The sequence below is a fragment of the Mytilus trossulus genome, chromosome 12, assembly GCF_036588685.1.
Source record: "Mytilus trossulus isolate FHL-02 chromosome 12, PNRI_Mtr1.1.1.hap1, whole genome shotgun sequence".
Lineage (NCBI taxonomy): Eukaryota > Metazoa > Mollusca > Bivalvia > Mytilida > Mytilidae > Mytilus > Mytilus trossulus.
In genome coordinates, this window is record NC_086384.1 from 23406340 (window position 1) to 23550518 (window position 144179).

At 32.2% G+C, this 144179-nt stretch overlaps 2 protein-coding genes and 1 pseudogene across 2 annotated transcripts; 1 reads left to right on the forward strand and 2 right to left on the reverse strand.

The window, feature by feature from the left end:
- Positions 1–2115: 2115 nt before the first annotated feature.
- LOC134693377 (solute carrier family 23 member 1-like) lies at positions 2116–39771 on the forward strand. Its single transcript, XM_063554164.1, has 11 exons — positions 2116–2773; positions 26543–26700; positions 27139–27266; positions 27862–27938; positions 28396–28577; positions 29357–29477; positions 31444–31600; positions 34805–35058; positions 36254–36527; positions 37041–37136; positions 39542–39771. The coding sequence occupies exons 1-11, from the start codon at positions 2435–2437 to the stop codon at positions 39769–39771; spliced, it is 2016 nt and encodes a 671-aa protein (XP_063410234.1). The 5' UTR covers positions 2116–2434.
- Positions 39772–46440: 6669 nt separating this feature from the next.
- On the reverse strand, positions 46441–54595 carry LOC134692875 (heat shock 70 kDa protein 12B-like; annotated as a pseudogene).
- A 50583-nt stretch (positions 54596–105178) lies between these two features.
- Positions 105179–112093, reverse strand: LOC134693367 (visual pigment-like receptor peropsin). Its single transcript, XM_063554146.1, has 4 exons — positions 111387–112093; positions 107460–107559; positions 106385–106734; positions 105179–105317 (listed from the first exon to the last, which is right to left on the reverse strand). Exons 1-3 carry the CDS (start codon positions 112023–112025, stop codon positions 106418–106420), a joined length of 1056 nt encoding a protein of 351 aa, XP_063410216.1. The 5' UTR covers positions 112026–112093; the 3' UTR covers positions 105179–105317; positions 106385–106417.
- Positions 112094–144179: the final 32086 nt, after the last annotated feature.

Here is a 144179-nt window from a genome sequence, read left to right on the forward strand (position 1 = left end):
ATACTGTGCTGTTACATTGCATAAGAATTCGTTGTATTTTATTTTATCCTGACCACTGAGGACTCGAGGACTAAATATTTCTTCAGTTCACAAACGTTGGATTTTTGAGAGACATAGATTTATCCAAATCAAGCATAAAACAGAGATTTCTAAATTAAACAAATATAGAAATATGATGTAAAGCAGTTGTCGTTTGTTTATGTAATTTATACGTGTTTCTCGTTTCTCGTTTTTTATATAGACTAGACCGTTGTTTTTCCCGTTTGAAGGGTTTTACACTAGCAATTTTGGAGCCCTTTATAGCTTCTTGTTCGGTGTGAGCCAAAGCTTTGTCTCATTGGCACCGTCATACCACATCTTTCTATATCCAAATCCTTGTATAATATATTCGTTATCTTTACCGGCGTACAAAAAGGACAATGAAGGGTATAACTTAGTGAATGAGCAAATAATAATTCAAGTACATCTAACTGGATCTATTTTGTCATATGCTGGAAAGGTATTCATTGAACGTGTTTAAGTCAGGAAAATACACATTTGTTTCATGTTAAATGAAATCGACATGACGCAAACGTCATTGACAAAGAGGACTATAATTATGCAATTATGACTGAAATAAATAACGTGTTTTTTTTTTTATCTCCTTTGATATAAACCTTGAGGGATTTCAAACGACATTCATTTTTACACGTTAGACACTTAATAAATAAATTGTAATTTATGCACTTTGATGCATAAGATAATCACATGTTTGTGCTTACTGTACGTTTCTAGGACTTATTCTCGAAATTATAAGTTTGTCTAAAAAACATTACATTCTAAGCAAATGATGTGATTAACAACACAAATAACGCACCATATCGTACCTTATATATGAAAGTTTCAAAATTAATGGGGAAAATGAAGCTTTAAATCACAAAAGTCAATTTCAAATTGGCCATTAGACATTAAAACTGAAAATCGAAAAAAATACATGCAATAGACTCCAAAGGATTGAAATAACTTGACGGAGGTGATGCATTTAAGACCAGTTGTTGGCATGACACGGGTTGTGTTCTTCTCATATACGATATGATGGTAGGATACTAAACCTCTAACGGGAGGGATTGTGCCTGATATTCATATGATGAAGACATAATCTTTCTATCAGTTTAATTGAAGTCTGGAGCTGGCATGTCAGTTAACTGCTAGTATTCTGCTGTTATGTATTATCATTTTGTTTATTTTCTTTGCTGACATCAGACTCGTACTTCTCTTGAACCGAATTTTAATGTGCGTATTGTAATGCCCTTATTTTTCTACATTGGCTAGAGGTATAGGGGAGGGTTGAGATTTCATAAACATGTTAACCCCGCCACCATTTACGCCTGTCCCAAGTCAGGAGCCTCTGGCCTTTGTTAGTCTTGTTTTATTTTTATTTTTAGTTTATTTTTGTACAATTTGGAGTTTAGTATGTCTGTACTATGGTCGGGTAGTTGTCTCATTGACACATTCCCCATTTCCTTTCTCAAGTTTATATCTTAAAAGTTGTTGAGTATATCTGCATTTGTTTTAATAAATTTGTTTCAATTGATTAATGTAGTAGCTTTTTAACGTTAAGTCTGATCACGTGATATAAAAGATACAACATGTCCCAAGACAGATCTGCACAATTTACATATTCATCAATTCGTTTTACTTATTAAATGCACTTGGTAGCTATTTCAGGATAACTAGGTCCGATCAAATGATCTAAAAGGCATAAAATGTTTAGCTGGCAGACAACACGTTTTGTTATTTATTAACGTTCAAGGTATTAGATAAATGGGGGTCAGGATGGGGTTTACAGAATAAAAAATTATCGGCATAAATTAAGAAAAAAATGCGTTATATATGAAGAATAGAGCACCAAAATGACTGAAAGACCAAATAAAGGGCGCAAAATATAAAGAAAAGAGAATAATGGAAATAAAAATGGAGAAGATTAGTTTCAAAATTAAAGAATAGATTAAAATAAAGACTTCTCCTTCCGGACCCCCATAATATATTTCACTGTCATACAAAGATGTAAATATGTATGTATTAAATGGTTTTTGCATACATTATAACTTTTTCCCTTTGTTTGCAAGAAAATATTAATAAGGATCACATACAAACGAGGACGATCACTTCCGGTGCAGTTGTCTGCAAATCATCGTATTAAGTATTACATTGACATGCACTTTATCTTTAATTGTGTCATCAAATCTAAGAAGGCATAACATGAACATCGCGAAATAATAGTCAATTGTTTTACGTCTTTTTAAACTACTTTAACTAGCTTGAAATCGGAATCACGTTTTGTAAGACATATATTAATATTTAACAGAACGGATTTACATCTTTACGTAACAAAATCTGAATTATTTTTTGTAAGACACGTTGAAACATATTTAAAACTGGATACTTATCATTAATGAAAATGCAAAAGCACGGTGGCTATACAAATAAAGGTGCCGAATTTGAGAATTCTGATTATAATGTGTTTACAATTACAAACGACCATAATAACAAACATTCAGTGGATATTAACCACCGTTGTGAGATGCCGGCAAGTGACGTCACAAAGCAAACTGACGGTATAGTTTATAAAAGCGTCAATGATGGAACCAGCCATGTTGTTATGTCAGAAAGCAAATTCGTGAAAAAAGCTGAAGAAAAGAAAGTGGAGATTGATGATGGGAATTTACGTCGTCTTAATTACAAAATCTCTGAAAGTCCACCGATTCATCTGGCTTTATTCTTTGCTATGCAGGTAAGGTACTAATTGGTTTAATATTCAAAGAAGGAATGAAGCGCGTTGAAGGCATCGACGCTTATTTTGTCAATGCAGATTTGAAGTCATATCGGAATTGGACTGTTTACGAGAATGATATAGACACTAGACATAAGACGTATATACAGTAAAACAAATATTACTGTCAAAATCTACACACGACGGGTGTCACATGTTTAGCAGGATCTATTTACCCTTCCGGAGAACCTGCTATCCTTTCGCCGGTGTTTTATTGGTTCGATCGGAATCACGTTTTGTAAGACATATATTAATATTTAACAGAACGGATTTACATCTTTACGTAACAAAATCTGAATTATTTTTTGTAAGACACGTTGAAACATATTTAAAACTGGATACTTATCATTAATGAAAATGCAAAAGCACGGTGGCTATACAAATAAAGCGCAGTCTTCAGTTGAGTATGTTGTTGTTTTTTGTATGCTGTTGATTGTCTTTTGGTCGGTTTTACATTTTATTTCAATGGCAATGTGTTCGTTTTTTACCTATGAATTGTTTATCCCTTTGGTATCTTTCTCCTCTCCTTTTCTTAAGCATTTTCCCATAACTAGCAAAAAAAAAAAAAAAAAAAACCCAACCCAAAAACCCAGAACATTTGGAATATCCCTAAACCGTGTAAAAGGCCTAATACGACCTCCATGCTATTATTGTGACAGATATTTGACATACATTTTGGACATAGCTGACACTACTTTTTTTATTTAAATAAAATTTAATTAAAAATTGTAACTTCAGATATGTCCAAAATGTATGTCAAATATCTGTCACAATACACATTACCTTTTTTATTTGAATAAAATTTAATTAATAATTGTAACATTAACTATGTCCAAATGTATGTCAAATATCTGCCACAATACTATTGTGGAATTATCGACGGACATCATATAAGCGAAATTGGAGTTAAATATTACATTGCGGTTGTGTCATACATCTACTAGGTATGTTTCTCTATCAAATTGTGTTGTATAATATTTTTTTTAATTTTCTGTGAATTTGACATAGGAATATCTTAAAAATAAAAATAGCCACTCATAGATATATACAAAATGAGATCAATATCAGAAAAATATACATTTGTACGTTTTAGTATGAGGCTCAGAAACTGGGGCGGAGCGAGGTTCCAGGAACTGTTTCTTGACTTGTACAAAAAAAGTTGAAATTTTTCTGACAGTGACCTAAAATTGCATTTATACTGCAGCTAGAATGAATACTTATGTAAATAAAACGATTTTCTACTCCCTAAACGAACCCCAAGTTGTAAAGAAAACATCAGACACGATATCGACATTGCACGACGCGACATTGAACTTTATTACTATATTTTGACGATAAGGACAACTTACAGGAAATGATTTAGATGCATTATAAACCACTTTATATTACTTGTCAGTGCAAAGGTAAAGCGTTCGATAAAATAGTGGTAACAGCAATAAACCGATATTTTGATAAAAGATCAATAGAAAGTGATCTTTTGTCGTGAATAAAAGTTAAAACATTATTCTTTTTACAACAGAAGCTATGACCATTAAAACATATTTGGACACATATTTTCGAAATGAATTAAACAAAGACCCAATCTGTCAAATAAATTGAAAATGAAATATCAAAATTAATGTGAAACAATTCAAGCGATTAATGTACATGTATTAAACAACAAACACATATAATATACTACAACTACATGTAACTACAAGCACTGTATTAAATGCTCCTCAATTGTAACAGGCAAATGCATAAAGTGTCTCCTATCACAGTTATTTAAAAACCGACTAGTATCCAAAACTAAGAAGCAAATATGAATACTGTAATAAATATATTATCGTTAACAGAATGTGTTGCTGACACTACCATGGTGTTTATCGATGGTCATTTTATATTGTCTTTAACAGAATGTGTTGCTGGCACTACCATGGTGTTTATCGATGGCCATTTTTTATTGTCTTTAACAGAATGTGTTGCTGGCACTACCATGGTGTTTATCGATGGCCATTTTATATTGTCTTTAACAGAATGTGTTGCTGGCACTACCATGGTGTTTAGTGTTTATAGATGGCCATTTTATATCCCTTTTACAGAATGTATTGCTGGCACTACCATGGTGTTTATCGATGGCCATTTTATATTGTCTTTAACAGAATGTGTTGCTGATACTACCATTGTGTTTGTCGATGGTCATTTTATATTGTCTTTAACAGAATGTGTTGCTGGCACTACCATGGTGTTTATCGATGGTCATTTTATATTGTCTTTAACAGAATGTGTTGCTGGCACTACCATGGTGTTTAGTGTTTATAGATGGCCATTTTATATCCCTTTTACAGAATGTATTGCTGGCACTACCATGGTGTTTATCGATGGCCATTTTATATTGTCTTTAACAGAATGTGTTGCTGATACTACCATTGTGTTTGTCGATGGTCATTTTATATTGTCTTTAACAGAATGTGTTGCTGGCACTATCATGGTGTTTATCGATGGCCATTTTATATTGTCTTTAACAGAATGTATTGCTGGCACTACCATGGTGTTTATCGATGGCCATTTTATATTGTCTTTAACAGAATGTGTTGCTGGCACTATCATTGTGTTTATCGATGGCCATTTTATATTGTCTTTAACAGAATGTGTTGCTGGCACTACCATTGTGTTTATAGATGGTCATTTTATATTGTCTTTAACAGAATGTGTTGCTGGCACTACCATGGTGGTTATCGATGGCCATTTTTTATTGTCTTTAACAGAATGTATTGCTGGCACTATCATGGTGTTTATCGATGGCCATTTTATATTGTCTTTAACAGAATGTGTTACTGGCACTACCATGGTGTTTATTGATGACCATTTTATATTGTCTTTAACAGAATGTGTTGCTGACACTACCATGGTGTTTATCGATGGTCATTTTATATTGTCTTTAACAGAATGTATTGCTGGCACTACCATTGTGTTTATCGATGGTCATTTTATATTGTCTTTAACAGAATGTGTTGCTGGCACTATCATTGTGTTTATCGATGGTCATTTTATATTGTCCTTAACAGAATGTGTTGCTGGCACTACCATGGTGTTTATCGATGGTCATTTTATATTGTCTTTAACAGAATGTTTTGCTGGCACTATCATTGTGTTTATCGATGGCCATTTTATATTGTCTTTAACAGAATGTATTGCTGGCACTATCATGGTGTTTATCGATGGCCATTTTATATTGTCTTTAACAGAATGTATTGCTGGCACTACCATGGTGTTTATCGATGGTCATTTTATATTGTCTTTAACAGAATGTATTGCTGGCACTACCATGGTGGTTATCGATGGCCATTTTATATTGTCTTTAACAGAATGTATTGCTGGCACTACCATGGTGTTTATCGATGGCCATTTTATATTGTCGTTAACAGAATGTGTTGCTGACACTACCATGGTGTTTATCGATGGCCATTTTATATTGTCTTTAACAGAATGTGTTGCTGGCACTACCATGGTGTTTATCGATGGTCATTTTATATTGTCTTTAACAGAATGTATTGCTGGCACTATCATGGTGTTTATCGATGGCCATTTTTTATTGTCTTTAACAGAATGTATTGCTGGCACTATCATGGTGTTTATCGATGGCCATTTTTTATTGTCTTGAACAGAATGTATTGCTGGCACTATTATGGTGTTTATCGATGGCCATTTTATATTGTCTTTAACAGAATGTATTGCTGGCACTACCATGGTGTTTATCGATGGTCATTTTATATTGTCTTTAACAGAATGTGTTGCTGGCACTACCATGGTGTTTATCGATGGTCATTTTATATTGTCTTTAACAGAATGTATTGCTGGCACTATCATGGTGTTTATCGATGGCCATTTTTTATTGTCTTTAACAGAATGTATTGCTGGCACTATCATGGTGTTTATCGATGGCCATTTTATATTGTCTTTAACAGAATGTATTGCTGGCACTATCATGGTGTTTATCGATGGCCATTTTATATTGTCTTTAACAGAATGTGTTGCTGGCACTACCATGGTGTTTATCGATGGCCATTTTTTATTGTCTTTAACAGAATGTATTGCTGGCACTACCATGGTGTTTATCGATGGCCATTTTATATTGTCTTTAACAGAATGTGTTGCTGGCACTACCATGGTGTTTATCGATGGCCATTTTATATCCCTTTAACAGAATGTGTTACTGGCACTACCATGGTGTCTATCGATGGCCATTTTATATTGTCTTTAACAGAATGTATTGCTGGCACTACCATTGTGTTTATAGATGGCCATTTTATATTGTCTTTAACAGAATGTGTTGCTGGCACTACCATGGTGTCTATCGATGGCCATTTTATATTGTCTTTAACAGAATGTATTGCTGACACTACCATTGTGTTTATAGATGGCCATTTTATATTGTCTTTAACAGAATGTGTTGCTGGCACTACCATTGTGTTTATCGATGGCCATTTTATATTGTCCTTAACAGAATGTGTTGCTGGCACTACCATTGTGTTTATAGATGGCCATTTTATATTGTCCTTAACAGAATGTGTTGCTGGCACTACCATTGTGTTTATCGATGGCCATTTTATATTGTCTTTAACAGAATGTATTGCTGGCACTACCATGGTGTTTATCGATGTCCATTTTATATTGTCTTTAACAGAATGTGTTACTGGCACTACCATGGTGTCTATCGATGGCCATTTTATATTGTCTTTAACAGAATGTATTGCTGACACTACCATGGTGTTTATCGATGGTCATTTTATATTGTCTTTAACAGAATGTGTTGCTGGCACTACCATGGTGTTTATCGATGGCCATTTTATATTGTCTTTAACAGAATGTGTTGCTGGCACTACCATGGTGTTTATCGATGGTCATTTTATATTGTCTTTAACAGAATGTGTTGCTGGCACTACCATGGTGTTTAGTGTTTATAGATGGCCATTTTATATCCCTTTTACATAATGTATTGCTGGCACTACCATGGTGTTTATCGATGGCCATTTTATATTGTCTTTAACAGAATGTGTTGCTGATACTACCATTGTGTTTGTCGATGGTCATTTTATATTGTCTTTAACAGAATGTGTTGCTGGCACTATCATGGTGTTTATCGATGGCCATTTTATATTGTCTTTAACAGAATGTATTGCTGGCACTACCATGGTGTTTATCGATGGCCATTTTATATTGTCTTTAACAGAATGTGTTGCTGGCACTATCATTGTGTTTATCGATGGCCATTTTATATTGTCTTTAACAGAATGTGTTGCTGGCACTACCATTGTGTTTATAGATGGTCATTTTATATTGTCTTTAACAGAATGTGTTGCTGGCACTACCATGGTGGTTATCGATGGCCATTTTTTATTGTCTTTAACAGAATGTATTGCTGGCACTATCATGGTGTTTATCGATGGCCATTTTATATTGTCTTTAACAGAATGTGTTACTGGCACTACCATGGTGTTTATTGATGACCATTTTATATTGTCTTTAACAGAATGTGTTGCTGACACTACCATGGTGTTTATCGATGGTCATTTTATATTGTCTTTAACAGAATGTATTGCTGGCACTACCATTGTGTTTATCGATGGTCATTTTATATTGTCTTTAACAGAATGTATTGCTGGCACTACCATGGTGTTTATCGATGTCCATTTTATATTGTCTTTAACAGAATGTATTGCTGGCACTATCATTGTGTTTATCGATGGCCATTTTATATTGTCTTTAACAGAATGTATTGCTGGCACTATCATGGTGTTTATCGATGGCCATTTTATATTGTCTTTAACAGAATGTGTTGCTGGCACTACCATGGTGTTTATCGATGGCCATTTTATATTGTCTTTAACAGAATGTATTACTGGCACTACCATGGTGTTTATCGATGGTCATTTTATATTGTCTTTAACAGAATGTATTACTGGCACTACCATGGTGTTTATCGATGGTCATTTTATATTGTCTTTAACAGAATGTGTTGCTGGCACTACCATGGTGTTTATCGATGGTCATTTTATATTGTCTTTAACAGAATGTGTTGCTGGCACTACCATGGTGTTTATCGATGGTCATTTTATATTGTCTTTAACAGAATGTGTTGCTGGCACTACCATGGTGTTTATCGATGGTCATTTTATATTGTCTTTAACAGAATGTTTTGCTGGCACTATCATTGTGTTTATCGATGGCCATTTTATATTGTCTTTAACAGAATGTATTGCTGGCACTATCATGGTGTTTATCGATGGCCATTTTATATTGTCTTTAACAGAATGTGTTGCTGGCACTACCATGGTGTTTATCGATGGTCATTTTATATTGTCTTTAACAGAATGTATTGCTGGCACTACCATGGTGGTTATCGATGGCCATTTTATATTGTCTTTAACAGAATGTGTTGCTGACACTACCATGGTGTTTATCGATGGCCATTTTATATTGTCTTTAACATAATGTGTTGCTGGCACTACCATGGTGTTTATCGATGGTCATTTTATATTGTCTTTAACAGAATGTATTGCTGGCACTATCATGGTGTTTATCGATGGCCATTTTTTATTGTCTTTAACAGAATGTATTGCTGGCACTATCATGGTGTTTATCGATGGCCATTTTTTATTGTCTTTAACAGAATGTATTGCTGGCACTATCATGGTGTTTATCGATGGCCATTTTATATTGTCTTTAACAGAATGTATTGCTGGCACTACCATGGTGTTTATCGATGGTCATTTTATATTGTCTTTAACAGAATGTGTTGCTGGCACTACCATGGTGTTTATCGATGGCCATTTTATATTGTCTTTAACAGAATGTATTGCTGGCACTATCATGGTGTTTATCGATGGCCATTTTTTATTGTCTTTAACAGAATGTATTGCTGGCACTATCATGGTGTTTATCGATGGCCATTTTATATTGTCTTTAACAGAATGTATTGCTGGCACTATCATGGTGTTTATCGATGGTCATTTTATATTGTCTTTAACAGAATGTGTTGCTGGCACTATCATGGTGTTTATCGATGGCCATTTTATATCCCTTTAACAGAATGTGTTACTGGCACTACCATGGTGTCTATCGATGGTCATTTTATATTGTCTTTAACAGAATGTGTTGCTGGCACTACCATGGTGTTTATCGATGGCCATTTTATATTGTCTTTAACAGAATGTATTGCTGGCACTATCATGGTGTTTATCGATGGCCATTTTTTATTGTCTTTAACAGAATGTATTGCTGGCACTATCATGGTGTTTATCGATGGCCATTTTATATTGTCTTTAACAGAATGTATTGCTGGCACTATCATGGTGTTTATCGATGGCCATTTTATATTGTCTTTAACAGAATGTGTTGCTGGCACTACCATGGTGTTTATCGATGGCCATTTTATATCCCTTTAACAGAATGTGTTACTGGCACTACCATGGTGTCTATCGATGGCCATTTTATATTGTCTTTAACAGAATGTATTGCTGGCACTACCATTGTGTTTATAGATGGCCATTTTATATTGTCTTTAACAGAATGTGTTGCTGGCACTACCATGGTGTCTATCGATGGCCATTTTATATTGTCTTTAACAGAATGTATTGCTGGCACTACCATTGTGTTTATAGATGGCCATTTTATATTGTCTTTAACAGAATGTGTTGCTGGCACTACCATTGTGTTTATCGATGGCCATTTTATATTGTCCTTAACAGAATGTGTTGCTGGCACTACCATTGTGTTTATAGATGGCCATTTTATATTGTCCTTAACAGAATGTGTTGCTGGCACTACCATGGTGGTTATAGATGGCCATTTTATATTGTCCTTAACAGAATGTGTTGCTGGCACTACCATGGTGGTTATCGATGGCCATTTTATATTGTCTTTAACAGAATGTGTTGCTGGCACTACCATTGTGTTTATCGATGGTCTTTTTATATTGTCTTTAACAGAATGTGTTGCTGGCACTACCTTGGTGTTTATCTATGGCCATTTTATATTGTCTTTAACAGAATGTGTTGCTGGCACTACCATGGTGTTTATCGATGGCCATTTTATATTGTCTTTAACAGAATGTATTGCTGGCACTACCATTGTGTTTATCGATGGCCATTTTATATTGTCTTTAACAGATTGTATTGCTGGCACTATCATGGTGTTTATCGATGGCCATTTTATATTGTCTTTAACAGAATGTGTTGCTGGCACTACCATGGTGTTTATCGATGGCCATTTTATATTGTCTTTAACAGAATGTGTTTCTGGCACTACCATGGTGTTTATCGATGGTCATTTTATATTGTCTTTAACAGAATGTGTTGCTGACACTACCATGGTGGTTATCGATGGCCATTTTATATTGTCTTTAACAAAATGTGTTACTGGCACTACCATGGTGTTTATCGATGGCCATTTTATATTGTCTTTAACAGAATGTATTGCTGGCACTATCATGGTGTTTATCGATGGCCATTTTATATTGTCTTTAACAGAATGTATTGCTGGCACTATCATGGTGTTTATCGATGGCCATTTTATATTGTCTTTAACAGAATGTATTGCTGGCACTATCATGGTGTTTATCGATGGCCATTTTATATTGTCTTTAACAGAATGTGTTGCTGGCACTACCATGGTGTTTATCGATGGCCATTTTTTATTGTCTTTAACAGAATGTATTGCTGGCACTACCATGGTGTTTATCGATGGCCATTTTATATTGTCTTTAACAGAATATGTTGCTGGCACTACCATGGTGTTTATCGATGGCCATTTTATATTGTCTTTAACAGAATGTATTACTGGCACTACCATGGTGTTTATCGATGGTCATTTTATATTGTCTTTAACAGAATGTATTACTGGCACTACCATGGTGTTTATTGATGGTCATTTTATATTGTCTTTAACAGAATGTGTTGCTGGCACTACCATGGTGTTTATCGATGGTCATTTTATATTGTCTTTAACAGAATGTGTTGCTGGCACTACCATGGTGTTTATCGATGGTCATTTTATATTGTCTTTAACAGAATGTGTTGCTGGCACTACCATGGTGTTTATCGATGGTCATTTTATATTGTCTTTAACAGAATGTATTACTGGCACTACCATGGTGTTTATCGATGGTCATTTTATATTGTCTTTAACAGAATGTTTTGCTGGCACTATCATTGTGTTTATCGATGGCCATTTTATATTGTCTTTAACAGAATGTATTGCTGGCACTATCATGGTGTTTATCGATGGCCATTTTATATTGTCTTTAACAGAATGTGTTGCTGGCACTACCATGGTGTTTATCGATGGTCATTTTATATTGTCTTTAACAGAATGTATTGCTGGCACTACCATGGTGGTTATCGATGGCCATTTTATATTGTCTTTAACAGAATGTATTGCTGGCACTACCATGGTGTTTATCGATGGCCATTTTATATTGTCTTTAACAGAATGTGTTGCTGACACTACCATGGTGTTTATCGATGGCCATTTTATATTGTCTTTAACAGAATGTGTTGCTGGCACTACCATGGTGTTTATCGATGGTCATTTTATATTGTCTTTAACAGAATGTATTGCTGGCACTATCATGGTGTTTATCGATGGCCATTTTTTATTGTCTTTAACAGAATGTATTGCTGGCACTATCATGGTGTTTATCGATGGCCATTTTTTATTGTCTTTAACAGAATGTATTGCTGGCACTATCATGGTGTTTATCGATGGCCATTTTATATTGTCTTTAACAGAATGTATTGCTGGCACTACCATGGTGTTTATCGATGGTCATTTTATATTGTCTTTAACAGAATGTGTTGCTGGCACTACCATGGTGTTTATCGATGGCCATTTTATATTGTCTTTAACAGAATGTATTGCTGGCACTATCATGGTGTTTATCGATGGCCATTTTTTATTGTCTTTAACAGAATGTATTGCTGGCACTATCATGGTGTTTATCGATGGCCATTTTATATTGTCTTTAACAGAATGTATTGCTGGCACTATCATGGTGTTTATCGATGGCCATTTTATATTGTCTTTAACAGAATGTGTTGCTGGCACTATCATGGTGTTTATCGATGGCCATTTTATATCCCTTTAACAGAATGTGTTACTGGCACTACCATGGTGTCTATCGATGGTCATTTTATATTGTCTTTAACAGAATGTGTTGCTGGCACTACCATGGTGTTTATCGATGGCCATTTTATATTGTCTTTAACAGAATGTATTGCTGGCACTATCATGGTGTTTATCGATGGCCATTTTTTATTGTCTTTAACAGAATGTATTGCTGGCACTATCATGGTGTTTATCGATGGCCATTTTATATTGTCTTTAACAGAATGTATTGCTGGCACTATCATGGTGTTTATCGATGGCCATTTTATATTGTCTTTAACAGAATGTGTTGCTGGCACTACCATGGTGTTTATCGATGGCCATTTTATATCCCTTTAACAGAATGTGTTACTGGCACTACCATGGTGTCTATCGATGGCCATTTTATATTGTCTTTAACAGAATGTATTGCTGGCACTACCATTGTGTTTATAGATGGCCATTTTATATTGTCTTTAACAGAATGTGTTGCTGGCACTACCATGGTGTCTATCGATGGCCATTTTATATTGTCTTTAACAGAATGTATTGCTGGCACTACCATTGTGTTTATAGATGGCCATTTTATATTGTCTTTAACAGAATGTGTTGCTGGCACTACCATGGTGTCTATCGATGGCCATTTTATATTGTCTTTAACAGAATGTATTGCTGGCACTACCATTGTGTTTATAGATGGCCATTTTATATTGTCTTTAACAGAATGTGTTGCTGGCACTACCATTGTGTTTATCGATGGCCATTTTATATTGTCCTTAACAGAATGTGTTGCTGGCACTACCATTGTGTTTATAGATGGCCATTTTATATTGTCCTTAACAGAATGTGTTGCTGGCACTACCATGGTGGTTATAGATGGCCATTTTATATTGTCCTTAACAGAATGTGTTGCTGGCACTACCATGGTGGTTATCGATGGCCATTTTATATTGTCTTTAACAGAATGTGTTGCTGGCACTACCATTGTGTTTATCGATGGTCTTTTTATATTGTCTTTAACAGAATGTGTTGCTGGCACTACCTTGGTGTTTATCTATGGCCATTTTATATTGTCTTTAACAGAATGTGTTGCTGGCACTACCATGGTGTTTATCGATGGCCATTTTATATTGTCTTTAACAGAATGTATTGCTGGCACTACCATTGTGTTTATCGATGGCCATTTTATATTGTCTTTAACAGATTGTATTGCTGGCACTATCATGGTGTTTATCGATGGCCATTTTATATTGTCTTTAACAGAATGTGTTGCTGGCACTACCATGGTGTTTATCGATGGCCATTTTATATTGTCTTTAACAGAATGTGTTTCTGGCACTACCATGGTGTTTATCGATGGTCATTTTATATTGTCTTTAACAGAATGTAATGCTGACACTACCATGGTGGTTATCGATGGCCATTTTATATTGTCTTTAACAAAATGTGTTACTGGCACTACCATGGTGTTTATCGATGGCCATTTTATATTGTCTTTAACAGAATGTATTGCTGGCACTATCATGGTGTTTATCGATGGCCATTTTATATTGTCTTTAACAGAATGTATTGCTGGCACTATCATGGTGTTTATCGATGGCCATTTTATATTGTCTTTAACAGAATGTATTGCTGGCACTATCATGGTGTTTATCGATGGCCATTTTATATTGTCTTTAACAGAATGTGTTGCTGGCACTACCATGGTGTTTATCGATGGCCATTTTTTATTGTCTTTAACAGAATGTATTGCTGGCACTACCATGGTGTTTATCGATGGCCATTTTATATTGTCTTTAACAGAATATGTTGCTGGCACTACCATGGTGTTTATCGATGGCCATTTTATATTGTCTTTAACAGAATGTATTACTGGCACTACCATGGTGTTTATCGATGGTCATTTTATATTGTCTTTAACAGAATGTATTACTGGCACTACCATGGTGTTTATTGATGGTCATTTTATATTGTCTTTAACAGAATGTGTTGCTGGCACTACCATGGTGTTTATCGATGGTCATTTTATATTGTCTTTAACAGAATGTGTTGCTGGCACTACCATGGTGTTTATCGATGGTCATTTTATATTGTCTTTAACAGAATGTGTTGCTGGCACTACCATGGTGTTTATCGATGGTCATTTTATATTGTCTTTAACAGAATGTATTACTGGCACTACCATGGTGTTTATCGATGGTCATTTTATATTGTCTTTAACAGAATGTTTTGCTGGCACTATCATTGTGTTTATCGATGGCCATTTTATATTGTCTTTAACAGAATGTATTGCTGGCACTATCATGGTGTTTATCGATGGCCATTTTATATTGTCTTTAACAGAATGTGTTGCTGGCACTACCATGGTGTTTATCGATGGTCATTTTATATTGTCTTTAACAGAATGTATTGCTGGCACTACCATGGTGTTTATCGATGGCCATTTTATATTGTCGTTAACAGAATGTGTTGCTGACACTACCATGGTGTTTATCGATGGCCATTTTATATTGTCTTTAACAGAATGTGTTGCTGGCACTACCATGGTGTTTATCGATGGTCATTTTATATTGTCTTTAACAGAATGTATTGCTGGCACTATCATGGTGTTTATCGATGGCCATTTTTTATTGTCTTTAACAGAATGTATTGCTGGCACTATCATGGTGTTTATCGATGGCCATTTTTTATTGTCTTTAACAGAATGTATTGCTGGCACTATCATGGTGTTTATCGATGGCCATTTTATATTGTCTTTAACAGAATGTATTGCTGGCACTACCATGGTGTTTATCGATGGTCATTTTATATTGTCTTTAACAGAATGTGTTGCTGGCACTACCATGGTGTTTATCGATGGCCATTTTATATTGTCTTTAACAGAATGTATTGCTGGCACTATCATGGTGTTTATCGATGGCCATTTTTTATTGTCTTTAACAGAATGTATTGCTGGCACTATCATGGTGTTTATCGATGGCCATTTTATATTGTCTTTAACAGAATGTATTGCTGGCACTATCATGGTGTTTATCGATGGCCATTTTATATTGTCTTTAACAGAATGTGTTGCTGGCACTATCATGGTGTTTATCGATAGCCATTTTATATCCCTTTAACAGAATGTGTTACTGGCACTACCATGGTGTCTATCGATGGTCATTTTATATTGTCTTTAACAGAATGTGTTGCTGGCACTACCATGGTGTTTATCGATGGCCATTTTATATTGTCTTTAACAGAATGTATTGCTGGCACTATCATGGTGTTTATCGATGGCCATTTTTTATTGTCTTTAACAGAATGTATTGCTGGCACTATCATGGTGTTTATCGATGGCCATTTTATATTGTCTTTAACAGAATGTATTGCTGGCACTATCATGGTGTTTATCGATGGCCATTTTATATTGTCTTTAACAGAATGTGTTGCTGGCACTACCATGGTGTTTATCGATGGCCATTTTATATCCCTTTAACAGAATGTGTTACTGGCACTACCATGGTGTCTATCGATGGCCATTTTATATTGTCTTTAACAGAATGTATTGCTGGCACTACCATTGTGTTTATAGATGGCCATTTTATATTGTCTTTAACAGAATGTGTTGCTGGCACTACCATGGTGTCTATCGATGGCCATTTTATATTGTCTTTAACAGAATGTATTGCTGGCACTACCATTGTGTTTATAGATGGCCATTTTATATTGTCTTTAACAGAATGTGTTGCTGGCACTACCATTGTGTTTATCGATGGCCATTTTATATTGTCCTTAACAGAATGTGTTGCTGGCACTACCATTGTGTTTATAGATGGCCATTTTATATTGTCCTTAACAGAATGTGTTGCTGGCACTACCATGGTGGTTATAGATGGCCATTTTATATTGTCCTTAACAGAATGTGTTGCTGGCACTACCATGGTGTTTATCGATGGCCATTTTATATTGTCTTTAACAGAATGTGTTGCTGGCACTACCATTGTGTTTATCGATGGTCTTTTTATATTGTCTTTAACAGAATGTGTTGCTGGCACTACCTTGGTGTTTATCTATGGCCATTTTATATTGTCTTTAACAGAATGTGTTGCTGGCACTACCATGGTGTTTATCGATGGCCATTTTATATTGTCTTTAACAGAATGTATTGCTGGCACTACCATTGTGTTTATCGATGGCCATTTTATATTGTCTTTAACAGATTGTATTGCTGGCACTATCATGGTGTTTATCGATGGCCATTTTATATTGTCTTTAACAGAATGTGTTGCTGGCACTACCATGGTGTTTATCGATGGCCATTTTATATTGTCTTTAACAGAATGTGTTTCTGGCACTACCATGGTGTTTATCGATGGTCATTTTATATTGTCTTTAACAGAATGTGTTGCTGACACTACCATGGTGGTTATCGATGGCCATTTTATATTGTCTTTAACAAAATGTGTTACTGGCACTACCATGGTGTTTATCGATGGCCATTTTATATTGTCTCTAACAGAATGTATTGCTGGCACTATCATGGTGTTTATCGATGGCCATTTTATATTGTCTTTAACAGAATGTATTGCTGGCACTATCATGGTGTTTATCGATGGCCATTTTATATTGTCTTTAACAGAATGTATTGCTGGCACTATCATGGTGTTTATCGATGGCCATTTTATATTGTCTTTAACAGAATGTGTTGCTGGCACTACCATGGTGTTTATCGATGGCCATTTTTTATTGTCTTTAACAGAATGTATTGCTGGCACTACCATGGTGTTTATCGATGGCCATTTTATATTGTCTTTAACAGAATGTGTTGCTGGCACTACCATGGTGTTTATCGATGGCCATTTTATATCCCTTTAACAGAATGTGTTACTGGCACTACCATGGTGTCTATCGATGGCCATTTTATATTGTCTTTAACAGAATGTATTGCTGGCACTACCATTGTGTTTATAGATGGCCATTTTATATTGTCTTTAACAGAATGTGTTGCTGGCACTACCATGGTGTCTATCGATGGCCATTTTATATTGTCTTTAACAGAATGTATTGCTGAAACTACCATTGTGTTTATAGATGGCCATTTTATATTGTCTTTAACAGAATGTGTTGCTGGCACTACCATTGTGTTTATCGATGGCCATTTTATATTGTCCTTAACAGAATGTGTTGCTGGCACTACCATTGTGTTTATAGATGGCCATTTTATATTGTCCTTAACAGAATGTGTTGCTGGCACTACCATTGTGTTTATCGATGGCCATTTTATATTGTCTTTAACAGAATGTATTGCTGGCACTACCATGGTGTTTATCGATGTCCATTTTATATTGTCTTTAACAGAATGTGTTACTGGCACTACCATGGTGTCTATCGATGGCCATTTTATATTGTCTTTAACAGAATGTATTGCTGACACTACCATGGTGTTTATCGATGGTCATTTTATATTGTCTTTAACAGAATGTGTTGCTGGCACTACCATGGTGTTTATCGATGGCCATTTTATATTGTCTTTAACAGAATGTGTTGCTGGCACTACCATGGTGTTTATCGATGGTCATTTTATATTGTCTTTAACAGAATGTGTTGCTGGCACTACCATGGTGTTTAGTGTTTATAGATGGCCATTTTATATCCCTTTTACAGAATGTATTGCTGGCACTACCATGGTGTTTATCGATGGCCATTTTATATTGTCTTTAACAGAATGTGTTGCTGATACTACCATTGTGTTTGTCGATGGTCATTTTATATTGTCTTTAACAGAATGTGTTGCTGGCACTATCATGGTGTTTATCGATGGCCATTTTATATTGTCTTTAACAGAATGTATTGCTGGCACTACCATGGTGTTTATCGATGGCCATTTTATATTGTCTTTAACAGAATGTGTTGCTGGCACTATCATTGTGTTTATCGATGGCCATTTTATATTGTCTTTAACAGAATGTGTTGCTGGCACTACCATTGTGTTTATAGATGGTCATTTTATATTGTCTTTAACAGAATGTGTTGCTGGCACTACCATGGTGGTTATCGATGGCCATTTTTTATTGTCTTTAACAGAATGTATTGCTGGCACTATCATGGTGTTTATCGATGGCCATTTTATATTGTCTTTAACAGAATGTGTTACTGGCACTACCATGGTGTTTATTGATGACCATTTTATATTGTCTTTAACAGAATGTGTTGCTGACACTACCATGGTGTTTATCGATGGTCATTTTATATTGTCTTTAACAGAATGTATTGCTGGCACTACCATTGTGTTTATCGATGGTCATTTTATATTGTCTTTAACAGAATGTATTGCTGGCACTACCATGGTGTTTATCGATGTCCATTTTATATTGTCTTTAACAGAATGTATTGCTGGCACTATCATTGTGTTTATCGATGGCCATTTTATATTGTCTTTAACAGAATGTATTGCTGGCACTATCATGGTGTTTATCGATGGCCATTTTATATTGTCTTTAACAGAATGTGTTGCTGGCACTACCATGGTGTTTATCGATGGCCATTTTATATTGTCTTTAACAGAATGTATTACTGGCACTACCATGGTGTTTATCGATGGTCATTTTATATTGTCTTTAACAGAATGTATTACTGGCACTACCATGGTGTTTATCGATGGTCATTTTATATTGTCTTTAACAGAATGTGTTGCTGGCACTACCATGGTGTTTATCGATGGTCATTTTATATTGTCTTTAACAGAATGTGTTGCTGGCACTACCATGGTGTTTATCGATGGTCATTTTATATTGTCTTTAACAGAATGTGTTGCTGGCACTACCATGGTGTTTATCGATGGTCATTTTATATTGTCTTTAACAGAATGTATTACTGGCACTACCATGGTGTTTATCGATGGTCATTTTATATTGTCTTTAACAGAATGTTTTGCTGGCACTATCATTGTGTTTATCGATGGCCATTTTATATTGTCTTTAACAGAATGTATTGCTGGCACTATCATGGTGTTTATCGATGGCCATTTTATATTGTCTTTAACAGAATGTGTTGCTGGCACTACCATGGTGTTTATCGATGGTCATTTTATATTGTCTTTAACAGAATGTATTGCTGGCACTACCATGGTGGTTATCGATGGCCATTTTATATTGTCTTTAACAGAATGTATTGCTGGCAGTACCATGGTGTTTATCGATGGCCATTTTATATTGTCGTTAACAGAATGTGTTGCTGACACTACCATGGTGTTTATCGATGGCCATTTTATATTGTCTTTAACAGAATGTGTTGCTGGCACTACCATGGTGTTTATCGATGGTCATTTTATATTGTCTTTAACAGAATGTATTGCTGGCACTATCATGGTGTTTATCGATGGCCATTTTTTATTGTCTTTAACAGAATGTATTGCTGGCACTATCATGGTGTTTATCGATGGCCATTTTTTATTGTCTTTAACAGAATGTATTGCTGGCACTATCATGGTGTTTATCGATGGCCATTTTATATTGTCTTTAACATAATGTATTGCTGGCACTACCATGGTGTTTATCGATGGTCATTTTATATTGTCTTTAACAGAATGTGTTGCTGGCACTACCATGGTGTTTATCGATGGCCATTTTATATTGTCTTTATCAGAATGTATTGCTGGCACTATCATGGTGTTTATCGATGGCCATTTTTTATTGTCTTTAACAGAATGTATTGCTGGCACTATCATGGTGTTTATCGATGGCCATTTTATATTGTCTTTAACAGATTGTATTGCTGGCACTATCATGGTGTTTATCGATGGCCATTTTATATTGTCTTTAACAGAATGTGTTGCTGGCACTATCATGGTGTTTATCGATGGCCATTTTATATCCCTTTAACAGAATGTGTTACTGGCACTACCATGGTGTCTATCGATGGTCATTTTATATTGTCTTTAACAGAATGTGTTGCTGGCACTACCATGGTGTTTATCGATGGCCATTTTATATTGTCTTTAACAGAATGTATTGCTGGCACTATCATGGTGTTTATCGATGGCCATTTTTTATTGTCTTTAACAGAATGTATTGCTGGCACTATCATGGTGTTTATCGATGGCCATTTTATATTGTCTTTAACAGAATGTATTGCTGGCACTATCATGGTGTTTATCGATGGCCATTTTATATTGTCTTTAACAGAATGTGTTGCTGGCACTACCATGGTGTTTATCGATGGCCATTTTATATCCCTTTAACAGAATGTGTTACTGGCACTACCATGGTGTCTATCGATGGCCATTTTATATTGTCTTTAACAGAATGTATTGCTGGCACTACCATTGTGTTTATAGATGGCCATTTTATATTGTCTTTAACAGAATGTGTTGCTGGCACTACCATGGTGTCTATCGATGGCCATTTTATATTGTCTTTAACAGAATGTATTGCTGGCACTACCATTGTGTTTATAGATGGCCATTTTATATTGTCTTTAACAGAATGTGTTGCTGGCACTACCATTGTGTTTATCGATGGCCATTTTATATTGTCCTTAACAGAATGTGTTGCTGGCACTACCATTGTGTTTATAGATGGCCATTTTATATTGTCCTTAACAGAATGTGTTGCTGGCACTACCATGGTGGTTATAGATGGCCATTTTATATTGTCCTTAACAGAATGTGTTGCTGGCACTACCATGGTGGTTATCGATGGCCATTTTATATTGTCTTTAACAGAATGTGTTGCTGGCACTACCATTGTGTTTATCGATGGTCTTTTTTTATATTGTCTTTAACAGAATGTGTTGCTGGCACTACCTTGGTGTTTATCTATGGCCATTTTATATTGTCTTTAACAGAATGTGTTGCTGGCACTACCATGGTGTTTATCGATGGCCATTTTATATTGTCTTTAACAGAATGTATTGCTGGCACTACCATTGTGTTTATCGATGGCCATTTTATATTGTCTTTAACAGATTGTATTGCTGGCACTATCATGGTGTTTATCGATGGCCATTTTATATTGTCTTTAACAGAATGTGTTGCTGGCACTGCATGGTGTTTATCGATGGCCATTTTATATTGTCTTTAACAGAATGTGTTTCTGGCACTACCATGGTGTTTATCGATGGTCATTTTATATTGTCTTTAACAGAATGTGTTGCTGACACTACCATGGTGGTTATCGATGGCCATTTTATATTGTCTTTAACAAAATGTGTTACTGGCACTACCATGGTGTTTATCGATGGCCATTTTATATTGTCTTTAACAGAATGTATTGCTGGCACTACCATGGTGTTTATAGATGGCCATTTTATATTGTCCTTAACAGAATGTATTGCTGGCACTACCATTGTGTTTATAGATGGCCATTTTATATTGTCCTTAACAAAATGTGTTGCTGGCACTTCCATGGTGGTTATAGATGGCCATTTTATATTGTCCTTAACAGAATGTGTTGCTGGCACTACCATGGTGGTTATCGATGGCCATTTTATATTGTCTTTAACAGAATGTGTTGCTGGCACTACCATTGTGTTTATCGATGGTCATTTTATATTGTCTTTAACAGAATGTGTTGCTGGCCCTACCATGGTGTTTATCGATGGCCATTTTATATTGTCTTTAACAGAATGTGTTGCTGACACTACCATGGTGTTTATCGATGGCCATTTTATATTGTCTTTAACAGAATGTGTTGTAGCTGCGAAAACGTAGCTCTATTGTCCTTTTGATTTTCCGCAAATATCAAAAATCATCAAAAGGACCTTAAGAGCTACGTTTTCGCAGCTAAATGTGTTGCTGATACTACCATTGTGTTTGTCGATGGCCATTTTATATTGTCTTTAACAGAATGTGTTGCTGGCACTATCAGTGTGTTTATCTATGGCCATTTTATATTGTCTTTAACAGAATGTGTTGCTGGCACTACCATGGTGTTTATCGATGGCCATTTTATATTGTCTTTAACAGAATGTGTTGCTGGCACTACCATGGTGTTTATCTATGGCCATTTTATATTGTCCTTAACAGAATGTGTTGCTGACACTACCATTGTGTTTATCGATGGTCATTTTATATTGTCTTTAACAGAATGTATTGCTGGCACTATCATGGTGTTTATCGATGGTCATTTTATATTGTCCTTAACAGAATGTATTGCTGGCACTACCATTGTGTTTATCGATGGCCATTTTATATTGTCTTTAACAGAATGTATTGCTGACACTACCATGGTGTTTATCGATGGCCATTTTATATTGTCTTTAACAGAATGTGTTGCTGGCCCTACCATGGTGTTTATCGATGGCCATTTTTTATTGTCTTTAACAGAATGTATTGCTGGCACTATCATTGTGTTTATCGATGGTCATTTTATATTGTCCTTAACAGAATGTGTTGCTGGCACTATCATTGTGTTTATCGATGGTCATTTTATATTGTCTTTAACAGAATGTGTTGCTGGCACTACCGTGGTGTTCATCGATGGTCATTTTATATTGTCTTTAACAGAATGTGTTGCTGACACTACCATGGTGGTTATCGATGGCCATTTTATATTGTCTTTAAGAGAATGTGTTGCTGACACTACCATGGTGTTTATCGATGGCCATTTTATATTGTCTTTAACAGAATGTGTTGCTGATACTACCATTGTGTTTTTCGATGGCCATTTTATATTGTCTTTAACAGAATGTGTTGCTGGCACTACCATGGTGTTTATAGATGGCCATTGTATATCCCTTCAACAGAATGTGTTGCTGGCACTACCATGGTGTTTATCGATGGCCATTTTATATTGTCTTTAACAGAATGTGTTGCTGGCACTACCATGGTGTTTATCGATGGCCATTTTATATTGTCTTTAACAGAATGTGTTACTGGCACTACCATGGTGTCTATCGATGGCCATTTTATATTGTCTTCAACAGAATGTGTTGCTGGCACTACCATGGTGTTTATCTATGGCCATTTTATATTGTCTTTAACAGAATGTGTTGCTGGCACTACCATGGTGTTTATCTATGGCAATTTTATATTGTCTTTAACAGAATGTGTTGCTGGCACTATCATTGTGTTTATCTATGGCCATTTTATATTGTCTTTAACAGAATGTGTTGCTGGCACTACCATGGTGTTTATCGATGGCCATTTTATATTGTCTTTAACAGAATGTGTTACTGGCACTACCATGGTGTCTATCGATGGCCATTTTATATTGTCTTCAACAGAATGTGTTGCTGGCACTACCATGGTGTTTATCTATGGCCATTTTATATTGTCTTTAACAGAATGTGTTGCTGGCACTACCATGGTGTTTATCTATGGCCATTTTATATTGTCTTTAACAGAATGTGTTGCTGGCACTATCATTGTGTTTATCTATGGCCATTTTATATTGTCTTTAACAGAATGTGTTGCTGGCACTACCATGGTGTTTATCTATGGCCATTTTATATTGTCCTTAACAGAATGTGTTGCTGACAACACCATGGTGTTTATCTATGGCCATTTTATATTGTCTTTAACAGAATGTGTTGCTGACACTATCATTGTGTTTATCTATTGCCATTTTATATTGTCTTTAACAGAATGTGTTGCTGGCACTACCATGGTGTTTATCTATGGCCATTTTATATTGTCTTTAACAGAATGTATTGCTGGCACTATCATTGTGTTTATCGATGGCCATTTTATATTGTCTTTAACAGAATGTATTGCTGGCACTACCATTGTGTTTATCGATGACCATTTTATATTGTCTTTAACAGAATGTATTGCTGGCACTACCATGGTGGTTATCGATGGCCATTTTATATTGTCTTTAACAGAATGTATTGCTGGCACTACCATGGTGTTTATCTATGGCCATTTTATATTGTCTTTAACAGAATGTGTTGCTGGCACTACCATTGTGTTTATCTATGGCCATTTTATATTGTCTTTAACAGAATGTGTTGCTGGCACTACCATGGTGATTATCTATGGCCATTTTATATTGCCCTTGACAGAATGTGTTTCTGACACTACCATGGTGTTTATCTAAGGCCATTTTATATTGTCCTTAACAGAATGTGTTGCTGACACTATCATTGTGTTTATCTATGGCCATTTTATATTGTCTTTAACAGAATGTGTTGCTGGCACTACCATGGTGTTTATCTATGGCCATTTTATATTGTCTTTAACAGAATGTATTGCTGGCACTATCATTGTGTTTATCGATGGCCATTTTATATTGTCTTTAACAGAATGTATTGCTGGCACTACCATTGTGTTTATCGATGACCATTTTATATTGTCTTTAACAGAATGTATTGCTGGCACTACCATGGTGTTTATCGATGGCCATTTTATATTGTCTTTAACAGAATGTATTGCTGGCACTACCATGGTGTTTATCGATGGTCAGTTTATATTGTCTTTAACAGAATGTATTGCTGGCACTACCATGGTGTTTATCGATGGCCATTTTATATTGTCTTTAACAGAATGTATTGCTGGCACTACCATGGTGTTTATCGATGGCCATTTTATATTGTCTTTAACAGAATGTATTGCTGGCACTACCATGGTGTTTATCGATGGCCATTTTATATTGTCTTTAACAGAATGTATTGCTGGCACTACCATGGTGTTTATCGATGGCCATTTTATATTGTCTTTAACAGAATGTGTTGCTGGCACTACCATGGTGGTTATCGAATGCCATTTTATATTGTCTTTAACAGAATGTATTGCTGGCACTACCATGGTGTTTATCGATGGTCATTTTATATTGTATTTAACAGAATGTATTGCTGGCACTACCATGGTGTTTATAGATGGACATTTTATATTGTCTTTAACAGAATGTATTGCTGGCACTACCATGGTGTTTATCGATGTTCATTTTTTATTGTCTTTAACAGAATGTGTTGCTGGCCCTACCATGGTGTTTATCGATGGCCATTTTTTATTGTCTTTAACAGAATGTGTTGCTGGCCCTACCATGGTGTTTATCGATGGCCATTTTTTATTGTCTTTAACAGAATGTGTTGCTGGCCCTACCATGGTGTTTATAGATGGCTATTTTATATTGTCCTTAACAGAATGTATTGCTGGCACTATCATTGTGTTTATCGATGGTCATTTTATATTGTCCTTAACAGAATGTGTTGCTGGCACTATCATTGTGTTTATCGATGGTCATTTTATATTGTCTTTAACAGAATGTGTTGCTGGCACTACCGTGGTGTTCATCGATGGCCATTTTATATTGTCTTTAACAGAATGTGTTGCTGACACTACCGTGGTGTTTATCGATGACCATTTTATATTATCTTTAACAGAATGTGTTGCTGGCACTACCATGGTGTTTATCGATGGTCATTTTGTATTGTCTTTAAAAGAATGTGTTGCTGGCCCTACCATGGTGTTTATCGATGTCCATTTTATATTGTCTTTAACAGAATGTGTTTCTGGCACTTCCACGGTGTTTATCGATGGCCATTTTATATTGTCTTTAACAGAATATGTTGCTGGCCCTAACATGGTGTTTATCGATGGCCATTTTATATTGTCTTTAACAGAATGTGTTGCTGGCACTATCATGGTGTTTATCGATGGCCATTTTATATTTTTTTTTACAGAATGTGTTGCTGGCCCTACCATGGTGTTTATCGATGGCCATTTTAGTAGCAGACTTTGTTTGTGCCGAAGATGACTATAATTTTAAAGCCATGCTGCTGTCCACAACTCTACTTATGTCAGGATTGACCACCCTTGTTCAAGTTACTGTGGGCATAAGGTAATTATTTATTTAAAGTTTCCTTTTTCCTATGTTAATGACATATTTATATCATTTTAATGTATTAGCATGTGAATTGATAAAATAGATTATATATTACATGATTTAAAACCTTCAAATTTGAAGCGAAAAACAATAATCAAGTTGAACGCTTTGTTACAGTGATACCGAGCATTACAGAGGTAAACAAAATTGTTGTTGTAAACATACCACTGTAGTCATGACACATCTTCACATAGATTCTTTTTGACGCGAGAAATTACAAAACATACATATCTTATTCAAAGTATTTGTTTAAATAACTTGTGTACGCTTGTTGCCAAAAATGTACAACTGACCACTTACTATGAATAAAAAAAAGATATTGAAATATAAAATGACCATACGAATTAAAAGATTGCATAAAAACATAACAAACACTATGCCTACTTTTTTCAGGTTACCCGTTTATCAAGGTCCAACAACTGCCTACATTATTCCTTTACTAGCCTTAAAAGAATTACCAGAATGGTCATGTCCGGAGATGCACACAAAAATAAGCTCAGGGTTAAATATGACGTTTCCAGGTATTTAGAATATAAAAACTAAGCCAAAAGTTTAGCCAAACATTTTCATGGAAGTGGTCTCATTTGCAATCATGCCATATATCTTAATTATAAGTATAAATCAACGCAGAATGGATATATATGAAAACCAATTACTATTAATGGGAAAGCATCTCAACACGTAAATGCCGTATGTGAACTTTATAAAAAAAAATTCAATGAGAATCTTTACTAGGACGCCCTTTTTCGATAAAAGGCGACGTCTTATATTAGCAAAGATTGAAAAATTATCATTTCGGTACGATGTCGTTCAAATTTAAAGTAGTGCTAACGTTACGCATAAACGACGGCTAAACATGTGGAATTTTTTATTTGCAAGCTGCATAATTTTGTATTAATTTGACTCTCCAGCTGTTGATGAAGCGTCACTGGTGAGTCTTATGTGACGAAATACACGTCTGGTGTACTAAACTATAAATATCTTCGGTCTTTTTGTCAGGTTTAATAGTCGAAATCAGTGGGGAAAATGAAAAAAAACAAAAAAAACCAAACAAATTGATTTTTTTATAATAGATAAATTTGTAAATGCACAAAGTCCACTTTGTTTCTTATTTAGGTAATCTGACCAATTTGAACGGAACAGAATCAACGATGAATTACAGAGAGACCGTTATTCTTCCAAGAATACGGGTGGTAAGTAATTATCAAACCTTATAAAATACGAGTTATCTGATTGTCAAGTTGTAGATTTTTGTATTTTGTTGACCCTTCAGAAATATTTATATTATTTTTCGCATAAAATTATCAAAGTTGATTCACCTTGTGTATTATAATATTGTGAATATATTTATTAACACATTTGTTGTGATACTGATGGCTTATTACGTATTCCTCCTAATAGATATTATCTAAAATGTTCGCCATTTTCCCACGAATATTATTCACATTTTCAATACTTTAAATGCATGCTTAGTATTAACCTTATATTACCGCCACAAATCTCATTCAATATGGCTTATTTCTCTATTTATATTTTTTCGGGTCATGTTTAGAAAAAAAAACTATCTATCTACAAAACCTGTTCACACGTAATAATTTTATTCGCGCAATTTTTGTGAACCATTAACTTTTTTTTTATTTCTATTTATAGACAATGGGATGTTTAGCATTGGCTGGGTTTATACATATGCTAACAGGGATGCTTGGTTTGGTTGGCATGGTAATGAAATTTGTAGGACCAATAACAGTTATTCCAACAGTATTACTTATTGGTCTTAATGCATTTAAAGTCACAACGAAGTTTTGTCAGGTGCACTGGGGAATAGCTGCTGTGTAAGTCTACATCTGAATAAATCTAATGTAAATTGTTTCTGAACGCGTCTGATGTAAAACGAGAGGTTGCCATGGCTTTAAATATCGCACAAAAGAGGGACGAAAAATACCAAACTCATAGATCTAAAATAAACTGACAACGCCATGGCTAAAAATGAAAACGACAAATAATAGTACACATGAAACACCATAGAAAACAAATACAAAGTTGAAGAGCATTGAGGATCAAAAATTCCAAAAAGTTGTGCCAAATACGGCTAAGGTAATCTATGCCTGGGATAAGAAAATCCTTAGTTTTTCAAAAAGTTCAAAGTTTTGTATACAGGAAATTTATAAAAATGACCACATTATTGATATTCATGTCAACACCGAAGACTAAGCAATACAAACCCTATCAAACACTGGGAGTGATTTCAGGTGCTCCACTTGAAAGTCGATAAAAGTCATAGAGACCCCTGTATTGATCACCACTAATAAAAGACGTCATACCGTTTGAAAACGTTCGTTATACATAGATAATAAAAAATGAAAACGGCATGTTATCAATTGCATACTTCCGACGAGTTTTCTGGATTTAGATATAGGAAGATGTGGTGTGAGTGCCAATGAGACAACTCTCCATCAAAGTAACAATTTAAAAAGTAAACCATTATAGGTTAAAGTACGGCCTTCATCTGGAATGCTTCATTCCGAATGTTTTAAAGCCAGAGTTAACATGCTATATAACACGTTTCTAAAACATCATTCAATAACTTTTTTTTTTTTTTTACTAAATTCAGAACTGGATGTACATCTCTGATTCTGTCCTTATACCTAGACGGTAAAAGAATGCCAGTACCAGTCTGGACACCAACAAGGAAATGGCACATTGTACGATACCCCTTGCAACAAGTATTGTCTGTAAGTTTATTACGATTATTACCTAGTCGTATTTCTCTACTGGAACAGCTTATTCTTTAAGTCATATATGAAGCTTCAAATTAAAAAAAATGATGCATATTACTTAGTCTTATTATTCTACGGGAACAGTTTATTCTTAAAGTCATAATAAAACTTATGTACATATACTTTTTCACAAGAAAATTCTATAATTATTCCAAATTTAGAAGAAATGAACTTTTTTAATTGTTTGCTTCCAGTTAACAATTCGCCGATATGTTTTACGTATGCAGTGAATTCAGCATGACCTGTCTTGTAAAAATTTGGACATCGCAATATGTCATCTGTCATTGAAATAAACTACTATCTTATTGCACATGTTATACACGTACTCAATATCCATGTTTCTTTGTTGATAGTTTAGTATAAGGTGACAATTGGTAAACAACAATTTCAAAACACGACAACTAATAAGCTGCCATATTTTCATATCATACCGGACCGAGAGAATATTTATTTTAACGATTATACGATATAAATGCGTAAAAAATTATAAAGTCGTGCACAGAAGACTAAGTTTATGACATGATTCAAGAACTGGATAACATACCAGTCACTCTTTTCATATGACTTTAACTGTTGGTGGGTTTCGTGTTTGTCAGTCTTTAGTTGTCATCTTTTTTATGGTGTCTCTTATTCAACACACACGTCATAACGACAAGACGAAAAGGAAGAAAGGGATGCAAAAAGAGGTAACAAACAAAAGATAAAAAAAACCCGACAATTTCTTGGTTAATAAAAACCCCAACGTTTTATAAAGCACAAAGGAAATTCACAAGTGAACCGGGGGAGTAAGAAGTTCATGGTGCACATGGAAGTACAAAAATGTACCTGTCATGTTTTGTAACTTGCAACCAAAATAAAATTGGAAGGATACTGGTTTTGTTTCTGTTGCTAGTATATTTGTTATTTGTGTGCTCTTGAAAAATTTGTTTACTCTATAGCTATTAGTGTAAATAAATCAGGCCATTATAGTTTTCTAGTTAAAAGTGATTAACAATTTCTTTTCGAAACCTTTTATAGCTTACTGTGCAAAATTTGTTTTGTTCATTGTTGAAGACCTGTAACTGTTTACTTCTGCGTCGTTTTATCTCTCATTGACTGTTATACCACAACTTCTTAAATTTACATATTTGATAAAATATAGGACATGTTTCTCAAATGATGTGGTGTATGAACAACGCTCTTATGTAATATAGGAAAGAAAAACTAGTATACATATTTGTTTAGGGGCCAGCGGGAGCACGCCTTCGGTGCGGGATTTTAATTAATGGCCTTCTGCTGTTGTCAGCTCTTTGGTGGGGTTGTTATCTCTTTGACACATTTTTCATTTCTATTCTCAATTTTATTCGTATATAGACATCTATAGGAAAATATCTTCTTATCTCTATTGCTCATTTCAATACATAGATTAAAGCCGGGGGAACAAATTTGAAATGAGGCAGTGTTTGACATTTGCAAACAAATTAAAGCACTTTTACCTGATGTAATGACAATAATATTATGTCTGATTTCTGAAAGATCCATTTTAATAAAAGTATTTCTGATACATCTTGTCGTTGCGGTCTCGTGAAGATATGCATTATTTGATTTTCAAATGTATATTAATGGGGTTCGTGTTGTTTATTCTTTAGTGTTCTATGTTGTGTCATGTGTACTATTGTTTTTTCTGTTTGTCTTTTTCATTTTTATCCATGGCGTTTTCAGTTTGTTTTAGAGTTATGAGTTTGAATGTCCCTTTGGTATCTTTCGTCCCTCTTTTAATATATTCAGAAAAATGAATTAAAGTTTTCAAGAAATATGTAAAATAACGTTACTTAAGGTGGGAAAATTTATCATGTTATAGAGCCAAATTTTAAACTCTAAACGAATATTGTAATCTTATGATAAAAACTATAAACATGTAATATCCCATTATATTTTTTAGATTTTGATCTCCATCGTGATTGGATGGACCCTTTCTGCAATTTTCACTGTGACGAATGTACTTCCTGATGACAAAGAGAATGCGCAGTATTTGGCAAGAACAGATTCAAGATCACACGTTATTACATCTACACCTTGGTTTTACTTGCCATATCCAGGTATTTGGTATGCAGCACGCAAGAAGATTTTCTCTTTTTGGATAAATTTGGGAATTTTCGTATAAGAGAACCGATTTATATTAATATGTTAATGAGCAATTTAGAACTGGACATTGCACAGGTCGTAAGTCACGTAATATAATAAATACATGGCGTCGCACGTTGCGTCGTGGATTCGTACGTGGCGTCGTACAACTAATTGCAAGTTTTTATTTATAAATAATAAAAAGAAACCTCAATATTGAAATAACACAGTCCAATTAAAATTAGTTTAAAGCATGTACTTTGTACAGGTAAACAATGTCTGCCGAATATAAATTTGAAGATTGAGAAAGACACTTTTGGTTCAATCATTTAGATATTTAAAAAAAAAAGATTTGACCGAGGTTTGTTGTATTTCCCTGGAGGATTTACAATTATCTTGTATTATACTAAAGGGTTTTTTTTTACTTTTAACAAGCATGTCATCATATATTCCTTCACCAGAATCACACATCCAGTCGTAATTATGCAATTCACAATATATTTTCTTTTAAATACAAAATTCCAAAAAGTTGTGCCAAATTCGGCTAGGGTAATCCATGTCTGGGATAAGAAAATCCTTAGTTTTTCGAAAAATCCAAAGTCCTGTAAACAGGAAATTTATAAAAATGACCACATAATTGATATTCATGTCAACACCGAAGTGCTCACTACTGGTCACTAAATTGTATTTGATCAGCGACCTTAGATTTGCATTCGTCCCTGCATATTATTTAACTGCAATGACTTTCTAATTTCCTCTTTTACTACAATACCAAACGTTCTCAGTATGATTCACATATATAGCCATTATAAGAACACTAGCTACGGGGCGCCGAATGGGACTCTTGTGGTTTTGTACAAAATTCAATTCTGGCATAACAAAATCATATTTGTCTTACAAAACTATGTGCTACAGACTTGTTTTGTGAGAACTTCAATTTTGTGATGACAAAATTCATTTTTGTAGACAAAATTCATATTTGTCATGACAAAAGTCAATTTTGTCTTAAAGGTATGCAAATATAAACATATTTGCATACAAAATTGACTTTTGTTACCTGATATGGAAATTAAATAACAAAAGTCAATTGTGTACTGTAAGATTCAATTTTATGAGACAAAATTGACTTTTGTGAAACAAAATTAACTTTTGTGAGACTAAATTGACTTTTGTGAGACTAAATTGACTTTTGTGAGACAAAATTGACTTTTGTGAGACAAAATTCAATTTTGTCAGTTTTGTTGAGACAAAATTCAATTTTGTCATTTTTGTTGAGACAAAATTCAATTTTGTCATTTTTGTTGAGACAAAAGTCAATTTTGTTAATTTTGTTGAGACAAAAGTCAATTTTGTAAATTTTGTTGAGACAAAAGTCAATGTTGTTAATTTTGTTGAGACAAAAGTCAATTTTGTCAATTTTGTTGAGACAAAAGTCAATTTTGTGACGACAAAATTCAATTTTGTTACAACAAAATTGACTTTTATGAGACAAAATTGACTTTCGTGAGACAAAATTGACTTTCGTGAGACAAAAATCAATTTTGTTGAGTCAAAATTCAATTTTGTCATTTTTGTTGAGACAAAAGTCAATTTTGTTAATTTTGTTGAGACAAAAGTCAATTTTGTAAATTTTGTTGAGACAAAAGTCAATTTTGTTAATTTTGTTGAGACAAAAGTCAATTTTGTCAATTTTGTTGAGACAAAAGTCAATTTTGTGATGACAAAATTCAATTTTGTAACAACAAAATTGACTTTTATGAGACAAAATTGACTTTCGTGAGACAAAATTGACTTTCGTGAGACAAAAATCAATTTTGTTGAGACAAAATTCAATTTTGTTAATTTTGTTGAGACAAAATTCAATTTTGTTAATTTTGTTGAGACAAAATGCAATTTTGTCAATTTTGTTGAGACAAAATTCAATTTTGTCAATTTTGTTGAGACAAAATTCAATTTGTTGAGACAAAATTCAATTTTGTTGAGACAAAATTCAATTTTGTTAATTTGTTGAGACGAAAGTCAATTTTGTCAATTTTGTCTCACAAAAGTCAATTTTGTGTAACAAAAGTCAATTTCAATTTTATGTAACAAAAGTCAATTTTGTGTAACAAAAGTCCATTTTGTGTAACAAAAGTAATTTTTGTGTAACAAAAGTAATTTTTGTGTAACAAAAGTCAATTTTGTGTAACAAAAGTCGATTTTGTATGCAAATTAGTTCACAGAAACCAAACTAAACTAATTTAAATACAAAATTGACTTTTGTCGCTCAATTTTTAAATTAGGTAACAAAAGTCAAGTCTGTGTAACAAAAATGAATTTTGTCATGACAAAAGTGACTTTTGTCCGCTGATAGATAATTTTGTATGACAAAATTTCAAATTTGTAGTATGATACAAATTTTGTTAAACTGAACTCATTTTTGTTGAACAAAAGTCACTTTTGTCCGTACAAAATTGAATTTTGAGTACAAAACCACAAGAGTCCCATTCGGTGCCCCGTACTAGCTGTCAAAATCATATTCACCGATTTGACTCAAATTCTCATATTTAATTCATAACATACTTAAATACATTTCCAACTTATAATAAGTCTTAAAATAAACAGGAAACAGTGCCTATACTAGATAATACATTTCAGAACTTCTTGTGTACTTTAGTCTAGACGCCATCTTATTAACTATCGAGGTGACCCAAAACACTACCGACGGTCACATAACACGATATAAACATTATCTTGAATTAATAGATATGGTCCTCGTCCAAATGGGTTTATCGAGTCTTTTTGATTTCATGTTTTAGGTTAAAATAAGTTGATTTTCGATTTTACCTGTTTAAGACAGATTTTTGTTGTGGATCGAATCAAACGATTTTCCTTTGTTTCATTTTTAATGTTGACATTAAATTCTTTTAACAATCGAAATCGCATCAATCATGTGTTATCCATTTCTAGCTAAGGGGTTTCATTGAAGTTTACATGAATACGGATTAAATGAGGTAGACTTATTCACTTGAAAGTGAATAAATCATCATCGATAATTCTTAGTTTATTTTGACAAAATTAGATCATACTGGCTGCTTAAATCGAGTTATTATTTAATGATTTTACTTTCATTAAGGATTGTTGTTATAACAATATGTGTGCATGTTTCCATTCATTAAACGCCATCTTTTTTTCCCCAGGCCAGTTTGGACCAATGGATTTCTCAGGTGGTATATTCATGGCATTTTTTACTGCAACTTTATACTCGATAACGGATTCAATTGCTGATTACCATGCATGCGCCAAAATGGCTCGAGTCCCGCCTCCACCGATCCATGCAATAAACAGAGGTTTAATGTTTGAGGGTTGCCTGAGTATGATTTCCGGTTTCTTTGGTGCCGGACATGCCACATCTACATATGGTGGTCATATAGGATCTATTGGAATCACAAAGGTAATCCGGTTAATACCAACATTCAAAATTACCTTTTTGAATCATCATAAATAGTGTTTTAATTATGCAAAGTGTGTTCTTAGATATGTGGAATAGTTGACTATGATATAGCCAATAAGCTGCATTTCTATTATTTATGAGGACTATCTTTATTTTTTCAATGAAAATTATGAATTATCAGAAGGATTAAGTTTTTAAATTTCTTCTTTTCTGTATATGCTCAAATAACGAAAGGAGAGTGTTAACTTAAGGCTAAATGTGGTCTTGAATAACATCTTTATCATACAATTTTGAAGTTCTTATAAGTTGGTTCTTAAATGGATCTATTACAAAAACCTTACATCTCTTTTTGAAATAAATCTTTACATAAGGGTACTTTCTTTTGTCTAGAGTCAGCATATTTTGATAATATTGTCAAAATACGATAATTTTGTGCATTTTTCGGACCTAAAAGCTTGAGGAAATCCTTTACCGCAACTTTGCATCCAAAATCTTCTGTAATCAAACGTTGCAGATGATAATATTGAATCCCTAGACATAAACACGTTCTATAACGTGGATGGCGGTCATAGTTAATTACGAAATAAACTGTTTAAAATTATTGATAATTTTACCAAAACTGATGTTAATTCATGATTAGTGCATACTTAAGGAGTCAATACTTCGTCATTTTTAATGGAATTTACCAAAATGAAGTTAATTTGTGTTAGCAGTGATATTTGCAAATGTTTCTATGTAAAATTTGTAAATTTTTGGCCCGATTTAAAAACAAAACATCAAGTTAGTGCCAATTTTAACTCTTCGTAAACCTCCTTTCGCCTGAGAACACTTTAAGGTAGATATCAACGATAGTTATTAGACTTTAATGTCCTTTATTTTGCATTCTTTTAACACCCTCATTATCATTACATTTTGTTGAAAATGCATTGGAAACATTGTTATCATTTATCCAAAAATCATGGACAAAATGAATAAGACGCAATCGCAGATATCAAGTTACGTGCCTCCTTAGTTTCTAGTGATATTTTTCTATCTCAAGCGAGTCGCATGATATGAAAAACTACACAAAAAAGATCAAAGGAAAAATGCACAAAATAGCGTTAATCATTTATATTTCAGAAAAAAATTGTAACTATATAGTCTGTTCTAGATAAACATTACTGACCTTATTTTTATATTTTTTTTACTTTATCAGGTTGCAAGTAGACTTGTGTTTGGATTGTTTCCTTGTATACTTATCCTTTTTGCAATCATCGGAAAACTGGCAGCTGTCTTCATAACCATTCCGTATCCGGTCCTAGGAGGTGTTCAAATTATAGGTTTTGGAATGTTTATTGGGCTTGTGATGTCTAATCTCCAATACATTGACATACACTCAACAAGAAATCTGGCAATCATAGGAATTTCTACACTTTTGGGATTAATGTTACCGTTTTGGGCAAAAGGCAATGCGGATGCCATTGATACAGGTAAAAGAATACACTCATCAAAACAATCAACTTCTTTGATAAATAATTAGTAAACAGTAATTCAATCAAGAAGAACTTTGTAAGTTGCCTAACCCGATAAACAGGGGGATCATAAACAATGTCTGATTAAGTAGGATGTTGGAATACTCGGGTGTCGGATTGGGCAGGTTACACTTTAACAATGTTAAATTATTGTTTAAAATTTTGTTCATAACTGACTTTTATTGAATTTGTATCGATAGGACGCCAATAAGGATAACTAAATCTATAAATAAACTCATCATAGTTACCAGGACTATATTTAGTATATACGCCAGCCGTGCGTTGCGTCTACAAAAGACTCATCAGTGACGCTCGAATCCAAAAAAAGTTAAAAAGGCCAAATAAAGTACGAAGTTGAAGAGCATTGAGGACCAAAGTTCTTAAAAGTTTTGCAATAAAGAACCAAAAACTAAGCTCAATATATATCATACACAAACAGTAATTTTATATGAAGACTTATTTTTCTTTTAGGTTCACCTGGTTTTGACAGCTTTATACGTGTCGTTTTATCGAACCCATCACTTGTTGGAGGGGTTTCAGCATGTTTTCTGGATAATACTGTACCAGGTAAATGTATTTACTAGATCGACAAACAGGCCATGTATTCATTAAAAAAAGACATCCGTCAATTTTTCAGTATCATTACTTCTTTTTTTATAATTTTTACACAGTTATTAATTCCAGTTTATTTTGGTTATTTTGATGTGAAAGAATATCATTAATTCCAGTAGCAGCAACTTTTATTATCAACTTGATATTTTTTTTATTGGTCAAATCTAGTCTGCTTTTTATAAGGGGTTAAGAAGGTGTGACCAGAAAAGAGGAGATAAGTGTGCAATATTAGAGAAAAGAGAATAATTAGCATGGCCAAAAAAATATAGAATAGTGAAAAATGCTACCAAAAAACTAATAATCTAAACACAAAGGAAGTAGACCATTAATTGATGGCCTGTTGCTTTCTATGGTAAATTCCAAAATTTCAAGCATGCACATAATTATTGTCCAAGTACAACTAAAGTGAAAAAAATCGATTACAAAGAAAACCGTACATTCTATTCTAGAGGTGGCGTGAATCAGATGTGGATACTTAAAAATTCCAAAGATCTTTTAGAGTACATACAATCTAACTCTCTTTCATCTTGTAACAGTATTAAAACATTTGACTTTTCTACTCTTTACACAAGTATTCCACATTCCAAACTAAAAGACAAATTAAAAGAGTTGGTATTACTTTGCTTCATAAAAAAGAATGGCCAACGTAGATACAAGTATCTTGTCTTAGGGAGGGATAAATCATACTTTGTAAAGAACCATTCTGATTCAAACAAAAAATTCTCTGAAACCGATATTATCAAGATGCTTGATTTCTTGATTGACAACATATTTGTTACGTTCGGAGGACGTGTTTTTCAACAGACTGTCGGCATCCCAATGGGAACAAACTGTGCCCCTCTACTTGCTGACTTGTTTCTTTATTATTATGAGGCTGACTTCATGCAGGAACTTCTTAGGAAGAAAGATAAGAAGTTAGCAATATCCTTTAACTCTACTTTCCGCTATATAGATGACGTTCTTTCACTAAACAATTCAAAATTTGGTGACTATGTGGATCGCATCTATCCCATCGAATTGGAGATAAAGGATACTACAGATACAGTTAAGTCGGCTTCATATCTTGACTTACATCTAGAAATTGACAATGAGGGTCGGTTGAAGACAAAACTTTACGACAAAAGAGATGATTTCAGCTTTCCAATTGTGAACTTTCCATTTCTAAGTAGCAACATTCCAGCAGCACCTGCATACGGGGTATATATCTCCCAATTGATACGATATTCCCGTGCTTGCATTTCCTATCATGATTTTCTTGATAGAGGGTTACTGCTCACAAGGAAGCTATTAAACCAAGAGTTCCAAATGGTGAAGTTGAAATCATCCCTTCGTAAATTTTACGGACGCCATCACGAGTTGGTTGACCGTTATGGAATAACCGTTTCACAAATGATATCGGATATGTCCCTTACGTCGTAACTACAATCCCCTTCCCTTTCATGAATTTGACCTACCGAATTAGACTATTTACCGGATTTGTAATCACATAAGCAACACGACGGGTGCCGCATGTGGAGCAGGATCTGCTTACCCTTCCGGAGCACCTGAGATCACCCTTAGTTTTTGGTGGGGTTCGTGTTGTTTATTCTTAAGTTTTCTATGTTGTGTCATGTGTACTATTGTTTTTCTGTTTGTCTTTTTCATTTTTAGCCATGGCGTTGTCAGTTTGTTTTAGATTTACGTGTTTGACTGTCCCTTTGGTGTCTTTCGTCCCTCTTTTCTTTTACAGTGTCGTGTATGTAAAAAATGAACATACTTTGAATAACATATTAGGAAGAACTGTTTCCCTGAAATTTTTATATAAAATGATTGGTAAAAATGTGTACTACAATTATCATCAGTCGTTCAGCCTTCATTTGATACCAAACTTGTTACAATCATGCGTAGGAAAATATTTTGTGTTAAGGTGGTACCTAAAACTTGAACTAAAATTAATTTGGCTCGTTTAATTTTCTTAAAATTTTGACAAAGTATTTACTATGACCCTTTGACAATAATATAAAAAATTTAAAAAGTTTGAACCAACCGTTTATTCAGAAAAAATACACTGGTTACATAGCAGTTTGACAAACACTTATTTTGATCATTGAGAAGTTTAATACTTCCTTATGAACACAACGTCATTAAAACGTTCTGCTGATTTTACAGAGTTGTTATCTCCCTGTAGTGTTAGGTACCACCTTAAATATATATATTATACCTTCTGGTATATGCTATCTGACCTGGTCCAAGAAAGAAGTATTACCTTTATCCCTGCCACTACACCAACATCTTGTTTTTTGTGCATTGATGATCACCTCTCTACATCAAAAGTATCAAACATTTATCTTATTCCATATTTAAATATATAATTCATACAGGGACGAGAAAGGAAAGAGGATTATTAGCATGGGGACAAGCAGCGACCGGTGCTGCCGATAAATCAGTCTCACTAGATTATGAAGAAGGTTATGAAATATACGAAATCCAGAGCTGGTCTGCAAGAGTAAACAACATGTCTTTCACAAAATATATTCCATTTTTTCCAAACTATGATATAAAAAATTTGAGATGCACTTGTTGTAAAAAGAATAATAAATATGAACCATAATATATCGTGTTTTTCATTGGTTATACACAGCATATGTACTTTTGCATGTGTTATGTACTATAGTATACTTGATAATTTTGTCTGTGTCATGTCTCTTCTCTGAAGGACCAAACTGTCACTGAAGATCCGTTATGAAACCGTAGAACTAGTTGTGTTACAGATGCCAACTAGGCTTGAAGGTACATGTAAAGAATAGGAGAAATGGCTTATTATAGCTTCTATGGTAAACATTTAAAAAATTTTATTAAAAAAAAAAATCTGTCATTTCCTAATCGTCTAAGTTATAGCATATTCTAACTGAATCATGATTTACACAAAATCATGTACGTGTATGACAACGATCTATGTTTTGTGCATATATAATTTAGAAATCAAATCATGCGAATAATATTCTTATTCCCAATCCGAAAAGAGAACATAATGACATAAAAACTAGTTTTGCACCTATTCAGATCCAGGAAACTACGGCCTTTTGTAAGATTTGTATGATTTCAAACCACCCAGGCAAAGCTGATACTAAACCTTCCTATATCTTTAGTAATGGTACAAATGTAGTATATTTAATACTAGCAGATAATGAAAATAAGAATCAGATTCAAAATAGGGATTACAACAAAGTGGTCTCGTCTGAGTTGTGATACATTTCGATTTTGTGGATAATAAATACTCTTTCAGCTTGCTAAGCGGTTTGGGTATTGCTAATTGTTCAAACCGTTTGGTGAAAAATCAATTATAAAAAAAACCAACTTGCATTATGAATTTAAAAATGAAAGGTCCATTAAACCTGACAAAGCAATTCGACTAACTGCACCAACGAGTGGAAATCATCATCTGTTACTTATAATTCGTAATATCTTCGTCATTTGATCTGTGTTCTCTCATTGCCAATAGTTGCAGATATCCCCATTCTATATTTATTTTACATAACTTTCATACCTGCTATAATAAAACGTGACATTTTACTCTTAATCTAGACAAACTTACTGCAAATCAAATGATTTGTTCTTCCAATTACAGCTTTTGATTCCTTATATCAATATCTTTATTTTAAATAGTTAAATCACAGAAATACTGAATTCCACAAAATCAAATACACAAACACATCAAACAAATGGACAACAACTGTCATATTCCTGACTTCGGACAGGTTTTTTCTTATGTAGATAATGGTGGATTGATAGCTAGTTTTACCTCCCACTTGTATGACAGTCGCATCAAATTTCATTATATTGACCAAGACGTGTAAACAAATTAAACAGATATAATAGATTAAATATCAATAATACAGCAGTCAACATTGTGCTATAATCATAATCACTAAAACATACAAATATGTAACACAGAAGCACAAAATGGATTACAGACCAAGCATTTAGGTAAATATTAAAGACAAGAATACACAAATATTCACTATTCATTATGAAATAGTCGAACAAATCGACAAATGAATAGTTTCTGTAAAGATGTTGATAAACATTACTCCTTGACAGCACATTTAACTGTGGAATTTAAAGATATACATTATCTATAATATTGCAACCTAACGGCCTTATTTATGCATAAAATAATAACCGAGAAAAAGTGTGATAAACGTCAACCACTAAATGATGTCATAATAATGAAATTATTAATAACTGTCAACCAATAATAACCGAGAAAAAGTGTGATAAACGTCAACCACTAAATGATGTCATAATAATGAAATTATTAATAACTGTCAACCATATGGGAGGTTAACTATGGAACTAGGTTTAATCCACCATTTTTTGCTGAAAATGTTCGTGGCATGTCAGAAATAGGTCATTTTTGTTTTTAATTCGTTCTGTTGGGGGTAATATAGTCGATTATGTTTTATCGTTAGTTTTAATGGACTTAAAAATATGCTTTATAATTTTTAATTTTGTTTATAGTTTTTTTTGTGACATTTTCCAATAAATGTATACACAGATCTCTGTCTATCTTATGAATTACAATTAACTCACACATTTTCCCTGTTTTTCGTGAAAAGAGTTATAACATGACCAGCTGAAGCTTGCCTCCGGACTCGGAATTTTCTCGCTGTGTTGAGATCCGTTTGTTGTCTTGGATTGTTTTTCTGCTTTTTGACATGGTTTATGTCTCAATGATACATTCCATGTTTTCATTCTAAACTTTTATTTGAAAAAAATCCTTAAAGATACATGGCCTTTTTTTTAACAAGTGCAATTGTTGTTCTTAAAAAAAGTAGTTGGAAATACATATTTTTAATGTGAATTAATGAAAGAAATGCAAGTATGCAACAGTAAATAATGGTCAGTTGATACGTATACAGAATACATTTTTTTTTGAGTGTGCAATGTCTTAAATATTTTTTGGTTAATAATGCTTAAGCATATACAAGTAGTTATAAATTAAAAAAAATAATAAATAAAGTTATATTTTACAACCAAAAATTATTATTAACAAGCGAATGAGTATGTGAGGTTTTTGTTTTTAATCATTTTTTTATATATATATTTGAATGATTGACTAGTTACTAATGAATGTTTAAATTTGTAACCTTAACACGATATACTTATATATAATATATTTACTATAATATACATGCAAGCGTGCTTCTGTATGATTTCTAGTATTAAACTTTGTATGTCATAGCTGCAAAGTTGAATGTTTAACTTATAAATTATCTGATTTAATTTGAGGTATTTGTACATGACAAAGTGTGTTAACATTCATTCTCAACAAAAAAATGTGTACAAGAAAACTTTGTTATCTAGCCCTGTCCGAGGAAAAAACTCGCAGATATGTACATTTTTATAGAATGAACTGCAAACACTTAAATAGATGTAAAGGATATAGTACTGCAACTGACATCGAAAAAGACGCTTAGTTAACGAGTTTAATGGTCCGGAATAACACACGGCTGCAATTTGTTTCAAATGATAGAATCATATCTATATTTTAATTTCCGTCGGGTCGTAAAAAGTTTCTATGGTCACATTTTTGTATTTCATCCCTTTAATGGGGGTACCCCTCAATTTACGGTTTTGGGTAGTTACATTCAAATTCAAAAATATATTTTTTGGATAAATTTCCCGCTATTTTCGTAAATATTTTCCATGCACATATCATCAAGGATCATCGGTATGAAAAAGACATTAATATAATACCATCTCCAAGTAAAACTTTCAAACTTAAAGTTGGCTGTTTTTTTAGAAAGAAATTTAACGCTTTTTTCTTTGAAAACGAGAAAACAAATGATTCAAAAACAGTATTTGACATTTGAGAGGACAAACATATTACTGCGATACCGCATGCAAATTTTGTTGGGCAAATTCCGAACAATTTTGTCAAAAACTCAAAAATAAAAACATCATTTGTACCATTTTTAAATACGGAAATTTCCTATCCGTCATTCAGCTCCAGCAATTATTTTTTCCTTCACAATCAATTTGATAGTTTCGGTGTGATTATGTAGATTTTATAGGAGAAGTTAATTTATTTTTGAGAGATTTGAATATATATAGTAGTTCGTTAGCGAATTTTCTGTAAATAAGTTATATTTTTGTCAATAAAATTTTGACTTTTTATAAAAGTTAACCGAATCCTGCGGATAAGAGTATTTTCCGGAAATGACTATCGTTGATATTGTGTGAAAATACATTGTATGTCAATGTTTAACCTCAGAGCAATTAATATACATGCAAGTGGTCGGGGGTAAAGTACTATTGAATTTTCGCAGAGATTTGGTATGTGATAAGGTGATGCTAAAACCAACTTCTCTTGATATTCTGCTTTCCTTTGGCGAATCATCAGCGATGTTATGAGACTTGCAAAAGATGGCAAAATTGGTGCGTCTTTAAATTAGATTGATTGATTAATTGTTGGTTGCTTAACGTCCAGTGGCAAATATTTCATGCATCTTAAGGATGAGAACAACTTAACCATAAAAACAATAGGTAGGTTTTGTCATAATAGCGGTCATTCGGGATGATGGTCGGGAAAATTTAGACTGCTACTGGAAAATGAAAAATAAAAATGGTTTGGGACAGAACTTGCCATTGCAACAGGCCACCTACGGACCCCTCAAAGAGTTCTTGCAAGGGTTTTTAACGTGCAAAGCACGTTGCACTCCCTTTACACAAGGCATCGGATTTAAAGTCCCCATTCTGACTGGACGTGACTGCGAACTTGATACATCCCGCACAGCCAAACGGACGTTCAACTTCGTTTTACTGTCGTTCGGGAGAAGACCAAGTGACCATATTTCGTTTTCCCAGTCACCCTTTGGGAACTTTTAATTAAAAAAACAACATAAATCCATATATGTGATCAAACTAATCGACATGCATCTTCACAACCTGACACTTTTATACGATCTCGCGCTCAGTTTCTTCCTTGTCGTTTGGATATGAAAACAGGGTTTTTGTGTAAAAGAAAAACTTTTTAAAAACACAAGAAAACCACACAAAACTGAGTTCTCTAAACGCGTTGACAGTCTTTTAAGTTGTGCTCATTAATGTGAGTAATCACTTATCCATGCATAACCAATTACTTATTGAAGTCAACACCCGTGCAGTTAAGTAAAACAGTTACTAAAAAATTAGAATTAGAAATTGCTGTCCATTCATTAATAAAAATGGTTAGTAAATAAATGTGATTTGTTTTTCCATAAGAAAAAGCCTTTCTCATGTAGCAGGACATAATACATATACCGATCACTTTTACCCAAGATTGCACCGGATGCCTGCCAAACTGCCAAAAACTCCAGAAATAACTAGATAGTGTGACACCTTACAATTCAGACTCGGTAGGGCTAAGGGATATGAAATATAGAGTTGAGCTCTGAACTCAATATAGGGGATGCCATATCTGCTGCAGGAAAATAAAAGTCTATGTAAAGACTTTCAGAATTACACCAAGGTGTGTCTGAAAATATAAAGGATACATAAAAGGAAGAACAATTACTTCATCCTGCCACCAGTGCTCTCATGAGCTATGTCCTCGTTGGTATTTCTATAGAAATGATGCCCGCATAGCTTCTTAATATATATAGGAAGATGTGGTATGAGTGCCAATGATACAACACATCATTCAAGTCACAATTTATAAAAGTACATCATTATAGGTCACGGTCCGGTTTTTAACACGGAGTCTATGCTCAAGAGTTCATTTGTTACTTAATTGATGAAAAATAACACAAAGGCGCTTCTGAACCAGAGGCGGATTTAGGGGGGGGGGTTGCAGGTGGCCCGCCCCCCCCCCCAATTTTGGGGGAAAAATTTGGTTGCTTATATAGGGAATCACTGAAGCGCGACTGGAGCGGGCCCCCTCTTAGGTCAGTCAGTGGGCCCCCACTTATGAAAATTTCTTGATCCGCCACTGTGAACTGTATATGTCCCTAAAGATAACAAAAAATCGAAAATGTATTGCTATTACAAAATCAATCGTTTCTGTAGCAGCATTTGCCCAATTATATTTGGGATTGGCGGTGCAGATATATCGTGCATATGCATACATGTATGGGAAAATGGATCACGAATGTTTATCGAAACTTTGTACTCACATTGCTTTTGTGTTTCTTTTGCAAAAGTTAAACTATGTCTGATGAGTTTGACAGAATCATGACGGTATTTACGTCTAGATAGCATTTGTACTCAAAAACTGAGTTTGCTTTGACCAAAATCTGCATTTCCTGTGCCGAACTTGTTCTTATAAGAAAAGTGAAGTGTCTTGTAATGCTTATACGCGTACTGAATCCGCATATGATGACGAAGAGATTTATTCATGTCCCTATTTAATGAATACTTGAGCTATTATGTATCGCTTTTAAAAGTTATATAAAGGTCATGACTGATTTTGAATAACAACATTAGAAAATTGGCATTGCATTGTATGATTTTTCATCCTTCCCTTAACAAATTAATAAGTTGACTTTTTTTACCAGGATAATCCCACTAAAAAATGTGCATGCACCAAACTGTTTTTTTTTTTATAAACCTCGCATTCGCCTCGGGTGACTTTAGTATATTTTGTGTTATAACTGCTCTGTTTTGACTTGGCAAATACACAATATGTATTTATCTATAAGTAGATACTATTTTTTACAAAATGCACAACCTTTAAAATGCAAAATTAAAACACTGTTTCAGCGCTTTAATTTTGGTGTTTTCAAAGATAGAAAAAATATTGATATAACTTGATAAACTGGTGTTTTATAGTTTAGAAAATAATTTTGTAATATACTTTAGTGAAACACTATACACGATATGAAAGTTTATGGATGTGAAAAGGACAAGGCCACTTCTTCTTTTGCTATGTCTTAAATGGAAAAAAATCAGAAGGTTCCAAATCGACGCCATTTTGTAATGGTAGCTCTTCATATAGGTAGTCAAATTTGTCGTTTTAACATCGTTTATAGCATATGCTTATGATCAAATTGTTTTAGTAGCATTCTATTGAATAAATATCAGAATATTTCTCCTTTTTGTCCTTGTAGTTGAAATATTGATATTTTTAGCTCTGACCTTTGACCTCAATTTCAAAAAATTGTGACCACTCTGGATTTTTACGACCCAACTTTTCTTATTGTACACGTTTTCCTCTTTCCATCGATATATAATTTAGGTGTGTGTTCTACCGGACCATTAAAGTTTTAAAAAATGACCTCTGGTTGCAGTACTAATATTACAAATTGATATTATCACTCGATGGATTGATGTTTTCTGTGTCCTTAACCTTCGGTGTTTTTTTTCAAATGCTTTCGAGGTGAATGTTTTTTAGCTACATTTAAACAGAGAAAGATTATAAAGTATTTAAAATATACAGTTGAGTAGAGGTATGTAAATACAAATGCACAAAGATTTTCAAGTTTAACATTATTTACTGATATACAGTTAAAACTGTTCCGAAAAATGTGTTAGATCGAATTAAACTTCTCACTGACAATGTTACTGGTGCCTTGTTCTACTGCTGTAACAACGATTTCGGTGCCTTTGAAAGCAATCCGTACAGTTATTAGTCTATTTTTCCCTTTCTTAGTGTCTGGGATTTTCAAAACGAGGGAACCTAAACGTTTGACGCCATCACCAAAAGTATAAAGAGGATTATGATCTCGGGAAACATATATATCAACTGATGCCTCTTCGTCAGATCCATAAGTTGGTAGAAATGTACGTTCAAAAGAATTATGTTCCAATGATATAATTTCCCCCTTTTTCACTATTGTTTGAAAACTATCTGTGCACTTAGCTATGCCTTCATAATATCCTAGACATCGCTGTGGATGTTTTTGTGAATCAAATGGAATGTTGCCTGCAATTCCGTATGATCTCGCACAAACCCTTTCAGTGATTATTTCAGGAGTATGACCGAATATGACTGCCCCTTTCATAGGACAGCTTCATGTGGTCTGAAAACATTCAATGTTGGAAATATTGATCTTATTCCTTCATATAGTAATGTGGATTCTGAGAAACCACCAACCATGAGTATTGTCTTCAATCCTTCTAATTCAGGTTTCTTCAGCAATTTTCTTACACTGTCAATGATTGCATTCAAAGGTTTTTGAAAAAGATCTTTCATTATCTGTGTTGGAAAAACAAGCTTATCTCTTAATTTTTTAACACCTAACTCCGATTGGAAGTCTAAACCTGTTTTAGATTTGTACTGCTCAAACAGCTCACCGGGACACTGTATTCTTACTTTATCTTCATCATTTTCGCCAAAGACTTTCTTTCGTCCTTCAAATCTTCTCATAAATTCAAGGCTGTCGTCCATACAAGACTTTTCAAACGTATGCCACACGTCCTTGCCAAATATTTCGACTATTAAATCATGAAACTGCCTATCAACCTCGGTTCCACCCCATGGTCCTCCTGTAGGAGGAAATAACTCGATAAGCTTGTTACCTTTTTCAATCGTGTAGCCTGTAATATCAACCGTGCCACCTGCAAAAACAAAAATATCACATTACAATGCATACATTGTTTTATTATCAACTCCTATTTAGATATACCTAAATGCGCAACACACATTTAATTTTTAATTTTTGTTTTTTTAAACAAATCTTTTTTATCGCTATTTGAAGGGAATAACACAGCACCTTATGAACGACGATTTAAAAATATAACTTTATTTAATTTTTGTTTGAAATATGTTTATTAATGAAGTGGCTAATCACGTTAATATATATAGACAACGTTTACCTCCACAATCTAATACAAGGAATTTTTCACCAGGATCAAGAGATGCCATGCTATGATCTTCCCCATCAGTTTTCTTCTGTATAATTATGTTCCTACAGTATATTGCTGCTGCCTCAGGCTCATAAGCCAACGATAATAGTGTATCGTCAATTCCTGCCTGCAAAGGGAAACAGTATGCCATATGTATTAGCAATAGCAAAGCTATAACAACATAAGGATATCAAATTTTAAGTCCGACAGAGACCACACGCGTTTTCTCTATCATTAACTTTCTGGCCAATAATTATGTTGTTAAGCGGCACTAATTGTAAAACTCGTGCTCACCAATTTTACCCAAATTTTTATATTTGATTTATAACTAACTAAAACGTGTATCTAAATTGCATTGGCATCATCTCATTGGAAATCATACAACGTCTTCTTTGTATATAAATAGTATTATAAAAAGATGGTGACCACGAGCCATTGGACTTTCCTATGTCTGTTTTATTTCATGGTACAACGTATAGGTTAAAAAAAATAATCATCATTTATATCTGTTTAAGAATTTTGTTGATCGAACCCCTCAACACAATGGTTCACACTTGTTTTTCATTCAATAGTGATATTATCTCCAATAAATAACGGATCATAAATCAAGTTTAAATTGTGTACGCCAGATGCGCATTAGAAAATCTCTGTCTCATGACTTTTGAAAGTAAAAATGGTCAAATTTAGTTCGATATAGATATCACAGTGACCATATAATTAATTTAAGTTTACCTGATTAGCTGCCAGTCTCATGAATTCTTTAGCCTCGTCCGACCAGATAGCTGGCACAGTAATCACCCAATGAATATCTTTCATCTCAACAAAATTCACCTTTTCTTTTAAAGCTTTTAGAAAGTCGTCTTTCAGAAACTTCAGACATTCTGAAACAACGGTTATAGATGGTAATTTTTCCCCATTCACATCTTTAAGCTTTTGATGCCTAGATATTTTTCCAGTTACCTGTAATGACAATCGTAAATATCATCAATGCAACATATATTTTATTGGTAAATGTAAAAAAAAACATACCTCGTCAGCCTTATCTAAGTGTACGCTAGTCTAAAATTTTACAGAACAAATATGTATTTGACAAAGGTTGAAAATCAAAAAATAGTAAAAAGAACAACTTGTTGGTTGAACCACGGTATCATGGTGAAAAGTCTATATATATTTGTTGAATACACGCTTTCTATATTTTTCGGCTGTTTTCTCGCCTTATGTTATATTGCAAAAAAAACCCTCATCTGTACATTTATATAATTACCTATCGTCAACAATCACCTTTATTACAAGGTTAACAGAACCAATGGAAGACGCACATTTAATCTCATGTCCAAGATTTTTAGCTTTATTATCCCATGCATTAAGTGTCATTGAAGAATTATCAAGTCATCGTATTTATCAAATCATACCTAGACTATAACTTCTTACAACATGCATTACATGGCCACTCAACTAAAACCCTACATATAAAGGGTACATTTGATACTGTGAATATTTAAAAAAAAAACGATAATACTATGGTTATCTTCATCTACAAATCATCTTAACAAAATCATGTCTTTTCGTTCCATTTTTTGATAACATTTGATATTTACAATCTTAATGAGTTTTCTTATTTTGAATTTATCTTGCATTGGAGGTCGTTATATTTGTGCTTCTCCTTAACTTTCATAGTAAGACTAAGCTGTTAATCAGACTTGGGAAAATATTGTATTATAGATTTTTTATTGTTTTTTGTATATTTTATAATTCAAATATGTACCAGCTGTCTTTGTTGATGCACAAACTGTTTCGTTTCGTCACTGAGAAGTGCCATTTTGAATCTCTTAAAATATTTCCAACCAGTTGATTGTTCTTCGTCAACCAGTTCCGCATATTTGTTTTCTGCTTCATAACCAAAGCTATGAAATTTATCTTCAGGAGTGAATAAAGCTACCGTAGGTGTCTTCTCTGTTGCTTGGCCATCAAAATTTTTCCAGCCACCTTTTGTTTTAATGTTTGTGTGATTTTCCTTGTATTCCTTGCGAAATGAATAGGCCCAACCAGAATACGTCGTCCCAAAATCAATGGCGACTACTACCAAAACATTTTCTTTCGAACTTTTTCCTCTCTCCATGTCAAATGTTCTGCAAAACTAAAACGAGTAAAAACTTAAACGATCAGAAACTACAAAACTTTTAAATAGGAAAAAATGTCAACGCCTATGTATCTTGTTAATAACTATAAATTATTTGTGCTAAAAAGTGTTTTGACGCTATAAAAAGAAGATGTGGTATGATTGCCAATGAGACAACTATCCAAAAAATACCAAAATGACACAAACATCAACAACTATAGGTCACCGTACGGCCTTCAACAATAAGCAAAGTCCACACCGCATAGTCAGCTATAAAAGACCCCGATAAGACAATGTAAAAACAATTCAAACGAGAAAACTAACGGCCTTATTTATGTAAAAAAATGAACGAAACACAAATATGTAACACATAAACAAACGACAACCACTGAATTACAGGCTCCTGACTTGGGACAGGCACATACATAAATAATGTGGCGGTGTTAAACATGTTAGCGGGATCCCAACCCCCTCCCCTAACCTGGACAGTGGTATAACAGTACAACATAAGAACGAACTATAAAAATCAGTTGAAAAAGGTTTAACTCATCAGATAGACAAAATTTACAAGTGAACGTGGCCGGGTACTTATATATCCCGACACAAAAACACACAATGAACAGATCTGAGAGTACTCGCAGTTATCTGACAGCTAGTTCAAAGCCACTAACAACTAATAAAAAAATCATGCCTCTTAGACTAGACGCATTTGTTTATACAGTAGATTCTTGAACTAAGGCTCTTTTAGGGAGATAATTGATAATCGAAGATTATTCGTATTGCTTACCCACTGCCTTAAATATATGATCTCTATGTTTCATCTGATAGAAACACATCTAGGGTAAAATATCAGTTACATGATGCGTTAGTGACCTAATCCGATATATAAATGTGTAATGATACGAAATATACGATAAATATATATATCGTATAAGGTAAATAGCACACCGTGTAACGGATTCATCTTATCGGCTATCTTCACATGTGGTATTTTGACTAGCGGTCTATCAGAGTGATCAAGTCTTCAATACTATTTATATCCTACTTCCATTTGTCTAGACATACAAAAAAGTGCCAACAAAAACAACTTTTTAGCTTTAAATTTGTTTAGTGAATTTATTTCAATTGTTCATTACATGTATCAATTTCTTCGTCTGTTGTATCCTTTCAGATTTTAGTTTTTTTTTTGTGATTGAAAGGGGAGTAATTCCGTTATGCCAACGACCACAACTTGTCAAGTTTTATGATTTATGAATTTATTTTAACTTTTATAATCAATTTCTTCGTCTATGAAATCATTTTAAATTGTTCTTCAGCACCGTGTTGTTGTTATAAAGGGTTGTGGCATCTTTTAGTTTTGAATGGGAAGTAACTCCTTACTAATAATAATATGGTTACTAACCATGTATGCTAACTAATTCTATTTTTTTAGAACACCCTATACCAAATAAACAAAGTCACCACGTGTAAACTTTGAACCAATCATATCTCTATAAGTTTATATGAGGTCAGATAAATACTGTTAGATAACAGACGCATTGAATTCTCAGGAAGTCTCTTAGATATCCAATGCATATATTTATCTTAAAAACATGTCACATTAAGCCTTTGCAACATAAAGTACTGCATATGGCGAACCTTCCATTTCCATTAATGATATGAATTTTAGGGAACTTCATACTAAAAATTGCACAGTTTTAAATTCTTTATATAAAAAAGAAGATGTGGTATGATTGCCAATGAGACAACTATCCACCAAAGACCAAAATGACACAAATATTAACAATTATAGGTCACCGTACGGCCTTCAACAATGAGCACAGCTCATACCGCATATAGTCAGCTATTAAAGGCCCCGAGAAGACAATGTAAAACAATTCAAGCGAGAAAACTAACGGCCGTATTTATGTAAAAAAATGAACGAAAAACAAATATGTAACACATAAACAAACGACAACCACTGAATTACAGGCTCCTGACTTGGGACAGGCACATACATAAAAAATGTGGCGGGGTGTAACATGTTAGCGGAATCCCAACCCCCTCCCCTAACCTGGGACAGTGGTATAACAGTACAACATAAGAACGAACTATAAAAAAAATAGTTGAAAAAGGTTTAACTCATCAGATAGACAAAAAATATAAGTGGACGTGGCCGGGTACTTATACATCCCGACACAAAAAGACACAATGAACAGATCTGAGCGTACTCGCAGTTATCTGACAGCTAGTTCAAAGCCACTAACAACTAATAAAAAAATCATGCCTCTTAGACTAGATTCATTTGTTTATACAGTAGATTCTTGAACTAAGGCTCTTTTAGGGAGAAAATTGATAATCGAAGATTATTCGTATTGCTTACCCACTGCCTTAAATATATGATCTCTATGTTTCATCTGATAGAAACACATCTAGGGTAAAATATCAGTTACATGATGCGTTAGTGACCTAATCCGATATATAAATGTGTAATGATACGAAATATACGATATATATAATCGTATCAGGTAAATAGCACACCGTGTAACGGATTCATCTTATCGGATATCTTCACATGTGGTATTTTGACTAGCGGTCTATCAGAGTGATCAAGTCTTCAATACTATTTATATCCTACTTCCATTTGTCTATACATACAAAAAAGTGCCAACAAAAACAACTTTTTAGCTTTAAATTTGTTTAGTGAATTTATTTCAATTGTTCATTACATGTATCAATTTCTTCGTCTGTTGTATCCTTTCAGATTTTAGTTTTTTTTTTTGTGATTGAAAGGGGAGTAATTCCGTTATGCCAACGACCACAACTTGTCAAGTTTTATGATTTATGAATTTATTTTAACTTTTATAATCAATTTCTTCGTCTATGAAATCATTTTAAATTGTTCTTCAGCACCGTGTTGTTGTTATAAAGGGTTGTGGCATCTTTTAGTTTTGAATGGGAAGTAACTCCTTACTAATAATAATATGGTTACTAACCATGTATGCTAACTAATTCTATTTTTTTTAGAACACCCTATACCAAATAAACAAAGTCACCACGTGTAAACTTTGAACCAATCATATCTCTATAAGTTTATATGAGGTCAGATAAATACTGTTAGATAACAGACGCATTGAATTCTCAGGAAGTCTCTTAGATATCCAATGCATATATTTATCTTAAAAACATGTCACATTAAGCCTTTGCAACATAAAGTACTGCATATGGCGAACCTTCCATTTCCATTAATGATATGAATTTTAGGGAACTTCATACTAAAAATTGCACAGTTTTAAATTCTTTATATAAAAAAGAAGATGTGGTATGATTGCCAATGAGACAACTATCCACCAAAGACCAAAATGACACAAATGTTAACAATTATAGGTCACCGTACGGCCTTCAACAATGAGCACAGCTCATACCGCATATAGTCAGCTATTAAAGGCCCCGAGAAGACAATGTAAAACAATTCAAGCGAGAAAACTAACGGCCGTATTTATGTAAAAAAATGAACGAAAAACAAATATGTAACACATAAACAAACGACAACCACTGAATTACAGGCTCCTGACTTGCAATTGGGACAGGCACATACATAAATGATGTGGCGAGGTTAAACATGTTAGCGGGATCCCAACCCTCCCCATAACCTTGGACAGTGATATAACAGAACAACAAAAGAACGAACTATAACCAAATCTTTATATCGATGGAAAAATTTAGTAAAGGTTTTAAGTCACTGATGAGCCTTATGTAGCCGAAACGCGCGTCTGGCGTATAAAATTATAATCCTGGTACTTTTGATAACCAATTAAGTACTTTATGGTAACGATATCCCTGGTTTAAGCCATACGAGGACTTTATGTTAGAAATTGTATTATTTATATTCATAGAAGTGTAATCTTTAAGGTTGAAAAGTTGTCAAATTAAGTGAGAGGTTTTGCTAGGTTTAAGACCAGGTATAATCCATCATTGTATACATGAGAACATGCCTGTACCAAGTCAGGAATATGGCAGCTGATAATCATTCGTTTGATGTGTTTCAAATTTTAATTACGTGTTAAATTTTCGTTCTATTGTCTGAATTGGGAATGTTTACTGATATAACAATACAAAATTATAAATATTTTAAACATCCGTGAGATCATGACTAAATTGTAATTTTCTATATATACTTTTACGGCTACCATGATATTTAGGTTCAATGATATTTAGGTTTATTAGAATGATACCGTGTAAGGAATACACCCTAATTTTCAGTTAAGACATATAATAAATGCAGGGTATTTATAATATTAAATTTCACAATGATGAAAATTATACACACGAAAATAGAAATATTGAAAGTCCTGATATATAAACTAACACAACCCATACACTATAGAAATGAAAAATAAAAAATACGAAATTTTGAACATTGTTTATACATGTATATGTATAAATTATCTATATCCTTACCTGCCATTTAGGTCATCATGTTGCTATACTAACAAAGGGTGTATTCCAGGAAGTATTTCATAAATGTATTTATAGATTTCATTTGAATGAAGAAAAAAATACCAAAAACTAAAAATAGGCCTTTTATATCAATGAAGGCGCGCTAGAATGGAAAAAAAAAGGATAATTTTATCGTTTTATTGGAATAAAATCAAAACATGCAAAATGAAAAGATGATTTGCAATTTCATTCTACAAATATTATATTTTTTTTATTACTATATGTTTTATACATGTATTCATGATACCGTTATTATGTAAGCATACACCTGTTTATTTCTTTTTTGTGTTAGTTTGATTTTCAAAGCAACCAACTTGATAGGTTAATAGAGGCGAAAATAATCAAAATAGAAAAATAAATTTAAAAAAAACAAACGTTACAAAAGTCCATGTGAAAACATATGACGTAATTTGACACAGTTAGTTAAAGGCATTTCTTACACATTGTATGTCATCTTCTATAGTGGCTTTCAATACTTTTAACACTATTATAGTTAATAAATTTAAAATGAGCAACATAACAGCTGCCACATGTGAAACGGAATTTGTAGACTCTTCTGGGGCACTTATAAGATCAAGCCAGTCATGTATGTGCCAGTCCGGATCCAAGGGAGAAGCCTGTAATTCGGTGGTTGTCGTATGTTTATGTGTTTCCTATTTGTTTTTCGTTCTTTTTTGTACATAAATAAGGCGGTCAGTTTTCCCGTTTGCATTGTTTTACATTGTCTTATCGGGGACTTTTATAGCTGACTATGTGGTATGGGCTTTGCGCATTGTTGAAAGCCGTATGGTGACCTATAGTTGTTAATTTTTGTGTCATTGACAATCACACCACTTCTTCTTTTTATATAATTATAGGGGTTGTATTGCTCTTTTCATAAATACATTGAATGCTCCTTCAGAGAAACAATTGACAAAACGTAAGTGCTAATGGATTCACCGGTGTTGCATGTCCTTACAAACATTTGATTCAGAACAACACAACGTCATAAGTGCTCAGTCCTTGTCGATGTAACAAAAATAACAGGTCGAATTAACGTGTTAAATGTCTAAATTATAGAATGTAATATCAAATCACAGTATAAGTATCTAAATAACTTATATGCATTTAACAATACGTGTGTTGTAGCAATTTTACAAGGAAGAAATTGAATCCATAAAATGTCAATGTATTCATGATAAAAGCTATTAATTATGCCTTTAAATCACCAACAACTTAACAACTGCGATATTAAACTAGTACAGGACAAAAAAACAAACAGCTATGACCGGTAAGTCCCCAACCAAGCACGTAATATATATCAGATGACAAATGATCAACCATCGGTGCCCTCTTTATCATGTTATAAATCTAGACCAAATTCCAATTATAAATGATGTGGTGATCAACTATAAAATTATAAATTCAAATGTTGGTCCTCAACGCTCTTCAACTTCTTACTTTATTTGGCCTTTTACACTTTTTTTGGATTCGAGCGTCATTGATGAGTCTTTTTAAGACGAAACGCGTGTCTTGCGTATATACAAAATTCAGTCCTGGTATCTATGATGAGTTTATTCACAGGAGATATTATTTGATTGTTATTAGCTTGAACATATGGATGCTTTATACCTTGATAGAGAGTTGCTGCTTACAAGGAAGCATCGAACAAAATGTCCAAAGTAGTGAAGTTAAGTCGTCCCTTTGAAAGTGTTGTAGATGCAATCAATATGGTATTGACCATAGGTTATAAAATATCTGTGTCACAGTTGTTTAAGGATATGCTCGTAAGCACTATCCGGTCCTGTTTTGATTTCTTTTCACCACCGTGAAAGTTAACCAACCCTGAGTATTAACTTAGCATAAGCACTCAAGGTGCCACTAGTATATCAAGATTTTTTAACCTTCCCAACAGCAAAGTGTTGGATTATTTTAGAGATTTTGTAAAATGTTCTGTAAACTATTTCAAGGCATTTTATTTCCGTGGACGTATGAGTTTTGAGTATACCTTCAGTATCTGTCGCTTCTTGTGTAACATGCGAACTTGAATCTTTAGGTTTTTTTGGGTAAAAAAATACGTAATCAAAAACACATGGAATATAAAAAGGATTTGAAATGATAAGTTACTATATATACATATATTAAAAATTGATGTGCTCTACTTTCATGTTAGGTTCACTAACAATTGTACCTCTAAAAGTAGTTTTGATGTTTAGGGAAAATTACTTCTTTTAGAAATGACAAATCGTTTTGTGTATTTACCATAATAGTTAAAACTACCTGACATTGAGGATCATTGAGGACAATCGCGTTTTAAATATAGGAAATGAAATGTTGACTAGTAATATAATGTTTCTATTTAACCTCCCGTTAACCATGTATCTAAGAACTTGATTGCTGTTTCTTCTTGTTGAGGTTTTATTCATTGTAATATTAAATATGAATTGCAACATCTAAATGTATGTAAATTGAAAAACAAAATCAATATCTTTGAACCAGTTCAAATTGAGACCAACATAAAACTGCTAATACTTTGCGGATGATGTTTTTCTTTCCCCAAAGAAATGGCAGATGGATTACGGAATTGCCTGAATAGAATAATTAAAAACTTGGAGAAATTGGAATTAAAAATAACATTTAGAAATATTTTGTTTCAAGTTTACAGGATAATCTATTGAACCGTTTGAAAAATTTAATTTGATAATTTTCATATCGATAAAGTAAAATAGTTTACATATTTAGCGATGAATTGTTGTTTTAAGAAGCGATTATACAAAATAATGGTCTATCCTTGTGACTAATGTTTTTTTTGCAGACGCAACGCTCGTTAACGATGAGTTTTATTAAAGCTAGTTTAACCTCTCACTTGTACGGCAGTAGTGTACATTTCCTTTATATTGACAATTATATGTGAACAAAACAAATACAACAGTTTGAATAGATAATGTATTTTATGTTCTTCAAGTAGAGAGAAGATGAAATACCAGACTCCATATAACAGTTTGATTACACAGATACGAATGTAAAAGCGAAATCCACTGTCTTCTACATTCATTTCCTTGTAAAACACATACACATCAAAGATACGTATAATACATATACACGTTGGAGTTCCGATTTTTCCATTATATGTAAAGCTTATCAAATTCTTCTTAATCTAGATAATCAATTACAATTTCTTTGCCTTTAAATACAATTATAACTTGATCAGTTATCAGATCTAATGATGTGAAAACAAACCTTATTTAGGAAACTTTTACATATACATACACTTTGTATGAACGCCTATAATATATAATTTTTTCCAATGTTGATTATAAGAATACGTATATTAAAAAAAAAGATGTGGTATGATTGCCAATGAGACAACTGTCCACAAGAGAACAACATGACACAGGCATTAAGAACTATAGGCCACCATACGTAAACAATGAGAAAAGCCCACACGCCAACCTTGAACACAATTGACCAATTATTCAGAGTTCAGTTTGTTTCAGTGTAACTGTCTTGTAGATGTTAAAACACACATAAAATATATGTATGTAATTCATGTAATGCTAATTAAAGCATTGTAATTACTGGTACAGATCCAACTTTAACTTGTTTATTCTGTCTGTGATGGGCGATTGACAATGGAGTGTTGAACTTAAACTATTATCTAAATACCTCTTTTGGCAATTTGTCCTCGCATTTTCTTAGATAGTTAATATTTGTTGGTTTAGCATATGGAAATATATCAAAGCAATTTTGAGAGCGTTGATTTAACAAATTGAAAGACAAAAGGAGACTGCTATGTTGTAAACTTGATATTTATGTATGTTATTCATGTAATTGTAATTAAAACAATTCAATTATTCGTATCAGATCCACATATAACTTGATGATTCTGTCTGTGATTGGCGATTCACAATAGAGTATGGAATCTGAACTTGAACTATATATTATCAAAACACATATTTTGCCAACGTTTCCTCGCATTTGCTTTGATAGTTTATCTACAGATTTTCAGAAAATAAGTTAAACGATTGATATCAACATTTCAACGGAGATTATATCCCATTTTAAAATTGTTTAAAAGAACTTTCATGTTGCTTAGTCTTTTAGTTTTCTATGTTGTGTCTTCTGTACTTTTATTTGTCTGTTTGTCTTTTTATTTTCTAGCCTTGATGTTGTGAGTTTATTTTCATTCTATGCATTTGACAGTCCCTCTGTTATCGTTCGTCCCTCTTTTAAACGAACAAATAAGTTTTGGTCAGATATGCTGAATGTATATTTACTCTTGTTGATCAAAAATAGTAATAGATGTACACACTTTCATAAGAATGAGAATTAAATGCCAAATAAACCTGTGTTTCTCCATTTGGTCACCTACTTGTTAGAAAATAACAACAAGAGTTGTGTAAAAGAATCATCTTCAATAAAATAAAAATGAAGGTTTATTTCATTATATTCTAATGAGTGACGGATGATATCAGAGGGTTATTAAAACTCAAATGTAAGAACTCCCTTGTAAAAAACCCTACAAAATACAGTCATGACCGGTTATTCCCCCACCAAACTTATACGACATGACGGGTGCCACAGGTGGAGCATGTCCTTCCCTAGCACCTGAGATTAACCCCAGTTTTTGGTTAGGTTCGTGTTGCTTAGTCTAAATTCTTCTATGTTGTGTCTTCTGTACTATTATTTGTCTGTTTGTCTTTTTATTTTGAGCCATGGCGTTGTCAGTTTGTTTTTATAAATTTGACTGTCCCTCTGGTATCTTTCGTCCCTCTTTTAAACGGTCAAATAAGTTTATTTTGGTCAGATATGCCGTCGTTATATTTACTATAATTGAACAAAAATAGTAATAGACAAACACACTATTATAAGAATAAGAATTAAAAAAAACTTGAGGTTTTCTCCATTTTGTTACGTAACTCCTTGAATCTAACAACAAGAATTTCGGAAGGAAAATCTCCACACGTCTTGCATAACAGATTGAAAGCTTGTTATCTGCGATGAGTTTGCATATTGACTTTTAAAACATATCATCTTAACCCCTCAAATTAAACGGGGACAGGATTCCGATTATTTAGTGACAAAAGTAAAATTACAAAAATACCTTAATGCGAGGGAAATACATAACTTAAAGCCAGTCATCAAATGGCAAAATAAAACGCTCAAATACATCAAACTTTTTAATAACAGCGGTCAAGTTCCTACCTTGGTACAGGACTTTGGTTGCTGTTTAGTCTCGTAGAGATTGTGTTCATTCTTATATTAAGAAGCAAGTATACAAAATGGTGGTCTTAACCTGGTTATTAAAAAGAACCTTGTAGACGAAACGCGTGCCTTGCGCAAAATCAAGATTTTAATTCGGATATCTATAATGAGTTTATTTATAGCCAAGCCTCTCACTTGCAAATTGATAATACGATATGCACAAAACAAACTAAGTGGTTTGAGTAGAAAAGGGTATCTTATAATCTTAAAGAAGAGAGATTCAGAAGACTCTATATAATAGATTGAACACAAATATATGCGAAATCAACTTTCTTTCATATTCAACTTCGTGTACAACACACACATATATAGGAAACGTCAACTAGATAAACAGATAAGAGTTGCCATTTTAACCACTATATGCAGAGCTTATCCAATATTCCTTAATTTAGATATTCAATTACAATTTATTTGGCTTTACTATAATTGTTATATTATAGGGTTATTGCATAAATATTGGGGAATATTAACCCGAGTAGAATCTTATATTTCACGAGCTTGCGAGTGCAATATATGTTCCACGAGGGACAATTCCCCAATATTCATGCAATAACCCTTTTATTGTATAGCAATATAATATTAAAAAATAAAAATTGGTTTAAACTAGATTTTGACGTTAATGACGTCATTAATTTTTGAAGACTTATTGCACTAGTGCAATATTGGAATTTATTGCACGCTAACTTTTAATAACTTTCTGTGGGAAATATTATATTGCTAAACAATAATATTATTTATTAGAATATACTGCGAGTACAAAACTTCTTTCATATCGTTTAGGTTTGAAGTTACATCTGACACATGAACACTTATGATATAAGTTGATTTTTTAAATTTACAATAATGATTATAAGCATATGTATAAGCCAACATAGAACAAAATAACCAATCTATTCAGTATTCCGTTTATTTTAGGGTCACTGTCCTTTTAAATGTGAAAACAAACACGATAATTTTATGTATGTTATTCATTTATGTTAATTAAAGCATTGCAATAATTTGTACAGATGCAAATTTTACAGAATTATTCTGTCTGTGATAGGCTATTGACAATTGAGTGTTGAACTTGAACTATTATATAAACACCTCTTTTGGCAATTTGTCCTCGCATTTTCTCAGATAGTTAATATTTGTTATTTTAGCATATGGTAAAATAAAAATGCAAATTTGAGAGCGTTGATTAAAAAGATTGAAAGACAAAAGGAGACTGCTATGTTGTAAACTTGATATAGATTTATGTTATTCGTGTAATTTTAATTAAAACAATGCAATTATTTGTACAGATCCACATATAACTTGATGATTCTGTCTGTGATTGGCGATTCACAATAGAGTATTGAACTTGAAATATTATCCGAACACATTTTTTGCCAACTTTTCCTCGCATTTGCTTTGATAGTTTATCTTCAATATTTGTTATGACAGTGATCTACAGATTTTCAGAAAATAAGTTAAACGATTGATATCATCATTTCAACGGAGATTATATCCCATTTTAAAATTGTTTAAAAGAACATAAAACTATCGTGTTGTTTAGTCTTTTAGTTTTCTATGTTGTGTCTTCTGTACTACTATTGGTCTGTTTGTCTTTTTATTTTCTAGCCATGGTATTGTGAGTTTATTTTCATTGTATGCATTTGACTGTCCCTCTGGTATCTTTCGTCCCTCTTTTAAACGGACAAATAAGTTTTCGGTCAGATATGATGAAGGTAAGATACTATTGTTGATCAAATATAGTAATAGATATGTACCCTCTCATAAGAATGAGAATTAAATGTCAAATCAACCTGTGTTTCTCTATTTTGTCACCTACTTGTTAGAAAATAACAACAAGAGTTGTGTAAAAGAATCATCTTTAGAAAAATAAAAATGAAGATTTACTTCATTATATTCAAATGAGTGACGGATGATACCAGAGGGTTATTAAAACTCATAAGTTGAAACGCCCTTGTAAAAAAAACCTACAAAATACAGTCATGACCGGTTATTTCCCGACCAAACTTATACGACACAACGGGTGCCATATGTGGGGCAGGATCTACATAAAAGAGGGACGAAAGATACCAAAGGGACAGTCTAACTCATAAATCTAAAACAAACTGACAACGCCATGGCTTAAACTGAAAAAGACAAACAGAAAAGCAATAGTACACATGACACAACATAGAAAAATAACAAATAAACAACACGAACCCCACCAAAACCTAGGGGTGATCTAAGGAAGAATCATATCCGATATCATTTGTGAAACGGTTAGAACAAAATGAACCAATCTATTCAGTATTCAGTTTAGTTTAGGGTCACTGTCTTTTTAAATGTTTAAACAAACACGATAATTTGTTATTCATTTATGTTAATTTAAGCACTGCAGTTATTTGTACAGATCCAAATTGAACTTGATTATTTTGTCGATGATTGGCGAGTAACAATAGAGTATTGAACCTGAACATGAACTTTTATCAAAACACATATTTTGCCAAGTTTTTCTCTCATTAGTTTATAAAGTTGATCTTTAATGTTTGTTATGACAGTGATCGACAGATTTCCAGAAAATATGATAAATGATTGATTGCATATTTTCAATGGAGCTCTTTTAACATTTAAAAATTGTTTAAAAAGTATAACACTTTATACGAACAAAATTAAATTTGGTCAGATATTCTATAGGTATATTTACTCTAGTTGAACAAAAATAGTAATAGATGTACACATTATCATAGAATAAAAATTAATTTCCAAATAAACCTGTGTTTCTCCATTTGTTACCTACTTGTTTGACTCTTACAACAAGAGTTGTGAAAGAATAATCCTCGGTTAAATAAAAATGAAGGCTTACTTAATTATATTCCAATAAGTGACGGATGATACAAAAGGTCGATTACAGACAATGAAAACGCCCTTGTAAATGCCAAATAAACCTCTGGTTCTCCATTTGGTTATCTACTTGTTTGAATCTTACATCAAGAGTTGTGTAAAATAAACATGAAGGCTTAATTCATTATATTCAAATAAGTGACGGATGACACAAAAGGTTTATCTAAACTCATAGGTCGATGATAAACTGAAAACGCCTTTGTGAAAAGAACCAATCACAAACTCCACCTTGTATTGTCATTTTTACAAATTTTATGTTTACAAAACTTTGAATTTTTCGAAAAACTAAGGATGTTCTTATCCCAGGCATACATTACCTTAGCCGTATTCGACACAACGTTTTGGAAGTTTTTGACCCTCAATGCTCTTCAACTTTGAACTTGTTTGGCTTTATAAATATTTTGATATGAGCGTCACTGATGAGTCTTATGTAGACGGAACGCGCGTCTGGCGTTTTAAATTTTAATCCTGGTACCTTTGATAACAATTCTACTGAAATTCATCACTTTGTAGAAAAAAACACTCATCAAAGATATTATATATACACGTTAGAGTCCCAATTTTTCACAACATGCAAAGCTTATAAAAATGTTTACAATTTAGACAATCATTTACAATTTATTTGGCCTTTGTTACATCCTTGATAAAATTATGATTAAATAAGTTATGTACAAATTCTTACTCAAGGTTGCACATTGTAAATACACCTGCTTCTCAAAACATGCCCCTTTTTGGGAGATCTTGAATATTCATAAAAAAAATATTTTGTTTACATACTGGTTCCCAGTTAGGCTCTCTGTGTTTCATCTCACAGTGATATAAAATTATAATCCTGGTACTTTTGATAACTTTTGGGAATGTTACCAGTAAATAAACATGTGCATATTGTTTACATTGACATATGTTGTAACATTTCATTCGAGGTAGGGGAAGTTAAGAAAATAGTGTTAGTTTAAACTCTGAGAAGTTCAGGGCATATAAACGTTGAAAATATGCCGCACAGCCCTATATTTTGACCTTTGAAAAAATTGTGGTGCATATGAAATTTCAATTCTATGATAACATTTTTTTCCAAACTTCATAGTGAAAGTGCAGTTTTAGCCGTGAAAGGGGTTCCTATGGGAAAGTGCATTGTCAATATTTACAGAAATGCAATCTTTAAAGGATGAAAAAGGGGAACATTCAGAATTTAACCAAATGTGCTTTATTTCACAGATTTTAGAGAAATTAACTCAAATATGAAGTTTTATAAATATTTAATGAAGATTAATATAATCCTGGGCCTTAAATATGATGACTCAGCATTGATTCACAGTTTATAGTATGCATAGTTTACGTAAAGTCTTGGATACAAAATTAATTCATAATATTTGCATATTTGTAAGTTAAGTGGTTCATGTTGTTAAGAAGTGCTTATATTTACTTTTCGCAGTCATTGAAACTCATAGATCCTTCCTGAATATTATTTATTGGGTATTTGTGTCCGTTCGTTAACCCAAACGTTAGCCGCAACACCTAAATCTGCTTTTTTGTCACCACGGCATAATAAATACAAGCTAGAAAAACAAAAATATCTTTATAAAACTAACAATAGTATGTTCTATCTATACTAAATATTCCAAGTTGCTAGAAACAGCAGAATGATTTAGGAAATTTGAGGCACCAGGGGCAAAAAAATTAGAAAATTGTCTACTCCCTTGGTCATAAAACAAATAATTTAACTTGTAAATGCAATGATTTTATGTTTATAAAGTTCTTGATATAGAAAACAATAACTATGCTTTGAAGTTATGCAAACTCAGATGTTAGCAGTCATCTCTACAACATTTAAGTGAATTTATATCTCAGACTGGTATCTGCATACTTACAACTATTGCAAATATGGCTTTGTTTCTAAATTGTGTCAGATATATATTTACAGATGATACTGTTGTGACAAGAATTCTAAATTAACCATTTGAGGCAGAAAATGTGTTTTTTAATTGACAAATAGGCATACAGTGAGATGTAGACTGGAGACAGAGGCTGGATTGGATACTTTATATAATCTTGAATGTTGTATTGATTGACTGCTAAACATTACATTTATTATATTCTGAAATGCTTTCAATATGTTATCAAAACAGGTTTAAACAGGTTCTAGGCAATTTTTTTTATCAGAAAATATGCAAAAAGGGTAAGCTGGTAATAATTAAAGTCTTATTTTTAAATTCTTTAAAACATTGACACAGGGGAGGGGTATAAAATGTATAGTTACGAAAATCTTATAGAGTATACGCAGATATACTGAGTGCCAATGAAAACGCAACACTTTTGTTTTTCAAAAAAATCTTATAATTTTTATTTTATTTATATTAAAACTTTGTATAGTTGGTTTAAAATGACTTTTAAGACCATTGACGACAACTAAACGGTTGAGTGATTTTTGGAACAAATGAGAAGTAAGGGTTATTTTGAACGGACATAATCCGAGTTCACCGCTTTTCAACATACGCACCATTTTCACGATTTTATCATTTAAAGCTTGGCTAATGTCATGAATTTTCCCTCCCTTATTGTAAGGAAACTGCAATAAACATCTGAGTAAATGCCAGGACTTTCTGACAACCAGCGACATGCAGTTTTGAGCATGATCCAATGAAGCCTTTCACTGCATACAATTACGAGAAGACTGAATTTGTAGCATCTACAATAACCCAAATCATCCACAAATTCAACCAAAATGGATCGTTTAATGTTAAGCGACATTCCGGGGTACAAAAAGCAAGAAGCATTCAGCCAGACCGATACGTTTAGTCTTAAACATATTCGATATTGACTCTGATGGGTGTACAAAGGTCACGAGAGTTCAATGGTGGTCACGGTAGATCCTTTGGAGCAATTTTATTAAAGCACCATTTGCGCAGAAATTTTTAAAGAGCACCAAAGTCTTTTCTCAGTGAAATCTAAATGGCCGTAAGGCGTAAATATTGAATTCTGTAGACCAAAAATCATTCAATGTTACCCAAACCCGTCAGTAATGGTAACATTGACATTTGGCAACAATTTTGGCCAAAAGTCATGTGTTTCGCCCGATTTTGGTCCGATCGAGCAAATTTTGCATCAGATTGGACATGGTTTAGACGATAAAAACCACCACCAATATCATAAAGTCAGCTTGAGTTTGATATGCGGAACAAGTGGAACAACATTCCTCGAGATCACATTAAACGTCCGGGATGATCAATTCCACGGCGCTGTCGTGATTGCGCTGCACAACGGGGTTGTAACATGTTTTGTTAGGACTGTGAGTTGATGATTCGAAATTGGATGTTTCGTTTATCTATAGCGTCTGAAAGGTGACAATGAAACATTTTTGTTTGATATCGATCTTTTGTTAGAATTGTTAATTTTCAAGATCAATTTATTTTGAAAGATTATCATTTCTAATATAAATTTTATTTTGGAAAAACCAAGTGTTGCGTTTTCATTGGCACTCAGTATATTTCTTAAAGACTATAATTCTGATAAATGAGTATTAATGTGAAAAAAGCTCAATTTAGAGAGTTTTCTATTTGAAAAAAAACTGTCTGTATAGTTGCACTTGTAAATACAGGTGTTTCTCAAAACACGCCTCTTTTTTGGAAATCTTGAATATTCATAGAAAATTAATTTTGTTTACATACTGTTTCCCAGTTATACTCTCTGTGTTCCATTATCACAGAGACATAACTTGGGAATGTTACCAGTAAATAAGCATGTGCATATTGTTTACATTTAAAACTGTGGTAATCTTTCATTCGAGGTAAGGGTAGTTAAGAAAATAGTGTTAGTTTAAACTCTGAGAGGTTCAGGGCATATACACGATGAAAACATGCCGCACAGCCCTATATTTTTTACTTTTGAAAAAATTGTGGTGCATATGAACTTCTTGGATAAGATTTTTTTCAAAACTTTATGGTAAAAGTGGTACAGTTTGAGCCTTAAAGGAGTTCCTATGGGAAATTGCATTGTCGATATTAACAGAAATTCAACCTGTAAAACCTTTTTTTTTATTTTCCTAATTAATGTTTTTGTGACACACCTGTGAATGTATATCCATGATGTACAATGTAGATTGATTTCTTTGTTTACGATTGTGAAGAAAATTATACGAGACTGGTAGTAATTATTTATGTGCTGTAATCATTCTCTTTGGCAATGTTAAAACATTAATAATATATATATATAATATATATATATATGTGTGTGTGTATTGTTCCTTCTTTAATTCTTCATGACATATTATCCAAAAAGTAAAATAGCAAAACTATCGAACTCTAAGGAAAATTAAAAGCGGAAAGTCATTTGTCAAATGGAAAAATCAAAAGATTAAACTCATTAAACGACGGGAAAACCAAAGAATTAAAATCTTAAAACACATATAATATCTAATTGATTATTCTTCCTATAATATTCGATTGACATTCAATACTGATAAGCACCTCTTTATCCTTTTTTTTCTTGCATATGTTTTTGAAAAATTAAATTCTTTTAAAAGTTCATATACTCATTCGTTCCTAAACGCTGGCAAATCTATTATATAATCTATCTTTAATGTGTGATAAATTTCTTGAAAGTGATCCACAGATTTCGATAAAATTATCTTAATAATTGTATGATTAATGTCATGATGCTTATTTAACACTGATAATTGAATGATGAACGGATAAAATGAGTAGTTATCAGATATTCTAAATCTATAATCCAGTTAAACAGAAAAACAAGTTGCTTTCTTTAAAAAAAAGAAAAGCAATACACGAACCTAAGACCGCTGACTGCCGGGTCATCAATGATCGTTGCTGAATTTGTGTTTGCTTTTGAATTGAAATAATTGAATGTGAATAGAAGAAGCCAGTTGAAAGTATATATTTACAGCTTCTATTGATTCTCTATTTGAATAGTTATTTTAAAGCTCGACTATTTTATTTATTACTTGGGAATGTTCATAATTTTCCCGATTATAACCCTTTGACAAATTCTAATTTCTACTAACCGGATACTTATGCAAATTTCACAAACCTATCGCAATATAAATTTATGCGCTCAGTTTGCTTTATAATCTGGAATTGTGGATGCATTTATTTTATCTATCATATCTTTATATTTTGTTTCCTACATGAATGCCTTTACATTCTCAACTCGTATTTGAAGCTGTCTTTACTCATGGCAGAAATTGTATTGCGGTGAAACATGTGGTATGCAATTGACTGCATGTGACCTCTTATGAAGAGACTTATTTTGGTCTCATAAAACAACTCAAATTTTAAGGATTTCCTGATTTTACTTAAATCAATTCAAACATTCTACAGGGAAACTCAGTTTTGCCGAAGAATTTCTTTATTCAGAAGTTTATGAATACCTGTACACACTTTCAAAATAACCAATTTATATAAAAAGTTATGTAGATATACAAAAGTACCAGAATTAAAATGATGTATACCTGACACGAGTTAAGTCTACAAAAACATCAGTGACGATCGAATGAAAAAAGTTAAAAAGAGAAACAACTCGAGGTCAGAATACCATTAGTAATAATGACCGTGCTTGAAAGTCACATGTAAAGCTCTTTCTGCCGTGTCCTGAATTTAAATAACGAAAACGAAAATAAGCTTTCACGAGTAAATTTAATAGTTTTGCATGCACATATTCTTTTAGCGCACGAAATAGTAAATAGAAAGCATCTCAGTGATACTCAGGAAAAGAATACGCATTTGTGTCATCACATATTTTAATCTAATAGTCGATTTCGAATGTCAAACGGCCTACATTAAATGTTTTGACTCCAGATTCATTGACATTTTATCCGGAATGTTTTAGAACGCAAACCGATAGTGTGCTTATGAAATGTTATCTATAATGTGAATGAATCTAGACGTATAGGATAGTTGGTCAACACAATGAATACAATTTTTAGAACCGTACCATAGTAAACAATATATGTAGATGCTAAAAGGTTAAACTATTAAAACATACGAACAAAAATTGAATTAAAATTTTATAAAAAACTAACATTCCTGTTAGTATTTTTTTCAAATTCTTTTGAATATATATAATATCTATGAACACGAACGTCAAGTATTAACGGAAGGACATTTTATTTATCGATTTTTTAAATTCTAACATAATCCACTATGTGAATATATTACTATACAAAATATAAGCAAAGACTTCTAAATCCATACTTTATTTTTTTAACTTAAATAAGGCCGTTAGTTTTCTCGTTTGAATTGTTTTACATTGTCTTATCGGGGCCTTTTATAGCTGACTATGCGGTATGGGCTTTGCTCATTGTTGAAGTCCGTACGGTGACCTATAGTTGCTAATGTTTGTGTCATTTTGGTCTTTTGTGGATAGTTGTCTCATTAGCAATCATACCACATTTTCTTCTTTTTTTTTTTTATTAAACAGTATAAAATAATCAACATTATGATTGTAATTTGATTTTGTTGTGATTATTGTAAATTCTTTTTACGGTGGTGTTGTGACCTGCAATGATTTAAAAATCATGCTTTATGAATTGAAAACACACAAGTATTTTATTCACGACCGTTTAAAATTAAAAAATTAATAAATTTATCTTACTTTCCGTTTTATGGATATATTACAATACAATTTATAAATAATAAATACTAACAAAACCTAAATACTAAAATGGTATGAAATAATTAACGTATAAATATAATGATTATTGTTTTTAATCATTTTTTTGTAGGATGTAAGAATTTATTTAGATTCAATTTTTTTGTTTCCTTTACAAATGAATATTCAAAAATGCCAAAGCAGCGTATCTCGTCATATATAAAATACTTCATTTCTTAATTGCAGCTGTGAAAATACTCTGATTTCAATCATTGTTAGTTTCTAAAAGAAAACATAAATACAGTATATAATTTGTATATATTTCTTTGATACTGATTGAATTAAATACTATTGATAAGAATGTTATCTTTCTGTTTTCCGATCTAATATTAATATTTTAACCAGAATGTTTTCTCCCGTAAGGTTATGATGAAATACATAGTGATTCCCGTGGGTGAATCTTCAAACATAATTAGTTTACATGTTATCAAGACAACAGACAATACCACGTTATAATTGACCCAGATACAAACAGTGAACAGGGGTCGTTTTAAAACAAATATAATTGCGTCGTCAAGGGCAATCAAATGACCATATCAAAGACGTAGATAAAACCTGTATAAATTACCGATAACTTTCGAGACGTTCCGACAATTTTATTCTGACTTCCGGTCGAGAGATATCGAGTGGCCCATAGGCACATCCAAAACTCGACAATATATAAGCATGAACCCCTCAGGGGGTTCATGCAAAAATTCTGGATATTAAATCTCTCATACGAATAACATAAACAGCAAAATAAAAGTTGGTTTTGTCTCATTTCATCACAGTTTTCTATAGATACGTAAACATTAAATATCATGATTGAACAACAAGAGTTAGGAAATAATTTTTCTATAATATAAAACATTAACGCTTAATGTATTCTTGTAAAATGCTATGCTAAAGATAACTAGGGGCATTCATACTCATGAGTCTACTCGATGCTGACAAACTTTCAAATACATAGCAAACCAAAAAAACGACAACATCAAACTACAAACGGCTGTTCACAAAATACAATTTTATAAAATGGAAACTTGGCGACAAAAACAACGCTGAAATAGGATATTTAATGCGTTAGCTTTCTGAAACGAATTAACGTTTACAATTCGGATTGTATATTTAATATCTCCAAATATGCCTCAGTATTTACGTTTAATAATCGAGCAAGAATGCTAATCCACTGTTGAGGGGCAAACGATACCTGAAAAACTGTCAAACTCATAAATCGAAAATAAACTGACAACGTCATGTCTGAAAATGAAAAAGACAAACAGACAAATAATAAGTCATACGAAACGACATAAGTTGCATGTTGTTTGAATGTTTTAGTCAGTCTTGTTGAAGGTAAGTGATATTAGTGTACAAAGTTTTGATTGCTTATTTCAAACTATTGTCAAATCATTTTTCTATTCAGGTTGCTTAATTTAAAAATGTTGTCATAGTAACGGAACTATGAACAACTGAAGTGGGAGGTTCAGCTAGCTACAAAACCACCCTTTTTCTCCTGAAGATGTCTGTTTCATTTTAAGAATAGAAAAGATGTTTTTCACTAGCTTCTTTTGCCTCTCTCTATGGACTTCCTTTTTTTATTTGCCTAACAAGAAAACGAATAACAAAATGATAAGATAAGGGTAGAACTCATCTTCTATATTTTATAATGGTATGATACTATTTAATAACGGGAGTTTAGCGTTTTATTATCACCTGATGCAGACATAATCTTTCTGATCAGTTTAATTGATGTCTTGAGCTCGCATGTTAGTAACTGATGTTAGTCCTTTGTTATGTATCATTTTCCTTTTGCTTGGTTTCAATTTTGTTACCTATCCTGACATCAGACTCGGACTTATTTTAAATTGTGTTTTACTGTGCATATTGTCGTGTGCTTGTTTTATAATCTACATTGTATAGGAAGAGGGTTGCAGTCTCACTTAACATTTCAAAACCGCCACATTTTGCACCCCTCCCATGTTTGACCTGTGTGTTTTTTAAAGTTTATTTATATATTTCGGGGTTTATAGTGGCTTAATTTTGACTGAAATAGAACATATTTGGGTTTCGGGGTCAGTTTTAGTCCGCCTCTTATGGCTGGATATTCTCGCTGTAATAGGGACTAATTGATGCTCTTGGACTGGTTTTTTCTCTGTGGTCGGAGTTGTTGTCTCTATGACACAATCACCTATTTCTTTTTCAATTTGAAAAGAAAAAAAAAATCCTCAATTTATAAGAAAAAAAATAATTTCCTCAATTTATAAGAAAAAAAATAACTTACTCAGTTTATAAGAAAAAAACGTTCCCCAGCTGTCCTCAAATAAAGTACACGTTTTTTTAATATTTTGTGTAACAACTGCGGGATTTTTCATTTAAATATTTTCAAAGCAGAACTTCCAGTCCGATCTTGTTAGAAATATTTTCCTTATACTGGATGACACGTCGCCCAGGTTAAAAGAGGTGTGAATCAAATGTAGTCAAGGACACAACAACACTAATTTTATCAGATGTCCCCAAGATCATATTAAATGCTGAAATAGAAATGACACATGTGCAGTCTTCTGATTCCTGGTTTTACTTTTAAAAAACCTGACTAGTCTAGTTATATTCGGCCCTGTTATGTTAAACTTTCAGATATTTTACCTTTCAATGACAACTGAAGTACTGACAGTACAAGATGGCCTTCAAAAAATATTGTGATGAGATATATTCTACTAGTGGTGAAATATCAAAAATTCTAAAGACCTACTGCTTACTCCTAGATCACAGGCTCTGGAATTGGCAGCAACATTTATACACTTGATTGTTCTACGCTTTGCACTACTATTCCCCTTGCACACTTTAAAGATCAGCTTCACCTTCTTCTTTCAAAGAGCTTATTTGCAATAAAATACATATTTCTTGTTTTTGGTTATAATAATACTTACTGTGGATTCATTTATTTTCGTGGATATCAATTTTCGTGGATTGAAGAAATCTTGCATATTCGTGGATACTTGATTTCGTGGTTAAGCCAATCTCTGTATACAAAGCCTATTGAAAATATGACATTCGTTGAACATTTGAATTCGTGGTTCACTTGTACCCACGAAACCCATGAAAATTGGTATACAACGAATAATAATGAATCCACAGTATATCATGTATATATATATTATGATGAACCACACTGATTCTATCAGAAAATCGACAATATATTTAAAAGCATTGATATTTCAACAGACAGTCGGTATTCTAATTGGTGAAAATTGAGCACCACTACTGGCCAACTTGCTTTTGTACTGGTAAGAATCAGAGTTCATTCGGAACCTTCTAAAAGAGAAAATGAAAATCAACTTTCAGATATACTTATGATGTCCTTTTACTGAATAACCCATATTTAAATCAGAACTGGCATCTTATACAGCCCAGTGAGCTTGTAATTAAGGATACTACCGATACTAGAAGGACTGTTTCATCCCCTGACATCGTCCTCAATATTGACATAGATGGACGAACTCACAAAAAAAGCTATAACAAATGGGTCGATTTAAATTTCCCAATTATCAATTTCCCATTTCTTAGCAGTAAATAGTTACCAAAGGCACCAGGACTATGATTAAGTACACCAGACGCGCGTTTATTCTACAGACTTATCAGTGACGCTGATATCAAAATATTTATGAGTCACATACTCTCTGCTCCAGCGTCAGTTGATTAAGAATTGAATGTTTCTTTTTGTAACTTCATTGGGGTCGTAAAGCGTTCACAGAGGTACATTTTGTATGAAGCGCGGAAATTTTATTGAGTAATGCAATTGCTGAAGGAATAACACGTGATGTGCAGTGAGCCAATCAGAATAAAGTAATATAATGAAACATACATCTAATGTAATTATTTACATATATCAGCAATGCGGCTATTGGGCTGATATTGAACCTTTTGCTGATAATACATGCGATGTGAAAAATGACATGTAATAATCTGATAATGTCCAACTATCCGTTGATGAGGTACGACAAAAAATCATGATACAAAATCATGTTCAGATATAAAAAAAATACATTAAAGCATGTTAAAAGCAGGAAATATATTAAGTTCAAAGAAACTATGTACATAAAACTGTCAGTTTTTTTTTATGAAGACCTCTTTGCTTAGATATACGCTATTTAGTTGATTAAATAAAAAATTCAAATATATTCAATCATTCATAAAAACATAGATACAAGGACAATTTTTCGGGAATATCCTCTTAAAAACTGCATCATTAAATGTTCTTCTAACTGCAATGGCTCTCCCTGTAGTGTTTTTTTTAAATAAATAATAAAAGCAATAAAGCCATATCATTTCCTACTAATCATTTTCAAAGTGACATCATTTGTCAGAGATTTTGTACATACTGTCTTCCACTGACGGATTTGCTGATTAAGATAGATCCATCCTTTGTTGTTTGTATGTTCGTCATGAATTCTGGGAGTGTCTTTAGTCAAATTAAAATATAAGGGATATTGTTTTTTTTTTAGGTGTTTCTAGCTTTCATCGTTCCAATTAACAATAACAAAAACAGGTAATCAATACTGAAAATAAAATTATTAATGAGTTGGAAACATCAAGGAAATACTGTTGACTACTTTAACTAGAATAAGACAAGAACAGTTTACCGAAGTTAACATCACATAAACTGACAACGACGTATCAAATAAAGATAACCAAAATAAAAACAGTGATGAACAAAACCGGGGGGAATCGCCAAGGGAGATTCTTGCCCTTACATGTTTCATCCGTCATTTAAATCTTCACTCAGGAATACGACCAGATCAAACGACTATATTGATATCCTAAGATATAATTATATAAGATCGCTAAACATGTCGTTTATCAGTTATCTTTGGGGATAACCCTTCCCGTTTTTAACATATGAGAAGAATACATATAATACATGCTTAATCTGGATATCACTAAGGTACAATTTCCTTTCGTTTGCTCCTTGTTTCGATTTTAGCTTTCAGAAATTCAAAGCATGAACGGATTTTTTTTTCTATTCGTACTTATAAGTATTGACTAGTTTTACATCTTGTATGTCAACAATGCATCAGGAAAATTGTATTTTTTCTGTTAGGGGGAAAGATTAACGACACAAATATTGATAGTTGGGTGATGGTATTTAATTTCATCACCTGAATACATGTATGAAGCTGGAAACCATACAATGGTATTTATCAAACGGTAAATAGTGATTCAACTAAAATATCGTTGTCTTTAATTGGTATATTGTTTACATTAATCAAAGCGCATATATATACGTTGATATGCAAAAAGCTATTGGCGACGGAGTTAAAAGTGTTAAACATGTTAAAGCTATTGTGTGAATATGGTTTTACTCTTGGGTAGTGTTCAAGCACATTTGTTTACAGAATCAAATAATCAATTAATGTAGCATCAAACCCCTTGTTAGCAAAAGCTTGAGAAATGTGTGATGTTTAGTCATGAATGGATCACTTTGTTACAATACGCCTCAAAAGGTTGTTAACACGTCATCTTTAAAAAGAATTCCCAATTATATGTAGTTTATAAAATGTATAAACGAATATCATCTCCAGCAAACATTGTATGAATGATAAAAATTGATATTCTAATAATTGCCTTTTGTTGTAGGGTAGGATTTTTTTTTTGCATTTTTTGTTTACAATATCTAAACAAAAGCTTACGTTATACATCTATAAATGGGTCTTTTAGGGCATACTTAAATATCGTGTTCAGTCAATTATGTGTAAGGCAAATGCATCTACAATAACATTTTCAATTAAAATTGTGTTAGAAACATCTGATCTGATTATACAAGGAGGATGATATAATAATGAAATAAATAATTCAGAAATTGAATTCTTGGAAATCAGCATTATTAAAGATCAGACAGATATTGATTTTCCTCATAGAGTTTATATCTGTTTTATATAAAATAGAAAAATAATCGTAACACATTACATAATGTTTAGAGATACAAATACGTATAAAAAATTACAAGACAATACATTTTCAAAACATCTTTTTCATTATAAATTTATCTAAAAGATATGAACAGATAAGTCACAGTTAAAGTTTTGTATATTAAAAAAGTGTATACCAGTTATATAGATATAGCATAATATAACATTATTATTATTACACGTGCAGACTATACGTTTGAAATGTAGATGAATGTCACATGTGAATAAGTGGATGTCATGCCTTTTGGAACACATGAGAGCACCCCTTGGGTTCAGTCTTTAGTTTTCTATGTTTTGTTTTTAAGAATTGTTTATTGTTATTCGACTATTTCTGTTTCTGTCGTTATCAATTTATTTTCAATTTATCAGTATAAATTTCCCTTTGATATCTTTTGCGACTTTTTTTTTAGATATATATATGCATTCTCTTGAATTGAATTTTAAAACGTATTGTTATTCGTTTACTTTTCTACATTGGCTAGAGGTATAGGGGGAGGGTTGAGATCTCATTAACATGTTTAACCCCGGCGCATTTTTGCGCCGGTCCCAAGTCAGGAGCCTCTGGTCTTTGTTAGTCTTGTATTATTCTAATTTTAGTCTCTTGTGAACAATTTGGAAATTAGTATGGAGTTCATTATCACTGAACTAATTAATATTTGTTTAGGGGCTAGCTGAAGGACGCCTCCGGGTGCGGGAATTTCTCGTTACATAAAAGACCTGTTGGTGACCTTCTGCTGTTGTTTTTCTATGGTTGGGTTGGTGTCTCTTTGATACATATAAATTTTCCTTTGATATCTTTCGTAACTTTTTTTTAGATATATATATGCATTTTCTTGAATTGAATTTTAAATGTACGTATTGTTATGCGTTTACTTTTCTACATTTGCTAGAGGTATAGGGGGGTTGAGATCTCATAACCATGGTTAACCCCGCCGCGGTTTTTGCGCCTGTCCCAAGTCGGGAGCATCTGGTCTTGTTAGTCTTGTATTTTTTAAATTTAGTTTCTTGTGTACAATTTGGAAATTAGTATGGCGTTCATTATCACTGAACTAGTATATATTTGTTTAGGGGCTAGCTGAAGGACGCCTCCGGGTGCGGGATTGTCTCGTTACATTGAAGACCTGTTGGTGACCTTCTGCTGTTGTTTTTCTATGGTCGGGTTGTTGTCTCTTTGAAACATATAAATTGTCTTTTGATATCTTTCGCCACTTTTTTTTATTAGATATATATATGCATTTTCTTGAATTTAATTTTAAATGTTCGTATTGTTATGCGTTTACTTTTCTACATTGGCTAGATGTATAGGTGGGTTGAGATATCATAACCATGGTTAACCCCGCCGCGTTTTTGTGACTGTCCCAAGTCAGGAGACTCTGGTCTTTGTTATTCTTGAATTATTTTAATTTTAGTTTCTTGTGTACAATTTGGAAATTAGTATGGCGTTCATTATCACTGAACTAGTATATATTTGTTTAGGGGCTAGCTGAAGAACGCCTCCAGGTGCGGGAATTTCTCGTTACATTGAAGACCTGTTGGTGACCTTCTGCTGTTGTTTTTCTATGGTCGGGTTGTTGTCTCTTTGGTACATATAAATTTTTCTTTGACATATTTCGCCACTTCTTTTTTAGATATATATATATGCATTTTCTTGAATTGAATTTTAAATGTACGTATTGTTATGCGTTTACTTTTCTACATTGGCTAGAGGTATAGGGGGGTTGATATCTCATAACTATGGTTAACCCCGCCGCGTTTTTGCGCCTGTCCCAAGTCAGAAGCCTCTGGTCTTTGTAAGTCTTGTATTTTTTTAATTTTAGTTTCTTGTGTACAATTTGGAAATTAGTATGGAGTTCATTATCACTGAACTAGTATATATTTGTTAAGGGGCTAGCTGAAGGACGCATCCGGGTGCGGGAATTTCTCGTTACATTGAAGACCTGTTGGTGACCTTCTGCTGTTGTTTTTCTATGGTCGGGTTGTTGTCTCTTTGAAACATATAAATTTTCCTTTGATATCTTTTGCGACTTCTATTTTAGATATATATATATGCATTTTCTTGAATTGAATTTTAAATGTTCGTATTGTTATGTGTTACTTTTCTACATTGGCTAGATATATAGGGGGGGGTTGAGATATCATAACCATGGTTAACCCCGCCGCATTATTGCGCCTGTCCCAAATCAGAAGCCCGTGGTCTTTGCTGTTCTTGTATTATTTTAATTTTAGTTTCTTGTGTACAATTTGGAAATTAGTATGGCGTTCATTATCACTGAACTAGGATATATTTGTTAAGGGGCTAGCTGAAGGACGCCTCTGGTTGCGGGAATTTCTCGTTACATTGAAGACCTGTTGGTGACCTTCTGTTGTTGTTTTTCTATGGTTGGTTTGGTGTCTCTTTGATTCATATAAATTTTCCTTTGATATCTTTCACCACTAGTTTTTTAGATATATATATATACATTTTCTTGAATTGAATTTTAAATGTACGTATTGTTATGCTTTTACTTTTCTACATTGGCTAGAAGTATAGGGGCGGGTTGAGATCTCATAACCATGGTTAACCCCGCCACGTTTTTGCGCCTGTCTCAAGTCAGGAGCCTCTGGTCTTTTTTAGTCTTGTATTATTTTAATTTTAGTTTCTTGTGTACAATTTGGAAATTAGGATGGCGTTCATTATCACTGAACTAGTATATATTTGTTTAGGGGCCACTTAAAGGACGCCTCCTGGTGCGGGAATTTCACGTTACATTGAAGACCTGTTATTGACCTTCTACTGTTGTTTTTTTCTATGGTCGGGTTGTTGTCTCTTTGATACATTCCCCATTTCCATTCTCAATTTTATGAACAAACTCAGCATCCTATAAGTCAGTGATCGTTATTTATTTTTGTATATTATTGTTGTTTTCGTTTTATATTTGTACATAAATGCGGCTGTTAATTTTCTCGTCAACATTATAAATGTTATTATGTCTGTATTGGACCTGTTAAAGTTTGCTTTACGATACGGGTTTTTCATTTTTCTTTAATGCTTTTTTATGTCCATTTAGAGATTCGAGATTTCAAGCATGCATCATGAATTCCGGAAACAATAATGTATGCAGTTTCAGAATGGCCACAAGTGGAGTAGGATCTGCTTACCCTTCCAGTTCACCTGTGATCACCTAAGTTTTAATTTTCCACGTTGTAATTTGTGTTCCTTTGTTTGTCTGTTAAATCATGGATTTGTCAATTTTACATTTTTAATACGACAGTATGTCAATCCCACAATATTTACATACATATATGTTTAATAAAGTTAATATGTAATTGATCAGTTGTGTTTGTTTATAAAGCGTGTCAATTCATTTTGTTCGGGAAACGTACAAAGAAGAAATTGGTTCCTTACGGTTGCGTTTGGTTTGTTAAGCCATTAGTTTTTTGTTCAGTGTTTAGTATTTCGTTGTCTATTCTTTGATTTTCTTTTGGTCACAGGTTGTCTCTTTTTCTGAAACTGAAGTGTTCGTATTGCTCTTTTGATAATGTTTTCTACCAGCTATTTTGTTCCTGTATCCATTATTTTTTTTCCGTGTATAAGATATAAAAAAAAGTGTTTTATGGTTTTATGGTTTTATGGTTTTATGGTTTTTGTTTTTTTGATTAAAAATAAATAAGTATTAAATAGATATGTTTGACGCATTCCATATTGCTTAACGATAATTAAAATCAACTTTTAATCTAATTTCTATTTCCGATGCTGATATATTGTCAATCAAATATTAGCAATGTCGTCATTATTCGTTAATAAAGGTCTGAGTTGGAAAAATGAAATTTTAAAATGTTTTTATTTTTGTGACGTAGTCAGCGAAAGTAAGACGTGTCAACATTGTTAGTTCTATTTGCGTATAAAGTTTTTGGTATTTTGATATTTTTGTTTAATTTAAAAAAAAAAAAGGCAACATGGCCATATTTAGATAAATTAAGGCGTACAAAAAGGCTTGGTCAATTAAGGATGTACACCTCTGAGGAGCAAAACATTTCTAAATTAAGCTTTTTTTCTTGAGCTGATTTTTAATTTTTAAACGTGTAAAAATATAATTGATGAAGAAAAATTCATATAGGCGTGCACTTCTTTTTTTCTACGACACTTTGAAATTACCCAATTTTGATGATTTTCCCATTTTTCATAAATTTATCGTGAAAAAAAAAACAGTTTTACAATTGAACTTTTTTTCATTCTTTTCATAAGGATGAAATGGATCAATCTGAATGAATTTACATTAAACAAAAACTATAGGAAGGTGTTAATATAAGAAAGTTTTATCATATTTTGATGCTTTTTCATGTCAAATTTCAATTCTATCAATTTTGTAAATTTGAGATTTTTTTCTGTTTCAAGAACAAATGAGGGACGAAAGATACCAAAGGGATAATCAAACTCATAAATCTAAAACAACCTATGGCTAAAACACATGGCTAAAAAGGAAAAAGACAAAAGACAAACAATAGTACACATGACACAACATAGAAAACTAAAGAATAAACAACACGCACCACTCCAAAAACTAGGGGTGATCTCAGGTGCTCCGGAAGGGTAAGCAGATCCTGCTCCACATGTGGCACCCGTCGTGTTGCTTATGTGATATCGAATCCGGTAAATAGTCTAATTCGGTAGGTCACATATTGCATATTGCAAACTGCATATTATTTTTACTTCATTGTTAGAAATGATAAAACAAATCATATCTTAGAAATTTGGAAAGAAAAAAAGAGGTATTGGATGTTTATGTTTCTCGTAAAATCTTTTCTTGTGTCCCTTACTCATTTTCCAAAAACATTGGCTATAAAAAAATGAATTTGTTTGGTAATTAAACTTAAAAATAAAAAAATTTAATACTCAAAAACTTCTTATTGTTAATACACTATTTTTTCAACAGAGTTAAGTGGGCTCCTGGGTATAGATCAATTTTTTTTTCTAATATAGGATTTTGGTATAATTTTTTTTTTATAAAAGAACTTTATTCTATACTAAATAGACAAATGAAATAAAAAAAAATGGGATCACCGTTCATTACAGCTCATATTCAGCCTCCGGAAGAAGCATACATTTTTGTTAATGTCCCTTTTTTCAGTTGAATTAAAAGAAGAATTGATATAATATCGACATTATAATTATTTTTTTTACAGAAATCGTTTAAATTTTACAATTATTTAGTTTATGTAAAGTTATTTGAAAACGATAATAAAAAATATAAGTCATCGACGAGTTAAAAAGATATTTAAAATTTAATGCCAACAAAGTGGCATTTTTGCACCAAAGGGAGATAATTAGGAGCTTTTTCAATAATAAAAGCATTTTAAAAGTCATCTAGGGCCAACCCGATTCTATTGTTTTACTTGATTTTTGTACCATATTATAAAGTAATAACTAATAGTGTAACAAATAAATTTGTAATGAAAAAATAAAGGTTTAATATTTTGCTGAAATTTTTTTGTACCCATGAGGCTCCTTAAGTTGGATTATTGCATTTCATGAATTCATTGCCATTTTCCACTTGTATCACATATTTTGGAAATAATTTTACGAGACAAAAACGAGACAGAAACGTCAGAAGACTACATCCTTAAGTTAATAGTAGATTAGCAATGTTTAAAGAGGGGCGTAAATGGGGTGCATCTGCACTGGAGAACGAAAGAACAATTTCACGAAACTCGGTGAATAACGAATCTTTTTCACGATTGCACGTGAAATAAAAATCGCAAAACACGTTGCACGAAAATTATCCTTTAGCAAACTCTTAAAATCTCTTAAATCGATGAGGAATAGACAGATCAAGGTCAAAACCGAAAAACTGGGTGTAGGAATAAAAAACAAAGAGCGAAATCTAACTAAAAATTCCAACAAAGGCGTTTATGTTTGTTTAGTAAGGCTATTAAAAATAGAAGTGTGAAGTTCATAGAAAATGCTGCGCACAAAATATATACACAAAGAAACGTTTTGTGACAAATATTCTATATTTAATAAATAAATCCACAGCGGCTATTTTTCAAAGTGTTCATTTATTTGTCTTTGTCTATTGTTAATTGTATTCTTTGTTAAGTTTCTGGCAATATTGCTTTGACTTTACTTGGTAACTATCCCTTCATTGCGTTATTATTCTACGGTAAATGTTTGTATTCTGATCTTTCGTCTGTGTTCTGTCTGCATGCCTTTTTAGTTTTCTTTGTTAACATTTTTTTATACTGATCGGGATTTTAAAAAATCTTGACTGTTGTATCTCCTTATTTTTCACATGTTTACCTATTATATAAAAAGAAGATGAGGTATGTTTGTTTAGTTAACATATTGTTGTCCACATAATAGCATTTCATGTGGCTCACAGAGAAATGAGAGATATAGCTAGCTATATAACCAGTTTTAATCATTTCCTACATCGCAAAGTACCGAGGAATATGACAGTTAGTATCCATGCGTTTGATGTGTTTGAGTGTATGATTTTGCCGTTTGGCGAGGGGCTTACCAATTTGAATTTTCCTCGAAGTTGTGAAGTTTTGTTATTTACTTCTGAATAAAATTAGTTCTGACAACAAAACCTTGAAAACTGAAAAAGGAATAATAGCATGTTGACATCAATTAAAAGGAGTCTGGGTACTAGACAATCAGACCAATTTTGTACATATAACAGTAAATGAGGAAACAGAACATCCTATAAATATTAAATTCTGTGTCGCTTGGTGTTTTGAGGGGAAGTATCTCTTTGGCAATTCATTTATTTAGAGCTTCCAACATGATTTGTGTATTGTTTTTTTAAAGAAAAATATCCTACTCAAGGAAGTCAAAGCATAACCGTAGGTCATTTTAAGAGAGTGTAAAGCAAGGAATCAAAAGTGCGCAACAATATCCAGTTATATTTTTCGTTATCAATTATAACTTTCTATTATCATCAAACATTCGATTTTATTTTCACTTTGCAAAATTAAAGTATCTTATTCAGCTCACATCCTATCAATGAAAAAGTACGGATTGACTTTTTATTCTGATGTAAAACTAATGTTTTTTCTCTATTAAAAAATGCAATTTGTAATTAATACTTTGGATTCATTTATTTTCGTGGTTATCAATTTTCGTGGATTGAAGAAAACTTGCATATTTGTGGATACTTGATTTCGTGGTTAAGCCAATTTCTGTATACAAAGCCTATTGAAAATATGTCATTCGTTGAACATTTGAATTCGTGGCTCACTTGTACCCACGAAACCCATGAAAATTGGTATACAACGAATAATAATTAATTCACAGTACAGTTTTTAATGCTGAGTCTGAAATGTTTAATTGATAATTAAAAAAAATATATAAAATTAAGATAGACAGTCAAGAGAATTTATTAGAGATGAAAGATGCCGAAGTGATATTTACACAAACCACAAAATATCTTGATGGCAAAAAATAAGAAAAAAATAACTGAAAAAAAACCAACGGTACCCAGATCACACCATTAAATCATTTAAAAAAAACAGCAACAATAAATTAGGCAACAGTTATTGATTTCCAGTACATTACATAATGATCACTAATCAAGGGCATACGATACAGTTTTTGTCTTGTATTGACATTTTGAAACAAATGTCCATGTAGACTAATTTTTTTCCTGATTAAAATAAATATGTAATAAAAAATATACCTTCGTCTGCTACTTTTTGTGTAAAATGATGTCGACATTTTGTACATTTGCTCCAAATTCGGATTTGTAGCCGTATTTTTCTTTTTCGAAAGAAAGACATAACTTTTGTTGTTTTAAAAGGTAAACATAAATCGGTTTTGATTAAATAATTTGTAATTTCTTTTTTTTACAAGTATCCTAAACATTTGTACATTGTACATTTCTTATTTAGAAATAACTCATATTTATCAAAATGTTAATGAATATAGAAAAAAACATTGCACTATTAACGTTTTCATGATATTTGGCACACATAATCTTCTCGCGTAATCAAATCAACTGGCATTTTAAAAAGGGGGGTCCATGAACTCGTTTTCAAGATAAATAAGATTAAATAATAAAAATCAGACGAAAACTGAACCTTCATAGTTTTACGTCGCGAAAAAAAACAATTTACGTTAGCAACGCCAATACCTCCCTTGTCACTGTATCGTATGCCCTTAAGATGATTAAGGAAGTACTTTTGATAAAAGTTTTCAATAATGTAATATAAATGCTATCTTTGAATATAATCTTGTTAAACTCTTGTCATTACGAATCATAGTAGAACAACCCTAGAAAACATTAAGTAGTGCACTGGGAACATGTTTCTTTTTCATAAAATGATTTTTATTGATAATGTTTACTGACGCAGTAAAACAATAGATAATGAAAATAATCAAAAAGTCAAATACAGTTCATCCTGATCTAAAGGGAAATACATTCCTATTCAACACGGGGGAAGGGAAAACATTTATACGTATTCTAGTATCTATGATAATTGACACATAAGAATACAGTGCAGTGCTTTTTTAAAGTGCTAATCTACCTAAGAATCAGGCAGTGTTGAAAACATAACAAACAAAAACCCACTCAATCTGACATTAATTTATGTTCAGAACGTATAATGATGCAAAAATATACCACTCGTTTTCTTGTCCTGTTCTGGTAATTGGAAATAAAATTTGGTTACAATGCACAAGAAATTAACAATTAAGGACAGGTTACTCTGTAATTTGCAATCATTCTAACCAAAGTTTATCTAAAGATTTCTCAAGTTACCAGACACGCAGACACTAAAGACCTACCATTTCTAACTCAGGATAAATGTTACTTCAAAATTGGATGGCTATGTAGGTGGGTTTTTTCAGTTTTAGTAGCAAAATAAGTAAGTTCTCTTTTGAATTTACCTGACTTCCATTTGCCCTTCATTTAGCAATATCGGTGGGTCCCCGATTATGTTAAAGAAACATATAAAATTAAAAAAAATGCCTGAATCATAATCGATATCTACCAAGCATTATATTTGTCTTTATTCAATATTTAACACTCGCTTGTTAAAACATCAACCGATAATGCTGAATTAAGGAAAAATTAATCATCACACGTCTATTAATGACACTCAAAAGAGGAAAAAAAATGTAAAGGAAAAATTGCTGAGTCATCATCTCATATCAGTTTTGCTTTGTTTTCAACATCTAATTTTGAATTTTAAACCAGTATGACACATGGGTAATTCTATAAGTAAGTTGTCTTCAATCAAAAGTCCGTGTTCAATATTTAACTATTGTCCTGGTTATCGTTCTTTGTTAATCAAAATACATACCCATTATACATATGTGTTGATTATGTTTCATAGAAAATATGTAATCAATTTGACATTAAATACATATAAAGTATTTAACACGTAATAGTCAATTCTTAATTACAATTTTATATGACAAAGTTATAATTCTTATGACGTTGCATTTTTTCTCACTTAGTGTATGTCCGTATTGCTCTTGTTGTAATATATTTAACAATAACGTTTTACATAAATCCAAGGAAAGGATAATTGTAATGTTTTAGATGGAAAATAATGCATTTATTCTATACTAAATCATGATTTGAAATCGTCAAAAAAGATCAAGATATAAGTTACTTTGCAATATGATATTGATCATGGTATATAACATTGTTTGTTTATTGCCTATGATGACATTCTACAGCTTTGAGATAAAAAAAAAATATAAACTGACGTACATGGCAATTACAGAAAATATACGTTACATGTGATTTAGTTGTATCAAGTATGTTCAGCGTTATATCCCCGATGAAACAAAAGAAATATATTAAATAAAAAATGTCTCAATCACAATCACAATCATTATAATTGTCTATATTCAATATTTAATACTCACTTGTTAAAACAGCAAATGGAAATGCTAAATTAAGGAACTATTGTTATCACACTGCTATTAATGACACTCAAAAGAAGATAAATAATGTAAATATAACAAGAGGCTCTAAAGAGCCTGTGTCGCTCACCTTGGTCTATGTGAATATTAAACAATGGACACAGATGGATTCATGACAAAATTGTGTTTAGGTGATGGTGATGTGTTTGTACATCTTACTTTACTAAACATTCTTGCTGCTTACAACTATCTCTATTTAACCAGTACTTTCTTTGGAAAATGTTATTGAAAATCTTCAAATTTTAAGAAATTTGTTAAAAATTGACTATGAAGGGCAATCACTCCTTAGGGGGTCAATTGACTATTTTGGAAAAAGTGACTTAATTTTAGTTCTAACTTTGCTGTACATTATTGCTGTTTACAGTTTATCTCTATCTATAATTATATTCAGGATAATAAAAAAAAAAACGCAAAATTTCCTCAAAATTACCTATTTAGGGGCAGCAACCTAACAACCAATTATTCGATTCATCTGAAAATTCCAGGGCAGATAGATCATGACCTGATCAACAATTTTACTTCCTGTCAGATTTGCTCTTAATGCTTTGGTTTTTGAGTTATAAGCCAAAAACTGCATTTTACCCCCATGTTCTATTTTTAGTAATGGCGGCCATCTTAGTTTGTTGGCCGAGTTGCCGGACACATTTTTTAAACTACATACCCAAATGATAATTATGGCCAAGTTTGGTTAAATTTGACCCAGTAGTTTCAGAGGAAAAGATTTTTCTAAAAGATAACTAAGATTTACGAAAAATGGTTAAACATTGACTATAAAGGGCAATAACTCCTAAAGTGGTCAACTGACCATTCTGGTCATGTTGACTTATTTGTAGATCTTACTTTGCTGAACATTATTGCTGTTTACAGTTTATCTCTTTCTATAACAATATTCAAGATAATAACCAAAAACAGCAAAATTTCCTTAAAATTACCATTTCAGGGGCAGCAACCCAACAACAGAATGTCCGATTCATTTGAAAATTTCAGAGCAGATAGATCTTGACCTAATAAACAAGTTTACCCCATGTCAGATTTGCTCTTATTGCTTTGGTTTTTGAGTTATAAGCCCAAAACTGCATTTTACCCCCATGTTCTACTTTAAGCCATGGCGGCCATCTTGGTTGGTTGGCCGGGTCACCGGACACATTTTTTAAACTATAAACCCCAATTATGATTGTGGCCAAGTTTGGTTAAATTTGGCCCAGTTGTTTCAGAGGAGAAGATTTTTGTAAAAGTTAACGCCGGCCGACGCCGGACGACGCCGGACGACGCCGGACGCCAAGTGATGAGAAAAGCTCACTTGGCCCTTTGGGCCAGGTGAGCTAAAAATGACATCAAAGCTATTTATAAACTCATAAGTCGAAAAAAACCTGACAATGCCTGTTCAAAATAGACCGTCATCAGTTGATAAAATACATTATAATACACTCTAGACTAACAAACACGAATTCAAACAAACATGGGTAATGTGAAACTGTAACTCATTGTTGCTTTACATATGACATCCGTTGAGTGACTCTTTTACAATAAGTAGGAAAATTGTGTATCATGATTTTAGTGAGTAACATTTCAGCACGTAGGCTCTTAAGTCGAATTTCAAATCCTTTAAAATGTTGTCATTTGAGGTTTTTAATTATTCATAAACGTGCTTTTATCACTATTTAAAAGTCAGTCCAGGGTCAGGTCACATTTTACCAGCACAAACAACTCACAATAATCAATGTATGTTTTTCCTACGAAATACTGGAAATAATATGGTGGCAAACATTGAAGAATATATATCTATATCTATATAATGGTCAAACTATTCCCCACTTTAATGCAAACACAAACATGTTAAAAAATGACAGTTGTAATATATCTGATAAATATTTTTGATATAAAACCTGAGTGAAATAATATGTTGCTGAAGTATTAATCTTCCATTTACATAAAATGTTAATTGAAAATCTTGCAAAGTCTACACAACATAATTACTTTTGAAATTTTATCGTTAAGAATGCACTTATTATCATTTTGGTGTTATTCAAAGGAATGCTTTATACAAAACAAAAACAAAGATATACTTCCAAGATGCACATGGAGTACAAACTAGCAGCGAATGGTACGTGTACAAGGTTCACTATTTTCCTGCTTTTTCAGAAGTTTATAAGCGATTTACATTGAAATTGGTAAGCTTAAGCAACACAAACATTTCTAATCTTTTATTTATTTCCATATCTACGCCAAGGAAATCAAAATTTAGTTTGAATACACTTAAGCATTTCATGTCTAGAATATACAGAATGCATTTAACTTTGCGTAATTCATAATGCAGTTAAATAGATATAGGAAGATGTGGTGTGAGTGCCAATGAGACAACTCTCCACCCAAAAAACAATTTAAAAAGTAAACCATTATAGGTTTAAGTACGGCCTTCAACACGGAGCCTTGGCTCACACCGAACAACAAGCTATAAAACACATTGAAATGTACATTATCATTTCAGGGGTTTTCAAGGTTTCTCTATAGAAATAGATAACATTTGTGAAATGCCTTCCACAAAACAAAGAAGGTAGAGGTCGTATGATTACATATTTGACTACAATAACCGAATACCTATTGAAAGTATAAACACAGTTACAGTAATGTATTTTATAATTTCTTAAATTTCATGATCAGATATAATGATTAGATTCTGTCACACAAACTCCACATTTAAATGCTTGCCAACAAGTCATTACTAACAGTTAACTCAGTTTAAATGACACCACCTAAATCAGAAGGACTGTTGATATGTTCCGAGATATTCACACTGCTGTACGGTTTCAAACTCCAAATATGAAAGCCGCTTTAAGAGTTCTCAATAAAAGACTTACCACCACCCATAACAGCAGCAGAATTTCAAACATTGTTTGAAATGCATATATGTAGAATAAACCAACCATGACTTCAACTTATAGTTCAATCTATAAAAAAGTGGGAACCACTCGTTCCATCTGTTTTGATATGAACTCAATTCCGGTGATCGGATCAGTTATTTAAATCTATTCCTCAATAATTGCAAGCCGAAACATAACATTATCATTTTAATATTCAATGCAAACAGAATAATAGCTTGGAACAAATTTGTGTATGCCTTTGATATATTAAAAGATCAGTACAAAACACATGCAGCTTAGTGATGATATTATATGTTAAGTGTTATATTAGATAGTTTTGATAAAACTGAGTAAAGTCAAATTGAAATGCATATATTAAGTTTTTAACTACATTTTCAGATTTCCAAAATTTCATCATATGCTTTGTTAGTATGTAATAATTGTTTAAAATGGTTTAAAACAATATTGTTTACATTCTAATAGTTATTTTCTGTCAGAGATGAGATAATAATTTTTTTTCCACTTAAAAAAATCAAGAATTTTCCCAAATTACTATAATGTTCGATCGATCTATTTATCAATATTGCAGATACGTGTACAGTCTTAGCATTGGTTAACAATATTTATTTATTGTTAAAGAAAGCAAATTCCAATATGATTATATAGTTTGCAATTTATTTGCAATTAGGCTAAATTCCCTCCTCCCCAAGATAACCCACAAAAATATTAAGATTTGATAGAAACTTTCTAACTAATGGAAATTCAACCAACTACGCAACGTTATTTTCATCTTTGGGAAAGGCCAATGAAATAAGTGAATATTAGAAAATTCGTTTTGAAGTCAGGAGTATCAATATTTGTTTGAATCAGGGATGCTTCCTTCTATTCTAAAATAATGTTTTATTGGTGTGTAAAAGATTTATATTTATATTCGAGTTCAATTTGATAGTTGGTGAGATCAATTCCGTCATTAACAGTTGGTAGAAATACTTCTGAATATTTTATAAGTAACTCTTATCACTAGTATTAATAAAAATACAGTTAAAAAATATAATTCTAGCTTTGATAAAATATATATGTTTCTAAAAACCTATTTTGTATTGTATTTTTTCAATCAGTTTCATCACGAATTTAGAAGATGAATAATTCTGGTTTTACCAAGTACTAAACTATTATTCCGAAATAATTACATTAGATGTATGTTTCATTATAATACTTTATTATGATTGGCTAACTGCACATCACGCGTTATTCCGTAAGCAGTTGCATTGCTCAATACAACTTTTCATTCATGACAACACGTGGTCCAACAATAAAGTGCACAGGTGAATTAAATAAAAAAATACATAAAATTCGTGTTTTCATGAGCATAGCTAAAAAATGTAATTATAAGTATTGAATGCTTCTTTTTGTAATTTATAGGGTTGTAAAAGCGTTGGCCGTGCGCACATTTTTAGAATGAAGCGCTTCCTACAAAATGTATTTCGGCCAAAGTTTTAACACCCCAATAAATTTACAAAAAGAAGCATTCAATTCTTAAATAGAAAAAAAAACAAGATACCTACAGAACATCAAGTTTTTCTTCATTCGTTTGATATGCTTGAGCTTTGAGTTTGCCATTTGATTAGAGAGATTTCAATTAAATTTTTCCTCGGCGTTCGGTATTTTCCATTAACGTTAAAGACATAAAAATGTTTATAGAAGGGGATTCATTCATCATGAAGTCCGTTGCATTCTTCATTTTTATGTAGGTAAACTAAGTAATTGGTCCTTATTTTACCTTTTCCTTTCCATTTTTTACATATTCTCTTGAAGAATTATTTCCCATCAGTGTTGAACCAACAAGAGTAATTACAAATGTCCTTCGATAATTATGTAGGTCAATTTACTAATTGGTCCTTATTTTACCTTTTCCTTTCCATTTTTTACCTCACGTTTTGAAGAACTATTTCCTATCAGTGTTGAACCAAAAGGAGTCATTATAGAATAAAGTTCAACTGTCCTTCTATAATTATGTAGGTCAATTTACTAATTGGTCCTTATTTTATGTTTTCCTTTTCCTTTTGTATATCTAAAGCGGATGCATTTAAATTGAAACCAATCTGATATAAGGTTTTATAAATGTGTATCACGATTACAAGTCCATTTAGGGTACTTTAAATTACGCAACGATGATTTCGTACATCCAACACAATAATTTGTATATGCTTAGTTATTGATAGAAATACTTGGCATTTTAAATTTTAAATTGTTGTTGTAATTACTAGCATGTCAATACAACACTGAGACCTAAATCACAAATATAGGTATGCATTGTTTGCATATAACAATCAATTTATTTTCAAGAAAATACTTTTCTCTAACTATATTTTTGCTACCATGTTCAATTTTCAGTATTGTTCAAAAGTGAATTTAACGTACTAAATAACCGTGTCTAAAGGAAAACAAATAAAGATGAAAGGTGCCGTCATTTTCAAAGCGCCTAATATATTGCTCTGATGTGTTTGAGTTTTTGATTTTTCCATTATATGATTATTAAAAGTAAAAGGATTATAATTCAGTATTCCAGACGCGCGTTTCGTCTTCACAAGACTCATCAGTGGCGCCTAAATCTAAATACTAGTAGTTATAACACCAAACAAGTACTGAGGACTCAAAATTATAAAAAAGGTGTGAAAGATTCTATTGTGAATTCCCCTTGCAAATCGGTACTTATGTTATTTTAAATCCCGCAATTTCATTTTTTTCATTTGCTATTGATGATCTGTACACATAGTTTGTTCAGTATAATTAATATCGTATATGTTGTTGTATATTCCCTTCAACTTAAATAAAAAAACATGCATTGTGTCTTATAAAAGATTACTGAACAAATACAATTATTTTCAGATGGTTAGAACGAAAGTTGTCACAAGCAGAACAACAAATGCTACTACCCTTTGAGACCATATCAATCCTCTTTTGTTCAAGAATTTAATGTTGATCAACTCATCTGTCCAATTAATGCTAATCTTACTTCAGCTTTTTATCTTTGATCGACTTACACATATTTGTAAGGTTTTGCTCTTTATATGAGTCTCTTTTTGACATATAAACTTTAGAGGTTTTTCTTTTTTTTTCAATGCCAATTTGTTTTACTTTCAAAGTTTAGTATTCATGTTTTTGATTTTGTTGATTAAAATGAAGTATGTGAGTCAATAGACCAGGTACATAAAAAGGAATGGTGCTTGCTGTTTTTTAAAAACAATTATTCCGGCCATGCTGTCAGAATAACTGTACCGAACTTTATAAGTATGTATTTACTACACTTTAACAATTTAATTCCGTTATGATATGATGTATAGAAATTTCATAAAAATGGATTATATAATCTACAAAAGCGTAAATATGTGATCTGGTTTTAATGTCAATAAAATCATTCGAGAGTACTCAAAATTAATTAAAATGTTTATCGATTAATATTCATGTCATATATGTATCCATAACGCAATCTGTCTACTATACCATAGTGAATGAAAAGGAAGGAACTAAATTTGCTTGACAATACACAAAATACGTTTAATATATTCAAAAATTGAAAAACCAAGATCCCTAGGCGTTTTGGAAATCTAATATTATCATATTATCTAACGTTACGAATAATAGAAAATTAATCTTTCAACACGAACTGTCTTTCAATAACAAATATTCCAGCTGATTTTTTATACCACAATAGATGTGTTATGATTGTTAATGAGACAACTATCCACCACAGAACAAACACAATTATCCCAAAATATATAGAGTGCTGGTTCGATCATTATAATAAGAAGTATTTTTAAATTAATTGTAAAGGTGTAACTCCTTAATGATGTATTACCTTTTGCATATATTAAAAGAAGGTGTAATTATATTTTATCTTGTCTTTAGTACGTCCGTTGTGAAATTTGTACTGATGAAAGCACATCAAACCAGTAAAAGTCTGAAATTAGCAGTCTGTGTACTTTACTTTCCATGTTTATCGGCCGCCATTCTTGATTTGTCTTGATATTATTTGACCCTCCCTTTAATACTGTAATGATTTGCACTCGACCCTGATTTGGACCATTCTTAAATGACGAAACTAGACTTAGACGAGTCCGAAACAGTCTTTACTCATCCGTTTTATTACCAATCATTTAGCTGTGTAAAATCTTAATCCTATTCGACCAAAGGTGCAGTCAAGTACAAATATACCCATTTCAGACTTAGAAGTGTTTACAAGTTTATGATAATATTTTATTTTCATAATGTTTAACATTGAGGGCGACCTTTAACTCGTTTATCCACATGCCGATAAAAACATCCGTTATCGTCAAAGATGCGAAGACATATTAAGCTAGACGTTTAATAACTTAAGATAAACATGATAAAGGATGTTTGGACTGAGATATAGTGAATACTAGTATTGACATCGTATATTCATGAAAAAACAATGCCGTATTTGGCAAAACCTTTTCAACTTTTGATCTGCAGTGCTGTACAACTTTGTACCTTTTTCAATTTCGATCTTTTATATCTTGGCGTTAAGTATTCGGGTTTATTTTTCTGTAATTAGTTAATACTTCAGTTTCTTTATGTTAACTCTTTCATATACATTTGATAAAATTTACTGTTTGCAATAGCATGAATTGTTCTATATAATAAGAATGTTCTTATCCCGGGCATAAAAACAATGCCGTATTTGGCGAAACCTTTTCAACTTTTGATCTTCAGTGCTGTACAACTTTGTACTTTTTTCACATTCGATCTTTTATATCTGGGCGTCACTGCTTTGGCGTATTGAATTTTAAACCTGATGCTTTTTGTTATCTATTAATCATGTTTTTCTTTGTCTAATATGTTCTCCTATTTATTTGTATTGTAGTCCTGTAATATTATGTTGTCATCTCAATTTTATATTTAACCTTGCCATTAAAGTGTGAGGTTTGGCATGCCACAAAACCAGGTTCAACCCACCACTTTTATTCCCCTTTAAAAGTGTCCTGTACCAAGTCAGGAAGATGGCCATTGTTATATTATTGTTCGTTTATGTGTGTGTTGCATTTTAACGTTGAGTCGTTTATGTTTTCTCTTATTTTTGAGATATTGCGATAAGACGTGGCACGGTACTTGTCTATCCCAAATTCATGTATTTGGTTTTCATGTTATATTTGTTATTCTCGTGGTGTTTTGTCTGATGCTTGGTCCGTTTTTGTGTGTTTTACGATTCGGTGTTATGTCGTTGTTCTCCTCTTATATTTAATGCATTTCCCTCGGTTTTAGTTTGTTACCCCGATTTAGTTTTTTGTCCATGGATTTATGAGTTTTGAACAGCGGTATACTACTGTTGCCTTTATTTATTTACTTCATTTGTAGAACAGTGATTTACATATAAGACCTAATTAAATCGGATCACTTATATGACTTATTAATAGTTTATGTCAATGCATCCCTAATTTGAACCATTAGTAGATTATTTGAAACATTAACTTCTGAAACATATGTACCCATATGTAGGCATATCATATTTAACATTTTACACTGACCTATCAGTCTGCTAAACAGTGACTCTGTAAGCTTCTTTATGAACACGAATTGTGGATATCCACAGCATGAGGTAGTCTAATAGCATTGTATTAAATGTTACTAACAACATGTTCAAACTGCTCAAACATTGATACATTTTGTAACAGAAATAAAAGTAATTGAAAGATGTGAGGTTAACCACCAGACCTCTTATTAATATGACTACATCGTAATTATTTTTACTTTCAACATGTTTGAACTGTTGAATTACGATAATAGAAACAAAACAAATAAGTTGTGAGGTTAACCATTGTACCAGCCACTTTTACATCGGCTATCACAGAGATCAATTGTCAATAACATTTTTTATTAATAATTAAACGTCAAAGATATAGTGTTTAGTGACACTCAAACACATATGTTTTACTCCAGATAATGTTACAACTGTTATGAAAAAGTTTTGATCTCAGATATTTCGGAATGGTTTGCAAGTATATGATCCTCGCGTAGGTACACACCCGATCAGCCACATTCTATGAAAAGGGAAGTAATAACGAACATTTAATCTCCATGAAAACACGATATGCACCTTATTGGAAGCAGTATATGATTACATGTACCCTGTTGAAGCATGTAAGATAATTACATTTCTTTCAGGAAATATCAATAACTTTTAATCGTTGTTAATTATTGATTTGTTTGGGGATTAGAGTCAAAATGCGTGATTTGATATATGCATTCGAAAATACACCAAGAAATACATGAGATTCTCAACAGCTGTTAATTCATTTTCTAGCACATGGTCGAAAAAGCAAACTTAACAAAATTCTGAACTCGGAGATAAATTCAAAACTGAAAGACCCTAGTCAAATGGAAAAATCAAAAGCTCAGAGATATTGAACGGATTGATAACAACTGTCGATCTCACTAGGGACGGACCGGTACTCCCCGTGGTTATCGTCATCTCAGTACCCAGTCGAAAGTGACATATTATGCTTTCTTAAATTCCCTTTTGATAATTCCAGAAATAATTTAAATACACAGGTTAGAATAGATAAACTTGACATTTGAAGAGTTCGACTATATTTTAATTCCACTTTGGGCAAATAAATCGTCGCGTATGTCAGTGTTTACACATAACTTGCTTTTGCATTTTAGATTTAGGCACTCCGAATGAATGTAAATCGAGAAAAGCGTCGCTAACGAACCATTCTGAATACCAATATTTTCGTAATGAAACGTATCACACTGAACTATGCGTCGGACTCGGTCTTTTAAAAAAAAAATTGGTAACACGTGCATGGGGAAAAATCAACTATTGAAAGTTAACTTATTGTGATCAAGAGTGTATAAGCTCTATTGAACTATAAAAAAGTCAACTGAGGGATGTGCAACTCTTGTTTCAGTACAATAAAACAACTTTTGAACTTCCTTAAACTGAAACTATGTTTCATACACATATAAAAATCATCATTAAAACCAGATACGTGTTTCGTCAACAAAAGACTTATCCATTACGACCGAATAAATTAAAATATAAGAAATATCTCTTATGTTTGATGTGTTTCCCTCAGTCGATCGATTTGTGATACTACTGTTGCCTTTATTTGTACACCTAAATCAAAATTAACCTTAAGTATTCCAATATATGAATATCATCTGTATGATCCTTATCTTTATCTTTATCTTTATCTTGTCTGTGGCGATAACACCATTCTTCTGATCATCTCGTATGCGCTTAGGAGCGAATATAGTTCATTATGCTATTCTTGTAACCTTTATCTTACACATCTCTTATTTTAGAGTTAATATGCTGTAAAGGTAATTTGTGTACTTTTAATGCATTTAACCATAATTATATATAACGGCATTTCTTTGTCCGTTATAGCCGTTAATTAATTTATATTGCGCGAGGCTTTTTACTATTGTCTACCTGCTAAATAGTAACCATAGCAACATATAATACAAAATAAATGTAAAGAAGTCAACATCTGTAATTAACGTGTTGTTCCAATACATTTTTCTTCGATTGTGGTATTATAAATGAAAGAATTATGTTGTCAAGGTCCAATGTCTACTTATTTCATTATATACATTCATTATGAAAGGTTCAGTGACAACAAAGAATGATATTGTTTTCTCAATATCAGTTGGAACAAAATACTTTCATGATTAACGTAAGTGCTAAAAAAGAAGAGCGAGAAGTTCAACATTATAGCGAAGCCGTTATTAGAATATTAAGAAAGGTTTATCGAATAAAAAAAAATATGTTTGTAGCTGCATATCATACATATTAGTTTCTTGTATCTTTTCGTCTTTGACTGTGTTCCAGCAGATTTATGTTTATATTGTTTTACATAGGGACTAAACCGTCTTCTGCTTCGGTAAATAGTAAAGTCTCCGGGTCAATCAACATTGCATCTGTAGACCTAAAATCAAGTCAATATGCAAATAAGTAATGTATGATTGCCAATTACTCATTTGGAGCATAACAATTGATATACAGTGAAACCAAGCTAAACCGAATCCTGCATAAACCGAAAACCTGTCTACACCAAACATGTTCTAAAGCACCGTCATATCAAACTGCAAGCGTTCTAAACATGATAAAAATATCAAAGGTACCATGATTATAATTTAGTACGCCAGACGAGCGTTTTGTCTACATAAGACTCATCAGTGACGCTCATATCAAAATATTTGTAAAGCCAAACAGGTAAATAACCGGACATCGGCCAAAACTGAACATAATCTTAAGCCCCGAAGACTATTTTAAAGGTTCTGTTTAAACAGGTTTCACTGTATTTGATATAAGACATCATTAGGAGTTCCAATGACGCTAATGCAGACAACAACTCGTCATAATTTATGCATTCATGAGCAAAACCTATACCGAGTAGTGAGTATAAACGGCCCTGGTATAATGACATGTAACCAAATTACAATAAATAAGTCTACGTGACACTTTAAACAAGCACAACAATCAACAACAAAATCTAGACAAAAATGATACTTGGACAGACACACATAGTATAGAATTGGGGCTATGGTTTTTGGAAAATCATGTGTGTCTGCCCCGTCCACACAATCTGGGACATAATTTTACTAGTTATTGCATAGATCTAGAACAAATTGACAAAACCAGATTGAAAGGGCTAGAATCTTGATAAAGAGCTAGTTCTTAAGTTTATTTTCAATCATAAAAAATCGTAAAGACACAACGTATCGACGTAAGATAACTCGCAGATGCTGAAATTCAGTGAAACCTTAATACAATGTGATTTTAACTAAATAATCAGCTCATCGACAACTATATAGAAACAAATAAGACTTATTAAGATAAAGCGAAACCCAACATCCACGGCTTCCCTCTTCATCTTCACACAATTACTATCATTGTTTTCATAGAACATTGCATGGTTCATGTTGGGAACCATATCGAAATATATTGGTTTCACTAATGTCCTGCAATAATTATATCACATAATCTATAATTATGTTTATAAAGAGATAGATTCCTTCTGATAAGAATTAAGATAAAGCGAAACCCAACATCCACGGCTTCCCTCTTCATCTTCACACAATTACTATCATTGTTTTCATAGAACATTGCATGGTTCATGTTGGGAACCATATCGAAATATATTGGTTTCACTAATGTCCTGCAATAATTATATCACATAATCTATAATTATGTTTATAAAGAGATAGATTCCTTCTGATAAGAAATTATTAAGTTTGTACTATGTATGCTATTTATAAATTTTATATGTTTGCAATCAATCCACAATTAAGATAAAGCGAAACCCAACATCCACGGCTTCCCTCTTCATCTTCACACAATTACTATCATTGTTTTCATAGAACATTGCATGGTTCATGTTGGGAACCATATCGAAATATATTGGTTTCACTAATGTCCTGCAATAATTATATCACATAATCTATAATTATGTTTATAAAGAGATAGATTCCTTCTGATAAGAAATTATTAAGTTTGTACTATGTATGCTATTTATAAATTTTATATGTTTGCAATCAATCCTACACTAATATAGCGTTTCGGCGGTATTTTTATGATAAATAAAATATTGTTTTATAGGTCCGCCATCATCAGGGATTGTCCTATATATTTAAAAAATTATGATTTCTTTACCTTGGTCGATGTCAGAATATCTGATAAATTTCTGTGCCTTTTATAAGCAATTATCGGTGTTTTTGTGAATACTTCATTGCAAACCACATTATCTCTTATGAGATGCCAATGTTTTAAAAGGTGTTTTCGTAATTTGCTTATGCAAGGATTATATTTAGTTGCCATTACAAGAGGAACTTCCTTTTTACGTTTCCCTTCCTTAGTTGAAAACAAATGTTTTCTATCTTTGGTTAAGGCCTCATTGAAGCTAGACATGATTTCAGTGTCAGTGTAACCCCTATTTATCAAATTATGTTTGAACTTTAAGAGAATTTCTCTAAGGTCATTATCATTGTTTGTTGATCTGATTGATTGCAAACATATAAAATTTATAAATAGCATACATAGTACAAACTTAATAATTTCTTATCAGAAGGAATCTATCTCTTTATAAACATAATTATAGATTATGTGATATAATTATTGCAGGACATTAGTGAAACCAATATATTTCGATATGGTTCCCAACATGAACCATGCAATGTTCTATGAAAACAATGATAGTAATTGTGTGAAGATGAAGAGGGAAGCCGTGGATGTTGGGTTTCGCTTTATCTTAAAGGATTGATTGCAAACATATAAAATTTATAAATAGCATACATAGTACAAACTTAATAATTTCTTATCAGAAGGAATCTATCTCTTTATAAACATAATTATAGATTATGTGATATAATTATTGCAGGACATTAGTGAAACCAATATATTTCGATATGGTTCCCAACATGAACCATGCAATGTTCTATGAAAACAATGATAGTAATTGTGTGAAGATGAAGAGGGAAGCCGTGGATGTTGGGTTTCGCTTTATCTTAATTAATAATAAATGGAATGCGCTTTTCTGAATTAACATTCATTCCGAAAGCTCAAGTGGGTAAAACATGCCACGGACGGCGGACAGAAGCTTAAAGTACTAAATCCTCTTTGCAGTCTAGTAGTCAGCACTTTGTGCTGACATAAATTATAATTGATATGGTTATAATTAAAAATTAACTGCTTACAAAATTTAGAATTTTTGAAAAACTAAGTCTTTTCTACCTCAGGCATAGATTACCTTAGCTGTATTTGATTTTTTTTAGGAATTTTGGTCCTTAATGCTCTTCAACTGCATACTTTATTTGGCCTTTTCAATGTTTTTGAATTCGAGCGTCACTGATGAGTCTTTTGTAGACAAAACGCACGTCTGGCGTGTATACAAAATTTAGTCCTGGTATCTATGATGAGTTTATCTGGATAGCTCGGAGAGACATTGTCTTTAGTCATTAGTTGTTTTCCCAAAGCAGTAATATTTTTCAAGTTTCCAGACGAGATAAAAAATTAGGACAATATATCATGTAAGTTATAAAGTTTCCTTGTGTACTAGATAAATGCTAAACATTACTTTCATCCAAACATAAAATTTCTCTTTAGACACCTCAATCCCATATATTTACTGTTTTTATTCCTGAAAAGAAAAAACCCGCATTACAACCTGAAAGCGTACGAAAAAAAAATTGTTTTAGAAATTAAAATTCAAAACAAATAACATACAATAACATCTTATGAAATACATGTACGAGTGTTATGTTCCTTTTCACATTATTTGATCGATACTGCTGCATGTGAACTATCACTTAAATGAGTTTATCATAAATTGAGTAGACAGTTCTGCGATCTTGATATAGCATTTCTCTATAATAATTAAGAAACTGACGTGTTAAAATCAAACAGGCAAAGTTCGCCGAAAAAGGTATTCCTATGGAACTTACTGTACACCTTTCTTGGCCGACCTCTTGCAATCTATATAGTCGGTGTTCCCTCAAACACTTGTTAAACAAAGATATCAAAGATGCCAGATCATACAATTTCACATTTGGACATATTGATGTGTATTTTTCAATTAAACTGACATACACGGCTTCCTCTGCTGCATTTTTATACCTGAAATATGATATGAGTGGTCTTCACTGTACCAGAATCTATGGGAAACTTACCCTAGTAAGTTTTCAACTTTACCTGCATATGTTATATAACAAACTGGACATATATATATTACAGTTAATTGCTATTAAGGGGGCTCGCGGGTCTAAATGATTTTTTTTAATTTAATATAGGATTTCTCTTTATTTTTCTATAAATGAACTTTATCTTATACTTAATAGAAAAATGAAATAAAAAAATGGGGTCACCGTTCATTTACGCTCACAATCTGCCTTCGAAAGAAGCATACATTTTTGTTGATGTCCTTTTTTTCTGTTGAACTAATAGGAGAAAAAACGGTAATATCGAAATAAAAAAAGAACTAAATTACAGAAATCGCTCAAATTTTACAATTATTTAGTTTATGTACAGCTAATTTGAAAACAACAATAAAAAATATAGGTCACCGATAAGTTAAAAAAGATATTTCAATTTTATTGCCAAAAAATGGCATTTTTGCACCAAAGGGAGATAATTTGGAGCTCTTTACATGATATCCACATTTTAAAAGTCACCTGGGGTCAACACAAATTGATTTTTTGGAACGATTTTTGTACCAAATGATAAAGTTACAACTATTAAAGGTTATGAATAAAATTTGTATTGAAAAATTAATGTTTATTTTTTTTCTGAAAATCTTATACCCGCGAGCCTCCTTAATAAGTATTGCAATATGCATTTTGTTTAAATGAATTATCAGTATTTAGTTCTAAATCAATCCTAATTCTATCTCATTTTTGAATGATAGTTTTTCATATGTGACGTCATGCTGTTTCTAAATTTCATAAATTCAAATGTGGCATAACGTTTCTGCCTTTTCGCCATCGTATGTGACGTCACAATTTTTTTAATTACGTTGACGCCTGGACTGATTCGGATGTGTGTCTATTTTGTGATAAACTTGGGTTTAGTTTTCTGTAATTAGTTAATATTTCAGTTTCATTATGTATATCTCTTTCATATTCATTTGTTAAAATTTACTGTTTGCAATAGCATTAAGTATTCTATATAATAAGGATGTTCTTATCCCATGCATAAAAACAATGCCGTATTTGTCAAAACCTTTTCAACTTTTGATCTTCAGTGCTGTACAACTTTGTACCTTTTTCCCGTTCGATCTTTTATATCTAGGCGTTATGTATTCAGGTTTAGTTTACTGTAATTAGTTAATACTTTAGTTTCTTTGTGTATATCTCTTTCATATTCATTTGATAAAATTTACTGTTTGCAATAGCATGAATTGTTCTATATAATAAGAATGTTCTTATCCCGGGCATAAAAACAATGCCGTATTTTGAGAAACCTTTCCAACTTCTGATCTTCAGTGCTGTACAACTTTGTACTTTTTTCACTTTCGATCTTTTACATCTGGGCGTCACTGGTGAGTCTTGTGTGGGCAAGGCGCGTTTTTGGCGTATTGAATTTTAAACCTGATGCTTTTTGTTATCTATTAATCATGTTTTCCTGTGTCTAATATGTTCTCCTATTTATTTGTATTGTAGTCCTGTAATATTATGTTGTCATTTCAATGTTATATTTGACTTTGCCATTAAAGTGCGAGGTTTGGCATGCCTTAAAACCAGGTTCAACCCACCACTTTTATTCCCCTTTAAAAGTGTCCTGTACCAAGTCAGGAAGATGGTCATTGTTATAATATTGTTCGTTTCTCTTTGTGTTGCATTTTAACGTTGAGTCGTTTGTGTTTTCTCTTATTTTTGAGATATTGAGATAAGACGTGGTACGGTACTTGTCTATCCCAAATTCATGTATTTGGTTTTCATGTTACATTTGTTATTCTCGTGGTGTTTTGTCTGATGATTGGTCTGTTTCTGTGTGTGTTGCGTTTCGGTGTTGTGTCGTTGTTCTCCTCTTATATTTAACGCGTTTCGCTCGGTTTTGGTTTGTTACCCCGATTTTGTTTTTTGTCCATGGATTTATGAGTTTTGAACAGCGGTATACTACTGTCTTTATTTATATATATTTTTCAACTCATTATGTATTCAAATAAAAGCTATTAGGATTAGAATTTCATTTTACGCCAGACGCACGTATCGTCTTCAAGGTTTTCTCTTTATGCCTTTTTTATTATTTTTATTGACACATTAGTTGTTTTTGTAGTGATTAAGAATATTACACAATGTTGACTGATGTACCCCCTTTTTCGGCACTTTTAATCTTTTGTCTGTTTGTTTTTTCACACATCGTTATCCATATAATGAAATTGTCATTAAAAAAAAGATTTAGCTCTAAGAGTTCGACAAATATGTTATTTTACTGTTTTCTTTTCTGAAAGATTTATCAAAGGTAATTTATGTGATGGATACACTTCTGGTATAGTGACCCAATTTGTCGTTCTAATAAATAAAAGCATGAATTGCCTAGTGATGAACTTCGTCATTTTAGTCTCTTGTGGACAGTTGTCTCATTGTCGAATCATACCACATTTTCTTTTTTATATTCGTTCAACTGACCATTAATCATTATAAAGGACTCGGGCGGGTGTTTTTTTGCATTGACTGACAGTTACATGTAACTTCGTAAACCTTTGCAATTATTTTTTGTTGAGTTTTTAATTTTTTGATAAAATCTTATTTGTTTTGTTCCAGGAAACGCAGTTAGATAATTTTTGGATAATTGAAAAGACAACCCAATAGCAAGGCAACGTTACTCTTAAATATTTTACTACCGGTATTTTCGAGAATTCGCGCTCTTGGGAGTAATGAAACAAGAACTTGAGTATTGATTGTACAAACAAATGCCATCACTTATTTAACGGTTTGCTTGCCTGTGTATAGATGTATCCCCCAAATGACCTCGATTCATACATTTTGTATATTTTGTTATATCGTTTTATCTTGATAGAACGATTCCATACTGACAAAAATCTAATGATAATCAGAATACTAAATAGTTGATTTAAATGTAATACCATTATTACATAAACGGCGCAATTGTTTATGTAATGGATAGAAGATTTAAATATGAATATTGTGAATCAACTAATTGGAGGTAGTTTTGTAAGATAATATTGCGGTGTATTGAGTTCAAATGGCAGTTTTGTCAGAAGACAAAGCAATTATGAAAATATACTTGCTTCTCATAAATACTTAGGGACTTTCCGTTTGGAATTATTTTCATCGGAATTCGGTATTATTTGTTAATTTACTTAATACTGCATATTCCACATAGTTTGTTAGGATACATGAATAATAAATGAAATGTTTTTTGGAATCTGTACGGAATGTTGGGTCTATTTGTTTGTTTTCTTAAGCGACAAATGTGTTTAAGTGACCTTTATAATTTTTGGTTTTCATCACAAATTTTCACAGAACTAATTTAAATTAATTTAAACTTATATTCTCTCTGCAAAAGAAAGTTCAGATTCACTTTTCAACAACTTGAACTGTTTGAAAATTAAAGGCTATTATTTGTAAAACTTTGGTTTTTCTAATGTTTTGTCCTCAAACGATTACCATATTAAAAAAGTAAGAAGCGGATTACATACCGTCTAGACAACATCGAGTAACACAAACCACTTTAAAGAACATTGAACATAAGGTTTTCAATCCCAGACAATTGTGTATACGATATAAGGCGAGCGGTTAATCGTTCCTTATTGAGAAAGACTGTACATAGATTTAACATAAATATGCAATCAACACCAGAGTCGATTCCCAGAGCTATAGTGGTCTTATTTTGTCCATTGTAAAACATCCATAAGAATTTGTAGAAATGCCATACCAGCATGAATAGAATATATTTTGATTTGAAAAAAAACAGATGCTGGAACATATTAAAGTGAATGGAAAATTTTGTAAATTAAGAAAATTATCAAAAGAATAACAATTTGCCGTATTTTCCCTTATTTAAGAAATGAGATCTTCATGACTTTGGAATAGTGTTTTTATGATGAACCTTTGTGTTAGAAAAGATAATAACTGATTTTGCATTTGGTGAATATCAAAACAATTGGATTTTGCTTATAGCTAAAAGCTTCCCGGTTGCCTGTAGTTGTAACTTCCTACATGTATGCCATTTGGTCTCTGGTCAATAATTATCTCATTGGCTACCCTACCACATCTTTCTTAAATAAAATTATAACACTGGATAGAATGAAAAGGTAAATAAAAAATACAATCTTTACAAATAAAAGTTTGCTTTCCGATTTCCAGTTAGGTTTTGGGGTACTAAATGCTCTTCAACTCCGTAATTTCTTTAGCCTTCATAACTTCTTTTATTCGAGCGTTACTGGTGGGATGTTTGTAAACGAAAAGCTCGTCTCAATTGCAAATTTCCAGTATCGAAAAGCTCGTCTGAATTACAAATTTCCAGTATCAATGATGATTTTTTTTTCTGTGATACTTGTTTTTCATTTTAAAAAGAGTTAAACGTAAAAAAAAAAAGCCTTTCAAAGTTACGAAACTATGATTTCGCGGGTTGAAGTCATAAAACTTTGCTCACTGCTCGGATCACAAAAATCATGCTCGAAACACAAAATCCAGTATTTTGATTGGTTGATTCTTGAGGTTGAGTACTAAATCGTGCACGAAAGTTTTATGTCCGTAAGTCAGGTCTCTTGTTTATACATAAATTGTTGTCTAGTGTATGATGCGAACATGACAAATATATTTTGAGTGATAATAAAAATGCTCTACAAAGGATTGCACCTGTCCTAAGTCATGAATCTGATGTACAGTTGTTGTCGTTTATTTATGTAATTTATACGTGTTTTTCGTTTCTCGTTTCTTTTATATAGTATAGACCGTTGGTTTTCCCGCTTGAATGGTTTCACATGAGTAATTTTGGGGTCCTTTATAGCATGTTGTTCTGTGTGAGCCAATACTCCGTGTTGTAGTCCGGACATTGAACTATAGTTATTTACTTTTATAAATTGTGACTTGGATATAGAGTTGTCTCATTGGCACTCATACCACATCTTATTATATATATCTGACTAACAATTCAAGATTTTGTTGTTCTAACAATTCTTTAGATTTTTCTTTATAAATTTAATGTCTAACTTGTAATGCTTGATTAATCAGAAATGTTGAAACTTTGTTTACAAGTGGTAACTCATCTACTCTTCAAATTTCTAATTCCTGCATGTTTTAACAGCTGTCCAAATTGAATTAAGTCTACATTACGTTTTCCTGGACTTTATAGAAAAATATAATCTTTAAACTATGCAATGCCAAATTTTGGCCACGAGCATCACTGAAGAGACATGTATTGTCGAAAGAAAATTGGTATCGTTAATTTCATTACTGCTGACCAACAAAATATTCACTAAGCTGACATACTATAAAATAAATTTATTTCCCAAAACAATTCTTCACTAAAACCTGTGTAATTACTTCTAAGTTTAAACATAGTTTTAAATGTTTGATTGTGGATAATTTTAATGTATGTATTTTGATTACTTTACACACACACATGTTATGACATATTGTGTATGTTGAATGCCTCGAAAAACTATAGCTGATTAGAGTTCACTCCAATCAAAATCATCTGTCATTAGATCTCACAAATAGACTGATCATCATATCATCAGTACCCACCTGAAAGTATATGTCGTATATTAGAAAACATTATGATTGTACATTATTTTTCATTACGAATACATCGGCTACTGAAGGGGACAAGAAACATTTTGTGTAGTCACAACTACGATTACATAGGCTGGTACAAAGTACGGTCTGTCTCTTCCTACTATTTTATTTTCATTAATCGGTCTAAAAAGTACATTTACAAAACTACTGAACTCAAAGGAAAATTTAAATCGGGTAGTTTAAGAATCTTATACACCAGAATAATCTTTGAGCTTTAATGTAAAACAAAAAGTGCACAATTTACTAAAATCAAAAGATGACAAGAAAAGCAAAAACTTATATTTTCAATCATACAGTTGACCAAGATATGACGAAATTCCCTATTTTAAGCTTTTTTAATGAGTCGTGATATGTATGGTTTGTAAAATGTTGCCCTACCAGCGCACCCTGTCTCTTTTCGACTGGGGATCGTGCGATTTCTCTTAATTTTTCTAAGTTATATCTTAAAAACTTGTTCTGCATTGCCTATTATTCAGTTTTTCTATGGTGTTTTGTATACTGTTGATTGTAATTTCCAATAATATTTTCAGTTTGTTTTCAACTTTTAAGTTTGCATGCCTCTTTTGTATGTTTTGCTTACGTTTTAGTATATATATTTTTTCTTTAGAATACTTTTTTTAGATGCTTATTTTCTATATGTGATTTGATTTGCGTGACGTTAATGATTATGTTGAGAATCGCTATTGAGATCGCTCAGTATGAAGTCCATGCAATTCTGGAGTTCCAAATGGATTATAAAATTGTAAATATGATTGTCAGTCTTTATGTACTTTTTGTATTATTATTCAGTTTAATATTTATGTAAACATTTATTTACTGACACATTCTATATAAAGTTGCTCTATACAGAATAATAAATATATGTCAATTTTGATAAATGTATTTGCAAACTAAATGAAATTGTTATACACCGACCAAATCATGTTCATCGCATTGGGAAAAGCATATAAAATAAATACGAACAAAATAATCTAAAAGTTATATTCTGTTTTAAATCATTTTACTTTGTATTGTACCTTTATGATCGAACGTTCAGGAATATGTCTATATCAAATTGGTTCTGTCTTAATTGTTGCTACCCCTATTGTCTGCGATAACAAATGTTGGCCTTGTTCCATATTATTTTCCTTATCTACACCTGCATCTGGTAATGTGCGTTTGGAACGTTTAAGTCTACATGGGATCAGTTCAAACAAGGCACTCTTGAATTCTTTATTGTTGAAAGTGTAAATAAAAGGATTCAAAGCGGATGACATCTTAGCAATAATTGCTGGTATTCCACTGGCTATAACAGGAAGGTCACCTAGACCGAATGCTCTCCAAAACGCTACAACAGCGTATGGTGTCCATGATATAAGAAACGCACCTAAAATATGTATATATATGTGAACGTGCTAATCAAAAATCCGAACGCACCTAAAATATGTTATATATGTGAACATGAGAGTCAAAATACCGAACGCACTTAAAATATGTATATTTGTGAACGTGCTAGTCAAAATACTAAACATTGATGATGATTATTTCAATAAGTAAATATTTGATACTTTATCTAAATTATTTACAGCATAATGAATATGTTTAAATCTTAATAAAGACCTATGGATTTTCCGCTTCATTGGAGGCTAATTTGCGGCCTCGATTTTTTTTCTGCTCTTTGTTTGGGTTGCTGTCTACCTGACTCATTTCCCATTATATATTCTATTCTATTAATACTGCAGCATATCCTATGTACTATGAACAAACTTTAGAAGAATAATAATACCCAAAAAGAAAAATCAGGAAATCATATCTACAGTGACTAGTTATAGTACACAAGGAGCTAAAGATAACAGAAGAACATTCAAACTCGTAGATAAAAAGTCAACTGCCAATGCCATTGCTTAACAGAAAGAGACAAACAGAAAAACAATAGTATACAAGACATATCATAGAAAATTAAAGACTAAACAACCATACCCTACGAAAAACTGGGGATGATACCAAGAGCTCCGGAGGGTAGACCGATCCTGCTGTACATGTGGCACCCGTCGTGTTGCTCATATATTAATAGTTATAAAAAAATAATATTAAAGTTATAAATCAACTTACATATCATCAGCAGTATAGTTCTAACGAGGCGTTTTTCCATTGTCACCCATCTCTTCATTACTTTCTGATTTCTCAACAACTGGGGTTTCGTCCTTCGAATCTAAAAATAAAATCTAATACATTATATAAAATTATTTAGTTTTCATTGCTTCATTCAATAGGAAACGGACAAGAATACTTAGCAATTATCTTGTTGTTTTTGATTTCTGTAAAATAAAATCTGTTTATTATTGATTTGGCAAATTTTTAAATGTCTATTGTGTACAATGTAGTAGTATCATTAACCAACATTTATCAACATATTATTTTAGAATCACCAAAAGCAATAGGAACACCAATGTGGTGAATTTATTTGAAGCAGATTGAGTCAGTATATTCTGCCTCACCAATGTCATAATCATACTGCTAGCAATAAGTGAAAATTTTAAGTATGTGATGACATAATTGATCAGAAAAGTACGGGAATTATTGTAAGGAAAATTGAAACATATTAACAATTCGTATGGAATGCTCGTATCTTTACGTATGTAAGATTTTCATAAAATCAAGACAACTTGCAATCCTGCAATGTGATGTTATGATAGCTTGATTTTACATTCACATTTTTGTTATGAAGACATTTGAAAATATCTACATGTCAACTCCAATATTTTCAATTCAAAGCACGAAGAGTTTGATTTTATAAGTCTGCTAAAGTAAGAATATGGGAACTCTTATATTAAAAGTTCAAGGCGAACGGACTTTAAAAAAATATCATCCCTTTACTTTTGATGTACACGTACACATACACGTAATAATGGATTTTCTAACGGCGTTTATTGTGTCTAGATTATAAACATGTCAAATAAAGATGTAAGATTATAACGCGTAGTCAAACGTCCGCTAATTATGAAATGATTTCATATACAAGTAAGATGTAACAATATCATTATTTTACAAAAATAACAATATTGTTGTCTGCTGTCTGTACAATTTCCATCCTTCCCTGTACACATATAAATCAACCTAGGTACCATTAGTTGACTAACATTTCACCATTGATATTACAGCTCACTATAAGGCAAATTCACTGATTATAAGAAACATAAAAGCTAACTTGTATATACATTGTATGTGACTTTTAAAGGAATGGACCTGACACATTTTTAACTCAAATTTGGAATACTGTATCTAAAAAAACATATCGTGAATCACAACAAATGGCCACGGAATACTATAGATTATATCCTGAATCTGTGTAATACTTTATTTATTAGTTGACTGGGAATATGTGTTCCACTGACCTTAATTCTTCACTTACTAAGTCAAGTCAAAGTAGACGGACTACGTGTTAATCGGATTTCTTAACAAGCAATGTAATTCTAATGCCCGTGCCGATTCAGGATTTTTCCAACAAAAGAGAAATGTTGGCAGTTTTAATTAAATAAAAAACATTTCTGTTACTGTTAAATAACACTGGTCACAGATTATGTTTAACAAACAAAACAAAGCTAAGTTTTAATCCACCATTTTTTACAAACGCCACTCACCAAGAACCATAAAACGTTGATCAAGTATTCCTTATTTGAAATTCAAAGATTTGTTGAAAGATTTAGTTCAATTTTTTTTTTATAAAATTTACACCGAAGATATTGACTACATATACGAACAAAAATCAGGACACCGTTCCGTATGTCTATTTAACAAAAGAGTATTATTTGATTGATAAACTTTATTTTTTTCTCAATCATTTAAACAAAACGTATTTAAATTGATGGTGAGGTTCGTGTTGCAAAGTCTGTAGTTGTCTTTATGGTGTTTCGTGCACTATTGTTTGTGTGTTGGTCATGCCATAGCGTTGTCTGTTTAATTTTGACTAAGAATGTTCTTTGGTATCTTTCGCCTCTCTTTCGGAGACTCTGTTTGTTAACTTGATGCTAATTAACTCATTTTCCATTGGATATCAAAACAAACGTTACAGTCTTAAGTGACAAAGCAAACTTGATTATATTAAACCTACTGAAAAAGTAAACTATGGACGTCATTAGACAAAAAAAAGATAGAAAATCTAATTAAAAGTCAACCAGATTGTCATTAACTCTACAGTGAAGATTACCAACACTAATTTATTTATACCATTCTAAAAAGGATCAATTGTTGGTTTTAATTAAAGTAACCAGACGTTTCTATTTAGAATAGGAAATGAAGCAATCTGTAATAAAAAGTATAAAATAAGTTTCGAACAAAATACAAACTGCTTGATATCATAGTATCTTGGAAGATTAAGTGCTCGAAGCTGGATGATATCTTACACAATTTTTTGATGAAAAGATGAAGTCACGATAATTCCACGTTTTGGTCCCAGTAAATTCATCCATTATTTTAAATCTACTAAGTAACACCCTTCAAATGCACACAACACATAAAGTGGTAAGTTATAAATTGGACATTGACGTATAGATTTGTTTATGGCTTCTGGGGTCTTGTTTTAATGGAAAAGAAACACAAAAAAACAGAAAATTGAAATAACATAATTTTTACTGTTTATATGTATATTTTACGCCAATCAATTGGTAGTAATTACAAAAGAAACTTAGTGTGAATTGTGACGGCTACTATTTTCTGACTCGTAAAAACGATGGGGGACTATACAATTAAGTAATTAACTGTCTTTTAATCTGAGTGTGTGACAACTTTCAATAGTGATGTATGGCGTACATTCAATGTATCTGCTGAACGGAAAATCTAGTCTTTTTTTAATATGCCTTCTGGTGTAGAATTAGAGCAGTTGCGTAAGGTTTAGTATTAAAAAAAATCTAAATTAACAGATAGTTAATTCTTTATTGTGTTAAACATATTATGGTTACAATTATAAAAATCATTGTAATAAATTACTTTGCTCTTCATGGGACCTTCAATTGGAATAAATATATCTGATCTTATTTTGGTTAGATACAATTGTAATATACTTAAATCAGAGACTGATAATATACGTTCATAAACCAGTTCTTGAGTTATAGTGCTTATATTTCTACGTTTTTCATTTATAATTTGCTTTTCGTGATTGCTGTGAATGATTTAATGGACAATAAAAAATATAGTAATCATTGAATCAGGATATAGCACTGTGATTCCTGCATCATTTAGCCGATAAAGAAAATGGATATCATACAAAAAGAAGAAGTTAATGATACAAAAACGAGATACACAGCAAAGTCAAACACATTGATTGCAATATCCATAGACAAGAAAGCAAAAGTGAATACTTAAACAGGCTATTATTTGAACTTGGAATTATTTAAAATTAAAGAATTTCTTGTTTGTGAAATTTTTAATAAATTTCATGATGATTCTGTACGTTAATGTTCTGTGTGGCTCACAGCACTTTCTATTACAAAGAAGATAGTACATTTCTAATAGAATGCTCTGTGCCGCGCACAACACTAACTATACAAAATACATTGTATTGTTAGTGTTATTAACCGCTCAAACCATTATTTTACCAAATAAACATGGAATTTATCAATTCAAGCATAAGAAATAATGCAAATTCCATGATTAAAAATAATTCCAAGTTTAAATAATAGCCTGTTCTTAATAGACTAGGGGGGATTTGCTGACATTACGAAAATTGATAATTTGGTCTGAACTCTTTCAAAAAGAGTTCAAGAGTGTGTAGACCAAGTCATAAGCATCTATATTGTCAGGTATTTGCAATTATATATTAAAATAAAAGATAATGATATTATGTAAAAACAAAAAGATGTGGTATTATTTCAAATGAGGAAACTCTCCGCCATAGACTTCATGAATGACATAGTAGTTAACAACAGTAATTGCAATTACCTTCAAATACATGGTACATGTTTTCCACTCAAATATTCTAATTAGGGTTTCAAATATCAAAATAAAAATACATAGTTATGAATACAATAAAAGATAACTTACCATTCGAACTATGTTGATATAGCAATATATCATTGTTAAAACTGGCAACAAGTAACAAAAGATGAATATTGAGATATTGTAGCTTAGAATCAGATAGTCCGCACTGTTAAATGCAACTGAGCACGTTGTTCCTATTGCTTCGTATTCATAACTTGTCCATCCCGAGAACGGTATACCACTCCAAAACAAGCCAAAAAGATAACAAAATACTAATGCTATAATACTTTGCATATATTTTACTTTTTTCCGTGACAAAGGTCTTTTGATAACAATGACTATATATCTATTTACAGAAATCGCAGTGAGAATATACATGCTGCTGATACTACCGAAATACATTATAAAGCCTTGAAATACGCAAACGGAGAAACCCCATAAGAAATATCCTTGAAAATTCGCTATTGCTGATAAAGGTATACCAACTATACACATAATTATATCGTTAATGAGCAATGCAATAATGAATGTATTCGTTGGAGTTCGAAGATGACGAAATCGAGAAAAGACGACGAGCGAAAGTCCGTTTGCAGTAACACCAATAAAACAAACAAAAGATAAATATAAACCTAAAAACAAATAAATTTCTTCAGGCACAGCAGATACAGCAGCGTTAGTTGTATTGAAAGTTAAATTAATCATATCTGCAACACTTCTCAATTATGTTTTCGCCGTCGATTATATTGCTTAGTTTATAAACACTACATGAATGTTCGTGGTCTCTTTATAATATCCTGATATGACAAAACCTGAATATATTATGGGAGAATATTGCATAAACCGATCGATCCAATCAAATAAAGATATACGATAGATATTACAGTTCCATTCACGTTAACGGGAGGAAATTTGACTGATTGACATGCATTGTATTGTACTGTAAACGGAGTTCTACTGTTATAAGTATAACTAATATGTAATAAAAGAAGGTATTAAGTTATGGAAACAATTCATAATCGACCACATATTCGCCAAAATAGCGATCAGATTGCTGGGTGTAATTTTTTTGTTTTAAGTTGCGCGCTTGTCAGAAATGAAAAGATATGAGTTCGGTCTTATATGTTTTGGGTTCAAGAATTTCAGTTCTTCAAACTTTTTTCAAAATTCAAAATCTAAAAAGGGAATCATATGGTTTAAGGAATCAAGAAGGAGCCTACAAACGACAGATTAATTTATATGTTGGAACGCAATATGTAAATAACTGTTTGAGTATACATTGTCGAAAAGTGCAGATCGATCATGATCTGGTCGCATTCTCACAATTATTCAAGTAAACGAAAAATTGCTAATTGATAGTATATGAAAAGACATGCAAACATTTTGAAAGTGACATGACAAAACAATCGTAGAATAGAACAGAAAGCGGACCAATTCGTAAGACAAAGATGCAAGATTGATTTGCGTAAACACATTTGGAATTATACTTTATACACTATTTTTTTAATATTGTTTTATGTTTGTGACTTCTACCTTTGTATTAATGTATCAATAAAAGGTTCGGCATGTATATTCCTTATAAGGCTCTGTTTTAACATATTTAAGAAATAACATAATCATCATATTCAGATAAAGTTATGTATATTTGTATTCAACTTATCTAGCAAAGAGTATATCTTTTGTGTATTTCATTACGTTCCCTACATTTTGTCATGCACTTATAAACAAGATAATTAATTGTTAATTTAGATTTAGTTTGACATTTGACCCCGTAAATTATCCATTATCATCCTTTACTATAAGATGTTTTATTAATTCTACGTTCTTGGTGAAATCAAAAAGCATAACATCAGTATTTTGCAATGAGGTAGGTAACAAAACGTAATAGAATTTATATCAATTCAGGGTTTAATCATACCACAAAATATTTTCAGCTGTTAAAGACAGTTTGGATACACAAATCACTGATTTTACACGTCTGTGCATTGACTTATATCCAAGAAATAAAAATAATTAATTTCAGTCTTAACTACTAAAAACAAAAAAAAAGATTATCTATTCCGAAAAAAAAGTGTGTAAAATCAGTGAGGTCATTGATTTAGATAAGAGATAGTAAGCTTAAAGGGTCACTGAGCACCAAAGCTCCTTCCATCTTTAAAGAGCCTCAGGTAATTAAGGAATTGTCTTGCCTCCATGACGAATATGTCGTCTTTCCAGCTGACAAAGCCTCAAACAATACTGTTTTTATTTGCAAGTAACACTACATTGACACTTTTTCACATACATAACTTATAGCTCGACTGAAAGAACTCATTAGCTTATGTTTCTTTAACCAAAAAGGCACTAGACGTTTAAAATGTACGTTTTGGGCAGGGATTCAGCTTACTTTGTGAAAAAATCACACAGAAAAAGAAAAAAATACACCGAAGAGGATATAACTGCCATGCTGGACTTTTTATTTCACAACATATTTGTTGAATTTGGAGGTTTGGTCTTCCAACGGACTATTATAATCCCAATGGGTACCAATTGCGCTCCTCTACTTGCAGATTTGTTTTTGTAGTCCTAAGAAGCAGAATTTATCCAAGGACTTGCACAAAAAGAAGAAAAGAAATTAGCCCAGTCTTTTAATTTCACCTTTCAGTATATTGATGATGTACTGTGTCTTAGTAATAATAGATTCAATGAAACTTACATTTGATATATCCAAGTGAACTTAAAATTACAGATACCACCGACACAGATACATCTGCTTCATATTTAGACCTTTTTCTCGAAATGACTTCTGTTGGTAGGTTGAATACCAAGATTTATGACAAACGGGATGATTTTAATTTTCCTATAGTCAACTTTCCATTTCTGTGTAGCAACATCCCAGTGGCATCAGCATATATATGTGTCTCAATTGAAACGTTACTGTTGAACGAGTAATACTGCTTTCTGAAAAGTTGCTAGGACAGAGCTATGAATCAATCAAATTAAGGTCATCACTATAGAATTTTTATTGTCGCCATAGTGAGCTGATTGGTCATTATGACAAAAGTGTGTCAGAAATAATATCTGATATTCTTCCTCAGTCATAACAACCTTCGATCATTACCGAACTGAACTAAGAAATAACACGACGGGTGCCGTATACGGTGTAGGAAATGATTACCCTTTCGCAGCACCTGATTTCACTCCCGGTGTTAAGTTGAGTTCGTGTTGTTTCTTATTTATTATTTGTAATTGCTGATGTAAATATTTTTTGGTTTTATGAGTCTTTGTTTACTCTTTGGTTTTGATTGTCTTTTATTAGGTTCCCTCTCAACGACGCGAAACCTTAGCAAGCTAGGTTGTAACTTTCAATTTGATCTGGTTTTTTCCCGAAATGGTCGGAAAAGATGGGACGAAAGACACCAAAGGGACAGTCAAACTCGTAAATCTAAAACAACTGACAACGCCATGGCTAAAAATGAAAAAGACAAACAGAAAAACAATAGTACACATGACACAACATAGAAAACTAAAGAATAAACAACACGAACCCCACCAAAAACTTTGGGTGATCTCAGGTGCTCCGGAAGGGTAAGCAGATCCTGCTCCACATGCGGCACCCGTCGTGTTGCTTATGTGATTACAAATCCGGTAAATAGTCTAATTCGGTAGGTCAAATTCATGAAAGGGAAGGGGATTGTAGTTACGACGTAAGGAACATATCCGATATCATTTGTGAAACGGTTATTCCATAACGGTCAACCAACTCGTGATGGCGTCCGTAAAATTTACGAAGGGATGATTTCAACTTTACCATTTGGAACTCTTGGTTTAATAGCTTCCTTGTGAGCAGTAACCCTCTATCAAGAAAATCATGATAGGAAATGCAAGCACGGGAATATCGTATCAATTGGGAGATATATACCCCGTATGCAGGTGCTGCTGGAATGTCGGAACTCATACAGGTATTTATTTATATCCATGAAATATATTGTATAAGCGAACTGTTCTATGTTTTACGCTGATATTATAATGACGCAAATGACAAAGTATTCCTATTTTAGAATCCTTGTAATACATTATTCAGTGAGTGTGTGTTTTACTTATATCCCACCAGTGCTTTAAATATGTTATCCTAATTCATATCAATATTGGGATAATGAGGTTAATATCTTTATGATGTAAGTTAAGTTATTCTGACTTTCATCAAAAACACATGCACCCACAAAGTCATGTTACTAATTGCCACTTAACACTATATTGGAACTTGTCAAAACCGAAATGACACGGGACACAGATAAGCATTGGTTGTCTTTTGCGCCAACTTCGTAATTGACTTTTCTAGGTTGAGCGTCACTGATGAGTCTTCTATGGACTAAATGCGTAATTAGCCTGCACATTTTAAGCCTCGTTTCTTCAATGTTTGAAGCACCTGATTTAAACAGGTTTTAATAGATTGCTTTAGTTTACTCTTTAGATTTCTGATTAAGGTTTCAATGTGTTGTTTGTGACTTTTCTGTGTTTTTGTATGCTGTATGATGTTTGTTTTTTTGACATACAATGTAAGGTGATTTATATAAAACAATAGCTTCGTTTTTATTTTTCTCATTTAACATTTAGTAGTTTCTATCAAACTCTGTACAAAATTATTGATTTCGTCTCATTTCGTCTCATTCTTTGCAAAATGAATTCTTGAAACGAAATAGAGAATAAGATCCTCTTTTAATCCAAATATAATAACTGGTTATAAAACAGTAATTGGTAGGGATTAGAACGAGACAAGAATATAAGTACTTGAAGGTTGTCAAAGAATACATAATACCTCGTAGAATTATTGTCAATATATTCTGAACTAGAAAACCTACTGTTAATGCAATAATCTCTAACGTATCCACTAACTGTTGTCCTAAATTCTTATTTTCTTAGAATTCTTAGACATAAGTATCATACTAGAATTATATTAGTGAATTACACTGAACTTCAATGGCAAAAACTAAAACTCAAACACATCAAACGAAGGGATTAAAGCTATCACATTCCTAACTTTGTATGTGGCTTGAACATGGTTTAAAGCAAACTGAACCTCTCACGAGTATGACAGTTGCATCAAACTCAATTAAATGGACAATTCTGGGTAAACAAAACAAAAATAGTTACAATTTGTCTATTAATGAAATCTTTCATTTCATATCTATATAAAGTAAAAGGTCCAAAATGGATTTCCCTTGCATTGTCTCGTAACACAGGAAAATGGTTAAATACAATTGAATCGATAGAATACATTGTAAAGATAAAAGCAATCTTACTTTAACACCATGTTGACAAATTTTAAAGGTGAAAATCGATTTGTGGTAGTTGAATATATGTTAGGAATGAGGCGTTTTAAGCATTTATATATATAGAGATAAGTAAAAATGACCGAAAGTCTACGCATTGAACTCGGATAACAATTACCAAAAATAGGCTGCAGAACTGTAATAGAAACTATCGACGTCAGGACAGGAGTAACATATAATGAATATATAAGAAGCACAAAGAAAATATAGAAATGGTGAACCTTTTTTGAAGAAGAATGTATCATAATATAAAATATGGATGAAATACCATGGAGCAATTATTATTTCTTATTCTCTTTAGGAAACATAGGATTTGATGCTCTCAATTAATATTCCAATTTCCTGTTTCAAATGGGTTCATACTTTGATGCAGTTAACAAATCAAAATTAAACAAAATAATGAGTCTATGAAAACCCATGCTACATTTGTCATCAAAGACTCAATGATGTGATCCACGAGCGATGCATAATTATTTCTGAAGAAAGAGCTCTACAAAATTGTTTATGTTTTAAAAATCAGCATAAATAAAAGATATTGTGTTTTGATAAATACGCTTAACTTGAAAAAGAAATTAAGACAATACTCTATATTTCAAATAAGTTCAATCGAAATATCTCCATACCGCAGTCCTACGACTGCGGGCACTTGCTAATGAGGAAATAATTACCTTTATACTGCACTCGTTCTATTTGAGCAGTCAAAATGCGTTGACTGTATATTTCTATGTCATATACAGTCACTGACCTGATATCACTTTTCCTCGTGAATATTTAAATAGAAATTGCCGAAAATGTAAGTAATTATTCATGCGACCTATTCAACCTGTTCTTGTTTCTAATGTATACAACGACTCAAACTAACTTCTTTAACAATTTTTAGAAGAAAAATATTTTACTTAAATCATTATGTTTTATGCCTATTGTTGACATTTTAGTTCATTCTCAAACAATTCCGTCACCATCGATTAAGCGTTTCATTACGAAATGTACATTTCATTGTGTTGTATATTTCTCCGCCTGCATGATATGAGGCCTTTTTATAAAAGGGGGAGTTTCCCATTATTTAAATCAAATATAAAATTTAAAAAAAAAATTGAGAATGGAAATGGGGAATGTGTCAAAGAGACAACAATCCGACCAAATAAAAAAACAACAGCAGAAGGTCACCAACAGGTCTTCAATGTAGCGAGAAATTCCCGCACCCGGAGGCGTCCTTCAGCTGGCCCCTAAACAAATATATACTAGTTTAGTGATAATGAACGCCATACTAATTTCCAAATTGTACACAAGAAACTAATATAAAAATAATACAAGACTAACAAAGGCCAGAGGCTCCTGACTTGGTACAGGCGCAAAAATGCGGCGGGGTTAAACATGTTTGTGAGATCTCAACCCTCCCCCTATACCTCTAACCAATGTAGAAAAATAAACGCATAACAATACGCACATTAAAATTCAGTTCAAGAGAAGTCCGAGTCTGATGTCAGAAGATGTAACCAAAGAAAATAAACAAAATGACAATAATACATAAATAACGACAGACTACTAGCAGTTAACTGACATGCCAGCTCCAGACTTCAATTAAACTGACTGAAAGATTATGATTTCATCATATGAACATCAGGCACAATCCTTCCCGTTAGGGGTTTATTATCATACCATCATAACATATATGAGAAGAACATAACCCGTGTCATGCCAACAACTGTTTTTAGAATAAATGTCTTTAGTTCCGACGCAAAGACCTTATCAGTGACTCAATATTTACGCCAAAATATGCAAATTTAATGACTTGACAACAGTATCTTAATTATATCCCTTCTTAATAAGTCTAGTTAAAGGTTTTGTAAGTTTCTGAGTTGAATACTGACACCTTTGTGCTTTATAAAGAATATTTCCATAAAAAATTGGATGTGAAATACCTGAACGTATAAAAAGTCTGCATGTTGAGCTATTTTTACGAATGATGTCTTTATACCGATGATAAAATTTAGTAAAAGTTTTGACTAGTTTGTGATATCGAAAACCCTGGTGTAATAATTTTTCAGTAATACATAAATTTCACTCGTTAAAATCTAAAACATTGTTACAAACACGAGCGAATCGTACAAGTTGAGATATATAAACACCGTAAGATGGTGACAAGGGAACGTCACCATCTAAAAACGGATAATTAACGATAGGAAATGAAAAATCATCCCTTTTATCATAAATTTTAGTATTCAGCTTTCCGTTAGTGATATAGATATCAAGATCGAGGAAAGGGCAGTGGTCATTATTAGTATTAGCTTTATTTAAAGTAAGTTCAGCAGGATAAATTTCATTAATATACATACTGAAGTCGTCATTATTGAGAGCTAAAATATCATCCAAATATCTAAAAGTATTATTAAATTTGTTTATCAGATGTTGTTTTGATGGGTCTTTGCTTATTTTTGTCATAAATTGTAACTCATAACAATACAAAAAGAGGTCCGCAATAAGTGGTGCACAGTTAGTCCCCATTGGAATTCCGATAATCTGACGATATACGGAATCCCCAAAGCGAACAAAAATGTTATCTATTAAAAATTCAAGGGCATATATAGTATCAAAGCATGTCCAATTAACATAGTTTTTTTGTTTATTGCTACTAAAAAATGACCTAAAAGAGTTTGAACATATATATTCACATTCTGATTTTTTGAATGCCCATTTAATTAGGTGTGTGAATTTTTTCTTAATGAGAATGTGAGGCAATGTTGTATACAGGGTAGAAAAATCAAAACTTTGAACAGATTCAAAATCACCAATATGAGCATGCAATTTATTAAGTACTTCCAACGAGTTCTTGACACTCCAAAAGTAATTTATTCCACTATTTTCGAAGGCCTTATTTGAACAATTTATTATAAGGTTTCTAATTGTACCAAGTGTGCTGGTAAGAAGAATAGACAATTTAGTAGTTGAACAATGGCTTGAAGACGAAATAAATCTATATTTGTAAGGGGTTTTGTGTAGCTTTGGAAGCCAATACATAGTTGGGACTTTCATTGTATTTGGCTCTGCTTGTAAAGCGGTGGCTAAAAGTTTATGTTTGTTACAGATTTCGTTTTCTGAAAATGGAGTCAGTTGGAATGTTGGTGAATTGGTGATTTCCTTTTTCAGAACCTCAATGTAAAATTTACGTCAAACAATAATAATATTATTAGCAGCTTTATCGGCCGGGACAAAAACAAATTCCTTTGCTAGTTCTTTTAGTTTATGTTTGATACGAGAAATAGGTTTATTGTGGTTATTGTTAATAGTAAAATGTTCTTTAAAATGTTGAATACGTATATCAACTATCTTCATTACTGAATTAAAAAAAGAGTTCAAAGATTTTTTGTCAGCTTTTTCCCGTTTTATCCATTTCATACAGTAAGTAAGGAGTGAGTCGTAGATGATATTACGACACTCATTCCAATTAATAATTGACGGGGGACGATATTTAGGTCCTTTACTGAGGAATGATTTTAACTCTCGGTCTTGAACGATGTTAAGATCTCCTGTTATAACATGGGAAATGGGTCCATAAATATATGCGGAATTACTGTAATTACATGAAGTAGGTGTATTTTCACTGATATTAAAATCTTTACACAATTGACTATAATTAAACACAAATTTCCGGGTAGATTTCTGTTAAAATATAACAAATAAGAGGTAGCTCAGTATTGTCAAAATAACCAGGAATTTGTTCTTTAACAGAATGGTCGTTAATTATGCCGGCAATATTTACAAAATCAAAGCCTTTATTGACATACTTAATTTTAATAAAATGTTTTTTATGATCTTCAGGGCGATCAATTTTGGGAAATAATTTAGAATAACAATATGCCATAATAATTTGAACAATTTCATACTTAGGACTGCTATATGAAATTGTGTTGCAATCCTCCAAAATTTTATTTAACTTATTAACCGGTAACGAACAGAGTTTTGTTAACAGATAATGTCTGCCGTTGTTTTTTGAAATAGAAATTAGGTCCGAAATATTGGTATGATTAGCCCGAAATTTTCTTTGAAACTATATCCAAAATGTTAACGGAATTGGTTCTAGATATATTACCAATTCCCATGATATTATCATTTAGACCGAGAGGGTAAACTGTCTGTAATTTTTTAATCCAATTTAATTCAATTATTTTCGGTGATCGTACAAACTTTGAATGCGATTCACCAGGCTGCTTATTTACTACTTCTAAAGGTTGAACTGCTAAATATTTAAACGGATGGTTGTGCTTCTTAATGTGTTGGTAAATGATACTTTTGAATGTATTTGGTCTTTTAAAACGATACAGATGTTCTTGAGTGCGTTTAGATAAATATCGTCCAGTTTCTCCTACGTACTGAATACCACACCCCGGTTTGTTTCATGTGAGTAAATAAATAATACTGTTTGTTTTTCAAGTTATATCAGTTTCAAAATTTAAAGAAAATGTGCGACCATTAAACGTGGACTTTACCGTATTGTTGGTGGAAAGACGGGGACATGTAAGTCATTTTTTGGCATGACACTTATCGATAGAAGGGTAACCACGATTTTTATTGTTAAAAATGTTAGCGATGGCAGTATTTTTAGATAACCGATTTTGAAGATTGAGACGTGTAGATACCCTTTCAGTTGAGTTTTTAGTATTTTTCCGTTTCTAAGCTTCATAATTGTTTTGTTAGTGAATTACATAATAAAGGAGCAAAGATTGGCGTCCAGAATATGAACCAGCATACAATAATTAAAGTTGTGTAAAATTGATAAATTTATGTTCGGCTGAAAATGTCAAACGCTATCAGTATAAATTACCCGAGAAAGATAGTGTATATCAGCGTAGGACTGATGGCTGACTAAATAGTAGAATGGGGCTGAATATTGAAATACTACTTTTTGATAAATATTTCTAAAGTAATGAACTAGAGCAGTTCTCGCTCGGACACACACTCCCTAATCTAGTATTTTATAAGAGCACAAACCTGGAGCACGGGGAGGCACTCTACTGCCTCCACACGGCACTAAAGACAAACTCTGTAAAAAAAAAAATTGAGAATGGAAATGGGGAATGTGTCAAAGAGACAACAACCCGACCAAATAAAAAACAACAGCAGAAGGTCACCAACAGGTCTTCAATGTAGCGAGAAATTCCCGCACCCGGAGGCGTCCTTCAGCTGGCCCCTAAACAAATATATACTAGTTCAGTGATAATGAACGCCATACTAATTTCAAAATTGTACACAAGAAACTAATATAAAAATAATACAAGACTACACACATTAAACAACAATTGAAAATGTTTTTTTTAGATTGCAGTATAAAGACAATAAAGTGCATTGACTTGACATATCAACGATATAAGGATTCGGCACGAAACGGAGAAATGCTCGGCATAGCCTCGCTTTCCCCGTTTCTAAGCCTCATCCTTATATCGTTGATATGTCAAGTCAATGCACTATTATTGTCTATATGCAACTTTTGATACTTGTTTTATGGAAATTAAAAACAATACACGAAAAGTATATTCTTCCTTCACTGTATTGTTTAATCAAATTACGTTAGTGTCATTTCAAACAACGTTATAACGATGGATCTGCCAAAATGTTGCATGCACTCTCTTTTTCTAAGTGATAAATATGTTTACTATCATTTAATAAAACTGGGCTTCAGAGTTATGTGAAACTATCTCCTCATTGGTTAATGAATCCGATTTGGATTTTACAAAAAAATCGTTAATTTGTATAAAAATTCATCATAGATACTAGTACCAGGATTAAAGTTTTATAATTACGCAAGACGCGCGTTTCGTCTACAAAAGCCTCGGCATTGACGCTCGAATCAAAAAATGTTTAAACGGCCAAATAAAGTACGACGTTGGAGAGCATTGAGGAACAAAAATTCCTAAACGTTTTGCCAAATGTAGCTATGGTAATCTATTCCTGAGGTAAAAAAGTTTTTGTTTTCAAAAATTCAAAAGTTTTGTAAACAGTAGTTTATAATTATGAACATAAAATTCAAAATTAAAGCTCCCTCCTCGTGCAACAGTATAGAACAAAATCAAACCCTATGCTATAAATGATTCTTTATTAAAAATAAGAATTATCAACGTACTTTGTGAGTCCTCTTTTCCTTATTCATAAGACTAATGATAACATTTGTACTAACAAGGAGAAACTTGACGAGAACCATAAGAGGATCAGGACCTTCCAACCCTTCCCGGACATTTACGATGGCTAATGGTTTTCATTTTGTTTGTATTATCCCAGGCGTAGCTTACATGAGCCTTATTTGGCCCATTGGCTTTGGAATTTTGTGTCCTTAATGTTCTTCAGCTTTGTACTTGTTTTTGGCCTTCTAACTTTTTTTATCTGATCGTCACTGATTTGTCTTATGTAGACGAAACGCGCTTCTGGCGTACCAAATTATACGTCTGGTACCTTTGATAAATATTTATCGTCCTTTGGTTTCATAAATTGTTTCTTGTAGTCTTTCATTTTCGAAATGAAATTTTCAGGGTTTTTTTCAACTCAATATTTTTGAATGTCTTTCTTTTTACCTTTTGCATCTTCATATAAAAAATAAACAATTTTTCAAAATCATAATGCTTTCTGTTTTGATCAGTAAAACTGTGTATACACATACCGTTTTGGAACAGATTTAACAAAGACAAACTGCAGTCTTATAGGAACCCACAGTTCGTCTGTCTTGTCGACATGTTTCTGTATTCATGCAAATACAATTTCATACATGAGATACTCAAGATAAATGAAAAATAAACTTAGTATAATAATTCTTAAACTTTACTTTACGTTCAAGTAAAGTGATGTGTTTGATCTCTAATTTGTTCCAGGTTTAGTGACTAAATCTAACTCACATTATTCATCGAACTTGACATGAAAAGTACCACAGATTTAATTAAACCTGCCTTAAATCCTGACTGACAATTTACAAATTGATTTTTACTTGGCTTTTTGACAACAGCGTTCATTTCAGCTCTCCAAGTTTGACTTTGAAAAACAACATGTAGCAAAATTTCATTAGCGCCTATATTTTGAGTATAAATGTCGCAGTTAAAAACTTTTTCATGAGCTTACGTAACCTAACATGTTACCTTTGGTAACAATGAAGCGGATGAACAAAGATGTTAAAGTTATTTTTATTCAATAGTATAATGCACGTTGTTAACACTTTAAATTTTCATTAGTCTAGCATTCCAGTGAAAGGTCTTTTTATTAATTTTTTTTTAAAACCAAATGTTAGAGTTGGATAATGGTTATCGACCGCTATGGTGACAAAACAGAAAAATCTTATTGTAGCAATGTTATACATTTACTTATTTTACGCCTGAGAAAACACATAGCATATTTAGAACTTTAGCGGGAAAGTCAGTGCCCTGGTTGAAGGATTTAGGAGTATTTTTTAGGGATTTGCTATGTTTCGTAAGAGAAAAACATTTATAAGTAACTTCCATATCCAGGAGATATTATAATCGTTTTGTAGTAAAATCACTAAAGTACTGAACTCCAAGGAAAATTCAAAACGGAAAGTTCGTTATCAAATTGCAAAATTGAAAGTTAAACACATCAAACGAATGGATAACAACTGTCACATTCCTCCTATGTAGAAAATTGTGGATTAAGCCTGATTTTTGAAGCTAAACTTATGTGACAATCTTATCGAATTCAATTGTATTCCCAAAGTTTTATCAGCAAAATAAACAGATACAATAGGTAAAGATGTCACAAATAAGGGCAGCAACCCGAATCCCACAAAAACTTGGAGATATCTCAGATGCTCAGGAAGGATAAGCAGATCATGAACTAAACGTGGCACCCGTCGTAGTGATCATATTATTCCAAAGCCTATAAATAGTCTAATTTGGTAGGTCACATTCGTCAAAAGAGAACGGGATTGTAGTAACGACATAAGGAACATTTCTTGATTTAAGTCCTTTTGCAAAATCCCAAGCTAAAACACATCAAACAAATTGAAAACAACTATTATAGTCCTGTATTTGCTCAATGCTCTTCAACAGATCTTTTTTGGCTTATATAACTATTTTGATATGAGCGTCACTGATGAGTGTTATATAGACGAAACGCGCGTCTGGCGTACTAAATTATAATCCTGGTACCTTTGATAACTATTTGTACAGGAATTTTCTTATGTAGAAAATGGTTGAATCTGGTTTTTAAGTTAGCTAAACCTCTCACTTGTATAACAGTTCATTCAAATTCCATTATATTGACAATGATGCGTGAACAAAACAAACAGAAATATTATGTAAAAATGTAAAAAAAATAGGGGTACAACAGTCAACATAGTTGCTCTTATTGAGAAAGTTGGCAAACCAAACTGTCACACTCGGAGAACAAACTCTATTACTAAAAGATGAACTGTCCCAGCCGCACTTTCTTGTAGGGAAAGACCGTCCCCTTTGGTAGACAGGCTGTTATATTCTCTTATACTGTGCAAGTATTTTTATCCGTGTGGAACCAATTTTCGTGGTTTTCGTGGATAACTGTATCAATGAATTTAAGTGTTTAACGAAATAAAACAACCGTTGTCCAAATCAAGACACCAAAAGATCTTCATGCAGTTTGACTACTGATATGATCTAGAGAATACATTGGATATTGTCAATTTTGAGAATACTATACAAGTAGTCACAGGACAAATACACTATGAACTAAAGCTGCAGGCAGGATTATTCTTTTTTAATCTTGAATACCTAAACTGTACAACTTTTGATCTTTTTATTCTCATAAAAAATATTTTTGATCACTGAAAGTCAGATTTCCGATATTGATATGCTATGATAAAGTGTTTATTTTATAGTTCTCGTACGTAATATTAATCATGCAGGGCTTGCTTTTGATAAAAAAAAAAAAAAAAAATTATACTAGTAATACAAGATACGATTATTACATTTGTATATGTAAGTGTTTTCTTCAGGTCACATGATTATGACCTAACTAACACCTTTGATGGTCTTTAATCTGTTGATAACTCTATCTTGGTTGATTATTGTGATCAATACGATTTACACAGGTCAATGTTTACTTTGCAATTTCCTGCAATCCAGAAAATTTGTAACCTTCGGTAATAATGGCTTCAATTTTTCATTTTTTTTTTAGAAAACTAAAATCCCCACGAATTAAAGTACTTTCAAAGTATTTGTATAAATATAAATTTCAATGTTATTTGTAATCGACAAAGAGCCAATGTGTATATCTAATTGATTTGTGCATAACATAGATTGATAGTTATACATATAGGCTTTTAATATCATGGAATTGTTACTTGACATCTTGATTCGAAGTGGGTTTTTTATTTTAGACTAGAACAATCGTTTGGGATACAAACGCCTTACTGGTTATGAGTTATAGTTGAAGTTACAATTTTAATATTCAAACAGACTCAAACATATTTGCTTGCTTGCTAAGGAAATCTGAATCCGAGATGTTCTCATTGTCGACCACAACTCTTTTTCTCTCTCTCTCGAATATAACATCACAAAATCAAATTTACCCTCGAATAGTATCTTGTAATATATAACATGAAAATACAGAATTTGTGCACTTGTTCTTATTTCGATAGTACCTGAGATAATTTCAGTTTACTGTTTATTTGTTAACGACGGTCCAGTTAATGTGTCTTTAGTTGTGTTATAAAAACAATAAGAATTGCCAATACGAAACCCCTCCAACTAAATTAAAATGAAGTGAAAATAAGCAATTATAAACAACCATACGGCCTCCAATAGTGAGAAAAATGTATAATAAAAAAAATACTGAACCCTAATAAAAATTCGAAACGGAATGTCCCTAATCAAATGACAAATCAAAATCAATGAATAACAACTGTCGTATTCCTAACTAGGGACAGACATTGTCTGATGTAGCAAAAGATGGGTTTAACCTGGTTTTATAGCTAGCTAAACCTCTCACTCTTTAAACCACATAAACTAAGTAGGCTATTATTTGTTTTCTGCATATTTTTTTTGACAATGATAAAAAAAACTGTTTTTTCTTCTTCGATTGTGTTGGTTGTCTTTGCCAATTTTGTCTTTTGCCTTTTCAATATAAATGAAATTCATATGCACTTTAAATTAAAATCTATAACGACATTTGAAATCGTCACAAGTTTTTCTTATAATTTTTGGAGTTTCTACATTTATAAAATCCTTAAGAGAAAACATCCTTTTCAGCGAAAACAAATGATTAATTATATCCTTCATTGCATTTCACTCACCATTATAATTACACACAGTGGACAATCAACATATCTGAATGATGTCATTAGCAATGTGGTTTTGTACTTTAATTGGCCATTAACCTTGAAAATAAATTAATCATACATGCAATAACAATGGAAAAGTTACATTTAAAATTTCCCAACTCTCTAGAAAATATTTTATGTGGAATTAGTATTGTATAACATGTGTGATATCTTTGTTTAATTAAAAAAAAGCGAGTGTGACAAAGGGCAATATTTTAAATGTTTTGATTAAAGATTTTCCGATTTTTTGTTTAAGTGAATGTGGTATACTTTTGTTATCTATTTTGTTTCTAAAGCTTACAACAGGTAATTAGTTTTAAGGTTTTGACTTATTCAGATGTGTCTATTTTTTGTGTTGCATTTTGTATGGTTATGTAATGTATTTCGGTTGTTTCCTGTAATTAGTTTTAATACTTCAATTTTATCATGTATATCTTTTGTATAAGCATTTTATAAAATTCACTGTTTGCAAAAAGTATAAATTATTCTAAATAATAGGGATGTTCTGGTACCTTACAGAAAACCCTGGCGGTTTTTGGCACAATTTTTTTGAACTTTTGGTCCTCGATACTGTTAAACTTTGTACTTGTTTCGGCTTTCAAACTTTTGTATCTGGGCGTCACTAGTAAGTTTTGTGAGGACAAAATGCACTTCTGACGTATTCAAATTTTACATTTGGCGTACTAAATTTTAATCCTGATACCTTTGATAACTATTAATACCACTGTGTCGATGCCACTGCTGGTGGACGTTTCGTCCCCGAGGGTATCACCATCCCAGTAATCAACACTTCGGTGTTGACATGAACATCAATAATGTGGTCATTTTAACAAATTACCTGTTCACAAAACTTTGAATTTTTCGAAAAACTTAGGATTTTCTTAACCCAGGCATAGATTACCTTAGCCGTTTTACAACAATTAACACAATAACAGTGTGTAAGAGATCGCTCAAATGGGTTGTACAAATTTTCTATATTTTATATAGATAAAAGAAGATGTGGTATGAGTGATAATGAGACAACTCTCTATCCAAGTCACAATAAAATTACATCATTATAGGTCCAAGTACGGTCTTCGACAAAGAGCCTTGGTTCACACCGAACAGCAATCTATAATTAGGCCCCCAAACATTACTAGTGTAAAACTGTTCAAACGGGAAACCCAGCATTTCACCATAAAACATTAAACACATTTCAATTGGTAAAGAAAAAAAATCGCTTCTATAAATGTGAAAAGGATTGTGTTTTAAGATGCATTCGTAACATTTGGACTGGGTTACAGGGGAGGCAAAGACGTTGCTAACGAAAGATGTTATTTTCGCGACGTTAAAATGTGACATATAGGGAAACGATGCATTTTTCGACAGATTATTATCATTCAAACTGATTTAATTTGAAAACGAGTTCATGCACACCTCTTTCTTAAAATGATATTTGGTTTGATTATACGAATGCAGATTATTTCTACCGATTTTTAAGAAAGTTTAAAAATAAAATGCATAAATTTAAAGAACATTGTTATAAAACAGATATAACAGATAATTTAACAGAAAACAGGGTGTGATTATTTAAAAAAAAAAAAAAAAATGTATTTCTATCGAAAGAAAAATACTTCCACAAATCCGAATTTTGTGCAATAATCAGAAATTGTGACCTCATTTCAATCAAGAAGTACGTTCATGTGTCAGTTGGCTACAAGTTTTCCACTTTGACAAATATGTAAACTGTGCTACATGTACTGTTTAATAATATACTGACGATTACTGTTTTAGCTGTAAATATAAACTATAATTGCTGAAAATCGACTTTTAATTTATATATGACAGTGTATGATTTTTATAATTTTAAGTTGATTGTTTTTATTTTAATCATAAAGACTTCTCCTGCTAAAAATCCTACTTCCACCTCCTAGTAGGTGAGCAGGCGCACACATTAAAAACTAAAATGCGGAAACGTAAATAATCATTAACAAAATTAATGTAAACATAATGCGGAAAAGAGTAATTTAAACATGCAGAAACGTAGGAATTTTAATGCAGAAAAGTAGTACTAAAATGCGGAAATGTTAAACGCCAATGCAAATTTTCATCAAAATTTCAATATGGGATCAAAACTGTATACATGTAGTATGTTTTAGAATTATTAAATTGGCCCGGCCGTTGGTGTATAACTTGCGCTAATGTTTTGTTTAAACAAAATTCGCGGTTTATAATTTATAATGAGTTTTGTTTTAGAAATATTGATTCAGTCGAAGGTAATCTTTGACTGATTTAGAATACTGATATCGGAGACGGTACATGTCAATGAAACAGCACCAAGCAACCTAAATATCCATAAGACACTAAACAAGAAGTGAAAGATACTACAGAAACAATTCAAACTCATAAATCGAAAACAGCCATGGAAGACAAACAAAAGTACAGAAAACATAAAATACACAAAATAAGTCTAAACAACATGAACCCCCACAAAAAATACAGCGATATAAAATGTACAAATATTCGCACTTAAGGAGGCTTGTGGGTATAAGCTTTTCAGAATAAAAAATAAACATCAATTTTTCATTACAAATTTTATTTATTACCTTGTTATTAGTTGTAACTTTATCATATGTTACAAAAATCATTTCAAAAAACTAATTCGTGTTGGCCCCAGGTGACTTTTAAAATGTAGATATCACTGAAAACGCTCTTAATTATCTCCCTTTGGTGCAAAAATGCCATTTTTTGGCATTAAAGTTGAAATATCTTAATTTTTTTTCGAATAAGCTATACTTTAATTAAATAATTGTAAAATCTAAGCGATTTCTGTAACTTAGTTCTTTTTTATTTTGATATTACCGCTATTTCTTGTATTAGTTCAACAGACAAAAGGACATAAAAAAAATGTATGCTTCTTTCAAAGCGTTAAGGAACGGTAACCCCATTTTCTTATTTCATTTTTCTATTAAGTATAAGATAAAGTTCATTTAAAGAAATATATAGAGAAATCCTATATCAAAGAAGAAATTTGATTTATACCCGCGAGCCCCCTTAAACGGTATTTGCTTTACATGTTAGAAGTTACAATTGCATGGGCGGTTACCACAATGAAGGTGGATAAAATTTGATGTCAGATTTTATAGCATGACACCAGCATCGCGTCTCTCGACTAGTCCTTGTCAACTGCGTTTACCTCAACATTTCCCCTTTTGCTGTTAAATTGCATGTCTTCCGTAAAAAAGTTACACTTAGGCAAGAGTTATTTGACAAAAGTCGACGGGAGACCATCTCTGTATTCTATGAAAGAAAAAAAGAAACTAAATTAAAAACACAAATTCAAGATAAATACTACATAAAAACCAACAAATTATGAATATATGTGCGAAAACTTACTATAAATCTACCAAAAATGACATTTAAATGATATGTTATCGTAGTCACTAAACAGTTATCAAAGGTTCCAAGCTTATAATTTTATACACCAGACGCGCGTTTTTCTACATAAAACGCATCAGTAACGCTCAGATCGAAAGCTTTATAAAACCAAACAAACACAAAATACACCAAACAGATCTTTGTTTGATATAAACAGATGAACTAAATTTTCAGCAGTAAATCACACGAATTGAAGAAAAGACCTATCATAACTTTCTCAACATTACAGTTAACTTCAAAAGTTGAAATGTTCTCGGGTATCACCGAAGATACATTACATATCAAAATGCTCATTTGGTACTATTATTGTAAATTCTAATTTAAATCTAAAGCGTTTAACAATCCGGTCTGTTCTTTTGAAACGAGTTTTATCACTAGAGGCGATATGAACTTGATTTTATTGACATGTACCATCAATCATTATCCTAATTTTAAGGTATTTGTACTTTTTGCAGAATTGTCTTTGTTAATCCTAAAAGTACACATAACCATGATAACATTTGTAATTATAATCTTTATCTTATTCAAACTACCAGACTAATTACGAAGAAAGCAGTGAACCCCAATGTTCAATGATAAAAGGAGTTCAATGTCATCACATAATTATAATGTTTAACAGACAGTAGATTTCTATGATCTAAGCTAGATATAGTTCAAATAATTGTTTACGACTCAGCACAATAAATAAGAGGGTGGTACAGGATTAGTTTTGTGCAACGTATTTTACTATTTGTATTTCACGTGCAGCCTTGAAAAGGGTTAGTTATTCACCTAGTTCTGTGAAATCAGTAAAAAAGATCAACATGTAAGAAACTTTTAACTGTTCGATTATCGTGAAATGACAATTTTATTTCGCGTTCTTCCATGTAGATACCCCCTCTTCGCCCCTCAATAAAGATTATGAATAAATGGCTGTGTTAAAAGTACATGTTCCATTATGAAAACCTTTGCAATATTATGTACATGACATAAATCGATTGATTAACCACAGCAATAACAAAGCAAAGTAACACCGCGCATCCTGTTATTGTCATACCATGAAGGTCTAACGTTAATAAACAAAAGAATACGTATCAATTTTATATTTGCTGATCGAACAGTATATTTCGAATTAATTTTATCTTCCTTATTTAAATGAAATAGGAATAACAAAACAAAAATATTATGATGGATAACCAAATATAAAACAAGTATGACTGTGGGAATCAAAATTTACAAAATGAAACAAATGTATCGGAAGTTAATCTTATAATTGTCAAATTAGCTATATTTGACCCTTCTTCAGCCTATTTGAAAGTTATCTCTTTTAAATAGAAATGAAAAAGGCAACTTATTTGTAGTCAGCCCTAATAACAGAAAAATCTTTGATAAATAGTGAAAACATTCGTTTGTTTCTTTTTTTTCTTTTTTTTTTTTTAATATCCTGTTAAACAAATTATTCTGTGATACTTATTCCTATGTGTTTCCTATACTCAATATAAATACGAAGATGTGGCACGAGAGCCTATAAAACAACTATCTATCAAAGTTCCTGTATAAATGGTTAGCAATTATAGATTAAGGTACATTTGTATGGCCTTCAACACGAAGTCTTTGCTCACACCGAACAGCAAGTAAGTACGTATATTTTGCCTTGCTTATTGATTTGAATTCAATTCCACATAGTTGGAACAAAAAAATTACAATAAATGTCATATAATAATCAGTACCATACTCTTCAACAATTTATATGTATACAAAATATATATTGTCACTAAACAAAATTTCAGAATCAGTTGAACAAATGAGGTGTCTTCTGTTCGGATTACAAATTATCATGTGATACATTAATTTTTAGTTAAATGAAAGTAAAATCACAAAAATACTAAACTCCGATGAAAGTTCAATTGGGAAATCTCTTATCACATGGCAAAATCAAATGACAAAAACGAATCAAACGAATGGACAACAACTGTCATATTCCTGACTTGGTACAGACATTTTCAAATGTAGAAAAATTGTGGCTTGGCGCGCTTAACCTCTCACTTGTACGACATTCTCATTATATTCAGTTATATTTACAAATGAGTGCTACATACATGATTAGGTTTACATTGCATTATAAAATGAAATATAATAGATATTTCTACAATTAATATTTGTATATCTTACATGGCATTTTTGCTGAATGTATTAGATATAATTTCTGGTAACTGGAAAAAAAATGTTATAAAATTTTCATAACATCTCTTTCACAAAAGAATGGTGTTCAGAAATGGCAGTTCAAATTTAGGCTTATTACTTAAGTTTCGCCATAATTAACGACATGGTATGTGAAAAGCGTCTTAATAAATTGTAATTGCCTCAGTACAAATAAAGTATGTCAGTGTTCTACAGGTAAAAAGAAAATCATACTTTTCTTTAAACTAATGTATTATTGTTCAAGTAAATTCCAAAAAGCCTTGTGATATGAGTTTCAAAGGATGTGGTTAATAATTCCGATGATGTTTTTAATAAATGTAACCAGCTGTGCTCTTTTTAATGAGTGCCCCAAGCAGAAGGTATTACTTATAGTTTACTCCTGAACAAAAGAACAATTTTAATCTTTTTTAATATCCAATTTCCTTCAAATATACAAATGTATATGTATACATTACAAATTACAAGAATGTATATACAACTAATATAATATAAGGTAAAATCCTTTCAGTGATATTTTGTTAGCTGTTTTTATGTCAGTTTAAAACATGTATCAAATGCCTATGTTATGGTTCGTATTTTGGACGCCTGTCTTTACTCCTTTCATTATCACTGAATTATAAAACTGAGAAAGGAAATGGTGAATGTGTCAAAGCCGACAACCACCCGATCATAGAGCAGACAACAGCCGAAGGCAACCAATGGGTCTTCAATGTAGCGAGAATGATCGCACCCGTAGGTTTCCTTCAGCTGGCCCCTAAAAATATGCATACTAGTAAAGTGATAATGGACGCCATACTAAACTCCGAATTATACACAAAAAACTTAAATTAAAAATCATACAAGACTAACAAAGGCCAGAGGCTCCTAACTTGGGACAGGCGCTAAATTGCGACGGGATTAAACATGTTTATGATGTACACTTCAGTTAAGGGGCCAACTGAAGCACGCCTCTGGGTGTGAGATTTTCATGTAGTGTAGAAAAACCATTAATGGACTTCGGCTTTTTTCTGCTCTTTGGTCTGAGGGTTGTGTCTTTGACACATTCCCCATTTCAATTTTCAATTTTACACATAAAACCTATATACAAGTAGTTTTTATTTAAGAATTCATGTACACTAAGTTGTTACAAAAACAAAGCTAAAGAGAAGCACCTCAAATAGGTTTTATTATCCTCAATACATTTTTTTTTAAATTAAAACTTATTTTTTTTTTTTTTTACCAAAACTCAGACTTTAGTTGAAGTAACTTGATTCGATAGTCAAGCTTTGTTCAGAGTGGTCAGTTATTGTTCAGACTGGTTATGTAATGTTCAAAATTTGGTTTAAATGTAAGTTAGTTCAAATCCAATAAAAAACATATAAACCGTATCCTCGATGATGAAGTGTCAACAAATTAATCGGATTAAGACGTCCTCAGAGACTCCTAGTCCAAGAAAAATTCAAAACGGAAAGTCCCTATTCGAAATATCTCGAACGCATCAAACGAATGGATAACAAATAAATGCAACAGTAGTATATCGCTGTTCAAAGCTCATAAATCCATGGACAAAAACAAAATCGGGGTAACAAACTAAAACCGAGGGAAACGCATTAAATATAAGAGGAGATCAACGACACAACACCGAAACGCAACACACACAGAAACGGACCAAGAATCAGACAAAACACCACGAGAATAACAAATATAATATGAAAACCATATACATGAATTTGGGATAGACAAGTACCGTGCCACGTCTTATCTCAATATCTCAAAAATAAGAGAAAACACAAACGACTCAACGTTAAAATGCAACACACACAGAAACGAACAATACTAAAAACAATGGCCCATCTTCCTGACTTGGTACAGGACACTTTTAAAGGGGAATAAAAGTGGTGGGTTAAACCTGGTTTTGTGGCATGCCAAACCTCGCACTTTAATGTCAAAGTTAAATATAACATTGAAATGACAACATAATGTTACAGGACTACAATACAAATAAATAGGAGAACATATTAGACAAAGATAAACATGATTAATAGATACAAAAAGCATCAGGTTTAAAATTCAATACGCCAAAAACGCGCCTTGTCCACACAAGACTCACCAGTGACGCCCAGATATAAAAGATCGAAATTGAAAAAAGTACAAAGTTGTACAGCACTGAAGATCAGAATTTGAAAAGGTTTCGCCAAATACGGCATTGTATTTATGCCCGGGATAAGCACATTCTTAGTATATAGAACAATTCATGCTATTGCAAACAGTAAATTTTAACACATGAATATGAAAGAGATATACATAAAGAAACTGAAGTATTAACTAATTACAGAAAACTAAACCCGAATACATAACGCCCAGATATAAAAGATCAAAAGTGAAAAAGGTACAAAGTTGTACAGCACTGAAGATCAAAAGTTGAAAAGCTTTTGCCAAATACGGCATTGTTTTTATGCCCGGGATAACAACATCCTTATTATATAGAACAATTCATGCTATTGCAAACAGTAAATTTTTACAAATGAATATGAAAGAGATATACATAATGAAACTGAAGTATTAACTAATTACAGAAAACTAAACCCGAATACATGATGCTAAGTTTAACAACAGTCATATTCCAGCGAATATAAATAAACAGTATCGACATGATGTAGGACATACATAGTAGTATATAAAGTTTTTAAAATGCACACACAAATTCAAGGTGTGTACCGATAGAAAATGAGAAAACAATATTGAGAAATTCCTCATAGATAGCAGGCTTACAATTGTGTCCGCCCTACACACGTTTCGTCTATAAAACATATGTTTCAATCAATTGATGACTGTTGAACAGCGGTACACTACTGTTGCCTTCATTCATCAATACAGTTACTTGACAGCATCAATATGTGTACTCGTTTCTTCCATATATGAGCAGTAAACGCCCTTAAAATGATTTTTGTACAGAAAATTAATTTTATAAAAGCAAACTAAACATTTTTGTTTTATACATATACACATTCATGGATCTATAATATGTCGATACATGTCCCCTGTCATTGCACAAGATCATGTTTTTCTGAATGTTTATGACGTCTTTACATTAAATTCATTGGATGTTGGATGTGTACAGATTGATTTGAACTTAGTGTCTTTTTGTTGTTGGTATATACAAGTATCCAGCCACGTCTACTCTGTGTAGTGTTTGTATTTGTATTCATCTCAAGATAACAAACAATAGTCTATAGTAGAGTATTTCAAAGGTTTTATATGTAGTGATATGTCTTATTATAATAAGATATCCTTTGTAAATCTATGAGATGTAAATAGTTACCATATGGTTAACCCACAAGAATAATAATACTTAATATGAAATAAAATTCCAAACAGCTGCTTATGATTAAAATTGATTTCAAGGAAAATAGGACATGTTAGGTACGCATATACCTGTCTGAATTCATTGAGATCTAAAACTTGTTATTATACTTTATATCAAAAGAACATGATGAAGAATAAACAAAAAGAAAATGTATGATGTTTTGGGAGAAAAACATGTTTCTCTGAGAGATTCAATTTTTCTTTGCCTTTTTAAACTGACATGAAGCGAGTCATTTGTAAATCAACAGTTTGGCAATGTTTATTATGATATCTTAACTTGCCAAATTATCAGTACTAACTATTAAATCACCTTATTTTAAGCTGCACAAAATAAAATTTAAGAGATACACTTTTTTTCTATTTTAAACTAGGTCTTTTAAAATTAAGTTATACACAGACCAAGCAGAAAATAACATAAATGTATTTCCATTATGAAATGTTAGACTTGTTTTGGATTAAAACAAAATGAGTAAAACTTTCTGACACCGCTCAATCTTTTTTAAAAGGAGTTTAACTCTACAAATGTCCGTGTATTTCAGAATGCCAAGCCAACAACAGTGTATTCAAAAGCAAACAAGCTCAATAACCTTATATTTGAATTGTACAGGACTCACTTTTAACTATTGATTGCCATAGAAATGCACAGAAGGAAAGATAAGGCAAAAAATGATATATCAAATCAAAATCCATTCCTTTGCAAATGTAAACAGGTAATTGAAATTGACAAAAGCACATGCTACCAATAAATGCACCGAGTGAAAACTTCCATATTCTGATTTGAAACAGGCACTTTTCGTAAAATATACTTTGCGAACCCTTACATAATCACGTTTGGAGACAGGTTGAAATGAAAACGTTAATTGACTCTAAATGGAGGATATAATTGCAATGGGTTACGTACGTTTTGTTACTTATGATCATCATTCCAATAAAATCAAAGAAACAGAAGAAAAGGCATTGACTGAAAGTTAATGTAATTTTTAAAAGCCAGTAATATGTTTCTGTAAAATTACATTGTTCATATGGGTTTATTTTTTAAAAGCCAGTAATATGTTTCTATAGCTATAGATTACATTGTTCATACGGGTTTATTTTTAAAAGCCAGAAATATGTTTCTGTAAAATTACATTGTTCATATGGGTTTATTTTTAAAAGCCAGTAATATGTTTCTATAAAATTACATTGTTCATGTGGCTTTATTTTTCATTCGCTTTGTAATAGTTTAACTTCATTAGTCAACACATGTATGTAATGAAAAATGTAGTTGAAGCAACCAGACAGATATTTTGTCTCTTTTATATAGTCCAATTCTTTGAAAGACACTGATAAGGGCCGTTTTGGTCCCTTCTTCAAATAAATTGGATTTTATGATTTCAAAATAATCATAAACTTAAAACAATAACACTCTTTTTATCATATTCCAGTTGCTTAGCAAAAGATTTGAAAAAGAATTAACTATGCTGTTAACTTATTTATCACAAAATGTGTGTTTTCTATATAAATCAAAATGTATCATTGTATAATACAAATATGGAAATCTCAAACAATACTGATTTATTTATCTTTAATATATAACAGAGTATTTATCAACATCTGTGCACCAGAATGACCCTTGCTTCTGTATACTAAGACACCATAAACTTTGGTATCTGTTTAATGTTTATGCAATCGATGTTAACCAAATTTAATGTAAAAGTGACGACAGTTTTATTTATTTCAGATGCATAAAATAACAATGGACCAGAATGGAACATAAGCTACGAATTAAACTCACATGGTTTGAACATCTGCCGTGTGACCACAAATGTGTGCAAACATATTCTTATCTTAAAGAGAACAAATAGTCTGTCGGAGTCGAAACGCGCGTCATATTCTTATCCTTAAAAAGAGAATATATAGTACAAGAAGAGGAGGAGCAAGAGGATACATTAAGTTATTTAGTCGTACTAATTATTTTATTATTTCTATCAATAACGTTTCGCATTCGTTTCATAGGGTTTGCATTTTCATTTATAATTGCAAACAATAAGCATGCATCTTAATAACCCTTTAGATACATAAACTGATATTTCTAAATCATGAAGATAAGGAATATATTATGAAAGCATTCAGACCTAACATTGACCTCAGTAGAAATAAGTCAATAAATATAATAAAAAAAGTAATTACGGTATTGTTCCGTTATTAATTAACACGCAACACAATAAGTATTCTGCATTGTACGTATGTTACTGGTAGTAGCCTTACAGCATGTACAGATAATTGGTTAAGCGTAATAACAAAATTATCAATTTACATCTTCCGACATCATATGTTCGGAATAACCCTCTTTCATGTTGTTGGTTTTATTATTATATATTTTCTAATTGTATTCGTTGAAGAAAAGCTTTTTGAAATATATATGATATGGTTAACTTCAAATTTCAAATGAATCCTAGAACATAATTATATTGATATTTTGCTGATACTAACCGGAAACTCATTATGGAGCTTTCAATAAAGAGATAGATTCTACAACAAATAATCAGAACTATGACAATGCCGTATTTGCAATCATCATCCATAAAGATACTGAGCTAGAAAAATGACACACGAGAGAAATATACAAATAATACGAAGTTTAGCATTTAAGATGTATTCAACTAATCAATGATCATTTATGATGTGCGAAGTTGGTTCTGAAATTTTTATTGAAATATATAACAAAGAATGTAAGTTATCCATAGTTTTGTTATCATATGGTCTCATGGAGAGTTGGATGGAGAGTTGTCTCATTGGCACTCACACCACATCTTCCTATATCTAATCATAAATATGCTGACGAGGAGTAAAATATATGACAACAAGACCAATAATAATATTTGTTTTGTTATATATTTCAATTAATTTTTCAAAACCAACTTCGCACTTAACGGTTTAAGTTATTGTATCTTAATTATTTCATATACCGCTTGCCAAGTCAGAAGTATGTCATTCTTTGGTGGTGGTTGATTGCTATATGGCAATTTTTTTCCGTTCATAATTTTCTATAGAAAAGTTTGAAATGTTTGAAATGTTTTACATATGCATTTTCGAAGCCTTTTATAGCAGTTAATGTGTGCATTGGTTCAATAATTCGAGAACATAAGACTTCCAAGAATCTCGTTTCATCTTACTTCGTGTAAATGTGTAAAAACTACATTCTGATAAATCTAGAAAATTAATCAAACTTAAGAATGAAAATGGGGAATGTGTCAAAGACACAACAACCCGATCAAATATGGAGCAGACAAAAGCCGAAGATCACCAATGGGTCTTCAATGCAGCGAGAAACTACCGCACACGGAGGCGTCCTTAAGCTGGCCCTTAAACAAATATATAGACTAGTTTAGTGATAATAGATGTCATACTAAACTCCAAATTATACACAAAAAAACTTAAATGAAAAATCATACAAGACTTACAAAGACCAGACTTGGGACAGACGCAAAAAAGCGGCGGGGTTAAACATGTTTATTACATTGTTTGCAATGCATCACATGGATTTTCCAGTTAAATAAAAACCGATAATTTCACGTGGTTATTTCACTCTCTGACGTCATACAACAATATGCGTTCCTGAATTAATGTGTTGTTCGGTCACTCGTTGAATATATTTCTCTATTTGAATTCTTTGATTAGTTTTTTCTATAATTATTGTGATTTCAACCCTCCCCCTATACCTCTAGCCAATGTAGAAAAAAAAACGTACAACTATACGCAAAACTCAGTTATCAAGAGAAGTACGAGTCTGATGTTAGAATAGAAAACGAAAGAAAATAAAAAAAATAACAATTTACATAAAAATCAACAGACCACTAGCAGTTACTGACATCCCAGCTCAAGACCTCAATTTAACTGATTAAAAGATTATCTCTACATCATATAAATATCAGGCACAATAATGTTGTTTTTTAAATTAACAACGAGAAACGCAAATCAACAAGTGCTTGATATGATATGTGCCAGTTGATTGTTTATCATTAAACAAAAAATTAAACAGACATAAAAACATAGGATAATTGTTAACAATTAAGACACCAATATTACTGTCCCTCGTGCGCATTTCAACACGCTGACATACTCTTAATTCAAAATAAAAAACCTTATTTAAACTATTGATAAACGATGTTATTGAACTTCTCAAAACGTACTACCAAACTATGACAAGGAATCAGAGCTATGCACCAGGGCGACATATTCGGCAACATGCATGATTTTGAAAGTGCAGCACTCACATCGTGATTACATATTTGGAATTTGGACATTATCTTACACTATATAAGTAAAGCATCCCATCCAGATTTCACTTTCATCTCACATTTACAGCTATATTTGAAAAACAAAATCAATTCGAATACCAGGTGACCCAGGTCGTTTTGCCTTCTTAACCATGCCTTTCCTTCGTGTGCACTCTGCGGGTGTATCATCACATGTCTTGTTTTCGTGCGTTTGTTTTGGTTTATTTAATGCAACACAAATTCGAAAATATGATCAATTGTAGATTAAACTAGCACAATACATTTTTTGTATGTGACCTTGTCGTAGCAATAGAGTAAAAACTGGATAATATATTTCATTGAGTCTGTATCATGTATATTAAATATTTATTGCATTTGCAACAGTATGACTTTAAATGTTAATGTAACTTCTGCAGTTATATAACACTATGATAAATCCTGTCTCAGAATATTAGTATTTGCAGGTGGCAATATAATATTATAATGATTGCAGTGAAAACCGGGGTTTTTCCATAGTTTTTAAAAGTATGCATACACAATAACACTTTCTTTTCATTCCACGGTCACTGACGAGTCGCATGTGGACGAAACGCACGTACAGCGTATAAGTTTATAATCATGTTATCTTCGATAACTATTTACGCCACTGGTTTGATGCCGCTGCTGTTGAACGTTTCGTCCCCGAGGGTATTACCAGCACAATAGTCAGCACTCCGAAGTTGACATGAATAGCAGTTGTATGATCATTTTTCTAAATTTTCTGTCAAAAAACTGTATTTTTTCGAAAAACTTAGAATTTTCGTATCCCAGGAAAAGATTACCCTAACCATATTTGGAGCAAAGTTTTGGAATTTGGTGTCACTATCATTTCACAAATTATTATGTAAAAGCAAGCACCAGGTCTTATATAAAAGTGTGAAGAAGAACTGATCTTTCAATCATCATATATCAAGTGTCCAGCTTTTCATTTTCGGCAAAACAAAACCACAGTATGTGGTCTTATCTTATAATGATGCAATCAAAACAATGTGTATCATAATGGAGGTAAACGAAACCAAACTGTAAAGTGTAGGTTAAAATCTTCAATGAGAAAATATGAATAAATGTGTAAGAGTAGGTTTCATAATCTCTTGCAATGTTCTTACTGAGACAAAACAATGTGAATCTAAATCTGTAACCAGCAACAGCGCACATTCGAATATGGTTTCTACATTGAAGGGTTTACGTCTTATTTCTATTGAACTTTTAGATTTTTTCATGGTTTATGTTCTATTTATTCGAAATTTTCTTTACTTTACACATAAAATTTGAACACATCATAATCACGCGGGACATACTGTTTGTTTTAGAAAGGAATAGTAATGCCGTTGTATTTGAACATATTTTATTGCAAATTGTTTCTGCGTTCTGATTCATGTCATTTGTTTTCTATCTCATTTCATTGAACACTTTTTGTTTTCTTTTTTAATATAAATGCGAATAATAATTTTATGCTGAATATGGTTATTATTGATAACATGCATATCATCAATATTAATAATCACTTATCTTATATTGAGTACAAGGAGAAGCTATGTCAATATTTAATACCTATAATCCAGATGTTGGTGAGTTATATGACGTTGAACTCCCACCAAAAGCTAAACTAGTATTGTCGAGAGTGGACAGTGCATAAATGACGCGCACTTTACAGACTAAGTTCATACAAGACGCAAACTGTATGGTTCTTTTAATAAAATGTAGGTGTTAAGAAGTACTATGAATGATTCCAGTCTTTTAAGATGAAAGGTCGGATGAGGATTGTCACCCAATCCAACAGTTAAGTCATCATATATTATGACAGGAGGATCATCTCAACAATATGTTACACAGTTATGTAGCAGAGAAGTAAAAACACGAAATTGATAATCAAATTTATAAATAAACTGACAAGTAATCCAAAGAGATAAAAGACAAACAACAGTGCAACGAATATAGAATTTGATTTCATTTCGTCACTTAATTAAAAAGATGAATACGATTTTTTATAATATTATTTGACCTGACAATGTTATTTTTACCATTTTTTTGTCGAAGTTTTCATTCGTATAGTTACTAATATATGTGCTTTACTTGATCACATTAATTGCAAATATAAGATTTTTCCAAATATCAAAAAATAGTAGTTTATTGTAAAATCAAAAAATTGTACAGCATTCACTATGTAGCTCTCGGAAAATTTATTATCAAAGACTGTTGTAGCAAGAAAATTCATATTGTCAAAGAAATTAAATAAACAAGTACTATTTAAATACTATTATCTCTTTTTAATAGTAAGCCGGGTTTAGAAATATTATTTTTTAATCTACACCAGAGAAATTGTTCTGTTACATCAAATTTTATGGCATTTGTTTTTTAGTTATTCGATTGAATTATTTTAGGAATAAATTGTTTCATAGGTGTCATAAAATAGGCCATGATCATCTTTTTAATCTTGTTTTTATTTTTTTTTCCAATGCTGATCTTCTTGTTCGTCGCCGGAAACTTCTCTCGTTGGAAATCAAACATTAAAGATTTTGATACAGTAGTAATATATTATATAAAGCAATGACGCATAGCCAAGAGAGATTGAGAAAAAAAATCAAATCGATTGATATACAGTAAACACTCTTGAATTAAATCAACACGTAAAATTTAAACCCACCCCTTTCCAATTTTACATTAAATGTGAGTATGTTAACAAGACTGCACATATGTATGTATATTTGAAAAAACCTAGACGACCTTTTCTAAAATTTGCAAAATAGTTAAAGGATAAAAAAAATTGTTAAAATATTTTCCTATAACTTGTTAACCTGAACAAGGTATACATTATAATCAGATGCAGACAATATTTTCATATACCAAATCAGGAATATTACCGTAGTTATCCATACGTTTGATGTGTTTGAGCTATTGATTTCACCATTTGATAAGGGACTTTCCGCTTTGAATTTTTCTCGGAGCTCGATATTATTGCTTCTATATAGTATATATAATGTGTTCTATATATTGTAGATGCACCTGTACCGTTTATTGCTATTTGAACTACATAGTACACATTGTTCAGAAGAGCTTATGCACAACACTCAAACAGACACTTTGGCAAAACTGTTAGCAAAACTTTGAATTTTTAAAATACTAAGGCTTTTCGACCTCAGGAATAGATTTCCTTAGCTGTATTTGGCAAAAACTTTTCGGAATTTTGGTCCTCAATGCCCCTCAACTTCGTACTTTACATTTCGTACTCAACATTTTGTGATTCTAGCGTCACTGGTGAGTCTTTTTTAGATGAAACGCGCGTCTAGCGTAAATATAAAATTTCAATCCTGGTATATATGATGAGTTTAAATTGAACATGTAAGTTCTATTCAGCAAAATTTCTGTTTATTCCTTTATTCCTTTTTCTCACAATTGAATTAAATATAAAAACAACAACAATGTAATCACATTTCAACTCGTTTTAATTTCGATGGATTTTTTAATATGATTTACAAAGCTATGTAAAAGTTCTTTTGAGGCTTATGTCTTGTTTTATGACAAAACACATTGAAATCTCTTTTACCTCGCATGTTCGTGTACTTAGACGAACTTGAATGGCGCTCACGTTAATTTAGTTATAGTTGTCTAACAAAGGTCAATATGGAAACGGGATTCGAACGCATCAACTGTACAGTAAAGTGGTGTTTTTCATTATTCTCTCGCTGTCGAGTCGTAACTTTGTAATATTCATGTGCAGGTATTAACTAGTGTTCTCATGTCAAATAACATTTACTTTTATAGTCATGTTGTTCTCAACTCTTTTTGTTCTTTTAAAAATTCGGCTTTGTATGTTTCTTTGTTATGAACGCTTTGAATTGAAAAAAAATGTGAATGATAAAGATCGACAATCAAACGCATAATTCTAAAATAAACTGACAACGCCATATGCATGTCAGATAAAAGAAACATTTCAAACAGAACATTGGTACCCAAAACACAGCATTGAAAACAAAAGTCTGAGCAGTACGAACACCACCACTGAGGTTTTCTTTTTCTT

Bases quoted from the DNA above. Each gene is read 5' to 3' on its own strand.
- LOC134693377 (XM_063554164.1), top strand. From the start codon at position 2,435: ATGAAAATGCAAAAGCACGGTGGCTATACAAATAAAGGTGCCGAATTT. The intron at 2,774-26,542 runs GTAAGGTACTAA...TTTTTTTTACAG, and splicing joins CTTTATTCTTTGCTATGCAG to AATGTGTTGCTGGCCCTACC. The intron at 29,478-31,443 runs GTAAGTTTATTA...TATATTTTTTAG, and splicing joins CCTTGCAACAAGTATTGTCT to ATTTTGATCTCCATCGTGAT.
- LOC134693367 (XM_063554146.1), bottom strand. From the start codon at position 112,025: ATGATTAATTTAACTTTCAATACAACTAACGCTGCTGTATCTGCTGTG. The intron at 107,560-111,386 runs GTAAGTTATCTT...TTTTATTTTTAG, and splicing joins ATATCAACATAGTTCGAATG to ATTCGAAGGACGAAACCCCA. The intron at 106,735-107,459 runs GTAAGTTGATTT...TACATATTTTAG, and splicing joins AACTATACTGCTGATGATAT to GTGCGTTTCTTATATCATGG.